Source organism: Pseudopodoces humilis, chromosome 16, assembly GCF_049639895.1.
Source record: "Pseudopodoces humilis isolate 2021_Gansu_Grassland_sample_001 chromosome 16, ASM4963989v1, whole genome shotgun sequence".
Lineage (NCBI taxonomy): Eukaryota > Metazoa > Chordata > Aves > Passeriformes > Paridae > Pseudopodoces > Pseudopodoces humilis.
The window spans coordinates 7,533,228-7,655,123 of record NC_142215.1 but is presented as its reverse complement, the minus strand read 5'-3'; the positions used below and the strand labels follow the sequence as shown (position 1 = coordinate 7,655,123).

General features: G+C 49.6%; 3 protein-coding genes across 4 annotated transcripts; 2 read left to right on the top strand and 1 right to left on the bottom strand.

Annotated features, from left to right (window-relative positions):
* Positions 1–1,645: 1,645 nt before the first annotated feature.
* Positions 1,646–12,798, top strand: MFGE8 (milk fat globule EGF and factor V/VIII domain containing). Of its 2 annotated transcripts, XM_005521582.3 has the most exons (10): positions 1,646–1,927; positions 5,363–5,488; positions 5,752–5,877; positions 6,377–6,490; positions 6,917–7,098; positions 7,491–7,646; positions 8,546–8,690; positions 9,534–9,718; positions 10,982–11,137; positions 11,400–12,798. In XM_005521582.3, the coding sequence occupies exons 1-10, from the start codon at positions 1,855–1,857 to the stop codon at positions 11,541–11,543; spliced, it is 1,407 nt and encodes a 468-aa protein (XP_005521639.1). In that variant the 5' UTR covers positions 1,646–1,854; the 3' UTR covers positions 11,544–12,798. The 2 variants fall into 2 exon arrangements, with proteins under 2 accessions (XP_005521639.1, XP_014106786.1); XM_014251311.2 differs by lacking the exon at positions 5,363–5,488.
* A 3,551-nt stretch (positions 12,799–16,349) lies between these two features.
* On the top strand, positions 16,350–20,749 carry HAPLN3 (hyaluronan and proteoglycan link protein 3). The gene is made up of 5 exons (XM_005521583.3): positions 16,350–16,472; positions 18,024–18,183; positions 18,425–18,796; positions 19,929–20,231; positions 20,400–20,749. Exons 2-5 carry the CDS (start codon positions 18,057–18,059, stop codon positions 20,678–20,680), a joined length of 1,083 nt encoding a protein of 360 aa, XP_005521640.1. The 5' UTR covers positions 16,350–16,472; positions 18,024–18,056; the 3' UTR covers positions 20,681–20,749.
* A 1,750-nt stretch (positions 20,750–22,499) lies between these two features.
* Positions 22,500–68,855, bottom strand: ACAN (aggrecan). Its single transcript, XM_088063079.1, has 17 exons — positions 68,667–68,855; positions 47,464–47,540; positions 46,564–46,935; positions 45,733–45,907; positions 45,076–45,203; positions 44,200–44,493; positions 41,969–42,508; positions 41,307–41,481; positions 40,754–40,881; positions 40,348–40,641; positions 39,994–40,185; positions 36,679–39,873; positions 25,709–25,867; positions 25,265–25,347; positions 24,798–24,942; positions 24,052–24,234; positions 22,500–22,634 (listed from the first exon to the last, which is right to left on the bottom strand). Exons 2-17 carry the CDS (start codon positions 47,531–47,533, stop codon positions 22,546–22,548), a joined length of 6,222 nt encoding a protein of 2,073 aa, XP_087919205.1. The 5' UTR covers positions 47,534–47,540; positions 68,667–68,855; the 3' UTR covers positions 22,500–22,545.
* Between the last annotated feature and the right edge of the window lie 53,041 nt (positions 68,856–121,896).

The window sequence follows — 121,896 nt, the reverse complement described above, 5'->3', positions numbered from 1 at the left end:
CTCTGGGGACAGAAAGAAAACATTTTGCTTTCTGTTTTTAGAGAGGCTGATGCTTTTTCTGCAGCTCCCTCTGGGTCTTGAATTCTCACTGAGACTAATCCAGGCAGTAGCCCCTCAAAAGGCCAAACAAACACCCTTGTCCTAGTTGCTTGTGCACAGCCCTGGGAATCTTGCCCTGCGCTCTCCTCCTCCTGACCTTGTTTTCCTCGGAACACCACAGCAGTAATTACCCTGAGGTTGAAGGGTTATTCGAAAGCAAGTACTGTGTCTTGCGTGCTCTCTCCTTTCCAGCTGTTGTTTCTCCCTGCACTGGAGTTAAGCTCTACCTGGAGTTTTCTTTGTGTTGTTACTAATTTAGGGAAACACCAGCAGCGAGGGTGATGGGTGTGGGTGGGAATACGTGTCCAGTTCCATGTGTTTCTCATTCTCTGGTGCCCTGAGAAGTCACCACCACAGCAGGGCAGCTGGACCTGCCACTGGGTCTCTCCCTGGGGTGCTGCTTGTACTTGGGATGCTCTCACAGGTACTGGTTGACTGTGTCTGACAAAAGCATTAGCTAGACACTGGAGAGGAGGTGGGAAGACTGGTCAAAGTGCATGGCATGCAGCTGGACTGCCCAGCTCACAGACCATCGTTGCATTGCCAAAGGCAGAAATGTAGCAACACTCAGAGTCAACACATAAATATGATCAACCCAAGTGTCTGAGGTGGGTTAGTTAATGCTGAACTGGAGGGTTTTGCAAGAAGAGATAAGATCGGCTTCACCTTTAGGAGGAGGACAGTTTGGAGTGAATTTCCATTACAGGGTCAAATGATCCAGCATTCCTGTGCTGTGCAGTGGTCTTTTCCAAAGAATTTTCTGCTGAATATGGATTTAGCCTGAATATGCTTTAACCTTTCTGGGCTAAATATGTTTCTGCCTTCCAAGGCAAAACTCCCCACAGGGCAATTGAGTTCCTCTGAAGAGCATGGCTGGGCTTTTCCAGCTCTTGGTGGCCAGGCACAGCTCAATAGAGCTAGTTTGTGGCCAAACCAGTGGAGCTGTAGTGCAGTGCAATTGGGCAGAAAGCTGTTATGGCACTCCCAATCCCTCTCACATATTCGCCGGACCTGGCTGCAAGCTGTTTTTCCTTTGATGCTAGTTAGGGGGAACATGGGAAAACCCCATGCCACTGGCATGCTGGATGACAAGGATGGCACAGGGCACTCGTGTTCACTGTCCATCGAAGGGGAAGCCATCTCCAGCTTTCATCCCACCCAGGGAGAGAAAAGTGGGGTTTGTGCTGCAAAGCACCTCTTCCTTTGCCAAGTGCTGGCAGGCCCCAGTACATTCCACTCCAGCTCGGCACCCTCTGCCTGCCAGCCAGGGCCAGGAGCCATGGGCACTGCCAGGCTCAGGAAGTCCCTACCGGCCACCCGAGAGCCAAGATCTGGCGTGGGGTGAGTCAGCGGTCCCCCTCACTGAAGCATCAGCAGCGTGGCCGTGGTGACTCTCACTTCCAGAGACACACTTGCTGCCCCTGTACCCCGTGCTGCCCGCTCCCCGGGGGCGCGGACCCTCGGCCGGGCTGTGCCCGCCGGCGGGGCCGGCCCCGCCCCGGGGGCGGGCGGCGGAGCACGTGGGGCCGCGCCGGGCCGGGCTGAGTCACTGCCCGCCCCGAGCCCGCGGCGGAGCGGAGCCCAACCGAGCGGAGCCCAACCGAGCGGAGCCGAGCCGAGCGGAGCCGAGCCGAGCGGAGCCGAGCCGAGCCGAGCGGAGCCGAGCCGAGCCGAGCCGAGCGGAGCCGAGCCGAGCCGAGCCGAGCGGAGCCGAGCGGCTCGGTGGGGAACGCACGGCGCGGCTCGGGACGCAACATGAAGGGGGCTAGGTCGTTTCGGGTGCCGCTCGCCCTGTCGGCGCTGCTCTCGCTGCTGTTGCTCGTGTCCTGTGAGTGCCGGGGAACAGAGGTGCCGGGGACCAGGGGATCAGGAGTGGCGGAGAGCCGGGATCCCGGGGATCTGGGATGCCGGAGAACCAGGGTTCAGGGGGTCGGGGGTGCAGTGAAACCTGGGTGCCGGGGAGGCTGGAATTGCTGTGTGTCCGGAGTGGTGGGGATTTGGGGTGCAGGGCTGTCCGGTGTGCAGGGATTCCGGGGTGCGGGACAGTCTGCGGCGCAGGGCAGCCAGAGTGCAGAGAATCTCGCGTGCGGGGTTGCCTGGTGTGCAGGGGATCCGCGGTGCAGGAGAGGGTGAGTTTCAGGGGATCCAGAATTTAGGAGAGCCCGGAATGCTGGGGATGTGGAATGCAAGGGATCCGGGGTGCAGGGGTTGCTAGGGACGTGTAGCGAGAGGATCTGGGGTGCAGCGTGAGTGGGTCCGTGCTGCGGTGCGGGTTGCAGGGCACGCAGTGCGAGTGAGGGCTGCTGCTGCGGGAGTGGAGGATCTCGGGTCCACGGCCCCGTCCCTTCTCCCGGGTCGGGAGTCTCTCAGCCGGGCTGTCCTGTGCTTCCAGGCTCAGATAACCCCGCTCGCAATGTAAACAGCGTCCCTGGGACCGCCTGGTACTGCGCTCCCAGCTGGCCTGACCAGGGCAGCCCCGGGGAGTAGCAGCTCCGTCATAACCCCGTGGGTCATGCCTGGGGCGCTTGGCTCCAAAAAGGAGGGATGAGACCAGGGAAAAGCAGAGCAAAGCCTAAGTGCAGGCTCCAGGTTAGGGGACAAAGGGCAGCAGAAAGGGGTGAGGAAGGCCCTGTTTATGTTCGCTTTCCTTGGGTGGCTGAGGTACCCCTTTTGCCCTCCTGAGACCTGACTTCCCCCAGCCCCGCTGGGATGAGCTGTCCCAGTATTCGGAGGATGTTATTTTTGCCTTCCAGCCAGTCTGTGGGTTCATATAAGCAAACATTTCCAAAAGCGGTGGTTGATCTTTGTTGCCTTGGTTCCTGAGTGTTCAGCCTGTGACAGCTCTGTCCCTGACTGGAGAAAAATGTGTGTGTGGAGGATGGAGATGCTGAACTGCTCTGAAACCAGGCCTGAAACAGCCTAGAGACAGGAGCATCCAAAACTGCTTGCTACAGTGGAAAAAATGACCGGTGTGCCTCACTGCTAGGCAGGGGGCTGGCTACTGACACCCATCACGTAAGGGATTATCCCTGGGAGGCGATAAAAGGGAGTCCAGTTACTTGCAATAGCTGAAGTATAAAACTTGGACCCCTCCTGCCCCAACCCTGGGAGGAGACCTTGCTGCTTTGCTGCTATGTCACACCCCAGACATCCTGTGCTGGAGGCAGCGCTGATGCTGGGGAGTGCCCTTTCCTTGACTCTCTGTTCCTGGGGAAGCAGCCGTCTCCCACTGTGGAACAGAGGTAGCTCAGTCTGTGCAGCCTTGACTGGCTGCTGGGAGAGATCTTTGGGATGGGGCGGATGGATGTGCCTAAGACCTGCAGAGGAGTGGAGGGGTGTGGGGCAAAGGCATCCCCACTATCTGCAGGAGCCCTCTCCTCCCATGCTGTAGCTCATGGCAGCGCATTGATGGAGCATGAGGTCATGCAGAGCAGGCTGGGCAGCACAGGCAGTGACTTGAACTGGTGCCCGAATTTTTCTGCCTCCTGAGGCTGGGCTAAGGGAGCTAGAGCATCCTTATGGAAACCTCCACCTGATGCTGCCCTGCCTGCCACCAGTGTGTACCCTACCCATGTGGAGTGTCAGGAAGAGTAGGATTAACTCTTAAGGAGTCCTGCTATTAAAGGACTAATGAGTAGGAGCTCATTGAGTAGTAGCTTAGGCAAATGAGGGTACTGCCGTTGTCTGGTGTGGGTCTGGGCAGTGAGCCCACAACTCATCAACTTCCACCTTCTTCAGGTCATGTAGGCAGTGAAGGGTTATTCCTAGGTCTCCACCTCGGTTCGGCCCTTGTCCTGACTTCTGCAGCGTGGCAGAGAAATGCCTGGCATTAAGGGATGTGCTGTCCTGTTTGATGAGGAGTTACTGAGGCTTTCAGCCAGTCCTATGGAAATCTGGTCTAGGTTTATGGAACATCACTGCCTTGCAGCTTTTAGGCAGAATAAATTGAGGGTGGGAGGAATTTCAGCCCAGCTCTTGCAATCTGGTTCAGCACTGCGATGGGGCGTAGAAGGTTGGAGGGTGCTGTGGGTTGACATCATTCACTTCCCGCCTCAACAGGATAGGGTGGGGAAAAGAAGGAAAAAATCCAGAGTGGGTCCTTCCCATGGGTTGCAGTTATTCATTAACTGCTCTGGTGTGGGTCCTTTCCATGAGATACAGTTCATGAGGAAGAGACTGCCCCAGCCTGAAGTCTTCTGTGGGCTGCAGTGTGTGGATATCTGCCCTCCCGTGGTCCTCCACAGGCTTCAGGGAGACAGGTCTTCTCCATGGGCTGCAGTAGAATCCCTGCTCCTGCACCTGGATCACTTCTTTTCCCTCCTTATTCTCTGCTGGGGGTGTCTGCAGGGCTGTTTCTCTCACATTTTTATCACTCCTCTTCTACAGCTGCTGTACAGTGTTTTTTACTTTATCTTGGATATATTATCACAGAAGCAACTCTAGTGCTGCTGGTGGGCACCAGCTTTGAGCAGCAGAGGGTTGGTTTTGGCATTGGCTGGGACTGACTGTCTCCAGCATGGGAGCAGCTCCTGCTGTCTGCTTGCTGAGCCACTCTCACAGCCCCTGCCACCACCATGCCTGCCACGTAAACCCTACACTGTGGCAGATGCTGGAGATGGATGAACGGGCAGGGAAGATGGTGCAGCCCCACCAGCTCCCTGGGGCAACCTGCCTGTAAGCCAGGGCTTCCTTGTAGGAGCTGCTGAGAGAGTGATGGAGGTCTGGCAGACATCCTGCAGAGATGGACCTTGTGCTTCCTCCCTGCATCTGGGAACTGAGGCATGAGAGCTCCCCCTACAAGGATTTTTTTTTTTTGTGTTCTTACAAGTACAAACTTACATTAGCAAAACCCAGCAACAGCACCAGCCCCATTCCCTTGAATCATTCTGTTCTTCTTTTGCCTGAGCGAGCCTCAGCCTGACCACTCACATTTCCCAGCCGAGTGTCAAAAACATTTAATGCACCAAAACCTGGGGTTCCCCTGTCTTCACTTTGTCATGTAGCTCTGCTAAACCTCTTTTTTAATGTGCCAGCACAGGGCTGGTCCTTGCTGCTGGTTATGCTCCCAGTCTCAACCATTGCTTTTGAATGCCAGCAGCCCTGTGTGAGGTCCAGCAGCCTGTCCCTGGCTGTGGGATCCCTTCCCTGTGAGATTTGCAGCAGACAATTCCTGCTGTTGGGCTGGGATGCCTTCATGTGCATGGGGCTCTGATGGATGCCTGTCTTAGGGATGGTCTGCAGTGACACCCAACTTTACTTCCAGGTGACTTCTGTGACGTGAACCACTGTCAGAATGGGGGCACCTGCCTCACTGGGATTAATGAGGCCCCTTTCTTCTGCATTTGCCCTGAGGGCTACGTTGGAATTGACTGCAATGAGACAGAGAAGGGTGAGGAGATGCCCCTTTCCTAGGTGCTCCATATCATCCAGGAGCCTTGCTGAGAGTTAGTGTGACCTTGTTCTGGCCCTGCACCACTGACCCTGGGGTTCAGCCCTTCTGATGGCTGATGGACACATAGAGCAGAGATCTGAGTGGGATGTGGTGATGTGATGTACTTTGGGGTAATGCAATGTCTGTGGGGAATGGAAGCTCACTGGATGCTCTTATTTTCCACCTGTGCCTATACTACAGTTGTTTTTTCCCTTCCCCAGGGCCCTGCCACCCCAATCCTTGCCACAACAATGGTGAGTGCCAGCTGGTCCCAAACCGGGGCGATGTCTTCACTGACTACATCTGCAAGTGCCCTGCGGGGTACGATGGGGTGCACTGCCAGAACAGTGAGTACAGCAGGGGGGTGGGTGGGGAAGCTTGTCCACTGAGAGCTTGGGGACCCCTTGGGTGACAGCAGGGGGGTGTGTGCAGCTGTGACTGTGTGGGATACCAGGCTGTGTCAGGGACCAGCTGTTTTGGAGCTTGAAGGGTGGAGGGAAAGGCTATGGTGTGGGGACAGGCTATGTCTGAACCTTGCTTTGCATCTCTGGAGGGACTTTGTGTCTCAAGTAATAAAACAAGGGGTGCCTCAAGGCTCAGCCTGCTCCATGCAGGTTCCCAGCCTTGATGTGACTGTGTCCTGGTGCATGGCTTCACTCAGTGGGGACATGGTGTAGATGGGTTCTTAGGTTAGAGCTTCAACCTGTGCCACCCTATCATCAGGGACCCTGCCATGGCCCTTGTTCAGGGGATGCTTCCCCCTCTTCTTGCTGCACTGGATGAGGGGTCTCCTCTCCAGGGCTGGTTTTGGGATTGCCTCCTGAGGTCCTCCTCTCTCCCTCCTAGACAAGAATGAGTGCTCCTCCCAACCTTGCAAAAATGGAGGCACCTGCCTGGATGTGGATGGTGACTACACCTGCAAGTGTCCTTCTCCATTCTTGGGGAAGACCTGCCAAGTCCGTAAGTCTTTGGCACCAACTGTACTGAATTCCCCTTCCCTCCTGTTTCCTACTGTTTGTCCCTCATTTCCAGGAGGGTTCTCACCAGCTGGTTAGGGGATCTGGAGGGCTGTGGCTGCCCTTGATGCCAGCAGGCCTGGTCCTAATGGAGGGAATATCCTCAGGAAGGTGCTTTCTCCTCTCTGGAGTGCCCCAGGAAGGCCCTTTCTCTTCCTGACCTCTGTGCTGTGAGGGGGACTGATGGATGGTGTGGTTTTGGCTGAGGGATGAGGAGGAGAGGATACCTTGGGGACAGCCAGGCCCTAGGGATAGCCTCTCTCCCCTACTCTGTTCCCAGACAAGAAAGAAATTACAAAAAGGGTCATGGCCCCTATTTCTTCTTCTTGGCTACTGTCTCTCTTTGATTCTGATCTTCCCCTGCCCCCAGGCTGTGCTGTTCTCCTGGGCATGGAAGGAGGAGCCATCTCTGACGCCCAGCTCTCAGCATCCTCTGTCTACTACGGCTTCCTTGGCCTCCAGCGCTGGGGGCCAGAGCTCGCCCGCCTCAACAACCACGGCATCGTCAATGCCTGGACCTCCAGCAACTACGACAAGAGCCCCTGGATCCAGGTACCTGCTGCAGGACTGGAATGCCAGCACAGAGAGCAGCTCCGGCAACCATAGCTGGGCTTGCAGTGCTGCTGTCATGGGATTTCACTGCTCCTGGTGGCAGATGTGGGGCTAAATTGCTGCATCAAGCTGCCCCCAGGGGCATCTTGAGATGTGCCTGGAGGAGGCAAGTCTGTTGGAGGAAGGTGGGACATGGGTTGATGATTCCCCTTCCTCTGCCCACTTTGGGATGTAAGGCTGGAGGGATGGAGGGCTTCCTCCCCAAGGGAGTTCCAGTGCCCTGGGGATCCCCTTTTCAATGCCCACCCTCCCACCCAGACTTGGTAGTCCTGGTGGGTGCAAGGGCTGTGCACCCCATCCTCACTGCACCCCACTCATCCTCTCCTCCACAGGCCAACCTGCTGCGGAAGATGCGGCTGAGCGGGATCATCACGCAGGGCGCTCGCCGTGTGGGACAGCAGGAGTTTGTCCGCGCCTACAAAGTCGCCTACAGCCTGGACGGGCGAGAGTTCACCTTCTTCAAGGATGAGAAACAGGATGTAGACAAGGTGGGCTGCAATGCTCTGTGTAGGGGCTGTCCCAGCTCCCCCATCCAGTGGTGCTGTGGGTGCTGAGGTGGCTGTGAGCTGCATCCATCTGTGGGAAAGTGCTTTTGACCTGCGGCAAAGCTGCACTGGGAACCGCTGGGAACTCTCCTAGCAGCGAGATGGCACAGGGGGTTCCAGTGCCAAGCAATACTCCCTGCCTCTGCTTAATTGACCGTAATAAGCATAACCAAAGAAGCAGCACTGACTTTTTAGGTCATTCAGATAGTATCTTCATCATTGACACGCTGTGGGAACTGGGCTTGGCCTGGGAGTGCTACTGAACAGCTTGAGTATCTCGATGCTGTATCTGCACCAAGGACCAGCTGACAGTGTCTCTCAAAGTGGGAATACTTATAGATTGCAGCACTCTCCACTCCCAATTCTTTACGGCAAGTGTCTTCTGCTGGCTTTCTGAGCATCCGGGGAATGGTTTGGAGTATCTGCTTTGCTTTAAAAAAATATAAAAATTCCTGTTGTTTCTGCAGCTGTGGAGAAAGTGCGTGAAACATAATTTGATTCTATCTATTATGTTAAAAAGAAAGAAGTGAACCACCTCTGTGCTTGTCATGATTTGATGAGCGTTGTGGTAGTGGGAGTGGGTGTTGCTCCATGTGTGGCTCTGTGAGGGTGAGGAAGAAGCAGGGAATGTTGCAAAACTCTGTTGAGAGTGTTGCAGCTCCTCCAAGGTCCTGCACTGTTCCAGGGCACAAAAACAGAGCCCAGCCTCCCTCTGTGATCAGCCCAGATCCCCCTCTGTGCTCTTTTTCCACTGGAAATAGAGAGATCTCTGTCTGCTGTGCAAGGGATTTGATGCAGGAGACTGGGAGAGCTGGGGCACTGAGCCCTGGTCACTGTTGCAGGTTTTTGAGGGGAACATGGACTATGGCACCATGCAGACCAACATGTTCAACCCTCCTATCACGGCCCAGTTCATCCGCATCTACCCAGTGATGTGCCGCCGCGCCTGCACGCTGCGCTTCGAGCTCATCGGCTGTGAGATGAACGGTAAATGCCGGTGCCTGTCCCCTCCCCAGGGCTGCAGGGCAGGGGTGACATGGGGCAGGGCATCACCCCTTGGCCTGCTTCTGATCCCTCAGGACAAGGGATTTGTCAGTGCTTGTTTTTCCTCATGCTGATGCCTGGGAATACCCAGAGGTGCGTTTGGAGAGCACAAGCCGTTAATCCCATCAGCTCAGCCAGCTTGAGCTGTGTTCTCATGCTGCTAACACCTTCCCAAGCCAGGAGTTTTTACTGTGCCCCTTCCCCATCTGAGCTGTGAACCCGCTGCTTTTCCTGCCGGAGAGCTTGAAAAGCAGCGGAGGATCAAAGTCCTCTGGGAAATGTAAGGGATTGTCAGCCTGAGCCCTTTCCCTGTGCCTCCTGCATTCCTGCCTCCAGCACATCCCTGGGAACTGAGTGAGACTTGCATGTCGGTGTGGGAGTGGGATGTTGTGGGGGCTTGGGTCCTGTCCTACTGCTGTGTGGGTGTGGTGCCATCCGTGCTTTTGGCTGGGGATATCTTTGTGTTGTTCTTTCCTCATCCTTCTCTGCCTCCTGCCAAAGCTTTCTGTATTGCAGGGCTGGGCTGGGCTGTGCTGTGGGGACATCCACTCATCCCTGCAGCAGGAGGCACTGTGAGCCAGGGAATAGCTGGGAGCTAAAAATCCTGGGAAAAGGCAGCCCTGTGCATCTGCTGAGCATTTCCCAGCCTGGCTCTGGGCAGTGGAATGAGAGTGTGAGGATGGCTTCTGACAGGTCTGCGGGGCTTTGCTTGCAGAGGTGCTGTTGTCTCTTTCCTTTTCACTGCCCGTGTAAACTGTTGTGTTACAGTGTATTTCAACACGGCAGGTTGCTCGGAGCCTCTGGGCATGAAATCCCGCCTCATCTCCGACCAGCAGATCACAGCCTCCAGTGTCTTCAAGACCTGGGGCATCGATGCCTTTACCTGGCACCCTCATTACGCTCGCCTGGACATGATGGGAAAAACCAACGCCTGGACAGCCCTGCGCAACAACCAGTCCGAGTGGCTGCAGGTGGGTCTCTGGCCTCTGGAACCTCGTGTCTCCTCACCAGCTCCTCCAGCTGTGCCTAGGGCCACCTCCTGTTTCAGGGTATCTGGAGCAGCTGGGCTGGTGTGGCCAGAGCTTTGTTGTGGGTCACAAAGTCCAGCAATGCTCCCACTGAGCGGGGATCATAGGGGCAGGTCAGGATGGGACTGCAGCCACTGGTTTTAACAGCAATCCTGGAGCTCTGGGTCAGAACCAGTGCCCACAGGGACAAGGTGGTGCTGTATCTAGACATTCTCGTGGGTTGCATCAAGCCTGCAGCACGCCAGTTCTGTTTTACCCCTGAGGAAATGCCATCCCAGCCTGGAGTGACAGTCCCAACACCCATCTGGCTGCCCAGAACATCATATTTCTGTTTTGCAGGAAAAAAAATCAGGCTTGCTTTTCTCTTCCCAGTCTGGAATAGAAACAAATAGTTTTGAAAGTTCCTTCTCAGTTTCCTTTCCTCCCCTGTTTTTGTACTTTTCACATGATTCCATGACATAATAGGACAAAGCAGTTTAGATATTTGTCCCGCTTTTTATTTGGGAAATGATTAGAAGCAGCTGCCTCACACCAGCTTATCGAGACGTTGGCTGATGATGGGGTCGGGATGACACGCTGAGTTGGGCTGTTGCAGCACAGACTGCCTGTTTGTGTATGTGTGTAGATTTACATGTACACTCAGGATTTATGTGTATTGTATAGCTGGAACTGCCCTCTATGAGCATGAAAACAGAACTAAATTAATGAGGTTTTCAGCTCCTTTGGTGGTTTACCCTGTAACATGCCAGCAGCAGTAAACACAGTGTGTCAGGGTAAAGAGAATAGAAACTGTCTCACTTAGAACCCAAATGTCAGATTGTGTTGAGCTGCATATTTTCTCAGCCAGAATTACTTTCCAGTGGAAATGCATTTCCTCTGTGAATCCTGTATTTTTTTTGAGTTGAGATTTTTTGCTGTCTTTCCCACACTGATGTTTCTGGCAAAAAATATGGAGGTGGCAGGGGTATGCAAGGGAGTTGAGATGTGTTTGCACCCACTTTCCTTTGCTTTGAGATACTGTGAGTGTTGAAAGATCAAATATTTCACAGTCACGTTTAATGATTTGTCTGGCATTGGCATGGAGGTCAATGGCATGGTGTTTTCTCCATTCTTGACCCCTGAGGGCCAGCTCTTCCAGGCTGTCTCTGGAGCATGGAGGGTGCTGTAGGGTGGGAGCACTGCTGTGATGAGCCTTATCTCTGCCAGATTGATCTCCGGGACCAGAAGAAGGTGACAGGCATCATCACACAAGGAGCCCGTGACTTTGGGCACATCCAGTATGTGGCAGCCTACAAGGTGGCCTACAGTGACAACGGCACGTCCTGGACCCTGTACCGGGATGCCCAGACAAACAACACCAAGGTGGGTATGGGGAGGGCAAGGCAATTTCCCAGGGCTCAGGCATGCCATGGTGGGGCTGGGGTCACAGAATCACAAAAATGTGCTGAGTTGGAAGGTACCCACAAGGATCATTGAGTCCAACTCTTGGCCCTGCACACTACACTGCAGGAATCACACCACGTGCCTGAGAGTGTTGTCAAAAGGCTTCTTGAACTCTGTCAGTCCGTGCTGTGACCGCTGCCCTGAGGTCCTGGCAGCACTGATACCCACCTTTCTCCTCTAGATCTTCCAAGGCAACAGTGACAACTACTCACACAAGAAGAATGTGTTTGATGTGCCCTTCTACGCCCGCTATGTCCGCATCCTGCCCGTGGCCTGGAACAACCGCATCACCCTGCGTGTGGAGCTGCTGGGCTGCGATGAGTAGGCACGGGGAAGAAGGACGGGGCTGCTCTTCCCCGCTGCCCAGCCTGCACCCTGCCTGTCCCTGCCCGCTCCTGCTCTGACCTCACACCCCCCTCTCCAAGTCCCCACACTCAGGAGGCGGCCAAGAGGGCTCCCCTGCCCCACGTTGGTGATGGGGCTGCAGCACTGCACTCGATGGGGCCCTTGCAGGTGGGATGTGGGGACGGCTCCTGCCCTCTTGCTGCTCCAGCCAGGGCTGAGACCCCCTCCTGCAACTGGGGCTTTCTTAGGAACACCATCCTGCAAATGAGGCCTTGCTGGGGGACCCTCTCCTGCAGCCAGGGCTTGGCTTTATCTTCTCAGCTAAACCTGGGGACAAATTTTCTCCTTCTTGCTCCTGCTTCCAGAAGAGAGGCTGCAGCCAGTGGCAGTCCCTTGTCTGGACTGTGTCTTGGGGCTCAGCAGTTTTCAGGGTCTTAGGGCAGGCCCCCCTGGCTTGCAGCCTCCAATGTCCCTCCTGCTCCCTGCTTGTCTGCAAGCAGGGGTTGTGAAAATCCTCTGAAAAAACTCAGCTGCTGTCCCCTGCCCATTTTGCCAGGCCCTGAGTCTCCTTGCCTGCGATGTCAGCACCACATTGTGTGAGTGATGAGACAGCTCCTGTCAAGAGGCACCAAATCCCACTGATGGTGGTTCTACCTGCTGGGCACTCTGGTAGGAACCACAGCGGGTATTTTGGCAGGCACTGTCCATTCTCCTTCCTGGGATGCCAACTCCAGCAGCCTCCCAAGTCTCAACATTGCCGTCATTCCCAGCTTACTGCAATTTGGGGTGCCTGGCTGTCCCTTGTCCTTAGAGCCCAGTGGTGACCGGGGGGACTGTGATCTGATAGTGGGGAGAGTTGGTTTGTAGCCAAAAGGATGTGGAGAAAAGATGGGAAAGGGGGTAGTTAAACCACCCAAATGCAGTGGGCAGAGAGCTGTGCCATGACCCTTTTTGTAACCTGATTTTTTTTCTTTTACATGGGGTGGAGGGGAGCCTTTTGCAATGCTCGAGCCCTTGGGATTAGCAGTAGGAGATGAGTGAGCCCCAGGTGGGAGCACAGGCAGGCTGTCCTGGGCTGGCAGTGATTCTTCCCCTGCCTGCTGGGATGTGAAGCAGCCGTGGGGATGGGCTGCCAGTGGGTTTGCTTTGGCAAGGGCTGAGGGAGCCCAGGTGGGATGGAAGCGATGGCCCCACTCTGGGGTGTCTCTGACAGTATTAAAACCAGCTGAAACTTTGGGGGTGTTGGCTCTTCTGCTCTGTGCCTCCCCAAAGGCCATCTCCCAAAGCATGGGTGGTGATTCCCTCTGAGCCCCTTGACTCCTCCGTCCTGGGGGGTGGCCAGCTGGTAAGCTGGCCCTGCACCTCTCCTGCCTTCACAGACCTTCCTAGCTCCCTTCCCTGCCTGAAAAACAGGGTATCTCAGGGCTTTGTGTGCATCTTTCCCACAGTCTCCACCCTGTCACAGCTGCTGGAGACTTCTCACAGCTGGCCAGGCGCAGCGGGATGGGACTTGGGGAGGGGAAGCCTCTATCAGCACCCCACACCCTGTGTCTCCTCCTTTGGCTTTGATCCTGGAGCAAATCCCCCAGCTTGGAGCTAGATCAGCTCTTACACCCAAGCAGGCTCCCAGGGCTGGAGGGAGCTGTGAATTTTGCAAGAGCTACCTGCGGGGATGTTCCCAGCAGAGCCCTCTTGTGAAGGGCAGTGGCATGGATGCTGCTGGAGCAGGATCTGCCTGCATTGAGGATGTGATCCCATGTAGGGAAGGGACATTATAAACAGGACAGAGGAGCTTTGCTCATGTCCAGAATCTGCCACACTGGGCAGGGACCCCTGAAGTTGGCATGAATAGCCAAGGGTCACCTGTGTCTTACCACATCTCTCTGTCCCTGCAGCTCTGGACAATCTTACTGCACCTCCCTGCTGCCAGCAGTGCTCAGCCAGGCATCTCCTCCTCGGGCCTTGCCTATGGGAGGCAGGCTCATGCCTTGCCCTGGGAGTGCCAGCTGTGAGCATCAGAGGAGTTGGGGGTCTGCTTGTGAAGACCAGGCTGAATTCATTGTGGCTGTGGCTGCAGCTGCTTGGTGACAAATAGCAGCCACAGCTAGAGCCAGGGACAGCGGGGACAGTCTGCCCAGTTCACCTCCAGACATGCCACCCTTATCATTGGGAAGCTGAGGCACAGATAAGAGCAGTTCGCTTTGAGTCCAGCCAAGGCAGCCGTGAGCCAGGGATACAGCAGAGGCTCCATGAGGAGGGTGACAGGAGCAGATGCTGCACATCAGAGTGGGGGTTGCATCCTCAGCCCCTGGCTGCTGTTTCCCCCTGCCCATTGCTGCCCCCCAAGCCACTCTGACAGATTCTGAGCCCGTTCCCATCCTTGTGGCATTTCCTTCATCCCCCAGAACCCCAGGATGGGGGGTTGGGAAAGCCAGAGTGCCCTCCCTGCCATGCACAACCCCTCATGGCTTTCCCTGTCCCTCGGATGCTCGTCCTGAACTCAGCTGGGTTGCTGGGATAGCAGGAAGGCCGGGATGGCCGGCACGCTTCGGCACCCTGCTGCCTGTTGACTCTGCTGCCGGTGCTGCCAGCTGCTGGGAGCTGGTTCCTCAGGAAGCAGCCGTCGGGGAGAGCATCCTCTCACCACCACCCGGAAAGCCCAGCACAGGTCCCATGCTCCTCCATCCCACCAGGAATGTGAGTGTTCCTGCCGGAATCATCCTGTGCAAGGAGCATTTCATGGGCATATCTCTGGTGAGGCCACAGCAGAGTGGTCAGGTGCTGCCTTTGAGGTGGGGAAGACAGGGATGACACTTTTATGGACCCTCTTCAGCCAAATGTTCAGGCAGCCCTAGACACGTGCCCTAAACATGTGCTCCCAGGTCAGAGCTTCTGTGACTTTGCACAGCTTTGCTCAACCTGAAAGCTGTGATCACACCCAGGGTACATCTCTGGGAAAACAAAGAGGGTAAATGTGGGAAGGAATGAAAGCGGTTCCTTCTTCCTCAGAGTCTACTGGTGTCCAGATCCTTCCTCATGCCTCTGCTCTCTAGGAGCAGATGGAGAAATCACTGGCCACATCCAGACAAGATCATGGACTAAGGTGAGCCAGGAGCTGTTGCTGAAAAGAGGTGGCTGAAAGCATCCCTGTCCCCTTCCCTGCTGCTGCTCCCCTCCTCAGACTGGGCAGAGGATGGCTGCTGGCAGGCGCCGTGGTGCAGGCAGTGCAGGACGCTGTGGGACTTGTTCCTCGGTTCTGGAACAATGGGATAGCCATGCCAGGGAGCAGCGTGCCCCGACAGGGCTGTCTGTTTTCTGCACAGCCCGGGGGTGGAGGGAACCATCCCAATTGCTGGATCACGAGAACAACTTGGGCAAACAACTGCAGGGGGGCACTGATGGCCAGGGTGCAGCTGGGGCACCATCCCACCACCTCCTCCGGCCAAGTGGCAGGGCTGGCGGTAGCAGGGACCCTCGGCCAGGATGCAGGCAGTGCAGTGGCCCCATGCCGGAAGATGTAATTGTCCCTGCATTGTGGGGACAGGCTGCTCCGGGCGGGAGAGCAGGCGGCGTGCCCGGCCGTCACACTCCCGCGTCCCGGGCAGCCCGGCTCCGCCGCGTCCCTCCTCGGGGAGGGCTGGCAGGGCTGGAGGGTGTGCAGAGAAAAGGAGAACAAGGAGGAGCAGTGCCTCCAGAGCCCGGGTCCCACAGGCATCCCCGCTGGGGCTGTCGTGCCGGCGCTGGCGGCAGATAACGCCGTTTCCTTGCTGGCTGCTCGCTATCAGCGTGGCGGCGACGGGCAGACAGGATCGCACCCCGAGCGCTCCGTGCTGGCCGCTGTCGGGAAGGGCTCCTGGCCCCCTTCACCCCGCAGCCAGCCTCGGGCCGTTTATTTTTACACGGGTTGTTTTCTTTCCGGCTTGAAGCCATCCTGCACGGCGGCAAGAGCCGGGACGGGGCCCCCACGCCTCATTTCCTTGCCATAAAACAACAAAGTGGGGGGTGAAGCAGTGCACTGGACTGGGACAGCGGGTCGATGGGTCAGGACACACGCCGCATCGTGGTTCCTCTGTTTGTCCCTTCTGTCTATCCCCTGACCGGCATCCCCTGGCGGTGTCGCCGCCGTGCTGCCCTTCCCGAGGACTCGATCCTCTCGGAGCTGGGGCTGCATGTCTGTGTGCCAGTGGGAGCTGGCATGGAGGGCAGAGCCCAAGTTTAGGCATGATGCCCCGTTAGATGGGTGTAACTGGGCACCCCAGAGTTTTTGCCCTGGTTTCTGTGCCTCTGCTTTGTCCCCACAGCCCCAAGCACACCCTGAAGAGGCTGAACGCTGCAGCTCAGCTGTCTCTCCTGGATTCCAGAGCTGGCAGGCACTGCCTGCACATCCTGGGCACAGACCACTTCGTGCCACAGCCCACCCGTCCCGAGCTGCTTGTGCCTGTGGTGTTCCTGCCACGTCTGGGTTGGACACCACCTTTGTATGGGGACCGTGGGCAGCCCCCTCCAGTGGGATGTGGGATAAGGCATGTCTCTTCTTCCCTGTCTCTGTGGGTTCACCGGGGCTTTGCTTGGAACATCACAGGATCCCACCAGCCCCAACATTGCACGTTTCTCCCCACTGCTGTCGGGGGCAGTGCAGGCAGCTGGCACACCGCAGATAAGGTGTGTGAACAGCGTGTGGGCAGTGTGGACGCACGGTGAGGCCATCACCCAGGCATGGTGGGCAGGCGGGGGGCCGGGGGCACCCACCCCAGCTCCGGGCTGCAAGCAGGGGGTTGGGAAAAGCGTGTGTTTCCCTTTAAGAGGCAGGCCCTGGAGCTGCTTCCTCTCAGCCCTGCAAGAGCCCTAAACACAGTGCATCTGCCTGCAGCCTGCCTGCACGCCTGCCTGCAGCCTGTCCCCAACCAGCGTGAGTAGGGCTCGGCCCCAGTGCCGGGACTGGGGAGGGCTGGCACCCGGGGCGATGGGCACCCTGCTTGCCGCGAAGGGCAGGGGGGGATGGCATTGCCATGGAGGGAGCCGGGCATCACTGTGATAGGTGCCAGACATCACTATGCTGGGCACCGCAGCACGATGCTCACTGCACTGCGGTCCAGAACACCGTGCACACCGCACATCACTGCAACGCTGGGTTCCGGGGGATCACCAGGCACTGGGGTGCCGGAGGACCAGGGCTGGTGCCCTGCAGATCGAGGTGTGGAGCTGCCGTGCCTCGAGCCCACCCTGTGGCTCGTGGGCAGCACGTGGCGGTGTCCCCGCGGCTCCGGTGGCGGCAGTGTCGCGGACACTGGCACAGCGGTGCTGGCACTCCAGCGGCTGCATCCTGCACCCTCGGGCACCGGCTCTGCTGGCCCCGGTGGCTGGCAAGTGTGGCTGCAGCCCGTGGTGAGCAGAGGCACTGACCGCAGAGGAGAGTCTGGGATTGAGCAACCTGCGGTGAGAGCAGCCGGTTTCACGCCCCGGACCCTGGAGAACGCCACTGTACCCCGTATTGGACCCCTCCGGGCTGAGCATCTGCTTTCACACAGCCCCCTGGCCGGGGTGTGTTTGCAGGCACTCGTGAGCCTTTTCTGAGCCGGGCAGAGATGTCAGAACCCCCCCGGTGTCGGAAGGGGTCTGCCGGAGGTTTACCGGGTGCCGGGCCCCCTCTGCCGGCTCCGGGAGTGCTCACAAGTAGCCAATTCTGCTGGTAGCACCCTGGCTGAGCCCCATACACGGCACCCTTGGGTGTCCTGGCCCTCAGAGCTCGGGGCAGTGCACATTTCTGGTGCCGTGGGGCAGCCAGGCTACCCCTCACCCATCGGACGTGCTTTGGCAGCCAAACGTGTTGCATGGGGTCGGTGCCAGCCATGTCTGAGGTGCAGAGCAGCAGCCCTGGGTCCTTGGCCAGGACGGCGAGTGCTGCCGGGCTTTGTCCGGAGCCGGGGCAGCGGAGGCAGCCCGAGCTCTCTCCCTCCCTCCTTGGTCGGGTTGCACGCTCGGCTGCCTCTGTAAACCGAGCTTGCTGCTTTACAGCGGCGCTCAGCCACTTCTCTCCCCCTGCACGCCTATGTAGGTTTTCCCAGTACTCCCTGTTCAAAGGGCACACTGGGATCCCATTTCTCCAGCTGCCCCGTCCCCGACTTGGTCTCGGGCCAGGTGCTCCCCTCAATGGGCACCCCCACAATGGGCAGCAGAGGTGGGTGTGGTGCTGTGTTGGTGTGAGCCAGGCGGGAGGATGAGGATGGAGGGGACTAGGAGCACCAGCTGGGGGCGGGTCTGGGGGCACGGCTCAGGTTGCCTGCACCCTTCACTGTGGGTAGGCGAGCTGCTCTGCTGGCTCATCCCACCCCTCTCCTTGCACCCCTGGAATGGAGTCTGCTTGCCCCACTGCAGTGCAGTGGCCCCAAAGCAGCACAGGCAGTGCTGGCTTTCTCCTGGCTTTTTGGGGGTGTCACAGCAGTCCTTTCCCCCTCTGCAGCCCAGGCTCAGGGTTTGGCCTTACTTCCTGGCCATGCTGCTGCTCCCACTCCTCCTGAAGGCCACCCTGCTGCGCCTGGCCAGTGGCTCCTACCACCCCTTCTACAACGGCTTCTACTACAATCACATCATGAATGACAATGGCCACGGGGAGGACAAAGGTAAATCGGGGACAATGGGGCCTGGCAGGTTGTTGCAGGAGGCTGAAGTACCCCCCTGCCTCTGGGTGGGTGGAGACCCATCACTTGGCGGGATTTGGGGCCCAGAGGATCAGGTGGGAATGCTCCAGAGATACATGGGGGATGCTCATGATAGAAGAGGTGGTGTCTGGAGGGAACATTTGGGGATACTACCCAGCCCTAGATCCTGACCTGCCCATCACACCTTCCTTCTTCCCCCCAGTGGATTACTTCAACGGAGCTAGACTTGTGGTGGAAACCTCCAAAGACCCTGTGTACAGCTACAATGGTGCCAATGTCACCCTGCCTTGCCACTACCACTATGAGCCCGACCTGGGACCTAAGCGCAAAATCCGCATCAAGTGGTCCAAGCTGCGGGACGACTACACCAAAGAGCAGGATGTGATGGTGGCCATTGGCAAGACCTACATGGCCTTTGGGGACTTCAAGGGCCGTGCTCACATCCATCAGGCCAGCCAGCACGAGGCCTCGCTGGTCATCAGCGATGTGCGCCTGAAGGACGATGGCAAATACCGCTGTGAGGTGATCGATGGGCTGGAGGACGAGAGTGATGTTGTGGACCTCCGGCTGCAAGGTGGGGGCATGCTGGGGACTACATGATCCTCTGTACCAAGCCAGTGAGCCTGGCCTTCCTGTGGTACCTCCTCCTTTGGGGACATAGCAAGGTGGGGGGGGGCTGGGGAGCTTGATCATGGCAGAAAGGGGCTGGGATGCTTGGTGTGATGGGGCAGTGTCTTGGGGCTGTCTGGCTCTGTGGCCCCAGGAGTGAGTGAGCCCGGAGCTGTCTGCCCAGCTGGGACACCAGGGGTGCTGTTGCAGTCAGAGTTGGGAGTGAGCCCATGGCCGCAGCATTTCCTGCCTTTACCCACCCATCTTCCCACTGTGCTGCATTACACGGAGCTGTCCCCTCCCCTCCCAGCTCTGAATATCCCAATGCTTCTTGTGATGATCCTTGGTGACTGGTCCAACCTCTCTTGCTCATTTGTCATGAGGGACCTGACTCATCCCTGACATTGCTTTTGAGCTCAGAGCTGTGGAAATGTCCCCATTCCTTGTCCCTGCCCCACCCCCTCAGTCCCTGGACCCTGCCTCCCACAGTGACTCGTCTGTACCAGTCCTTGTGCCTGTGTCCAAAGTGGTGATGCCCATGGTTCTGTCGTTCATCCATCCCCACGATAGAGGTTCATTCATCCCCATGCTGGTGGTCCATTTGTGCCCTGGGATCACGGCAGATTTGTCCCCATGATGCTGACCCTTGTACCCCTGTTCCTGAAGCCTGTGCATCTCCATGACAATGATCCCTCCATCCCCTCAGGGGTGGTCCATGCCTCCCTGGGACCACTGTCTGTGTATTCCCAGGACCGTGGTCTATACAACCCTGCGGTCGTGGTCCCTGTGTCCCCATTATAGTCTGTGCATCCCTGTATATGCAGGTGCTGTCCCCGTGAGGGGGTCCTTGTGTCCCCAGGACCGAGCCCGTGTGTCCCTGTGCCACCAGATGTCGCTGGCAACTCGCTGCTGGCGCCTGCATGTCCGGAGCGGCCCCATCCCTGCATGCCTGAGCCTTGTCTCCGCCACGCTGAGGTGGTCCCTGTCCCAGAGCCTGAATTTGAGAAGGGTCAGGGACCCCTATGGCTCCTGCTGGGGCTGGGCTCGGGTTGGGTGGGTTGCCCACGGAGCCAGCTGAGTGTCCCATCTGCCTCCAGGCATCGTGTTCCCCTACCAGCCTCCCCGCGGGCAGTACAGGCTCAACTTCCACGAAGCCGAGCAAGTGTGCCAGGACCAAGGTGCCATCCTCGCCAACTTTAACCAGCTCTTCCAGGCGTGGAGCGAGGGGCTGGACTGGTGCAACGCAGGCTGGCTGGCCGATGGCACGGTGCAGTACCCCATCCGCCTGCCCCGCAAACCCTGCGGGGGAGTGCACCTCGCCCCGGGCATCCGCAGCTACGGCCCGCGCCACCGGCACCTCCACCGCTTCGATGCCTTCTGCTTCTCCTCCGCCCTCAAAGGTGGGTTCTGGGCCAGGGAAGCTGGGACACTGGGGAAGGTGCAGTGCCTCTTAGGGCACAGGACTTGGCTTGGGTGGGGCTGTTCCAGGCAGCAATGCTCCAGAGGGGGACGCTCGGGATGTTGCTCGGTGCTGATGCTCCCATCTCACACTCTGCTCTCCCTCCTAGGAGAGGTTTTCTACCTGGACCGCCCGGCTGGGATGACGCTGGAGGAGGCCAAGCAGAGCTGCCAGGATGCAGGGGCCGAAATCGCCCGGGTGGGGCAGCTCTACTCCGCGTGGAAGTTCCTGGGGCTGGACCGATGCAATGCGGGCTGGCTGGCAGATGGCAGTGTCCGCTACCCCATTGTCACTCCCCGGGCCAATTGTGGCCCCGCCGAGCCCGGTGTCCGCAGCTTCGGCTTCCCCAGCAAGGGCAGGTTTGGAGTCTTCTGCTACAGAGAGAGATAAGGAGCCGGGAGGGATCCTTCTTGGACGGAGGATGTTTCCAGCCTGCCAGTGCCCAGTGTTGGGCATTTCCAAGGGCTGTTTTGGGGGTGACTGGGGGGAGGTGGGATGGGGGGAGGTTTCTTTTTGTTTTGTTTTGTTTTGTTTCCTTTATATTTTCCACATCTTGCTCAGCAGCTGGCACCTGCAGCTGCTTGGGGTGGCTGCCAGCTGGGCAGTGTGGGATAGTCCCTGTTGTGGGATGTGTGCAAGGATGACGCCCATGGGCCACTGCTGCCACCCCACTTTGCCCTGCCACCCCATGGGGGGTGGCTCCTTCCTGCGGTGGCAGATTGTCACTGACACCCACCTGCCCGTTCAGGCTGGTCCTGCCTCCGAGTTCACAAGGCAAGGCCATGAGGGAGCGAGGCAAGGCTGGATTTGGCCAGAGCAGAGAGCGGGCATCTCCACTGCACCCTGGCCCCTCTTCCAGCCCTATCCATGTCCTGCTGAAGGATGCCACTGTGCCTGTCCCTGCCAGAGCGCAAGTGCCTTATCTCCATGTGTCCCTTGCCTGAACTCCATTTGAACTCTGGTGCCTTCTTCTTTGAGTGTTGGCTATGAAAAGATGTGTTTTTCTGGACATCTCCTAATAAAATGGTGGAGAAAGCCCTGGAGTGACATGGCTGTGTCCCCATCTCTGACACAAGACAAGAGAAAGGTCTGCTATGGAGAAAGGATTTGGGGATCCCTGGCTGTATCATCCTTGGCTGAGCATTGTCTCATTAGTGCTGGCTCAGCTCAGCTCCTGCAAGGGCCTTGTGTTCCCTCATTAGTGAGTGTTAATTAACCCCCTGGGTTTCAGGACTGAAAGCTGGAAGGTGAAGCAGTTCCTGCTGGTCATGGGTTTTAGGCATGTGGGTTAATCCCCTCCCAAACTGAGAGCTGATCAGGGAGGGCAGTATCCTACTCCAGGGTCCTTCTTCAGCGGGGGCTTGAGACACCCTTCCCACCTCTGTGGTCCCTTAGGTGCTGCTTAGGGTTGAGCCATTCCTGTGTAGCTTGGAGCACCCTCTTTGGGTTTCCCTTCCTTGCTTTTTGCCTTGCCATGGGAAACCTCTCTCCTCCCAGCCCACCAGACATCCCTCTTCCCTAAAAAACCAACACTGACAAAGTGCCCATTCTGATTTAGCTTTCTTTATTATTTATCATTCTTTCAAAATAGGATATGTTCAAAAATATAAATAGGTGCAGGGAACGCTGGTGCCCCGCACGGTCCCCTGGCAAGAGCATGTTGTCCTGGGACGGGCGCTGCACCGCAGAGGGGGCAGTGGGGAAGCAGAGAGGGGCCACAGCCCCCAGCACCCGGATCCCGGGTCTCAGCATCCCCTCTCCTCCCTCCTCCCACAGCTCCTTCCACCTCATTCCCCCGGCCCTCCCCACCCGTCCTGACGTGCTGCAGCAGTAGAAGGATTCTGGAAAAAAAAATAAAAATAAAACAAAACCCCAAAAGGTGCTGTTCACCCTGGAGATTAAATAACAGAAATAATTACATTGTTCGTGGATAAAATCAGGAAAAAATAATCATCTTTATTATTTAACTTAACCCCCTGCCCTTTGCAAACCCACCCCCCTCCCTGTCCCCAAAGGCACAAAGATAATTGGAACCGGACGGTTAGTAAAAATGCTGAGATCTAATTCGTTTTGCTTTGGTGCTTGGAAAAACAATTTTTTTTATATATATACACAAAGGTGGGTTTGTCTTTAATATATTTTTTTTCCTTATATGACAAAAAAGCAACAAGAAGAAGAAGAAATCGACTCTGTTAATATAACTGTTCCGTTAAAAATCTCTTTTCTCTCGTTCACCCTCGGTCTCTCGCCCCGCTCTAATGGGTGGGTCTGTGCACGGCGCTGCCGCTGGGTTTCGACCGGCTCCTGGGGCTCCTCTTGTATAGCCTGCGCTGGTAGCTGGAGGCTGTGGAGGAGAAGAAAAGGCACCTTGTTGGCAGGAGCCGGGACAGAGAAGCTGCTTGTCCCACGCTGGCCTCCCCGGCCCCTGGCTGCCTGGAAAAACACGGGCAGCCGCAGGCAGCGCTGCCCGGGGCGGCCGCGTGTGCCCCGGCGCCAGCCCGCCCGCACCGCACAATCGGCCCTTCTCTCGCCCTGCCCGCGCCCTGCTGCACCCAGGGGAGAAGGTGCCCAGGGCTCGGCGAGAGCCTGGGCAGGAGCATCATCTCCACGGCTGCTTGTCCCACCCCTTCCCTGTGCCCAGCCAGAGTGGCAACTCTTCCCCATCTCACCCACTGCCCTATCAATCCCTAAATCCCCAGCCCCGATATGCAATAGCAGTGGTACGTGCTCAGGGCACAGGAGGGGAAACAGCCCCGTCTGGCTGGCGGGGACAAGGTTTCTGCCTGATCTTTGCTGCCAGTCTCCCTGGAAGCTGGCGTACTCTGGTGTGACAACTGCAGGAGGGTTTTGGTGGAAGCAGCAAAAGCTGGTTGGGAGCAGACCTGGTCTCTGATCACTGGCGGTCCATGCCAGGAGCAGCCTGCAGCTCTCCAGACCCACAGCAGAGCCAAAGGAATCAGCATCTTGCACCAGGGAGCCACCCACCCTTGGACACCTCCTCCTTCCATCTCCTCCCTGGGGCAGAGGTTTGTCCCTTAAGCCCTTATCGGCTTTCCCTGGCTGTGGGACCATTGCTTGATCTGCTTTATCTGGAATCGCCCAGCCAGACCAGAACCTGGCAAGGAGGCCACTGGACAGATGTGATTTGTCTAAGGCCAACAAAATTCTTGGGAAGCTGCAGGCAATCAGGGATGGGACAGGGGTGTAGGCAGGCCTGGGAGTGGGCTGGGACATCAGTGAAAGAAGGCTGACTGCAATCAGCTGGAGGCCTGACAGGAGTCAGGAACCCAGCCCTGTGCCTTGGCTTGTATCTGCTGAAGGACTCCTGACTGCTCCTGGGGCAGAGGGACACTGAGGAAGGGCTTGAGGGCCCCATTGCTCTCCCATCCTATTCTCTCTGTTGATGCAGTCTGTGTCAAAACTCACCCTTTCAGAAGCCATTTATTTTTCTTTCTCTGAGTAGCCTGGGCCATTGGTAAACTCCTTGCTGCCCCTTCCTGACTCTGGAGCTGGCCCTACTCTGCCTTTGTAGATCTCCAGAGCAGTCCTACGAAGCCAGACTTCGTGGTACACACCTTCCCCATGTCAGCTCCCATGGTCCCATCACAAGGGAAATTTCCAAGAAGTCAAGGGAACCATGGTGTGGCTTTCTGTCCGGTTCAGAGCTATCCTTCACCCTGAGATGATGCCCTGCATTCCCAGCTCCTTCCAGCTGCAGGGAGGCAACAGCCCTAAGCAAAGGTAAAGGCACCAAGACATACGGTTGAGGCAGGATATCCGTGGCTCCTCCCACTGCCCGTTGGGCTGGCACCGGATGGTGGGCACGTGGCGCTGGATGTAGCCTTGGTCGCACTGGTACCGCACCATGGAGTTTATTTCATAGCGCTCCTTCTTCCGACCGAAGGTCCTGGCATTCTCCACTGCAGGGGGGTCCCCGCAGGCCACTGTGGGAGATGGGCAGAGATGTGGGGAGTGAGTGAGAGAACACCCGCCTGGCTGAGCAGGCAGCTCACAGCCAGGGCAGGCTGGGCGTGCACAGCCTCGTCACTCCGTGAATAACACCTTAACTCCCTTTAACAATCCAGAGATTGCCTCTGTCCCCAGAGCTTAGGGGCAGGGGGGATATGGAAATTCTGTGATTTGAAATTAAGCAAGGGTCTGCCTCAGTGCTGCACTCCTGCCTCCTGGAGAGGCTGTGAGAGCTGAGCGTCACAACAGCTGCCTGTGTCTGTGGGAGGCCACAGAGCTGGTGTGTGGGAGTGATGCTGCAGCCAGGGTATGACTCTGCCTGGGGATGTTGAACCTTAATGGCTTGTCCTATTTATTTTCAAGTCCTTGTGAAACTTTCTCCCAGAGCCTTGGCCAACTTCAGTTTCTAATTCCTTCTATCTCTTTGATAACTTGTTGCAGTAACAAGACCCACATTCCTGGGCCCTGGCACTCTGCTCCAGACCCACAGCCACCTGCTGAGTCCCCCATCCTTGCCAGTATGGCACAGGCTGCTGACCTGTTCCTTTCTTGCAGGTGAAAGGGAGATGATAGTTGCAGGGAACGTCGTTCCATTCGCCTTTCTCGTGCCAGATCATCACAACGCAGTCCTCGCCCGCAGAAAAGAAGTTATCGGGTTGGTTGGGCCGCCAGTTCTCATATTGCTGCAGAGAGAGGACAGTCCTTCATCTAATGAGGCCCTGGTCTCTCCTACTCCCTCCTTCATCCTCACTGCCACCTCTCTCACGCCTCTCTCCAGCAGAGCCCGTGGGTTGCCAGCACTGCCCCTGCACCGATTATTGCTGTTGTGACGGTGCCTGAGACCCGACCAGCTTTTCTAGAGGCTTGGAAAAACCATGAGCCCTACAAAGTTTAGGATTGCCTCCACTCAATGCCCAACCCAAGCAGTCTACATGTGAGCCCTGGGGCCCTTTCCACTGGCCCCCAAAAGCTGGTGCCTGCTTGTGCTCTGGGCTCCAGGCTCACCAGGGAGTGCCCGTCAGACCAGCGGAAGTCGTTCTCCACAGCTCTGTCACTGAGGCCGATCCACTGGTAGTCCTGTGCATGACCTGGAAGAGCAGAAGGGGGAGAAAAGAGTCATGGCTGTCCTACACATTGCTGCAAGCATTTCTTTGCCTTCTCAGCTGTCCCTGGCCCTGGAGCCTCTGGAGCCCTGGTAACCTTCAGCTACCTCCCAGTCAGAATTCCCTGATGCCATTTTTCCTTACATCATGTTTGTGGGGAGCTCCCTCCCCACTCAACCTGCCATGAGCATGGGTGCATCCATACAAGGATGAGGCTTTGTTAGGATTCATATGAGCACCAGTGGGGCAAATGGTGGTTTTTACACCACTTTGGATAAATCTGCCTGTAGAGTCAGAGTCCAGTGGTTGGACCCATGCCCAGTCTTAGGCTGCCCTCAGCACTCACTGTTCACAAATTCTTGTTCCTCTGGGGTGATGATACTGCTCAAGTGGGCTTGATGTTGTCGGCATCTGGTCTCTGCATCCATCCAAGTCTCCCTCTCTTCAAAGTGCTTGTAGCAGTGTCCCTGGAACTTGGTCCACCCTTCCTCACAGTTTTCCAAGTCTGAAACACACAGAGAAGGGATGAAAAGGAGTTGGTGCACATGTCTGAAAGCTTTCAATTCACCTCTTAGCAGCTCATGCTCCCATGGCATGGGACAACACATGGTCACTTTCACTAAAAAGCACACTCTGACACAGTTGCCCATAAGAATTCCTTGGGAAAATTGTCAGAAGGCATCCAAGACACACAGAGAGGGCAGCCTATGTGGAAGGCTCTCTGTCTGCAGTGACACAACCAGTACTACTAGAAAGCTTGAATGATACAGACTTCTTCCTGAGAAATTCAACCCCTGTGTAACATTCTTGAAGTCTGCTTTTGAGGAACTAACCAAGCAAGAACACCTCTCTTCCCACTTGTGCTGGCCTGCAGTGGTTTCTTGCTCTGGAAAAACCCCTTCAAACCCCCCATCCAGATGTCCAGAATCAATGCATATGTGTTGAAAATGAAAGAGGAGACCATCAGCTTTGGGTGGTTCCATCATTTAGTGTGATTCTGGAGCACTGGAGGAGAAACAAACCGACCAAGATAGATGAAAAAAAATGGAGACAGAAACTTACCATAGTGGGGAGAGAGAATTAAATCTCAGTAAAAAAGCTTGGAAGCTGCTAAAGAAGTACAAACATTTCTCAGCTTTTCAGAAGATTTTTTACCATCTGAGAAATACTGGGGAACTGAACACAACTATTAAGGAAAAAAAAAAAAACAAACCACAGATGGGGCAAAGTAGAGAAAAATGGAGAAACCACCAGAAAAGACCTTCAGTAGTTCTCCATGAAATGCAACGCCACACATCTGTCTGCTACATGTGACTGAAGGAAATTAAATGTGTTTAATCTCAGCCTTTCAGATGCCTCATCTACCATCCTTTCTCAGGCCCTTGCTGCTCTGAGAGTGATGTGCTTCCATGAACCCTCATGCCTCTCTCCCTTTTCAGAAAGGTTTTCTGTACTCAGTTTGTTTGTTAAACTTGGTAGGTCAAAGCACTTGTCACTTTCAGTAACACTAATTCCTCCTAATCCACCTTTCTGGTGTTCTTCCAGCTGGACATTGCAGGCACTTCGTAGATGTTGGAGTGGTTGGTCATTATTTGAAACATTAAAAGCATTTCCTGTCTTCTTCAACAGACTAAATGGGTTATCTGAAAGTAGGTGAAGCTCTAAGGATCCTTGAGTTTTGCAGGCAGATGTCTTGCAGCGAACTCTGTCTTTCGAGACTAAGACTTCTTTCCAGCATCTTCAATAGCACCCCTTGTCATAGCAAGACATAGCACAGACTGGGGATGGGACAGCACATGATAAAGAATCTCAGCAGGCCTTTTTCTAGGAGAAAGGCCATGCTTTCCTACATAATTTTTTCCTACAGGTGAATATGACAGCAATTTTCTTGGAAAAGAATGATGAAAATCTTGTTCCCTGGAAAGGACACTTTCATGCTGACAAAAGGGACTGTGTGCATTCCTCACCTACAGTGTCCTGTTGTTCTTGGAAACCAACAGCAAGGATGGTCTTCCTCATGGGAATATGAAGATTTACATTCCACATGTGTTTTGGGGCATGGGCTTCCTCTTGCATCTCCCAGGCATGAGAATCCATAATTCAGAGAAAAGACAAAATTAAGTCTGGCTTGGATGAAACAAGATCATAAGCAGGGTGGAAAGTCTCTGGCTGGATTACAAGGATCTTCAACAACAGATATCATGGCTGGGTAAATCGAGAACTGATGAGGTTGCATTGGAAAATTGATGTTAAGAAAGCACAATTCCTGCCCAGAAGGTCCAATGATCCTGAGCCTTCTCCTTATGGTCTATTCCATATATTCAGATTGGAAGCAGAAAGAGATGTGGAGAAAGGGAAGGAGAAAATCCAACATATATTATCATTACTTATGCCAAGGTGTAAAAGGAGATACTGCAACCTTATTTCTCCTTGGTTTGAGCAAGGCAGGAGAGCTTCCCCTCAGCTAAGCTGATAAAAGTTCAGACTTCCTTCAGCTTTAAGGAAAAAACTCTTTTTTTTTGCTTGTAGAAACAAGAAGTATTGGTGCAGGTCATAATGCCTAATTTTGATGGAAATACAGGTTGCTTCCTGTTTTCTCAAAGATACATTCCCTGCTGATTTTGCCACAGGAAGCCACGTTGTGGGGATGACAAAAATGTCATGCTGTGTCAAATCAGTGGAGATTCCTGGAGTGAATGATGCTTCTCTCAGCTGCATCTTCCCCAAGAGAAACACAATCATTTTTCATGGCTCAGTTGAAGCATCCTTCCACAAAATTCCAGTCTAGCATAAAAGGTTTGCCTGGGGTGAAGATGCACTCAGAAAGTTCCCTACTGTTACAGAAGAACAGAAAGACCCTTGACCCAAAGAGACAGCAACTTCTATCATCAACATGGTTATGATCTGTGTGGAGCTTGACCAGAGACACTTAAAAAAGAGAAAGCTGAAGAAGACACCAGAAGCTCCTGCTTAAGAATCTTAGAGGGAGGACACGGTGCTGTGAGGAACAAACGTATCAAATTAGATACGCAAAAGCCTCAAAGCCTTTCCCGCGTGTGTTTGAGGCTGCTGTTAGAGGTTAGCTCACTGAGATGAGGGCAGCACTGACAGGAGCACTGGGGATCAGCTGTTTTTTGGGGGGTAGTGTGGGAACAAGGTGGTGCAGCAGTTAGTAGGATTAGCTGGAGCCAGGGAAGCCGTACCGATCTCACACAGGTCCCCTCCGTAGCTGGGAAGGCAAAAGCATTTGAAAGAGTCGATGCCATCAACGCAGGTGGCTCCATTCAGACAGGGGCTTGAGTGGCACACATCGGTGTCTGCAAGAAATCAAGGGCTTCCATTAGGGCTCTGGGGGGCAACTCCACCAACAGGAGAACTTGTTTCCTTGCTTGGTTAGGAGGGAACATCAGTCGATTTGGGGGGACTTGGGAGGGTTGTATTTCATAACATACTGCCACTGCTGCAGCGGAAGAATGAAGGCAAGAGACCCAACCCACCCTACAAGGAAGACATTTGTTTTCTGATGGTTGAGCACCACTCTGAAGATATCAGAACAAAGCTCAGCAGGATGTATCCAACACACTGGCTGTGGTAATTCTTCCTGGTCCGCTGCCTCTGCCTGGTGCATCAAACATGCAAACTTGTGTCTGTGTCTCCACCAGCTAAAGGTCTATGAGGAAGAATGTGGAATTCCTCCATAAGTGATGGAAGCATCCTCAAATAGATCTCTATCTCCTAACCAGCATTCCTGGTTGTCCATCCTCACTAATAGTTTCCTCTTAACCATAATTTAGATGAAATTTCTTCTTTGTGAAGATGAAGAAAGTGCAGAGAAGAAACAGAATGGGTTCAGAGGTGGTTCAGAGCCCCTCAACTTTTTCTCTTTGAGGATCTTAGAGCTGGCTATGGGTGCTTATTCCTTGGTGAGGGATCCTGGAGTGCAGTGACATTTTCTCCAGACCTGTCCCCACTATGTGCTCTTCTGTTTGTGATGAGGGTGGAAGAGGCTGGTACATCTTTTCCAGCTGTGGACTCCATCTTGGTGGAGAGAGCTTTGGAATCAGAAGGGTCATTCAGAACAGAAAAGATTTCAGATACATTCAACTCAGAAACAAGGAGGAAGACGAAGGAGGAAAATGGGAACACATCCACACAGGTTGGGTTAAATGATGACTGGTTAGATCCTCATGTGAGACAGCGTCTTTCACACTCAGGAGAAATATAAGTGATGACTAGCACTCCATGCTCTTCTTGTGGATGGCAGGGTTAGTGAGGAAGCATTCAAAGAGGATAAACATGATGGTTGTGGAAACAGCAGAGCAGAGCAGTGACTCCCCAGGATCTGTGCTCATCTTCTGACTGGGGTATATTTGGTTGGATATTGTTTTCTTGGAGCTGAGGCCCAGCTGCTCAGCGTCCCCAGGCACAAGGGAACAGATGGGCGTTGTACCCCCTGTGGCTGTCTAGTGACTCAGTGGCCAAGGTCTGATACGTCATCTAAAAGTGACATGTTCTGTAACATGCCTAAATGATGGAAAAAATCCTTTCTGACCTTGGATGGTAAATCTGTGTGTTCTTTGGAGCAAGGAGATTGTCATCTTTACGCTGGGCTGTATCACGGTGAGCAGTGAAATCATTCCTCAGCATGAAGAATGAGGCTGAAGAGCCTCTAACTCCAGTTTTGCAGTTCTTCTCTGAGAGAAGGAATTTTTCACTCTGGATTGCCCTTCTAAATCTCACAGAAGTTTTTGGATTTCTTTGTTCACTGCAAAATGAAGATAATTCTTGTTTCTATGATACTAGTAAATACTTTGAGACTTTCCAGAACAAAATGGGAGTCATAAGCCTAGAGGAAGAATAGAGGAGCTGAATTTGGCTGAGTATTGCTTATTAGTCACACTTGGAGTTCCTAGAAGATAGAGAGCATAAAGAAGAACGAGGTATCCTGAGGAGTGTTTACAACTCAAGAGACCCTTTGGGTTTCCCAACAGCAGTGGCAGCAGAAGTTCATGTTGATTCCAGTGGGCTCCAGCTGAACACGTAAGGAAAGGCTTTCCTTCATTCGTCAGGCTCCATGAAGTGGAAAGAACACTGCAGAGGTGGGAGTGAAGCACTCACAAGAGCTAAAGCTGAATGTTTAGCAGGGGATAATGAGCCTTCAGCTGTCTTCGGCCGTGTGGAATAAAACTTGGCGTGTCCAAGATCTCTTCTGAGATGCAGGAGACCTGCTGTGTGCTGCCATCCCTAGTCTTGGAGGAGGGGGGAGCAGGCACACATGTGCAAAGTCGTTGCTACAAATTTCCAGCTGGGAAATAAGTCTGGAACAGAGTTTTCTTTTACAGATATCACATATAATATGGTTGCACATATTATATGTGAAGTAAAAACAAATCTTTGATTATAATATATATGTTACATATCTCTCCATACATATACATATATATTTTTATATACAACATGTAGAGAAAGGATGTGTACTTGTAAGTAATGTTGGAGAAACAAACAAATACAAGCGAGACATAGGCAGATTTTTTCCCGCAAAATTGTGTTTCAAGTGGCTGGAGAGAAGATGTTTTAAACACGTGATGATCATAATAAACACAAAACTCCCCTTCAGCCTGGTGGGCTGCTGAGGGAGTGACCCTCTCTCCATCTAGATGCAGAACCACCTCACCAAGCTCATACTGGAGAAATCAAATATATCTGTCAGGTTGGAGAAAGTGTTGCTGAGTCTGGTCCTCCCAGAAAATCTGGATCTCAGAGATCCAAGAAAGGTCTAAATGGTAAAATTGGCAATGACGTTGCCTCTGGAAATCCTGGCAAATTGGTTTGTGGGTGTTTCTAGGATAAGGCATCTAAGCCACAAACATGGTTTACAGGAGGTGAGAACTCCATTAAAAAAATAAAAAATTCCATCTATCACACAACACTTAGCGCTTGGGTTTTTTTTCATAGCCTTTTATATACTATAAATGTGTCTGCTTCCACATTGTTTCGAGCTAGATGAGGCTAGCAAATCACTGCACACCTCTTCAACCAGCTGCAAAGCCTGCAACACGCTCGGTGTGCCAGCCCTGCTGAGCACGGAGCGAGCCCCCACCTCCACAGCCTGCCAGGTACCTTGACACTCAAGGATTTAGACACCAGCTATTTATTTGCTTGGCTGAGCAGTCATCCAAAAAGTCAGCTCTGCTTTGCGATGCAGCTCAAGTGCTTATCAGCTGACAAGGAGACAAGACCACTGCTATTATTACCCCGAGCTAACAAAGGACAGCGCTAGTCGAGGAATGCAGAAGGGAGGCAGCCCTCTCTTTCAAGAGCTGCAGCTGTAAAACAAAGACGGGGAGAAAATGCCTCGCGGTGCCAAGAATAGGAAACCCAGTTAGAACATGTTATTAACTCACTTCTTGTGGATAATGCAGAATTAGCAATTCTTCTAAAGAGGATTCGTACTGCACTTAATATTGCCCAGAAGTTGCAAAAATTCCTCAATTCTACTGTCACAATAGTTTTTATTTTTTGCTACTAACAGGACCCAAGGTCTAACTTTTAGATGCTTTTTTTTTTAGTAAACCAATTAAAATAAAATGACCAATGTAAACTAGATCTTGCATCTGGAAGATGTAAACTGTTGGCTGGAGAAAGCAAGGAGAGTTACACAGCTGCAACACAAAGTTTGAATTTGTTCCACCATTTTCTTCCTAAGACTTCTTCTTCATTGCCAGAGATACACTATATTTAGCCAGAATAATTTTCTTTTGGTGCAGCTTTAAACAAGAGAAGTATTCTTGTCATCGTTGTCCATGGTAGTGGGAGGTTTGAGCTAGATCACGTTTAAGGTCCTTTCCAATCCTAACCATTTTATGATTCTATGATTCTCCCAATGCCTTTGAAAAAATTTTTTGTACTAGATCATGGAAATTGGAAAGAGAAACCTGGGAGAAATGAAAGAAAAATAGTTTGGTCCTGGTTTTGCTCAGAAGGCAAATGACATGTAAAACTGAGCCTGCAGTGTCAGTGGTGAGAAGGAAACGCTTTTAAAATTCTTCATCCCAAGCTGAGACAACAATTCCAGAAACAATGGTACCATTTCCTGAAACAGTGCAGTCTGTGCATTTCTCTCCATGGCTGCCTATATGGAAGATGAGCAAGAACATCCATTAAACAAGGTCAGCTTTGTGCTTAAAGCAGCTACTGAGGAGAAGCAGCTGGTGAACAGAGAGGATGCTATCACCCAAACCCTGAGCAAACTGTAGTTTCCCTGAAGCTGTGAGTAACAGGTTTAGTAATATATTCTATGATATTTCTATACCCTCATGGTTTTGTTCTACAGAGCAGAAAAGGTCAGAGAGAAGGGCAAGGCATTTTCAGGACGCCCAACCGTGCCTGTTGTGCCCCTTACCCTTTCTTTATAGGCCTCCTTGTAAGTGCAATTATCCAAAAATCAAAGACCAACTAGATAATGATCTCCTAGAGATTGGGGAAAAAAATCCAGGTACAAATTAAATTTGCTTTTCAGAGTCTGCTGGGAAGTTTGAACTTCTGATCTGATAGCTCAAACATCAAAGGAAAACATTGGAGCAGTTGTAGGGTGACTCACTGAAGAAAAGAATAGGAGGAGTTGGGGAAACCAGTTCTCTCACATTTTAAGTTAAATGCTAGTATTGAACATCAAATAGCCAGCTACTGACTTACAATGAGCAATTAAGTCATTAAAATAATCAACTACAATAATTCAACCAAAGCCTCCATGCAACAGAAGGGGCAGGCATTACTATAGCCTTAAAAAAATGCTCTATTTTACTAGAGACCATCAAATTTCCAGGAGGACCTGCTGACCTGCTGGAACCTTCAATTTGTCCAATGCTCTCATGGAAGAAGAGCTCAGGAAATTTGGATATCTCTATCTCCAAAATATTATGTAAAATATTATGTAAATGGACATGTAAATAACCCTAGTCCAAGACTGCAGGTTACCTCTGCAGAGGAAGGTTTTGTTTAAGCAAATTAACTCCTGATGCAAAGCGGACAATGTGTCCAGGAGACATCAAATCATCTGCTCAGCCACAAAGGGTCTGTGCCTCTCAGCCAGGACTGGGACCTCCATCTCTTTCTTGAGAGCATAATTTGCATTCCACATTGGGTGAAACATTCTGAATCAGGTGAATATTCTCCTGACTTTTTTTCTGGATGATTTTCTCTGGACCAACAAAACTCAATCCCTCAGACTTCCAGGTTGTGAAGTATGAGGAAAGCCCATTAAGACCTTTCCTCATTTGTATTCTAACTTTCTTCTGTGTGAGGCCATGGGCAGTAGACTTCATGGACTTGTTTCACCAGAGACAAGCAAAACTTGACAGAAAAAGATGCCATTTCAGCACATTTCTCTTTCCGCCCCACAAACGGAGTGAAGTTTTTAAGTCACTGACTGGTCTGAGAGCTCCAAACCACAGCCTTGCACTGAAGTGCCAGCATGTTTTTTCAGCTAATAATTATTTGTCTTCAAATGTTACCAGAAGCAAAAAGACCTGCTGAGTCGGCAAAACCCTGGGTGAGGAAGCCAAGCCTATGGACAATTCTTTCAGCTTGTGGGGTTCCTGTCCTCATGAAGGAATCAAATGCTGACTAAAGACATGTACATGCACAGCCTTCAATTTGGTTAAATGCAAAAACATACTGGCACTCCAAGTGTTAATCCTTGGTCTTCTGGCTCTGGCTTTTAGAGATACTTTTAGGCTCCAGCCGAGCAGAATAATATCATTCTTCTTAAATCATCCCAATAAATAGACTGCTGGATCTAACTGGAACCCTGCAACAACAGGGCCAGAGGGCAAAATCCACATTTCTTCCCGTTCCTCACTCTAAGCTCCTGTAAAGCTGAACCAACTTGACCCATGCTTTAATGTCAGTCAAAATCCACTGCACTGCACCCATTGCACCCTACAAACCCTAAGCACAGCACAAGGCATGCATATTTTATTTGGAAGAGCTAAATTTCAAGGCTGGGAAGCTTTAAGTGAAAAGGCAGCCGCAGCATAGGAAACGGCATTTTGGGATCCAGCCTACAGTTTTTCCTTGTAGACTTTCCATGTTCACAATCCCCAGAACTCTGTAAAAAGTAACAAACCAAAAAAGGAAACCTAGGATTCCTTTTCTTTCTTTTTTGTATTTTTTTTTTCCCTTCTTTTGTCATCTCTTTGCTGCAATTCTCTAGCAGAGGTTTGCTTTGTTGTAGGGGTGTTTTGAGTTCATGGGCAACAAACTTTTTTGTCACCTGGGTGAGCTTCCTTCATAACCTGACCAGGACTGCATTTTACATTGTAATAAAGTGTACCAATAAAAAGAGAAGTTTTACCCTAGAATATCTTTGCTGGTGGGAGTAGCAGCCATACACATTTTCAAGCCCATTTCTAATTTATAAAGTGTTCAATTAAACTTCATGCAGTGCTTACCTCTTGCTGTCTCCTGCTAAGCAGCCCCAGCTGCTACATTGTCCTCTCTGTGACTTGCAAATACACATATTCCAATTTCAGAACATTTTTCAAGATTCTTCACACATGAGCTGCTGAACACATGGTTTTCTTTCAAAATACTTCACAAAAATGTTGGCTAACAAATGGTCTGAAGAATCTGGCAATTGCCTTGTGGTTAATTTTTAAAAAGAAAAAGCAGTGGAATAAAATTCGTATTTTGGGGCCAATATTTTTTTATTTTTTAATTTTTTTTATTTTTACTGAGCCTCACTGGCTTCCTTCCTCCCCCTCAATGCTGCCTTTGCTGGCTTATTTTTGTCTCTGGGCTTGGACGTGGCCGTGGGCATGGCCCAAAAGCAGGGCCTACTTTTGCAAGAAGGAATTTTGGGTCCATAACTCCTGTAGCACCCTGGCAAGCCCTGGGTGCTGTGCCAGGCTGGACCAGTGCTGTGGGAATGACCCTGCCGATCTGCCCTCACCCACTCCTGCAGCACCCTCGGGAGAGCAGATGTGCCGTGAGCAGGACTGAACAAAGGTTTGTGATTACCTGTGCTCCCAGAGGGAGAGAGCACAGGGAAATGCAGTGACTCATTGGAAGCACTTAGGGATGGAAATGACGTTAGAAAGCAGGCTGAGCTGCACAAAGCCCTGCACTTACAGACCCTTACTGAGTCCAGAGTGTGACCTGAATGGCGTCAATTGACCCAAAAGAAGCAGTTTAAGAGGTAACGTGGGAAGGGGTAGAACTGATGACCCTTTTGCCAGAAGGAAGTGAGCACATCTCTTTGCACATACATTTTGTACTAAAGCAACTTGTGGCCCTGTATGAACATATGGCCCTTTGAGAACTGAGCATGTTCAGGACATTCACACAGCAGCACAAGCACTGATGGCTTTCCAATGAAGCTTGTCCCTAGGTGCCAGGTCCTGGTGGCAGCAAAGAGAAACCAATCTGTGTCCAGGGATGCTTCAGGACACCCTGTGTTACCAGGACTGGGCATCTCCCTTGGCCAAGAGGCACAGTGTCTTGCAACGTGTTTTTTTTTCTCACTGCAGTGCACTAATGCTTTCACAGCATATGAACTCTTCTCAGGAAATGCTCGTCAAAATGCCACAGAGTGTTTTCACCATAAATGGTTAATCAGGCTGAAATATTGTGTCTGTTTGTACTTGGCAGTAAGTTGGCCCAACCAAAGACAGAGCACTAAAATGCTAGAAAGGCAGGGTGGAGGGAAGGGCATTTATCAACAGAGCTGACAAAAGCTAGTGATGCTCTGAGCATTATCTCACACATTTATCCCATTGTAGCTGCAGAGAGCAGCATAAGACACAGACCAGAGGGTGGCTACATGCTGAGCAATAATTGGGGCTGTAGGCAGCAAGTCAGCCCAGCACGGAAAGATAAACAGAACAGGACTGAGACTAGCAGCCGATCTTCTCCAACTTCTCAGCTGCATGCAGGGTGGAAAATTGGCAGGTGGAGCCATTCTATGGAACTTTGGAACAGGCTGCCCAAGGAAAAGGTTGAGTCACCATCCCTGGAGGGATTTAAAAGACATGTAGAGGAGCCACTGAGGGACACGGGTTAGTAGTGGACTCAGTAGTGCTGGGTTAATGGTTGGACTCCATGATCATAAAGGTCTTTTTCAGCTTAAGCAATTCCATGATTCTGTGATCATGACCTGTGGAAAACCCCATATTTATTGCTTTCCATCAGAACAATGTTCTACTCAAGTCTGCTTCTGTGTTAATGTTCTCTGATGTATAAAAAAACAAAAAAAGTGACAGCTTTGCCCCCTCCTTGCTTTCCACAAAGCTTTCCCTTCCATATGAGACACATTACCTTCTGCAGTGGGTCCTAATGCGTCAACTGCTTCTAGTGAGACTTGGGGCAGGGCAGCAGTGGTGGTGGCCAGCAGATGGAGATTGTCTGGAGCAACCACTGTCTCTGTCTCTTGTTCTGACACCACAGGAGGGGAAGGCTCCATTTCAAGCTGAGCCTCTTCAGGGTTCCTGAGTCCCTGTGTTGGTTCAACATCTGGAGTCCTGGTACTAATTACAACGTCTGGGACAGAGGTTTCCCTCGAAATGCCTGAGATAGAGTGTGCCACAGCTCCAGATGTTGCATCAGAAATCTCTTTCTCCTCAAGAGTACCAAAGGGCTCCCCACTGGCCAAGGATGTGGCAGCTGTTTTGATGTTAGCAGCAGGCAATGCAGATGCTTCCCCACTGGTTTCATGGACCGTGGATGCTTCTATGCTGATCTCAGGAAATGTCTCACCTCGGGCTTCTTGACTTGTGGGTGTTCCTATTCTAACTTCAGGAAATGCAGATGTTTCCCCACTGACTTCTTGAACCGTGGATGTTTCTATGAAAATTTCAGGATAGGCAGATGTTTCACTCCTGGCTTCTTGACTCGTTGGTGTTTCTATGCTAAACTCAGGGAATGCAGATGAATCCCCACTGATATCACGGACTGTAGAAGTTTCTATGCTAATCTCAGGAAATGCAGATGTTTCACCCCGAGCTTCTTCAACTGTGGATGTTTCTATTCTAATTTCAGGAAATACAGATATTTCACCACTGGTTTCATGGATTGTCGAAGTTTCTATGCTAATTTCAGGAAAGGAGGATATTTCCCCACTGATTTCATGGACTGTTGAAGTTTCTATGCTGATTTCAGGAAACGCGGAAGTTTCCCCACTGGTTTCATGGACCGTTGAAGTTTCTATGCTAATTTCTGGGTAAGCAGATGTTTCACCCCTGGCTTCTTGATTTGTGTATGTTTCTATTCTAATTTCAGGAAATGCAGAACTATCTCCACTAGTTTCATGCACTGTTGAAGTTTCTATGCTGATTTCAGGAAAAGCAGATGTTTCTCCACTGGTTTCGTGGACCGTCGAAGTTTCTATGCTAATTTCAGGATAGCCAGATATTTCACCCCTGGCCTCTTGGCTTGTGAATGTTTCTATTCTAATTTCAGGAAATGCAGACGTTTCCCCACTGATGTCTTGACTTGTGGATGTTTCTATTCTAATTTCAGGAAATCCAGATGTTTCCCCACTGATTTCTTGTATTGTGGATGTTTCTGTGCTACCTTCAGGAAATGCAGAGGTTTCCCCACTAACTTCCTGACCTGTGGATGCTTCTATGATAATTTCAGGATACCCCGATATTTCACCCCTGGCTTCCTGACTTGTGGATGTTTCTGTGAAAATTTCAGGAAATGCAGAGGTTTCCCCACTGATTTCTTGAATTGTTGATGTTTCTGTGTTAAATTCAGGAAATGCAGATGTTTCCCCACTGATTTCATGAAATGTGGATGTTTCTATACCACTTTCAGGAAATGCAGATGTTTCACCACTGATTTCATAAGTTGTTGATGTTTCTAGAGCACTTTCTGGCAGTGCAGATGTTTCTCCACTTAGTTCACCAGATGCAGAGGCTTCACCACTTGGCCCCAAACTGTAGGGAAATGTGACAGTATCCCCACCCAGTTCTTGTGACAGTGTTGGTCTTGTCACCATTTCTACTAAATCAGAAGTGACTAAAGTGATTCCTGGAACCCCTGAGGCCTCCCCACTGATATCAGTCACTGTTGAAGACTGTCCACTTAGATCTGTGGCTCCAGAAAAGTCTCCACTGATGTATGGGATTCCAGATGGCTCTCCACTCAAGTCTCCTGCCCCTGAAGGAAACCCACTAGTCTCCACAGCTCCGGAACCTTCTCCCGATAGTCCTCTGTCTCCAGAAGTAAATCCACTGATTTCTATCATCCCAGATGGTCCTTCTCCCACTTCTTGTGCCACTGATGTCTGTGTTACAGCTTCCACCAAAGTGGTATCCACAAGAGACACGGTGGGAAAGCCAGAGGTGAGTCCACTTTCCTCTCCAGACAGCAGACCACTGGTGACATCAACTCCAGAGACGTCTCCACTGCTGTCCATCACTCCACTCGGGTAACCGCTCATCTCCAGCACTCCAGAAACACTCCCACCAAAATCTACATCCCCAGAAGGCTCACCACTGATGTCTAAACTCCCAGATACCATGCCTGATCCATCTTCATCTCCTGAAGGCAATCCACTGGTTTCCAAAGTCTGTTTTGTTTCTGCTCCTATAATTGGCGGGGCTGTTGTCACTTCCTCCAAAGTGACATCTACAAAGGTAATGCCGGAGGCCTCACTGCTTCCATCAATACCAGAGGTAAGGCCACTCAGGTCCACCAGGCCACTCGTCTCATGTGTTCCAGATGTTTCTCCACTAGCACCCAGTCCTGAGGGCAACCCACTAAGTTCAGCCCCTCCTGAGGGCAGCCCACTGAGCTCGGGTACCCCAGAGGGCTCCCCGCTGGGCTCAGCTCCTGAGGATAAACCTTGGATTCCACCACTGGTGTCCCACTCAGAGGGTGGGAACCCTGACAGATCTCCTTCACCGCTGACTCCAATGGACCCTTTTCCCTCCTCTCGCCGTTCTGCCACTGTTGTTACAACTTCCACTAATGTGGTATCCACAAGAGAGACAGTAGGAAAACCAGAGGTGAGTCCACCTTCCTCTCCAGATGACACACCACTGACTAGCTCGGTGCCAGAGATTTCTCCGCTCGCTCCAAAAGGCAGCCCGCTGCTTTCCACTTCAGATGGCATCCCACTAATTTCTGGTATCCTTGAAATAGACACTGATATCTCCTCCTCTGCAGAAGGCAGGCCACTGATATCAACAACAACACCAGAAGACAGACCACTCAGGTCTCCTGAGGGCAGCCCACTTTCTCCAGGTGGGAAGCCACTGGCATGCAGGTCTACCGATTGTGATCCGCTCTCTTCAATCCCCGAGTGGTCTCCACTGAGTTCAATAACTCCAGAAGTTGGTTCTCCACTTGTATCTGGAACTCCAGGTACCCACCCGGATGCTGAAGATTCACCACTGACTTGATGCTCCCCAGATTCAGTCCCCTCCCCTGACACCTCGCTGATGGAAGCATTGGTACTTGTTTCCTCTGGTACTGTGGTAGCTGGAGGAAAAGCAGATGGACTCACTGGAAAAGAAAGAGCAGACAAAGAGAAGGAGTTGGGAAAATTATTTACAGTTTGTGAGGGTCCCAACCATACACTACCAGCCCAGCATGACACAGGCTACAAGGAAGCTCTGAACTCACCTGAGAAAAGTGACACATCAGTTGGAAAGACCTCTGTACCCCAGGCTGTCTGATTCTCAGGTTGAGTGGCAGACTCTGTCTCCACGGTCACCTCCTCTCCAGAGGGCACCCCCTCCACTCCAGGGATCACTTGTGTTGCCAGCACATCTTCAAAGAATGGGGTGACCCCCTCCTCCTCCACAGGAGTCAGAGCTGGAACAAAAAGGCGTTGGAGGGAGTTTCCAAAAATTCACAATCCAAGATGCCAGTGAAGTGCCTCACTCAGAGCGGCACCCCAACATGCCCAGCCTCCCTTTTGAAACCCCTTTCCCCGAGGAGGCAGGTTTCTGTGCCCTGCAGGGGCTGGGAGGGTACCTCTGAAGCAGAAGGCGTGGTGCCGGGACAGCGGGTCGGGGAAGCCCGTCTGGTTGTGGTGCTGGTACACGGTCCTGACGCCCGGCGCGTCCCCGCCGCAGGCGGGACGGGGGCTCACGATGGGGTAGCGCAGGCTGCCGTCGGCCAACCAGCCCGCGTAGCACCTGTCCAGGCCCTGCTTCCAGGCGGCGTGGAGCTGGCCAACAGAGGCCAGCGTGGCGTTCTGGCTCTCGCAGTACTGCTGGGCTTCTGGGAAGGTGAACTGCTCCGGCTGGGTTGCGAAGAACACATCGCCTGAGGGATGGGAGGGAAAACACAGGTGAATTCCTGCATCCCAGATAGGGGTGGAGGTGTGGAGCACGTTTTTTGCTCCACAGACGTGCCCAAGGGACAGGGGAGGATGTACCCTTGAGCCTGTCGATGTAGCAGTACACGTCGTAGGTCTCCGAGGCCGGGCGCATGCCGTATGACCGCACACCTGGAGTGTTCTCTTTGTCTCCTATGCAGTTATTTCGGGGATTCACAATGGGATACCTACCAAAATAAGGAAGAGAGGAGGTAATCCAAGGTCAACCTTATGTAGCCAGGATTGAAGAATCTCAGTGTCCTTTGGGAGGGGGACATGAACTCTTCACTGTTTGAGGTGCTCAGAGCCCCCAGTGTGACTTGGAGACAAATCCACCTACAGCTTGAGGCAATAAACACAAATTTCCTGCTACTCTTCCTACACACCAGGAGGGCTCACTGGTGCAAAATGTATACACAGGTTAGGAAATGAGGAAAAGAAGTGGGCAAGAAGGCATCTATTGGCCACTGAATATTGGCCTGGAGAAAATTTTGGGTCAGCAAAGATTTCGATGTTGATGAGGAGAGCGGCAGGACAAACCAGAGCAAAGCCTCAATTTCACAGCTGAACAGTCATTTTGAAGGGTGCCTTTCCCAGGTCAATGTAACTTTACCTGACTGTCTGGTCCCGCAGCCAGCCAGCATCACACTGGTCAAAGCCAGCCTCGTAGGCAGCCTGGAGCTGCTGGGGGGTGGCGATCACAGCGCTGTTCTCCAGGCAGGCCTTCTGGGCTTGGACAAAGGAGAAGGCGTATCTGCTGGTGGCTGCGCGGTAGTGAAACACCACACCTGGGGGAAGAGAAGCTGTGGTGAGACAGCAGGTACCCCCTTGCACTGAGATGCATGACCAGAAATGGTCTTCCAAAAACCAATGCAAGAACCAGGCCCTCTCAAACCCCTTTTGATGGAAATGCCTCATTTATCGAGCCCTGCTGCCACTGAGGATGATATTCTGGGGATCTCTTTGGCCCTCCTCCAAGGTCTCCTTGCCTTGGCTTCCCCCTCCCCTGGAGTCAGGTGGATATTGAAGAGCAAAGTGTGACCACTGCAGCCCAACCATCAGCCAGCTGAGCCTCGGTCAGCACATGATGGGGTGGCCCACAGCCTTCTCTTCTCTTCTGCTGCTCCACTGTGATGGAGCTGCTCAGCCTGTCCCTGACCCCAAACAGGCCTGTGCACCCCCTGGATGCCCTCTGTGATGGCAGAAACTCAGGCTGTTTTCAGCTGAATGGTAACCTCTAGAATGAGCTGACCTTCAGGCTTCTCGGAGTCCTACCTGTAGGGGAGATGGGCTGCTCGGGAAGGTGACCTGCGCCGGGGGCAGCTGTCACTCGCACAAGCTGATCTTCTGCTGTGAACGCCAAGGCAGACTCCAGTCCTGGGGTGGCAGTCACCCCCGTGACCTCTTCCACCGAGCTCACCTCTGCTGTTTCGGTGGTACTAGCAGTGCCTAAGGCTATGGTGGTGATGGCAGTGCCTAAATCTACAGTGGTGGCTTCTTCAGGTACAGTCCACCCCGCAGTGCCATCCTCCCTGGTCACATTTTCCTCCTCTGTGGCAGGTGTCTCTACTGTGACAGCGCTGGTGAAGAGGTCGGGCAGGGCAGTGAAGCCCTCGTAGAGCCTGGTGGTGGTGGGGGTGATCTCAATGGGCTCCAGCGTGGCGATGCTGCCGCGGGCCTCCTCCTCCGTGGCATTGCGTGACAGAGGCAGCTCCACCTCAGTCTGGGTGACGGTCTGGACAGTGAAAGCGCTGCCCAGCTCACTCCCTATCTCATCGATGAACTGCCCTGGGACCAGGCTCTCAATGTCGTCCCCTGCATCAGGACACAAAGCAGCGATCAGAGAGGATGTCAGCCTGATGAGGTGAACTGCACCAGTGCTGCCGCCAAGAAGCAGCTGGGCACCTCTGGTTCTGAGAGGATCAAGGAAATCGTGACATTTCGTTAAAATAAATGGTTTTCCTTCCTCCACCGTGGCTCTGTACAACGCCTCAGCACGGAGGGCACGGCCACGAGGCCACCTCGTGCCCCAAATCAGGTTAATCAGCGGGAATACTGCCCCTTCTCCTTCCCGGGAACACCTTGTCCATATCCAAGTCTGTACTGACCTCTAGTGCCTGCTGCAAGGAAGTTAAGGTGGACGGAGGGAAGTCGGGGAGCTTGGATAACCTCCTCGGAAGACCTGTCTGGGCCGTGGGAGAAAGACAACTGGATCCTCACACTCAATGTGTGGAACCTCAGCAGGATCGCGATCTCCTTCTGCCCTGCCCAGGTGATGACTTGAGAAGTCATCCCGTATAAGCATCCCAAGCCATTGCCAGGACAGCCAAAGCCACTTGCGGTACCAAACACATTCAAATAGCTCCCACTCTTCCCCTTCCAAATCACTTTCCCGCCCAGGTTACACCCCTTGGGTCTAGGAGAACATGTTTAACATGGCATCGAGAAGCTCAGCTGACAAGGACTGTGTTTTGCAGCATAAAACAGAACTGTGAGGGCAGGTAAGGCTGGGATGGATCACATCTTGGATGTGCAGCAAGGCAGGTCTTGGCTGGGGAGGGAAAAGGTATGAGACAATGCCTGGGTTTTCCTCTAATAATGCCTTCCCTGCTCTATTTCCAATTCAATTTTACTGCTAGTTCATTTTAGCCAGTACTTTTCAGACCTCAAGGGTTTCAGAGATTTCTATAAAGATGCTCAGACAACAACTGACCATATGCAGCAGTTTCAGAGGCAAACCCTGAGATAACCAGAAGGCTGTGACTTGGTGGACCAGTCTTTAGCTTGGCCATATAACTGGGTACCTCCACGGGTCTGGGAGATGTATCTGGGCACAACAGATCTGATCAGAAGGGTTTCAACACATATTTTAAAATATTTTTATTCTTTTAACCGTGGCAATCCTATTTGAATGTTGGCCTCTGGCTGTCTTGAATGGACCATTTATCACTCTGTTTTCCTGTCTTCTTGCTGCAGGGAGAAGTGTGCAGTTAGAAGAAAGGGGGAGCAGCTGGGATGCTCTTCACTTTCTGGGTGCAATTTTAATCCGCAATTTCCAGAGACTGCGTCAATCTCAGATTTATCCCAGCATGGAAACTCAGTCACGCATCTGTACCAAATCACATCTCATCACTACACATATCTTCAGGGTCAGACCTGTTCTCTTTCTCCTTCACTTCCTTCTCCAGCATTCAAAATCTTGTATATAAAGCACCTGAGCTCTGCTTTGTGTCTCCAGGAGAGCTTTAAAAGCAGGAGGGTGTGGGAGGACTGGAGAGATGCGGACACCTCCGCAGAGCCCCCAAGTGCAGGTCAAGCAGCCTTTCTGGATCTGCTTGCTACCTCAACACCAGCAGAGGACTTAGTCCTTTGCCAAACCTGCTTTCTCCCCTCTCCTTTTTTCAATAAAACCTCAACAACGAAGAAGCCAGAGGTTGTCTCTGGCCGGGGAGCTCCTCTTTGCTGGTGTGCAGAGGCACTGGTTCCCCCCACCCCAAGGCACTCACCGCTGTAGCAGATGGCGTCGTAGCGGGAGTCGGGGTGCGGGTAGCCCGTCTGGTTGATGTACAGGTACACCGTCCTCACGCCCACCAGGTTGCCCCCGCAGTTGGGCCGTGCTCTGGAGATGGGGTAGCGGACGCTGCGGTCGGCCAGCCAGCCCGCGCTGCACATGTCCATGCCGTCCTTCCAGGCCAGGTACAGCTCCCCCGTGGTGGCCAAGCGCGCTCCCAAACTGCGGCATTTGTCAAAAGCTTCTTGGAAGGTGAACTTCTCCGGGGCGGTGGCATAGAAGACTTTGCCTGTAATCACACCGTCCATTAGCACAGGAATTACCTGTCGGTTTTAATCCCAATTCCCTTTCTGTCCCCTTCCCACTCCTAAGAGTCTGGATAAAATGAAGGCTCCTGTGTATTAGGGCTGAAATGCAAGCTCATGTTGGTGACCTTTTAAAGACCAGAAGAAAGTGAGTCTTGCAGACCAAATGCAGATTTGAGCAAAGCACACCACACCAGCTGGAGACACAGGGCAAGGGGGAGATAAAGAACAATTGCAGCTCTGTTGTGCTGAATATTTCAATGGATCCCTGTCATAAGCATGAGTGATTGACACATCTGAATGTCACACACTCAAATAGCTGACCAGGCAGGATGGCGTGGACTCTGGTGGAGGTTAGACAGACTCCATCCTCTGTGATACATTACTCATTTGACATTAAAATTGTCCAAGGTCTAATAAAAAGTCTGTAGAGAACATCTGGGCTGGCCAGGGTACGTGCTTTTCCAGCTTTAACCTGTCTTTTCTCTATTTGCTGTTGTCCAGTCTAGGCACGATCAGGGCTTTGGCTGCTTCTGCATCTAGTAACAATAAAACCCCCAAATCACCTTGCATTTGCTCTGCATAGCAGTAAACATCATAGGTTTCATCTGGCTCACGGACACCGTAGGTCCTCACTCCTGGAAATTCATCCTTGTCGCCATAGCAGCGCTCCCGGGGCCAGTGGATGGGGTACCTGAGGCAGAGATTGTGGATAAGGAGTGGAGGACAGGGCCCTGGCAGCCACAGAAGGCTGGGAAGGAGCTGCAGAGCACTGCCCAGTGTGGTGATTTATAGATTTTCCCAGGTGATGGGGAAGGGAAAGGAGGATCTGCTGTCCTGCCCTTACTCTGATGGTCCTTGGATCACTGACCAAAGACATCAGGACAAGTTGCCTCCCCAGCAAGGGATGCACAGCTCAGTCTGGGTGAGCCAAATTTGTGTATCTTGGCACAGCACTGGTTTTGTTCAGGGAAGATGGAAGATCAGGATGAAGCCATTGTCCACTCAGTTGTCATCACCAGCCAAGGAGGACAGTGGTCACTCTGCTTTCCTGCTAGAGATTCCCCTCCAGCAGAGAATGGCTTGCAATCCACCACCCCCTCTGCACACCAGCAGTTACAACAGCTGTGATTTAGCAACCATTTTCAGTTGGTGGCTTCACTACAGGAGTCCTTCCCTAACGATGCTGCTGTGGCTTTCCCTTCCCCTGCGTGGCTTCTCACCTGACAGTCTGGTCAGCCAGCCAGCCAGCATCACACTGCTCGTACCCATCCTCGTAGGCAGCCTGCAGCTGCTCGGGGGTAGCAATGACAGCACTGTTCTGGATACAGGCCTGCTTTGCCTTCTCAAAGTTCAGGGTGTACCTTGTGGAGATTGCTCTGTAGTGGAAAACGATGCCTGGAAAAGACAATGGGCATCACTCACAATCACCAGCCCCATACCTTCCAGAGAAGGGACAAGAAAAAGGCAAAATTAAACCTCATCCTGTACAATCCTGCAGTGGAAGCTGTCTCCCTGTCTTATACAGAAAGCAAAAACCACAAAAAAGAGAAGGAGTGTACAAAATTTGTCTTATTTTATCCACCTATTTCTAGGACAGGCTTTGCAATATAGTAATGGAAGTTTTCCAGAAGTTCTTCCAGAACAGCCCAATTCTCCAGATGAGGGCATCCCATCTCCTAAAATGTTTGGAAAAAATCAAAGGTCCTGTTCCAGCTTTACCCGCTTGAGCAACAGCCCAGTGTGTCCAGTACCACCTCCTGCCAAGGATGTGGTCTTGCTGTCTCTGTAACTCACCTTCTGCCAGAAGAGTCGCTTTCTTGCCATATTCTGCCATGAGTCATTTTACTGGTTTGTTTAGTCTGGTCCTAGCCTGCTGAAGTAAATGCTTGCCCTGTGGTTTCTCCACCCATCACCTTATCTGTGACCTGAGAGAAAGGGCTTATTCCTGTGAGGAGAACACTGCATTCTCTGCCTGTGTGCTTCTTCTTCCTCCCTTCTGCCCAGGCCAAGCAGCAAGACACTGAGAGAAAAGAGCAAGGGCAGGATCTCACCTTTCACCAGGACCTCTATTGTGTCCTGTCTGTCCTCGATCCCGTACATCACTTCGCAGCGATAAGTCCCAGTGTGGTTGGATCTCAGCGCCTTGATCTCCAGCGTGGCATCGGTGGGGATGGCAGGGTAGTTGGGCAAGGAGATCACCTCCCTGTACTCGCTGTTGAGCCGGATCTTCCCACCCGTGGCCACCAGCAAGACAACTTCAGTGCCATTGGAGAGCTTGCTCCATTTGATGCGGGGGGTCAGCATGACACTGGTGTCCTGCTCCTCTGGGATGTTGAAGTAACACGGGATGTTCAGGGAGCTTCCCAGGATAACACGCAGGGGAGACTGCTCAGGTATCTTGACTTCCAGGCCATCACTACTGTCTGCCAGTTCCAAAACAGAGCAATGGTTATGTCAATAACACATGTAGTGCAAAAATGTCCCGTGTTTCCATATGGTCCAGTGCCCATATCTGCTGTGCACACCTGTACCCACATATTCAGACATAACCTTTTTGGTCTAGTCTAGAAAGGGAAGTTATGGCAATGATCATGGCTGCTTTTGAGATTTGGACCAGGGCTGGATATGGGAATGAAGGGAACAAAAGGCTCTGCTGCAGCATAGCTCTGCTCATAGCTGCTCACACTATGAGTTCACACCTGATAATGTTTCAAAAGGGAAATGCTGAAATTCTCTTAGTTTCCCCACAAATCTGCAGCTATCTCCCTGGCTTCCCAAGCACCAGAGCAGTGAGAGGCTGTGGCACAGCAGCCATCACAACAGAGGAGGAGCCTCGTGTGTGCACAGCGCAGATCTCGGGCACACTTATTTCTGTGGGCTGCCCATCCTTGGGGAGGGACCAGAGTGCAGCACACGGCTCAGCCCTGCTTTGCCATGCCCTGGACACGTACCTGAGAGCTCCACACAGTCGGCTGCGGTGATGACTTGCAAACACACAAACACTAATAGTAAAGTGGTCATAATTTACCTGCAAGAAACAACACAGGGAGAAAGGATTTGTGTATGTTCACAGGGAGCTGAGTGCTATGGATGCTGCTGTGGGGCAGTGCAAAGCTTTCAGCTGCCCCTAAAGACTCCTACGCTCCTCACACCAGCAGGGAAAGCCTGTCCTTGGGGAAGGATTCTGCCTCAAAGTGCCTCTTGCTTAGGGAAATAAGTGCATGAGACAAATAAATAAGATGCTCTGCTATGTACAACAGTCTGAAGTGCTATTATACATCACTTAAAATATTGCTTTCCCACTCTCTCTCTTGTGATTCAGTCTTACCTATGCAGCAGAAAGGCAATTTTACAACAGGTCTTCACATACCTTTTACATATTTACTCAAGAGGGACTATCAGATCCAGAAAGCCTTTGTCTCAGAACAGGAGCTGTCCTTCACTGGGTATCCCAGATCAAGCCAGCACTGGCTCTCAGGCCAGATGGTTGGAAGAATTTTGTACTCCTTAAAATGTCCTGAGGGGAAATTTTCCCACTGCATGATGGAAAAGTCAAATGTTGCAACTCTTTTGTCCAACATTCCTGCACTGAGAGCCAGTGAGATACTCAAGAGCAAATTGATCCAGAACTAATACAAGAAATCCACAGGATACAGTTCTGGGCATCTTGAATCCACCCTAAAAATATCTTCTTGGGACCTCCAAATTAGTCAGAGCAACCTGCTTCTTCTGAAGGCTTCAGGAAAAGAAAGGATCATCCTGCTGACATTGAGTGACAGAAGCAATATAGGGAGGCCAGCTAATTTAATCCTAAATGGATTACCATCCAGTATAATATCATGTCATGTTAAATTGCCACAAAGACTCAAGTTGGTTTCAATATTTCAAATTAAAAACAGGTCCTCTGCCAACCCAGCACAGTTTGGCATCACATTTCAGCCCTGACTCAGAAGGAAGGACCACACCTACTGAATCACTGGTGTTTCCTTTGAGGTCCAAATATTGGCTGCTTCACTCCTGTGATCTAGAAAGATCCCAGATGACTTCAGCTGACAGGTAACATTCCAGGTATATGCCTATTGGACTTGTAGAAAACTGCATTACATATCCTCACTGGCACAAGAAAAGGTCAAAAATAAACCCCATCCTGTACAGCTCAGCATTAACCTTTCACTTATGAAAAAACTGACCTCGATGCACTCATTCATTTGAATCTGACACTCCACAAAACCTTACCCTTAGTGAATAGAGACAGCTCTGCTGGCAGAAAATAGGAGAGAACAGGGATGGAATACATTGGCAGAGGAGTGTGGAAGACTTCAGTTTGCAGCTATAGGGCTGAACAAGATCAAATGGAGGTATCCCATTTTCTGCTGTGCATGGGATTAAAATTTCAGGTAAGTGCTAATAACCTCAGGGAGAACTCTGGGAGCTGTTCATGTGTTTGGGTGTCTCTCTGGTGAGGGGTGATGTCTGCACAAACAATGTATTACAAACCTCTTCTGCAGATGAGAGCTGACTTCACCATTTCCCTGCAGGAATGGGCAGCATGGAGCTCACGGCCCCACTGCAGAGGAGGTCAAAGAGTCTGGCAGCCAGGACCCATGGGAGGGGGCTGTGCCCACAGGATGGGCTGTGGGGGACAATGAAATGCCTTCTGCTCCTCAGAAAAGCAAGGGAAATTGGAAACACCATCTGTTTACTGCCAAACAGCCTGAAATCAGCTTGGCCAGGCAGCCATACCCAGGAGTTCTTAGCTGGCTGAGCGAGCTGCTGGCCCACTGATGTTCACTCAAAATCCCTGCTGGAGGCTGGGGCAGGTCCCAAGCACTGAAGCACTGGGTCCACAGTCAGCCAAGATACACAATGATGAGCCTCATAAATACATGCTAGTTTGATTGACATAAATTCCAGGCAAAATAATGGAAAATCTGATACAGAGTCCAGTTCATTAAGCACTGAAGAATACTAATAATACTAATAATACTAGTCTTAGTTAAGGCACTTGTGTATAAAACAGGTGCTTCCAGCCTTTTATTATTTAGCATGATTCGAAGCTTGTTTGATAAAGCTGCCTGCATGGCTGCAGCACAATGTAATTAGATTTTGATAAGGTTTGAATTTTTCAGGGTTCTGTGATATGAAGATGTGTAATGTCAGCAGTACATCCATTAAAATGGCTTAGGTCCAGGCTGGTGTGTTCCTAACGGGATCCATCTGAGGGACCTTGAGAGAAATATTTCTAATGGGCATCTACTGGGGGTGGCATTAGATCCAATGGGTTTCCATATAGTCTTTTTAATTTTAAAATTAAAATTTTAATAGAATCAAATATAAAATAGTATTTTAATAGAATAAAATATAAAATTTTACAAGAGATGCATGGCTGGCAATGGGATGTTGAGTCCTAGAAGGAAGTCACTCAGGAGAGCTACTGCTATTATCCAACAGTAAACCAAAAAAGAATTCCTCTCTGTGCATTAGATGTGAATAATGGGAATACTTTGCACACCTCTGGACTGTCATGAAGATATCAGAAAAAGGTGGTGAAGAAATATCCACTAGCAAGGTTTTGAGGGCTGGACAGAATGCTGTATGGGGGAAGACTAGAAAGTAGGAAGTTTGAATCCAATTATTGTAACAAATAAAAGAAGAAAAACAGAGAAATTGACAACTGTGCACAAATACCAGAGGCTGCTGGTGCTAAAGGGCTCTTTAATCTAGAAGAAATTCATGACCAGAACTAATAGCTGGGAGACATATGCTGAATAAACTCCAATGGGAAACAAAGCCCACATTCTGCACAGTGGGTGATGGATCACTGAAACTGGTACCAAAGGAAGTGATGGAGTTTCTATCAAGGTGGATCCTGCAGGGCAGAAGGGGTTTGGGTAGAGGACACTCTCCTAACCACTAGTAAAATATTAAATAAAATATCTTGCTTCTCCAGACTGCTTAGATGAGGTACCTTTCCACTGACTTGCATTTTGCCAGAACACAGGTAAGTTGAATAGCCCTGAGTATCATGAGATAAACTCTGCCAAGAGAGGCAGGCAGCTTTAGACCTGGCTTACCTACTAAAGAATAGAAATATCCTAGGGCAAGGAGACAGAGATGTTTAGATATAACAACAATTGACTGCTGAAAAGACTCATAGGATCTGTGGCTGCTGCAAACTGGTATTGTTCTGAGTTGATATTTCTGTGTACATTGGCAGTGGATAAGAGGAAGGCAGGTTCATCTGCCCATCAGGTAGACATCACAGTAGCCCTAAACAGAAGAAATTTCCTTTGTCCCAAAAGCTAAGACAAACTCCTGTACTCTTAGACTTATTCAAGCTTTATGCTGATCTTCCACAAGGAAAAACAGCCTCATATGACAACAGCTGGGGCCACCAGTGGTATCTTTACAGTTTGGTTTAGCTATGGAGGAAAAACCTAACCTCCTCCTGTCCCACAGAAGCCCAGAGGAAATGGACTTTCCTTGTGAGCAGTGGTTAACAAATCAGAATAACAATGTTTTGGGTGTTTTCCGTGAAAGTGTTGAGTCCCTGCCAGTAAGAAACCCAACCTACTCCTCAGGGTGCTGTTTGCAATGTTGATCTTCATTTTTCATTCCCCTGAAGCATGCCAAGGAGATCCAACCCTGAGTCTGCACGCAGCTCTGGTTGGGATTCACTGTTCTGGGAATGCCTTTGATTAATGTCCCGTTGTTACAGCAGTGGTTCCATGCTGCAATGCCTCTCCTCTGTGGTGTCTCTGGTGGGATGTCCAGGCACATCCTGATGAGTAAACAGCTGCTTGAAGAAGCAGTTCTGGAGGCAAGTGAGTAAAGAGGGAGGTCTGTGTGAGCAGACACGGATAGCACGGATGGTGGGGACCTGGTGGTTCCCTGGGAACTGGAGAGGTTGTTCCTGTCATTGCAACATCTAAAAAGACTGACTGTCGGGGCAGAGGAGGGTGGCTAGCTCAAGTGTGGATGCTGCCTTTTACAGGGGTGTAGGTTCAGGCTGAGTGGGCTGTGCCCAAGCTGCAGTTCAGTGCAGGGAGTATCAGTGTGTGCTCACTGAGATGGGATCTGGCACAGAGGAAAAGTGCTCAAGGATAAGTGGCTGAGCTGCAAGACTGAGTAAAGGCACAGTACAGCCTGGAGCAGGCTAAGCAGTGGCAGGAGCATCCCCTGCCCGGGATCTTACTGGTTGTCCCCCAGCTGTAGCTGAATGGCTGAGAAGTGGGACTTGGAAACACTGGGAATACAGTCCTACCATATGTGTCATAAATAACAGGACTCTGGTCATAACCTCCTTTGATTACTTTGAAAATCATTGAGGCATTCTGGCTACTGGAAAAAGGGGATCTCCTACACCCACAGCAGCTACAAGATCACTGCTGGCAAACTCCAGTTCAGTTGCAGGGTCTTTCTCTTCTGGCAGAAGTCACCCTTAAGAGAAGTTCTGCACACACTTCAGTGGAGCTGAAAAGAGGAATTTGTCCAGACTATAGTGGGGAGCACTGTGAGGGGTAATTCTTCAGCACAGAGCCTTCCAGACAGGCAGCAATGATCACACTGTGCTTTCTGTCAGGTCCGTGCTACAGAAACACCTCCCATCCCTGCAGATTGCTCTCCTGCAAAACTCCATTTGCACTTTCTGAGAGAGCAGCTGGAGCAGGCAGATTTTGTGGTGAGAAGAGAAGAGGAGGCAGGATGAGTTACACAAGGTCACTGCTGTGCCTCTGCATCAGGATGACTGTCCCTGTGTGGGGTACCCAGCAGCCTGGAGCAACAAGAACCCAACCAAACTGCCACAAAAATTCTGGCCATCCTACCATCTCTGCCCAAGACAGAAACAAGGACCTCTCCAATTCAGCCTGGGCCAGGAAGAATTCAGGAAAAAACTTTTGCCTTTCTGAAAAGGACAGGGTTGGGAATTGCTGGTATGCTCAGGAGCTCCCCACCCCGGAGAACAGCTGTCCCTTTCACTGAAGTTTATTGCTACTCTATTTTACTCCTAAGACTGTGCTTCTGTATCAGGTTGTGTGCAGTGTCCTAAATTGACTGCATATAAATATGTTATTTGAGAATCTAGGTGTGTGTGGAAGGAAGTGTGTACCTATGTGCAGACAGGTTTAATCCCTTGCTCCTCCAACCACATCTCCAGCTTTTCAAAGGGCAGAAGAATGTACAGGGAGCAAGAAAAGGAAAAGTCAGTACAGCAGAAGTTCAACAAAGTACCTACACAGTCAGACTGTACAGTGGAAAATAGCCAGATGGCTTGTTTGCAGCACAGCCAAAGATGTTTGTTTGCTGGAAAGCATTTTCTGTTCTAGTCTATTTTAACTGAGTCCCATCTGCAGTTTTTCCTGTCGCCTTTGCTTGCTCCAGACCATGTTAATCACCCTTGCTGCAATTGTTGTTCTTTTTTTTCTTTTATTTTAATAGGGGCAGATGGGTTGTTTTAAGCTTCCTTCTTTCTCAGTTTTGGAAAACCTTTAGTACACTTATATTTTGCTTCTGGCAGCTAATAAAATGTCAGTCACTACTAGAAGATATGCCTGAACATAAAGGCATGTCCAAAGACAATATTTCCTCTAAAATTATGGATATAAAGAGGCTCCTGAGCAAGAGTTAAGTTCAGCTCTGTTTATTTAGCCTTGGTTTCTCTTTCTTCAACTGGTTTTCCATCCCCAGTTTATTCCCCATCATGGAATAGACCTCATTTTCTCTAGGACATGTGGTCTCCTCCATCCAGCCTTATCTCAGCATTATTATTTTCAGGCACCAGTACTTGAGACCAGGGGTTTGATGAGATCTGAGGAGATCCCATCACCCAGCAGGGGCATCAGGAGAGCACATCCTATGTCCTGGTAGGCTTTGGCTTCTCCTCTCCTCTGTGAGCCTACAGGCTGTTCCTCTGTGATCTCTACAAACAAACACTTTATTGTCCCTCTGTGTTCTCACCCTCTGTGCTGGACTCAGGGTTTTTTCAGTTAAAACCCTCAGCCAGGTCCAGGAAATGGGAGGGAAGGAAGGGGGGTGGGTGAAGTGAGTGAGGTGGACAAAACCAGTTTTATTTCTTTTTCTTCATCTTCTTCTTCTTCTCTTTTTAAATAAGGCAAAATGTTGGAAGAGAAACATGGCAATAAATGCGCTCCTGTAATTTTTCATGTTTTTTCAGCTGTAAAGAAAATAGGAGAAATATTCCATTCTGTCTGGCTTCCTAACCATGCTGTAAGGTCTTTACGTGCAGAGCAGCTTGGATGCTGCTCCTGCCTGCTCAATTTCTGAAACCATCCCTGCAACAATAAAGTTGTTTGGTTTTATTTTCCCAGTCAGAAAGAGACATGGCAGCAACTGCTCAGATGTTCTGTCATTGAGGGAACCAGTCCTGACAGCCCTGCAGCACTGTCTGCCTGCATTGCTCCAGGGGATGGCAAACTGGTGGCACCGAGGCACTTTAAGTGCACAAACCTGAGAACATTTATTGAAGATTAGGGATAATGTGAGGTTTCATCTCAAGCCTCAGCTGGCTCCTGTCCTCAAGCACCCCTTTCCACTGCAGGTGTGGACATGGTCAGACACAGCTCTGTTGATGCACTCTGGTGATGGTACCAGGGTGCCTTCAGCCATGACAAGAGCTCCAGAGCTCCTCTCTGTCCTCTGACACAGATACCCAAAATTGGTGCTACACTCTACCCTTTTGAGTGTCTTTATGACTTCTCTTCCAATAAAACAGCTGCAGTCTGTCATAGTCTGAATGTTTATCTGATTATATTGCTCACACACTACAGGAAAAGCCAAAATGCTCATGGTTGTAGGCTCATGCTTTCAATGAGCAAGATGCCAGAGGAAATCTTAACAAAAGCTAAAGAGTCCTGTGCTAGGTCCAGTTAGTGATCCAAGCTCAGACAGATGGTCTGGAACAAAACTCCTACTGAACACAAAGGTTTCCCAAGCATTTATCTCTCTTCTGATATCTGCCACAGAACAGCTCTCATCTTCCCCTGATTTACACTGGTTTTAGATTATATCTCCATTGATTTCAGCTACAAGTTAAACACACAGGCTTGAGGACAGCAGAAGCCCATACCACCAGCCATTCCAAAACTACCCCTCTTGCAGGAAAATCAGAACTGTCTGCCACTAGCAACACCCACCATGGTAATTTTTCTATCTTTCAAGGACAGAGAAGTTGCAAAATATCCGCTATGGCAAGCAGATGACAGCTGGAGCCTTCCAGGCAAGGTGTGGGATCAGCACCAAGCCCTGAGCTGCCATGGCTCCAAGTGTCTGCTTGATATGGAAAGCCAGAGCTGCCCTCAAACAGGCACTGGAGCCTCTGAATTCAAGGGAACAATGAGCCTTTGAGACTGGTTGAAACTCAAAATCCTCTCTAGTCCAAGAGGAGGAACTGAAACTTCTAAAGAGCAGTTAATCTCCTTATAAAATAGGTGTCTCAGCTGAGAACCTTTAAATAGGGGTTCAGTCTTTTCTGTCAGCTACCAAGGGAGCCTGGAGCACTGTTAGACATCAATTTTTAGAAATTGGTGTGTGATTATGCACTTCATAGTCTCCTTATATCCTGCACACATTTTTTTCTGGAGCTGCTCTCAGCCTTAAGTGAAACTCCCCCAGACATGGGAAGCAACACAAGAGAAACCAGACCCTCCCCAGATGTGAGATGTGAAGATGGCAGCTTGGGCCACGATCCAAGGAAGTCAATAACAAGTCCTTCAACTGACAACTTTCTCCATCCAAATGCACTGGCTCGCTATCAATTCCATGAAAACCACAAAACCACAGAAATGACAAACTACCACACTCTTGCTTCTGGGCACCTAGGATCCAAGCTACCAGAGTATGGAGGAGGAGAAACAAAAGACTGAGGGACCTGGCAAATCCTCTGAGGGAGCTTGTGTGGGACAGGTAAAGCTCATCTGAGTGGCAGCATCCACTTGGCCTCACCACAAGATGTCCTGTTGCTCTGCTGGAGTGTGTGGATGATGCACAGGCTGCACTGGAGATTTTCCCTGGTGCAGAATTTGACTTCTCACTTGGTTCAGGAGAAGGCTGAAACCTCATTTGTGCAAAGATGTAGCCTTAACAATAAAAAATCCTCATCCCCCCCTGGCTGCAGAAGAAGATGTGAACGTGACTGCAGAACAGTAAATCTCTGCAGCGTTTCTACGCCAGCAGAAGATTCCAAAAATCCATGGAATGGTTTGGGTTGGAACAGACCTTAAAGAGTTCATGGACAACCCTTCTGTTCTGACCCAGCTCAGCCCTTCAGAAGGCTTTTCAGAAAGTAATAAAGTGTTTGAAACCATGTTTTATTAGAGAGTCTGTAGGCATGGAGACCTAAATCTTCACAGACTCTGCTCATTGCTGCCCAGATCTGGTAATTTTTAATGCTCTGCTGCCTAAAATCACCTTGAAAGCTCCTAAGAAATACCGTGTGGAAGTTCACCTAACAGGGCACTGGGTGGCACTGGAAGAAACATTGCAAAGCTGGTTCCTGCCAACTTCACAATGATTTTTCCAGGTAGACAGAAAACAGCATGCTAGCTTGGGATAACAACAACCTCAGGAGACTCAAGGTGAGAGCCTCAGGAGCATGTGTGTGGCTGGAGGGTCTCTCTACACACTGGATCACACTAATGACATGTTGTGACCACATGGCCACACTGCATTCACGTCCCTTCATGGCAAAGGGCACCTCTCACAAGGTACAAAACTGCAGCAGCCTCTTGCTAAGGACACTTTCTACTGATGTGCTGCTCACATCAGACTCCACCATGACCTCTGGTGAGGCTGTCCATGCTGGGAATACACACAGCTGGTGATATTAAACCCCCTCATAGTGTCACATCTTGGACACAGAAGAGATAGTTGAGCAATCATATCCTATCTGGGCCTTGCCTTGGTGAGTACAGTGTGCTACTGGTGCTTAACAGCAGTAAAAGCAACCTTTCATCCAACTTGGAGGAAGAGCTTCCAGCTTCATCACAGTCTTAGTATCTGCCTCTTTTTGCTCCCCATTTTCTCTTTCCAAAGTTGGCACCTGAAAGTTTTCTCTGCATTAATTCCAGACATTGTGTAAACACTGTGCTTAGATTTACTTAAACGAGGCTGTTTCAGCCCCAGTTTTCCTCCCAAGCAGATTTCCTGTCTCATAAATTCAAGACATGAACAGTTTAGTTTTTATAGGAAGGTGGAATCTCAAACTGATCCTCCCTTTGGGATGACCTGGAAGACAAAAGGGCAAATGGCATGGGAGAGGGCCTGGGGTTTTCTGGTTACTGGCTGACAGAGGGGAGCCATCCTGCCATGTGCTGTTCAGGACATAATGCCAGTGCTCCAAGAAACTGCTACTATTTGCCATAAATAGTCTGCAGCTTTTGAAATATATGAATTTCTTGGCGTATCTTTTTTTCCTTCATAACTCCAGAAGATGGGAACAATCTTTTCTTACTGAGCAGATCACTGGCATTTTCATTGGAGAAGCAAAGGATTACTATTTTCTCCTGTATCCAGATCCTCAAAGTATTTGTGACTCCTTAGAAAGGCACATGCATATTAAATGTTCACACACTCTCTTTGTGCAGGGCAAGCAGAGGAAGTCCTAGGAGTAAAAGATCTTTTCCTCTCAGACTCTACTCACTGGGACTTCAGATCATTTCTCTGGCAGCAACATGAACCCCCAACCACAATGCAAGAGTGAGTTTTGCCACTGCTGCTGAAGGATCTCACGGACTCTGGTGTCAAAAGAAGGGTCTTTACCAGAGCATTGGGGTGGGTTTTCACCAAAGTGGTCTGTTGTCTGGGAATGATATGATCACTCTCACTTCTGAAGGTATTGGGCTCACTTTGCCTTCCATCTTATGGAGGGGGCACACAGTGTAAAGAGACCACAAGCTTCACATTCAGACTATAAATGAGGGTTTTGCTGCCTTGGCTGTGTTGAACAAGACTCTCCTACTTCTCCATTTCCTCTGCCAGCAAACCTCTGACAACTAAATTGAGCACAAAACAGCCATGCCAGCTTGTATTTCTCTAGGAGGTTGAATGGTACAGGAAGGATTAAGGAAGAGAAGCGGCTTTTCACTCCCATCTCTGGTTCTAGGAAAACTTAATCAATGGCTGGGCATTGCACCCCCTGAAACTGCCTCATGCATGACAGCAGGAGAATGGTTTGCTGTCTCCTCTCATTTCCTCCTTGACCAGCTCTCCCAGACCACTTTGTCCCCCTCTTGACAGCTTTAGCAGTGGTGAAAGATTTCGTGGCCCATGGACAAAGCGCTGCCTCTTGGTCCCGTCCAGGGATGGAGCCAAGCAGCCGGAGGGTGCGGAGCAGGGGCCGTGCCCGAGGCTGCTGTCTGGCTGTACAAACCAGGGCCTTTCCTGTAAGTGTGTGGATGGCTTAAGGCCCTGTTAAAACCTCACCAGATAATCTCTTCTTTGATGTTTTCCCTTTACATTCATCCCCAGTCACTCCCCCAGCCACTGCCATCTCATGGCACCTGGTAGTCACAGAATCACAGAATGGTTTGGGCTTGATGGGGTGTTAAAGATCACCCAGTGCCAGCCCCTCTGCTGTGGACAGGGACAACTTTCACTAGACCAGGTTGCCCAAGGCCCTGTCCAACCTGGCCATGAACACCTCCAGCAATGGGGCACCCACAGCTTCTCTGGGCAACCTGTACTGGTGTCTCACCACCCTCACAGGAAAAGATTTCTTCTGAATGTCTAATCTAAACTGCCCTCTGTCAGTTTGAGTCCGTTCCCCCTTGTTCTGTCACTACATGTTCCTGTCCCAAGTTCCTCTCCAGCTCTCTTGTAGCCCCTTTAGGTACTGGAAGGTGCTCTAAGGTCTCCCTGGAGCCTTCTCTTCTCCAGGCTGAACACTCTCAGCTCTCCCAGCCTCCAAAGAAGTGCTTCAGACCTCTGAGCATCTCCAAAGCACTGCATCCCTGTACAGTTCCTTTTTTGTGTGCTCAAATTTTCCTGTGCCAGGAGACCAGACTGGTGTGCAGTGCTCTCTTCACTCTTTACTAAGACACACAGTGTGTATTTAACTTAATTTAACTGGCTCAGTCAATAAGTTCCCTGTTTAATTTAGGACTCCTCCATTCCTTTTGGGGAAACAGAGTGAAGTCAACTGTCCTGTCCTGCACCAGTCATTCCAAGGGGATTTCACTGTGCAGGGAACAGCGAGGGATGGTCAGCTCTCCATGCCAGGGGCACTTCCATTGGGCACGGACACTCATCCACTGCTCCTATTCACTTGTCAGGTCACTTTGTCCAAACAGTAATTCCTGCCTTTGGTTCAGACTGTCCTTTTCTTCTTGGGAAGAAACCAACAGGGACTCCAGGCAGAAAATAAATCTCTCTCTTGTGTTTTTTCTACTATAATGATGCTTTAGAATGAAGCCAAATTGTACAGCAGAGAACAAGCCACGACAAGAAAGAAGATAACAACAAAATGGTTCACAGCCAAACAAGCTTATTTTGGGGCTGCCACAGAGAAGAACCATCCATCAGAGACCTCAAAAGCTTTAAGTCCTATTTTATGAGACTGGCAAAGGAGCTAGAAAGAAAGGAGCAAGGTGATGGAAGAGATGCCTAAGAAATTGTCCTTTCTCAGCCCCTGACCCCTCCCTGCAGTGGATGTTGTTCTCTGGGTGATGTATTCACCCACCCAGGAGGAAAGATAATGGAACTCCTCATCATAAGAGAGAGAATAAGTGGCAGAAGAGTTTCAGTTCCTTGTCTTGAGATTCTTATCTTGGCTCAGACCAAAACTTCACCAAGAAAATCCTTGAAACAAAACACTTCCCAAAAAAAGCAACAAAAATAAAAGGATAAAATTTTAATCATATGGGACCCATTGCTCAGTCCAAAACTCAATCACAGCCTTTTCCTTTTTTTCCCATAAGAGGTCTTAGTGTCTTCTTGAAATTCTGCCCACACTGAAAGGTCTGCTCCCTTCAAAAACATGGTGAAACTACCCTAAAGAACAGAGACAGTGCACTGGAAATACAGCCAAACTCTGTGACCTGAATGTATATTTTGTATATAGAGACCCTTTAATATTACAAATCTTATAAATGGGTTTAGGTATGGTGTAACTTAGGAGAAAACTGTGGATGTGACATTGAACGAGAGAGCACGAGGAAGACAATTACCCTCTCCAAAATGGGTTTCAGTTTTGGGTCAGTGAATGAATATCAATAATCTTTTCATTACAGCTCACATCTCTGGGCTCCACTGAAGAGCCCCAGCACAGGCAGATGATAATCTCTGCCTGAGATCTTGGAATCTAGAAAGGTACTGCTGGCCAAGCCTAGGGAGCCTAAATGTGAATTTGGGGAGACCACGGGAATTCTGAATAAAAGCAAGGCTCTTACATGAAATATAAAATTATTCTGTAAGGTGTAGACTGTGAAGGGAAAGAAATGTAACCTTAACACAAGCCACAGACATTTGGAGAGCTGTTGCTGCTATGCCTAAATTTACAGTTTGCTAAGCAAAGTCCGTATGTCATACCTTCAAAAAGAGAAAGTGAGGTATGGAGGAAACCCAAACAGCAAACAGATGGGAAAAACAAGTTTTCTGAGGGGTAAATAAATTCCTCTGTATGAGATGTGGCTGAGGGAGAGCTCCAAAATGTTCTCCAGTGTTTGGTAAGGGCAACAGAAAATGTTTTCCAAAGACATGTGGAACACCTTAAAAGCAACAGTGCCCACATTTTGAGGAACAGAAAGGCACCAACACAGATCCCCTTGTAGGGAGAATAACTGCCTAGCAGAGTGTTTAAAATCTGCAAATATGGTCCAGCATTGATGGGGGAGATGTAGGCTTTAACATGGACCCTGGAGCATGTTATGCTGGTATTTTAACTCTAATATGCAACAATACTAAGGGAAACTGTATAAAAGTAAATTTGTTTTGTACTATTGGTGTGAAAGACCAATTCAAAGGCAAGTAATAATTATGATTTATTTTAACCTATCTTGTCATTCTTCCAATAAGATGGGCAGGTAAATTTTCTGGTGGCCAGATCCAGTTACCACTGGAATCAGTAGTAAAGATGCCATTTACCTCTGAGGTTGGGAACATTAATCCCAAATTCTTCTATTAAAACCTAGTCTAGACAGGTAACTGCCAGTCCTGAAAAGAAAGGGAGGGTCCTCAAAAGGGTGTCTAAATCCTCTCAAGCTGGCACAGAGAACTTTCATTCTTTTGCTTTCAGACAGGAGAATTGTTTTCTTAAGACAATATATTAAGGACAATGCTCTATGGCCTTTACACCCAGTGTGAGAATTGGATGAAATCATACATAACATCTGGACACTGTCACACAGCAGCCTGCAGATCACGGAAATTCCACAGCTGCAACTGAAGAGCCACCACAGCATTAGTGGGCATTGATCACCACTGAAATAAACCACACAGCAGGAGAGATGATCAGAAAAATAACTGCCAGCTCGATGTTCAAACCAAAAATATTCTCTGGCATTTAGGATGAGCATTCCTGCAAACATGGTTGAATGAGTCCTGCTTTCAGTTAATGATTTTCAATGAAAACATAATAGGAAGGTGAAAGCCTATAGTGATATTCCTTTTGGCCCGATAAATTTGGTCCATAGAGACTCCAGCCTTGTCCAGCCAATATCTGGAGTCCCCTGAGCCTCCTGTGGGCACTGGGAATGTACAAACTCCGTGCTGGACATCCTCTCCCCTTGGGCTGTGAGCCCTGTGCTTGCTCTCTGCATGACTCAGTGCATCTCCCTCCCACCATAAAGACCTTGCAAAAGGGAATGAAAACTAAAAGCAAGTATTTTGGAAAGCAAGAGACACCAGACCCACTGGTCATTAACAAATTTAACAGATTGCTTTTATATGGTGCTTTCAAGGGTCTTGAGTACAAGGTTTGGCACTATAGCAAAGGGTATAGTGCTCTCTCATGAGATGCCCTGAGATTCCCGGGAATGTCAGAACTGTGTTGTAAAACTCTGATGGTCTGCCAAATTGTGCCAAATATTTCAGAATTTAGAGACGAAAATGGATGAGCAAGGTACATAATGGAATTTGAAGAACTGCTTCTCTCTGTCTTTGGGTACTCTGCTGTAAAACTGGCTTTGAATCCCTAAAGCGACTTCTGGAAAAGACTTGATTTTATAAAGGAGATAAATCCATTCATCTATCTGAGCATCTAATGACCCTTGTACCCAGCTAGTTTAGTGGTATTGTTTAATTATATCCAACAGCACAGAAGAGAGAGACATCTCTGATGCAGATTTACAGAAAGCCAGTCAGCTGCACTTGACATTACAGAACAGAGGCAAACCAGTTGGAGAATAGAAGAAACTGGAAATGAACTGTGCCAGGATTGAAGAGAAGGTGCCAACCAATGTATTTATCTCCACTTTTGCCAATACACATAATGGAGAAATGAGTAAAGCTTCAGTGTTAATCTGAGACTGCAGCGTGAGAAAGTTTCCATTTCAGGTATAAAAAACCCCAACCTTCTTGTCTTTCCTGCTAGACTGTGGTTCTGAAGTTGCTAAAACACCCTTTCTCCATCAATACCTGAACAAATGAGATGCCATGGAATATGCAGGAGGAGTGGAGAACCTTAGCATCTAGGAAAGAAAGGGCTGAGCATAAAGTTCCTAAAGTACATGTGTTTCTGTCAGTTCGATGTGCTTATCCAAGTAGGAGGCCAATGGCAACTGTATGCAAATGACTGAAACAAGAGCAGAAGTGAGGTATCCTGTGTGGATTTAAAAGCTGAAAAAGGGCAGTGTGATATTCAGCAGAGGCCAGCTCACTCAAGAACTTATTTCTCAGGAAGGCTTTATAGCCCACACAGAACTTGAAGCCGTATTTCTCAGAGGGGTGATGGTGCCTGGGTGAGGCAATTCAGGTGTGCTGTATGTGCCAGTGAGAGGGAAGCACAGCATTGAAGGTGAGCTGAAATGAAGATCTTGGTTGACCCTGAGTTCTTCATGTCTGTAACCCACACTTCTACCTGGATATGGCAAAAGAATGGCCAAAATTGTCCAAAACATCTTCATGTGCTGCTGGGTACAAAGGAAGGCGTGTGTGCCTATCTCCGTGCTGATATACGAATGATTTTACAGATGAAATGGGTACAGCACTGCAGAGGGGATCAAGGGCATGCTGGGCTTGCTCTGGAGCATTTCAAAGTACTGGACAGACTCAGAGCTGTGCAAGGAAGACCCTTCTGTCCTCTGCTAAACACATCTCAATGTGTTTCTGTCCTCTGCTAAACACATCATCGGTGGTGCTGAATCCTTTCATGTCTCCTGTAACAGGCAGGAAGCCACACAACAGGACTGGCAGGTGATCTCTGCTGTAAGTAGCATCAAGGGTTTTTTTTTCAGGAGACAAACTGCAGGGAATCTGGGAATTATGAAGGCACAAGGATTTTGTCCTGACTCTGGAAAAGTGGCTCCTAGTCTTGAAAGACACGAGGAAGGGTCACAATCCCATGGGCTAGCTGGCTAAGCAAAGTGGTGATGCCTTTTCCTGCTGACACACAGCGATGGCTGCAGGGTAGCATTAGCTCTGTGGCCACTGACCACCCTGGTTTTTGAGAGAAGGCCCAAGTATCAGTGGTGAAGGGCTAAGCTGGGAGCCCAGTTTCCCCCTCTGCACAGTGCTGGTGTAGTAGGCTATATCAGCAGAGTAAAAACCCTGCAGCCTGAAGGGATCGCTTACATATCAATTACTACAAGGCAGCAGGGTATTATTTATACAATAAGTGCTATACAAAACAGCAGAGCAAGATTTAGAGGGCAAATACTATGGACAGGAAAGCTACAATTTGTTCTGCAGCAGCAGGATGTTCTGTGCACTCCAAAGTGCCAGGCAGGATGAGGGTGATGCTTACATGCCAGCTACTGTATGAGGACAGGTTATTATTTAAACCCCAGATACAATGGTAGGGAAAGTATTATTTACGAACCAGACCGAATGCAATAGCAGCAGTGGAAGTAACTGCATGGTATAATTTACAACAGAGGAAAAGACATCATTTGCAGACCGGTTATTACAGAATGGGAGGGTGTTTGTTGTGGTAGAGCACTGAAGTATAACTTTGAAGCTGAGCACTATAGAGGTACAGGGTATTATTTATACACCAAACACCAGAGAAACTATTTTTTTTGGGGTAAGTAACAGTGACAGTTAATCATTTATATGAAAGCCATTCTGTAATTTCCAATATGTAACCTACATGATTATTTCAACCTTGAAACTGTGGTACAGATGATGTAATGTTAATTATACTAAAATCTACAGCTGCTCTACCACAGGACTGCTAAGATGGAATAATCTTCTGCAGTCAGTAGATTGATGCCAACAAAACTACTGAATCTGCCCTGCCCTGTGCAAAGCCTGTGGTGTCTGGGGGCTTCCAGAGGTATTTATCCCTGACCCTGTGCAGGATCCCAGCAGGAGCCACAGGTTTTGCTGTGGATTACAGGTTATTCAATCACCAGCACAGTGACTGCTCTCTCAGCAGAGGTGCAAATGATGGATGGGAGCTCCAGCTGGAAGGGATCAGCAACATTTTCATCTGTTTATCAGCTGCTGGCCTGTGCATTTTTTCCCACACACCTTTCTCAGCCATTCTGTCATCTAACCTCAGGCACGACATGTTCCTTGGTTATTGTCTTTTAGTTTCCCCAACAGATTTTTGTGTCCTGTCAAATTATTCCGATTAAGTCAAATCTATATGTCCTACAGCCATGACAAATGATTACTTTCGTCTTTCAGTGGTTGTCTATGCTACTAAATGAAGAAATAATAAAGTGTCCAAGTCTTCTGCTCACTGCCAACTAAGGGCACTGGAGAAGCCAAAGGCACATGAAAATTGCCAGACCCAATGAAACCAATGATGTGTGTTCAGACCAGTATCCTGTCTTAGACAAGACCTATATTACCAGCTTCAGGGCAAAGTTCTCATCATTGAAAAATAGGGAGTAAATTGCTGAGGAGGAAGTTTCTTTTTAACACGAGGCATTTAGTGGTTACCTTTTGCCTTGAGGCATGGGTATTTACATTCCATATTCTCCCACTAATATACACTAGGTTTATTTGGCATTGCTTAAGAGACAATTTTACTCCTCTCAGGCCTAAACTGTGAACACTACCCTGCCAGAAGAAATTTCCTGTCCTGATCACTTCATCCCCATGACAGGAGGTGGCTGCTCTTGGATGCCCTTTTGTCTCTGGTCACTTGATGTGGCCTCTGTTGAAGTGAGCCCCTTTCCTCCAGGACCTGTCCTACCCATGCTGGGCACAGAGGAAGGCTGGGTTCAGCTCCCCCACCCCAAGGAGTGTCAGGAGATCCCTGGCTCCCAGGTGGCTCCCTGATAACACAGTGGCAACCAGGACTATCCATGTGTTCAAGGGTCATGTGGTGCCTCACTAATATCAATCACCTGGGTCATGCTGTCCAGACCTGCCCTCATGGCACATCCCCTATCCCAAATTCTCCACAGCAATCACTGCTCCTTGCCATCATGAGCCCCCATGCAATTAGGACATGGTGACAGCCTGGCAGGAACTGAGCAGTGAGGCAGGACTATTCATTCACCTGAGCTAATTTTGGGTCTTGAACAAAAATTTCCCTACTTCAGCTGTCCCAGGTATCCTCTGGCTTGCTCTATAAACTGTATTCTATGGAAAAGCCATGAGCTGCTATGCCTTGGTTAACATAAAGAGCAGCTACAAAGGTGAAAACACAGAGGATCGTGCTTGTCAGAAGTCCTTGATTACCCCGCTTTCATCTCTTGCTCCCTTCTCTCAGCAGAACTCTTTCTCTGGCTGTCCTCCTGCCCAGCTCCCCGGCACAGCAAGGTTTTACCCTCAGCCAACCTCAGGAACTGCCAGAAGGACAGAAACCCGCGGGCAAAGCCAGCTGCCAGGCTACCTCCAGGCAGCGTGTGCAGCAGGAATGGGCTCCTGGTGGCCTCTGGACCTGGCTGTGTGACCAACACGCTCAGGTCACAGCATCTCCCTTATCCTTGCTTGGTGACAGCAGCAGTGACACGGCTCCAGCTGCCTCCATCCGTGTGCTGGAGCCTTTGGGAGCATTAGGTCCCTACAGCCGATGGCACAGCAGCTGGGCTTGTGGAGCAGGGGAAGGAAGTGGGAGCAAGGCGGCCCGTGGGGCTGCTACCTAACACCTCCGGGCATTTCAACAGCTCAAGCACACGGAGGGCCCTGGGGTGTCCAAGCAGAATGATTCTGGCATTTCTCATCCTTCCCCCACCTTTCTGCTCTCTGCTCTGTACGGAGCACCCATCGGGGAGGCGGGATGTCATGCAAGGGAGATGTGGAAATTTTTCTTAATAAGGAAAGTCCAGTGAAAAGCACACAGAGGAAAAAAAAAAAAACCCAAAAAAACCTCGGTGTGAAGCGTCTCTAAAAAGGCTGCGCGGGTAGCGCGACAAAACCCCCTGGCTATTCATCAGGCCAACAAAAAGCTTCTTTAGATTTATACTGTGAGCCCATTGAGAGGGAGGGGAGGGAGGCAGCGCTCACACACCGCCCTTGTGCACACAGCAGAGCCCGCAGCCCTGCCCCGCACACACAGCCCGGGCTGTTCTGCCCACTCACAAGGAAGCTCTGAGTTTTTAAAAGTAAACTGTAAGGTTTCCGTTGTTGCACTGGGCTCAAGTAATTTATATATATATATATATATATATATATATATATTTATAACAGCTCCCTCTCTTTGCCGTCCCTCTCTCTCCTTCCCTCTTTGAACAGCCCCGGCTGCTCTGGGCCGCTCGGCAGCCGCCGTGCCTGGCTCCCTATGTGGTCCAGAGCCGCAATGAACACGGCTTTTGTTGCTGCTGCTGGGAAGCTGCCTGAGAGCGGCACACACAGCCCGGCTTGTTCCACACGTGGAGCCTGCAGAGGGCTCGGGAGGGGGGAAGGAGGCGGAGGAGAGCGGCTTGGGTTAGGCTGTCTTGTGGTACAGCAGCCATCCCACCGCTGGCAAGGGAAAGGGGGAAGCAAGGAGACACCGGCGGGTGGTGGTGGAAAAGATGCCTCAGGCGGCTAAGAAAGGTCCCGTTGATTTTTAAAATGGGACCAGCTGGGCCTCCAGCCCCCACGTCAGGCAGCGAGGGAAGGCAGTGAAGTCACCGGGTCCCTGCAGATTATGTTGTGGAGGATCTGCCCCGGAGAGGGATGAGGAAAGACCAATAATGGAGTGGATTTTGGAGTTCTGAGGAAATCATTGTGTGCATTCCTCGCTCTGACCAAAAATCTGAACTTTTTTTTTTTTCCCATGTACATTCATTTGTTTCTGTCTTTTAAGTGATACCATCTATTTTGTTTTCCTTTAAACCCCTTAATGTTCCTCACTTACTGGGAGTGTTTCACAGCAAAGAGCTGCTGTTTGCTCTGATGGAATCTAAGTCTGCTGAATTTTGTTTAGTGTCCTCTTTCCCTTAGCAAGTTTTCGCCTCCACCTCTTTCACACCCTCGGTTTCCTATCCCGTCTGCTCTCTTTGCCCATTCATCCTGCAGGCCTCGTGCTGCTGTCAAACCTGGCTACTGTACACAGAGGTGATTATATGAAACATTAAACAGCAGTTCATGTGGAACAGATGGAGCTTCCCCCCAAAGACTGCTCAGGCTGCAGAAAGAGCTCAGCCTCTGTCTGTCCAGTGATGGTGGGAGGTGATGCCTCCCCTTTTCCACTGTGACAACAACTTGAAACATCTCAGAAAGGGGCAATGTCCCCTTTGACCTGTCAGGAATATACAGCCTCTTCAAGCTGGCAGGAAAATATAACATCAAACAACCAAAGCAAAGAAAGAAATAGTTTAGCTTCCAATAGTGCCTTTGCAGGATTTGAAATCCCGCAATTTTCAGTCCCCAAACCACTGGCCCCTCTGCCCAGCCTACGTCCTTTACCAGGAACTTATAGATGAAAACCAAAGTAGTGAGGAATGCTAAGAAATTCCTCTCTCCCAGCTATTTCATTGTGGGATGTTTCCCCCTTTCCACATCTGGCAAAGCTCTTTTAGAAACCAAGGAAAGCTTTACAAACTGACGTTTTTTTGGCTAAACAACTCAGAAGGGAAAGGTTAAAATGTACTCTTTATTCTATGTGCAGAGCTCTACTGAGCACAAGATTTAAATGAGAAGTTTTAAAGAGAGTAAATGAATGGAAAGAAGAAATTTCTGATAGAGATTCTGACAAATAAAACCTTTTTTTGCTCGCTCTACTTCTGGAGAGGAGCTCAGCTCTCTGAAAACTATTTCTAAAAATATGCATCATCTGTGAATGGGTTTGGAAAACGGGCAGGTCCTGAGGAGCAGCCGGAGCAGCTCACTGGAAGCAGCCCAGGGGACTCTGCCAGCCGCCAGTCCCTGACATCCTCATGCACAGGGAGAGCTGTCAAACGCTCGGGCATCCTGCTTCTTTTCATTCTCTTTCTGAATTTGTCAGCCCCTCCAGAGCTCAGCACCCCTCCAGCTCAGGGGTCACCTTTTGCCTGCCCTGTGGCAGAGCAATGACACAGAGCAAAGCCACGACCACAGGAAACCCCGGCGCTGGTTGGGACACGCCACAGATCAGCAGGACAGCAGCCTCCATCCCCAGAGCTCAGGAACAGCACCAGACACTTCAGCTGAGCTCCAGCAGCAGCTGAATGCCGCCACAAACAAGCACCGATGGGTCGGAGGGTCTGTTGGGGAGGGGGAATGGGGATAACCCAGTCTCTGCTCTCCCACCTCGTGCTTCTGACCGAAGGATTTCTGAATCTGTCCTTGCTTTCCCTCCCTTCCCCAAGCCAACCAACCAACTTGGCACCCAGCTGTTGCCCCTGGCTATAGTTCTGCTCCCCATAAGGTGTGGGATGCTGGTGGGGACCCATTGTGCCGAGGTGAAGCCCAGACACAGGCTCCCCTTCCCAGCAGCGCAGCTTGCAGGAGGGAAAAGCTCTGGCTCAATCAATTTTACAACTTATCTCACATTTCTCTGCTGGTTGCTCAGCAGGGAAACAACCAATCCACTGACTGAGAGCCTGCCTCTGTAGAGCCCTTAGGAAAGTTAAGGAAAAGGCACCAAAGAAAGAGAAGAGAGGAAAGTGCGATACCTTACCTTTAACAGTTCAGTGCAGTGCTTCCAGAATCTAAGTCCCATACACCTGGCAGAGAAATGAGGTCTTTTTCGGTGTTCAAGAAGTAAAGAGCTTGCCACTTCTTGCTGTCACTGTATGTCTTCTTCACAATCTCCAGATGAGTTTTCCTGCGTTTTTGGCTTGGTTTTTTTTTTTTTTTCCCTTCTCCGGTTCCCCAGAAGAAATCAAAATTCCCTATGTGGTATTTCAGGTCCTTTCAGGCAGTGGCAGCAGCAGCAAGCTTGAAGAGTAAGTACTGTGTGTGAATGGCAAAAAAGAGAGAGAGGGTTTCAGACCACATTAGCTGCCACTGGCTGCAAAAGAGACCATCAAACTCCTGTCAGCCTCCTTAGATACCTCTGGAAGAGCTGGCACTCTAAGTGTATTGGATCCTCCTCTGGATTTTAGAGTAAAGGTAGGCAGGCATCCAGGGGGCAGGGGGAAATAGGAGGGCTTATGGACCAAAAAGGAAGCCCAGCCTCTTGGAAAGAAGGAAAAAAAAAAAAAAAACAACCAAATCAAACACCCAACCCAGAAAAGAAAAGAAAGGGGAAAAAAAAGCACTACTGAAAAAAAAATACTGTAAATGGAGAAAGCCTAATGGGGAGTGGGGGATTAAATTTAGCCCTCTGGTTTGGAAGCAAACTGGCTGGGGCACCACAAGTGGTTGAGAGAGAAGAAATAGTTTGTGTAATAAAAAGAGAACGTGGTTTATGCAAACTAAAATAAGATGAAGCTAATTAAGGAACCTGGGCAAAGTATGTGTGTCTGCAGTGCAGTCAATATCACTGCAGTCTGAGCAGAAAGGAGCAGATCCACTGGGAAGCCCAAAGACAGCAGCAAACAGGACAGTTCAGGGAACTTCTGCATGGCCCCACTTGCTGCTGAGGTAGGGAGGCAGGTGATGGAGGGAAGGAAGGGATGCTCAGCATTAGGAAAAGGGAAGCACCTGGAGCATCAGTAACTGATAAGTGATATAAAGGCAGAGGAAGGAGGCATTTGGGAATGAGTTTGCTTAAAGGTTATTTGGGGTGAGCTGGGGAGGAATGGAGACCCTGTACAGACACCTAGCAATAGTGGAGCCTGAAGAGACTACCCCAAAACTGAGGAGGATTCCACAACTGAATCCTTGGCAGTAGTGAAGTTGTGAGAAAGTGCTGAGAGGACTGTAGTGTGTTTGATTTTTCTTTTTCTCTTCTGTGGGGTTGCTGGTACCTTTGAGGAGGATAAAGAGCTGTGACTGGGGAGGAAGAAATGGGTCTGTGACTGCAGACCTCCACCTTGGCTTGGGAAGGGGCCAGATGACAGCTGGGACTAGGTGAGAACCTGCTGAGGTGTTCACTGTTGAGAAAAGCACTTTTGTTTGAAAAATCTGTTGTTTCTAACATGGAAGACAGCACCACCAGCCTAAAGTAAAGTCTGAAACTGAGCACAGGCAGGTGCCTGTGCCCTGTGCCCTCCTTGCACCAAAACCACACAGCTGCCCTCAATATTTCTCTTTCCATATCTCTTCTAATATGATCTTTAATATCTGCACTTCCCGCTCTCTTCCCAAGATCCTGTTTTTCTGTCTGATTTGTGATATAATAATTTCTCCTCTCTCCATAAATTATTTTGCTCCCATGCCTCACTTGAAAACTTGCTTCCTTGACTGCCTCACTTTTTAACCTGAGGCTCATAACCACCAGCTGTGCATCCATCATCCTGACAGGTAATGCTCCCAGACCACAGAGCAAGGAGCCTCGCTTCTTCCTGCAAGTTCCTTATTCCATCTCAGAGATTCAATACCAAATTTTGGTTGTGAATTTCCCTTTGGATTATCCTCACACACCTTTTCTTTTCCCCCCAGTAGTGCAGCACTAGATACCAATTTCAAAACTTTCCAGGTGCCCGTATGTTAAAAGTCCCAAGGGCAGTGAGGGAAATCTTTGGAAAGGTCAGTGTCTTTGCCACCTGAGACACTGTTTTTGATGCAGCCCAGGACATGTTTGGCTTTCAGGGCTGCAAATGCACACTGTTGGGTCATACTGAGCTTCTTATCCACCAACACCAAGTCCTGCTCCTCACTATGGGTAAACTCTCCATCTGTTCTCTGCCCAGCCTGTATTTGTGCTTGCTTCCCCCACCTCACAAACCTGTCAGTCTGTACAAGCGCTGTCTGCTCATATCAGATTTAATTCATCTGCTGAGATAAACCAGGGCCTTTCCCACCTACTCAAAGGCACTGGATCCATCCAGGGGCTGCCACCAGCTGCAGGTGCTGGGTGGGCTGGGACAGACAGGGCTGTGCTGGATCATCACCTGCCTCTCCCCCGTCACTAGCTGGGCTGTTTCCTCATGGGCAGCATGGAGTAGCCATAGCAATGGAAGGAGACAGGCAAAACACGCTGCAGATGGGGCATGACAGCTCATGCTTTAGGCAGGACTAGGTGTTTCCAGCTGGGTGTAAAAGACACATAGACAGGATCTATAAAATGTGACCTGGCTGATTTTGCTCAGACTCACGTACGTGAGACACTCTGAAACAGCTCATGCCTGACCACAGCCCTTTCTCCCCATAACATAAAGATCTTTTGGGAAATGTACAGGTTTAGTTGTTTTGCTGTGGAATAACTGAGCCCTCTGTACCCTCTGCTGCTGCCGTGGTTTGGCAAAGAAAACCTCATTTGAACCTTTGGTGAGCTTAAGCCAGGGAACAGAGAAAATTCCACTTCAGAGCTGACCAGTTAGGAAAATGTGATGCTCCACACATAGTGGTTTCTTAGCAGCTTCAGGAAAGGGATAGAAACTGCTCAGTACCTGCTGGCTGTCCCAGTTTTTTTGTCTGCATCAGGAAGGACTGGAAAAACAGCTAAATATTTTCAGAGAAATTGTGATTCATAAACTGCTCTTGTGTTTGTTTGTTCTTTAAGCTGAGGAGTGGCCAGGTCAAAAAAAAAGTCACATAGGTGACTTTTGTTTTTTTGTTTAAAGAAGAAAAGCAACAGTTCATGGCTCTTGAAAATACAGGTAACACATTGCAAAAGTGCTTGCACTTAGGTAAGATTTTTACATGTCATTATAAAGTTAAAAGAGGCTTATGTCTATTCCCAGTCAAGTTTAGCCTTCTGGGAGCATGAATATTTGAACAGAGAACAAACCCAGGGGCCAAGGAAAAGTGGATAATAGCCTTTCTGTGAAAACTATTGAATATCCAGAATTTATATAATGGAAGCAGTCACTGAAGGAAAATGGCCAGAAAAGGGAAAAACACCAGATGAAGCAGGTTGTGTCAATTAAGGTGATAGTTGCAATTTTTCAAAAACAATGAAAGGTGGGCTTGAGTGGGTTTTCAGCCAAGAGAGGGAAAGAAAAAACAAATAGAAAAATAGTAGAATAAAGAATAAACCTTTGAAAGTGATTTTAAAAACTGTGCTAATCAAACCACTCATGGTTAGGAACTGCTGCTCCTTCCCTGCAACTACCAGAGCAGTCATCTCACAGCTCTCAGCTTGTCTTACTCTCAGAATTAAAAGGAGGGTGCTGCATCCCTAAAACACTTATAATTTCTGGAATTATTGGGTTCTATTAAAAACTAATTGGTCACTTTTAAAAAACCACTAGGGACATGAGAAGGGGTTGCGGGACCCCAGATAGAGTGGGGTGCACAATTTCAGTCTGTGAACACTCCTCAGGTTCTGAAGATTTAGGGTCAATCCAGGACCTTTGGACTTGAGTCCAAAAAGTGTTGTTCATGCTTTTACAGCCAGTTGTCTGATATTGCAACAGACACTTCTTGATCAGCTGCCACAATTTCCTTCAGCGATCGATATTTGAGCTCTCCCTGCCCTGCGGAGCTCCCGGAGCTCTGACGCCACGCTGAGCTGAGGCACACAGAGGCAAAGTGCCTTGCTCAAGGCTAGGGGTGAAGCCAATGTCAGAGCCAGAACATCTCCATTCCTCTTCCCTCTTTCAAAGCCAGCAAAGCCCTTATCTGCTGCAGCAGTTTGGGAGTGTGTTTGCTGCTCTGCTAAACTGTTTTTCCGGGCACTGATGCTCTGTAAGGTTGAAATGTCGGCTTTGACCCTTTGGGTTCTGCATTTCTCCAAGCCAAGATCCCATGATGGGGAAAGCATGGTGTAATACAGAAATAATACAGAAATCTGTGTCATGGCCTCTTACTGGGTCCATGATGGTTTTACTTTGGAATCCCACTGGAGGGACGAAAAGGGACAGTGCTGACACACCTCTAGCTAAAAATAAGGAGGGGTCTAAAACTTCCCAGCAGAGGCTTTGCCTACTTAAATTTTATCCTGAAAGTATGGAAGGGGACTGAAAAGAAATGAGTCAACATCTGGGGGTAGAAAGGACACAGAGGAATCTCCCCACCAAACAGAGCACCTGTGTCCCTTTATTCCATTGCGAATATCAGCTTTGTCGGGGCAGGTGGAAAACTCACCCCATATTTAAAAAGCCATCCCCATACACACACACACACACACACACACACACACACACACACGCACACAACTTCTCCCAGCCCTGTTTGCATCCCAGATTGGAAACAGTGCCCTTCCTGAACCTCCTGTGCTGGACAAAGTACTTATTGAACCTGCAGTGGCCAGGAGGCTCCAGCTCCTGCTGAATGAGCTGCCTTCTGCTCACAGCCCATCCCAGCGCTGGCAGACGTAAACAGCGGGGCTCGCCCCCACCCCGATATTGTGGCTTGTTCATCCCCTGACAAAAATAGAATCCTGGGCTAGTAGGTGGGATGGTGCACACAGACTGAGGTTTGTTTGGCAGTGGATTTTTTAAAAAATATTTTCTTCTTTTTGCTCCTCTTGTGCCCTTGGTGTCTTTCCGATTGCGCAACAGAGCTGGATGGAGTGGGCATGGACAACTCTGGTCAAAGATTTGGAACCGGGCAACACTGGATCACCAAGATGAGGTATCTAACACTTATCCTGGCTGCCCAGCATCTCATCTTTATCCTTGGATTGTCAAAGGAAAGGTCTGGAGGTGATGGGCACCACCAGCTTAAAATATGTGGTGTCAGGGCTCACACCAGCATTTGGGCTGGGGCTTGGCACAGGGGGATGGCCAATGTCCTGGGGCTGCTCATCCCTCTGCACTTCTGGAGGGCTCCCCTTGAGCTCCTGGGGCTCTTGCTCACCAAGAACACTTGCTCTTGTGTTCTGAGGTGCAGGGAAGGGCTGACATCTCCTAGGTGATGGGAGAGGGCAGTGCAGCCCAGGGTGGCACAGGGCTGATAATCGGGTGAGACATGACTTCACAGTCCATGGTGCACAAGGGACGTGCTGTCCCTCCCGCTGCCCAGCTCCATGCTCACAGTGTGTGACACATGTCCAGTCTTCCTAGCCATATCTGGGTGACAGGGAAACAGCTTTTGTACAGAGGGCAGAGTGTGACTTTCTCCCTTGGCTGGGGCGATGCTGTGCACAGCTCCCTGGCCTCACACACAACTCACGGCTGTCCCTTTCTCCTTTTTTCCCCTTTTGCACATTCGTGCCCTCACCTCACCTTGTTAATCAGCTGCTTGGACTGAACCTAACTTTGTCCCCCTCCCAGCCTCCCTGATGGAGAGTTGCAGGCTCAGCAAGGAAACGTGGGGGTGGGCACCACGCAGAATGTTTGTACAATGAATAAATGAAAACAGTGCTAATTTTATGTTCCTCCCAACTTGGGACGGAGCAACACGGGAATACAGCCCCTTTTGTACGGGCATGGGACATCTCCTCTGTTTGCCTTTCTCCCAGAATGCCTCTTCTCACCCTGCACAGTATAAACAGGTCGCTGTTGACCTTGGAAGCTGGTGGAGGGGTTACGTCAAGCCCGGCAGGTTTGCTGGGCTGGGTATTTACGGTCTCGCACCCTCTTGCTCTGGCAAGAGCTGATGCACCCTGAGCACTCCCAGCTCCCTGCCAGGCTCCCAAGGGGGGCTGGCCACCTCTGCCTGTGGCAGCAGGGAAGCCTGGAGGTCTCCCTGACCCCCAGTGAAATTTACTGTTCAGGGGAATTCTGCAGAGAGTTTCTCCTGTTTGCTCTTTCTGTGGAACAAGGTTTTTTATGGCATTTGTTTTGTTCCAGTGGAAAGTGTTTGCTTGTCTGAGGTCAGGAAGAGGAAGAGGCAGGGAGTGGATGCAGGAGTGCAAGGAGCAGGAAGCAAATAGGCTCTGGTAGCAGGTGTAGCTCCATCTGCCTTCTTCAAAAAGCTTCTCTAGGCTTGGTGGAATGTGCCAGGTGTTTTGGAGGTGGGAGAGGTCACTGGAGAGGCTTTTGACCTGAGCACTCCAATGCCCCTTCACAAGGAAATATTGAGCTGATTTGTTGATGGTGAATAGAAAGCTCAACAGAAACATCAGCAGCAGCCTGACCCATGGAAAGGGCTGCTCCACAGCCCTGGGTATGGCTTGTCCTCTGGACAGGCTTTGCTGAAATACAGGAGGGATGAACCTGTGCATCTCAGTGCTGACAGTGCTCCCCATCCAGAGTCTCTTATTTCTGGAGGGGTAAAGGCTTTCTCCTGAAAGCTGGAAGAAACACCCTTTGTACTTCCTGCCCTGAAGGTCATGCCCACTGTGCTGGTAATTTAAAGCCTCTGCAGAGGACCAGGCCAAGGCACTTGGTGGCAAAGAGCTTTCCAGGAATCCTCCAGGCTGGGCAGTTTCAGCTAAGGAATAAAGGGATCACAGGGAGACTTGGCTCTGCTGGCATGCAACAGCCCAGAGGTCATTTTTTAAACAGACTGTCCAAGAACATTCACAGCAGGCAGTGGGCTTTTCTTTCAGCAGTTAACTGGTTTTCAGTCCTCAGCAAGAGGTGTATACTCATCACTTGGCCTCTTCTGTCTTCCTACTAACACAAGAATGCCCTTGAGCCTCTTAACCCTCTCAGTCCTGCCCAAAATATTCATTTTCCCTTTCCCATTTATATCTCACTTAATTTGCAAGTGAAAGAGGTTTCATTCTGGTAAACAAGAAAATGTTGTAAAAAAGTCAATCTCAAAACCAAAATGCCACTAAAAGGTTCACTCAGCTGGACAGTAATTGCACAGACCCACATAGAACAGATGTGGATGTAAGATCAGTGCTGGATGTTGCTATCTGCAACTGCTGGAGCTGTCAGAACTCAGCTGCAAACCTGCACAAAGGGAAAGGAGTGTAGGGGGCTTCTTGAGGCATGACACATGGAAACCTCAATAAATTATCCAACCTCAGGGTTGGCAGTGAGTAGGTAGCTTGTTCTTTCCACTTCTCTTGCATTTATTATTAGTCTTTCTCTTTCTTTTTCAGTTTAACTATGAAATCTCATCCTCTGGTTCCATCATTTCACTCTTTGTTTTCCTGTCTTCAGCAAATGTATCTTTTTGTTTGCTGCAGAAGAGAGGACATTTCTCTTTCTGGTTTATAGGCTGGGTAGGTGGAGCTGGAGTTTTAGGTCAGAAGGCACAGACATATCCTCAGGGTTACTCCTAATAGCACACCTCTACTTTTTCTGCCAGTGGAATATATAACCTGCCTCACCTTTTAGCTCTGAGTACTCAGGAGGGTAGATAAACCTTCCATTAACAAGACCATGGTTAGAGTGGAGGTTGTGACCCCTCCCATCCTACCCCCAGCACGGGAGTGGGGTTCTCAGAGAAGCATCCAGAGTTAGGGAGATGCTCATATGGGTCTCTATTATTAAACACACCTCCAGACAGCCTCCTCCTTTTCCTTAGCTCAGTGCTGCTCTGGCTGATGTCTCTTTCTTCCCTCTGCTGAGTTTCTAGGTTTCAGCCTGGGTTGAGGCACATGTGGTGTGGCTGGTAAGAAGAACTTGCCTTGGCTTGTGCTTGTGTCAGGAGAGAACATCTTGAACCTCCCCAGGTTTTTGTGTCCGTGCTGGGATTAGATCTGCACTCACTGCCAGATACTGGACCAAGTAAAGCTGCAGGGAAGAGTCCTCAGAACACCTTCCCAGCAATCTGTACACTTCTACTTTACTGACTGCTGTTGCTTTCTTAAAAACCCAGCTGGGACCGTGCTTGGAGCTCTAAACAGGTCTCTCTTTGACAACTGCTGCCTCCTGGCATCTGTGTGTTTTTGGGAAACATCCCCCACTGGCCTGCAAAGAGGTGCCTGCAGCTCCAAGGAGGCATTTCTGTGCCTCTCTCCAGAGGCTCCTGGTGCCTGAATCTGGGTCAGGGTTGGACAGTCCACCTGAGGAGTTGCTACAGTGGAAGTAAAGGACTAAAATCCAAATTCCCCCATCTTCATTGGAGCAGCTCTGCAGATCAAGGGCTCTCTGGGAATGTTATTCCTCAGCCAAGATGTTGAGATCCCAGTGTCAATATTTGTGATGTAGGAAGGGCCCTGCCAGATGCAGCATTCCCAGAAACAAACCTCTGTGCACAGGGCTGGGGCAGCTGCTGGGGCTCAGCCTGGGACACCCCACAATTCTGCAGAAGCCCCTGGCCAGTCCTGCCTTGTGGGGAGAGGCAGAGGGATGGCTCTGCTCACAGCCCTTACCTGCCCCTTTGAGATCTGGGTGAGATTTATCCTGTTCTGCAGAGAAGCAGACAGCAAGCATTGCTCTGATGCCATAGAATATCAGCAAATGCATGAGTGAGTTGACTTTGATACTGCAGAAGAGTTGTCTGAGAGCCTGGGGCAAGAGCCTTGATATCTGCTCAGGAATGATGCTGCTCCAGCACAGTTACAGTGTCAAAACCGTGTCAAAACCTCATCCTCTGAGGGACAAGTTAACAGGGCTCGACTCTCACAGCCCTGGGACAGCTGGGAGTGGGAAAGAAGGTGAGACTTGACATAATGACACTGGTACCAGGCTAGGCTGCAAGGGTAATGTCACTGTCCCCAGGAGGGAGGGGACCTGCCACCTCAGAGAGAATGGGCCGGGAGCCCAAACATGATGCAATGCCAGGATTCGTCAGGTGAGCCTTCAGACCTGGTGTACTCCCTTCCTCCCTTCCTCCCTTCCTCCCTTCCTCCCTCCCTCCCTCCCTCCCTTCCTTCCTTAAAAAATAAGATATAAGAATATTTTCTTGAATGGAAGGAGTGGCATCCATGCTTCATCCTGTGGGTCTTGTGCTTCACCTTCTGTCCCCACTTTTCCCAAGAAAAGGCTGGCTGCATGTCCTGGGTGGCAAGGAAAAGCCAGCTCCACCGCACATGGGGCAGTGGAACTGAGCAGCACCTGAGGCTGTGGAGGTGGAAGCAGTCTCAGCAGACCAGGGGAATCCCACACTTGGGAGCAAGGGCTGAGGGGATGTGCTCCCCCACCCCTTTTCCCTGCTTTCTTCAGCCCCCACACGTAGCACAAACATTCAGCAGACAGCCTGTCCTTTGGCCTGGGACTACTCAGGTGGGAAACAGTCCTTCAGGGCTTTGTGATTTGTTTTACCCTTTCCTTTGTTGGGTCCTTTTACAGGAACCCAAAAGTAGCTGTTTTGAAAAGACAGCAGAGACTGTGTGGACCTTTGGTAACTTTTTTGACGACTGTGTGACCTGCCAAAGAGCCTGAGAGAAAGGATCTTACTGTGTTGATTTGTTTTCTTTGGTTTATGGGGGAAAAAAATATTTCACACATAATTAGCGCAGCCACAGAGAGATTGTATTAAAGGCGCTTTACTGGAAATTTCAAGGGACAGAACAAGGGAAACCTGTGTTAACACTAGCAGCCAGGAGAAGGACCTTGCCTGCAAAACGCTGGGGAAGGACAATGTGGAGTGTTCAAGTTGCAAGAAAGAAACTCTTCAGGAGGGCAGCATGTGCATCAGGGGCTGGGATTAAACTAAACTCCTGCAGGCTGTGATGCTACTGCTTCCCTGCCCCTGCCCCCATCAGGGCTGCAGGCTGCCAGCCTGGGTGGTCAGCTCTGGGGGAGACTGCTCCGTGGATGGAGGAGAGCAAGGACCAAGAGCCCACCTTACAGCTCAGCATCACAATCCTTGGTGTCTCCTTCAGCTAAAGCCATCCAATGTCAGTTTTACCCCTGTGTCAGTACAAATCCAGCCAGTCCTGCTATCTTGAAGACCTCTCCAATAATAAGAGCTCTTGCCTGCTTCTTCCATCTGCTGAACAAGCTCCAAAGAGAACAGGAGTTCCTTTAATGCAAAAACTTCCAAGGCAAGCCCAAGCTGCTCAGCCTTGTCTATACTCTAGTGAAAAGCTCACCACAGCCCTCTCTCTCCCTGGGTGTTTCCATGAAACCAGCCACTGGAGTTCTGAGTTTCCTGGTGGACCTTGCTTATGTCCAAAAAGAGAGTTATGTGAGTGAGGTATGATCTTATTCAGGTGGCATTTTTTGATCCCTGGGGCTCAGTGAGATGCCTGAAAATGAAGAACTTTAGTTTCTGTTTTGCTCTAGTTTGAGGGATACTGATACAGGAGTAGGGAACTGATGTGTCCATGAGACCCACACAGGTACCTTATTGCCTGGCACCTACTGTAGAACTGTCTGAGCTCTCCAGCCATGCTGAGGTGTCACTTTAACTTCAGATACATAGAAGTACCATTATTTAAAAGCAGAGATGTGAAGTGCACAGCCCTGCCTAAGGCCATGTTAAAAATCTCTGCTTCACACTTATTTAGCTGCCCACTAATCAACCCACAATGCCCCGGTACAATTGTTCCCAGGCAGGGGAAGCAGCATTTGGACTCTCCTGCTCACAAATCCTGCTGTTTCCTATGAAAATAATGTGCTTGCTGCTGGCTGGTTTGTCTTCCTTATTGTTTCTGCTTGTTTGGTTTTTAAAGCTTACATCACTCTGGCCAGCGATGTCTTGGGTGTCATACAAGAGCCACTCTTTCCCAGGTTACCTGAGGGCAGCGCCAGGGCTGAACAGCAGCTCTACAGAAGGCACGAATATACTGTGGCCATTTATTTCCTGCTGTGCTTAGCAGAGGAGTGAGGCATATTTGTGGTGGTTGCTATTAGACAGCAGGGAGGAGCAGTGCCTGGTGGTTGGCAGAGGGACGGGCATGGGCTCCTGGGTTATATTCACAGCAATGCCACTGACTTAGAGGGGCAAAGTGACACGACCTGGGCTCCTCACCCTTGACAGGGACATCAGTATACTGAACTATTCCACAAGTGAGCTGGCAGCACCTGCACAATTCAGTAATTCAACAGCAGCTCAATTGTTTGTGTGTCACCTCAGCTGCCACTGTGTGAGTGTTCTCTGGCTGTGTGGTGGAGCTTGGCATAGGGAACACTCAGGGGTGCTGAGCAGGGTGGGCTGTGGAAGTAAAGCAAAAAGCCACTCTACACTACATTCAAGCTGTGCCTACACCTTTTTCTTGGGAGCTCATCTGTCCTCTTCTCCTTTTGGGCTTTATACCTTTCCCTGTACAATATTCTCTGCTGGAAGATCTCTTAGGCTCTCCTGAAGCTTCTGACCTCTCCCCAGTCTGCAAGGTCATTTTTTTGTGTACATCCCTGACTCCCAGCTCATGTTCCCTCTCTTTTTCCGTGTGCCAGCTTTACAGCAGAAGGCATAAAGATACTGGGGCTGTTTATTTCCTGCCCTGCCTGGGAGAGGAGTGAAGCCTGTTGGTGCTGGTTGCTAACAGCCATCAGGGAGGGGCAGTGCCCAGTGGGTGCTGCAGGGACTGGAAAGGTGCTTGGGCTTAGGCAGGAGGATCTGCCCAGGAAACCCACCTGTCACAGGTGCTGCACTGGTGCTGCTGGGGCTGAGAATGGACCTGAGGAACATGGCATGAATCAAACCCCTGCTGGCCAGGGAGAACTGGGCACTGAGAAAATGATTGAGTGAATGAGTGTTTATTCCCATTACTAAGATGTTGCCTGTAAGTCAGGACGCTGATTAATTGGGAAGCAGTACCAGGAGGCAGGGCAGGCCCTGGGACAGTGTTTACAGCACCCCTCCTTGGCACAGGGTGAAGGTGGCCAAGAATAACCCTCTGTTAGCCACCAGCAAGGTGTGCTGGTTGGATTTTTCCGTTCACCCTCAGTGTGGCTCTCATCTTTGTCCCCTGACTCATGCCAGCCCTGGAAAAGCCCCAGCTCCAGCTGTCCCCAAAGAGACTCCTCTATTTAACAGTGCTGAGGTTGTGGGGAGGTGGTTGGGGTGCAGAAGGACAGCACCCATCCCCGGGAGCCCCGGAGCCGCTCAGGCAGTGTCTGTCTCTTCACTGCCACGCTTCCCTTATTTAAAGCTGCACCTTTCACGCCCCAGTCTGGATGCAGAAGTGAAGGGCTGGCTCATGGTAGCCCCAGGGCAGGAGACAAAAGATGGAGGAGGGAAGCAGGGCTGATGGCACAGCCAGCCAGGTCGGCAGGGATTTTCCTTTGATGTGTGTCTCTGAGCAGCACTGTTCCACGCTGTTGCAACCGCTGCAATTATGGCTCTCTCTTCCTTGCCAATTTTCCGTGCCTGTTAGTGCTGAGGTTGGTTTGTGACATTAATTCTTTCTCTGCTGACGTGGGCAAATAAGCTGGTGTGTCTCTGATTTAGGAAAGCCAGTGGTCCAGCACTTCTGCCACAGCCACGCAGAGCGTGGCACACCACATGCAGAGGAGAGTGGACACCAGAGCGAAACAGGGCACCAGGAGGGGTGGGAAAGGGAGAGCTGGAAACCAAGGGCCCCAAAGCATCCTCCCTTCCCATTGCCCGGGATCAGGGCTGCCCCACACCCCAGGGGTCCTTTCCATAGACCCCACAAACCACAGTGCTGCTCTCTGGCATTCCCTGCCTCCATGAATACCTGGGCCAGGTGCATGATCCCTGCCCCAGCTCAAGGCTAACCTTAACCACTCAGAGTCCAGCACACTCCTGCCATTAATTCAAGTGGATGCTGAGAGCATCACCTCCCTGCTGCTGGCCCTTCCAAACTCTCTCACTTTTGTCCTCTCTAACAGTCTCATAACAAAGACACCTTAATTTTATCTTGCCTGCATCAGTTTAACCTTAAAGGCAGCATGAGCACAGGAGGAAAGCTGCCTTCTTTCTGTGTGACAAGGAGTGATTCAAGGACCCCTTCTGAAACAAAATTTTGAGCAGGAATCTCATTTGAAAAACACTTGGCAAGTGAATACAAGCATATAATATGAAACAACAATTCAATTATTTTAAAGTCCCTCAAAGCAGCAAGCCTGGAGAGAGTTGATGGGAAACTTCTGCCTCAAGATCAAAATCAGAGATCCAGGATCAGAATCCAGATGAGAGAATTTGGGTTGATGGGGAATAATGGTCACTTTTCAGTACAGCAAAAGAATTTACATGAGATTTATGAGGCTGGTTGAAGAAGAGAGTGGTGTGGTATAGCAGCTTCTGGCTTTCTGGACAGCAATGTATTTGCCTTCCCCACCCTGGATCCAGCCTGTCCATGGGGCCTTAGTCTGCACTGCAGGGAGCTCCTGCTGAGGGAATTCAGTGTGTAAAGATGGAGAAAGAGGTTTCCTTCCTAGGCATGACCATGAGCTGCAGGGGAGTGAAGGAACTGGTTAATAAGAGCTGAAGCCTGAATGGGACGCTTGACAGAGCTCAGAGCAGACGGACTCAAACACACTCAAACATAATTTTCTGTCCTGGAGTGATTGCTAGAACTGTCTTCTGAGAAGCTGCCAACCTGCTGCTGTTGGAGACTCACAGGTTCTGACTGCAGGGCCTGTGGCTGCCTTCATATTTCACATCAGACACCTCCACACAAGCTCCAGCACCCAGTGGGACCAAAAGATACCAGCAGAGAGAAAGCAAGAGTAAGAGAAAAAGAGATTTTAAGATTTTATCAGAGATGCATTTCCCCTCACTGGGTTGGCTGGAAAAGCACCTGCATGGCCAGGTGTACGTCTGGGATGAAGGGCTGCAGGTGCAGCAGGCAGCAGAGTTTGGGCAGGTCTGTATTACTGAACTCACACATTAAATTAAGGTGGCCCTTAATTTAGGTGGCCCTGATGGTCAAACCCCCAGACTGCTGTGATGTGAGCTGTGGGCTGAGTGGTGTGGTGGGATGTCTCTCCTGGTGACACTGGTGCACTGGGAGCCTCCCAGCTCCCTGGGGTGAGCCTGGATTCTGGCTCCTTACTGCGGGGAGAGGGCTGAAAGCTGGGCACCTGGGGCTGGGCTCCTTCCAGCACTCGTGGAAACTCATTTAAAGCTACCTGGGATAACTGTGCTTGGCTGTGCTGCTGGCAGTGCAACATGGCCTGAGAGCAGCCTCTTCACAGAAACTCATGAAAAGCTGACTCAATGGTACTAAAGGACAGGACCAAAACTGCAGACAGCCCTGGGGCTGAAAAGTAGTTTTGTTCCCAGTCCAGCGCTTAGCTCACTAAACGATCCACTTCAGACTATTGAAAAGCCCCTCTTTGAAACCAAGGATAGCATTAGTGTCTCAGCAGAAAAGCCTGCTGAGCTCTAATCAGCTGTAGAGAGGGGTTTTATGGAGGATGTCTTTTCTCCAGGCCCTGCTCCAGCTGCTAGGCATTTGTTCCAGCAACTCACAAGTGAATCTTCCTAAACACATCAATGAGCCTGTTATAATAGGTATCATGAGGTGTCCTGGCTGGAGAGGAGGTAAACTCCACGACTTCAGAAAAGTCAGGAACAGAACTTAAAGCAGTAGGGTGCTCTGGTGTGAAAATGGCCAAAGCTTCTGAAGCTCTTAACCAGAAATCTACAGGGGTTTTAGGGAAGTCTCCTTAAAGAGTGCCTGTGTGGGGAAAGCAGCAGAAATACTATGAGAATGCAAGAAGTGGCCCTAACACAACACTCATGCTTCAGGTTTGAAGGTACCTACGAGGACATAAACCCAGGGCTCCTGCCAGTGATGGCAGGATGAAGTCCTTTGGGAGAAGGTTAACATTCACCAGAAAAACAGCATGAAAGTGCATGGAGATGGGTTTCTGGGTGATAAAACAAAAACACTGAGGACTCTGTAGGCTTAGAGTATAAACTGGATTAACTTTGCCTGTTGGCCATGATTTTCTTTCAGGCCCTGGGCAAGATGACAAGAATTTAACATACCCTCTTGGTCTTAGTGGTAGCACAGATAGGATTGCAACCTTCAGGTGAAAAAAAAAGAGGAAAAAAAAGACATCTATGTTTAATTTAAAGCAGTTTGTTAAGCCAGTGAGCAATTTGCGTAACTCAGTGATTTGAGGAGAGAAGAGGCAGCTCTGGTCATCCTGTCCTGGCTGCCAGTGCCCTGGAGCTGGTGACCACAGGCATCTGGCAGGGAACAGCAACTGAAGACCTGGACTTCTGGAAGAACTGGAAGTCCTGCAGCTCTCCGTGCACAGAGTGCTCTTGTCTAGGCTCAGAGTGGGCCCTGCACATTGCTGCATGCTCCTCAGCTTAGTTGGACAGCTGTTTTCTACCTGTCACCCTTCCTAAATCAACAGGCACCTTTGCTTGCTGCTTTTGTACTTTTCCCTGTAGAACTCAACAGACACATGCTGTTCAATCCTTTCATGGAATTCAGAGGGAGTGAAACTGCTATCTGAGGGTAAATGGTTATTTGTGGGGTCTGAGGGCAGTGCACTTGGGCAGTGCAGAAGTCAGGCTCCAGCCACCCATGGCATCTAATGGAGACACCACTGCTTCTCCTGTGTTAGCAAAGCCCAGAGCTTGGTGAGGTGGTGGGAAGTGAGGAGTGCTGCTCTCCAGCTCCCTCCCCTCACATGTTACCACACTGGGATCTTCAGAGACAAAAGCAGGATCACTGATGGCATTGGGAGATCGTAGAATCACAGAATCATTAAGGTTGGAAACACCTCTAAGACAATGAGATCCAACCATTAACCCAGCAATGCCACCACTGAGCAGTGTCCCTTAGTGCCCCATCTACATAGCTTTAACTACCCCAGGGATGGTGACTTAACCACTTCCCTGGGCAGCCTGTTCCAGCACTTGGTAGTCCTTTTGGTGAAGACATTTTTCCTGCTATCCAACACCAGGAACCTGACTGACAGCAAAGCTCCACTCACTCATAAATGACGCTAAGGACTGGTATGAGTCAGATTGCAAGTTGCTTTAAGTGCTTTGTATTTAGGGGCAGTTATAAATTGCAGGTATAAATTGCAGTGCTGCTCCCTCCATGGGTTACCTGCACCCTGGTAGGAGGAAGGATGCTCTGTGTCATACACTGCTGACCAGTTCAATTCCCTGCATTGCTTCTGAGTGGACATTATGGCCTCTGGCGAGTCTTGTCCTCTCAGTAACTGGATTTGCTATTACAAAAGAGGAGTGGCAGCACTGCCCTAGCAGTGGTATGTGGTGGTAATGCCTTTGAAGAGCAGAGCCACGGGAGTAATGAAAACTGAGGAATGAATTCAGAACTGACTACCTACTGCCCAGTGAAGCTGAACAGGGAACCAGTTTAATGATTTATCACTTGAGCAGCAATGCAGCACGTTAACTTTCCCCTCCCCTTGCCCAGACAGAGGGGACAGCTTTGCACAGTGTTTCTGTGACAGAGAAGAGTGACTTGCACAGGCCCCAGGACTCCTTGATAGCTGCAGAGGCATGGAAGGGGTAGTTGTGAGATTAAATGACAGGAAAATCAGGAAGCTAAATATTCTTGATGATGCTGTTTTAAGAAGAGAGCAGTGGCACTTCCAGAAACTCCCTTGGAATTAGACGATACAAGGGATTAGGGATACATGCATCATAAAGTCACCCTAGGACATCTCTCATCCAGCTTACCAGAGAGTTTGTGGGACCCATTTCAGGTTGGGAGAAATGGCCATAAATAATGAGCTGAAAGAGCTAATTCAGATCCAAAGCATTAAAACTTCAAAGACCCCCTCTAAGGATGCTGAAAGGCAAGAAACTAGTGTGGCTGCATTCACTAGTGTGATTACCTGCAAATGAAGGCAGTAGCTCTGACTCATGTGCTTATGGAGTAGAATTATAAAGAGATCTGTATTCCCAATTATTCCCCAGGCTGGAGGACAGGAGCTGGGAGATAATGGGCAAATCAGATTCAGACGTAGAGAAAAGCTGTTTCTCTGCATGGCTGCATGAAGCCCACAAACATGAGATTTGAATTTTCTTATCTCCTACATAGCATCAGCTTAAGAAAATATGGGCATGACTCCACTGCCAATATTCATACACAGGTGCTGCCTTGGCAAGCTGTTGCACCATACCACACCACAAACAGGGCTTAAGGCACTTGCTCCTGTTGGATCAGGGGGCACCCCAGATCTGAACCCCAATCCCAAAACTGATTCTGAGGCTGATCAGCTGCTGAGCTGGGGAATAATTTTATAAATAAAGGCAAATGAAACTTGGTTTCACACAATTCCCTCCAGTTTCTCTCCTGCTTGTTGACGGAGAGGAAATGCTTTTCAGATGCCAGCTGGTGACACTGCTTCATTATAAATTGCTCATGTCCCATTTTTAAATAGTGACTGCAAAATATTCATCCAGCTCTCAGACCAGGCTGTCTGTCCTCTCTGGGGCATCTACTGTTTCTTGGGCTTGGAGTTTGGTAAAGAGTTGTCTAAAGATTTAACACCTTAGCCTGCAGACAGGCTTGGAAATCCTGAGACTGTCCAAGTGACCCCTCCATTGTCCTTGTGATGTACTGGATCAGCTGTGGGAATAGGGCCAGCTGGAGACCTTTTGCTAACTCAGCTTTGCAAGGACCAGGTCATGTATTCCCTGTGCTCCCCCTGCTCCCACTGCAGGGGTCTGTGACCCCTCGAGGCCCGTGCCCTGTGAGAGCAGCACAGTCCCCACAGCCCTGTGTTAAATACCACAGCAGGGGAGTGTGTGTGGGGTGTCTGCAGAGCTCCCCGCGGGAGGAGGAGGAGGAGGAGGAGGAGGAGGAGGAGGGCTGGGAGCAAGCACTCCCTGGTACTTTTCCATCCTCCTCCTCACAGGCTGCTGGCTACCTCGGTGGGAGCTGTTTCTAGGGCCGAAGCCAAGAAGTGCCCGTGACATGGCAACCCCCCTTGTGCCAGAAACCACCTTTTCAGAGCGTTTTCTCCCTCATAGTCATCTGTGTTTTCATTTCTCTCTCCCAGCTCTGCTGGGAAGGGAAGGCAGCCAGCAAGCTGGTGGGGATGGAGATGTCAACTGCATGGGGAGAGGCAAGAATTTAGCAGTCCCTGGGCAAACTCAGCACTTCTGAGGGCTGGCTGCCATTTGCACACCTTTGTGGATTGCAGCCCCTCAGAGGTGCTGCTGGTTTAACTCCTCCAGTGCCAGGCTACCAGTCACAGGGGTGACTATGGTCTTTTTCCTCTCAAAAAGCATCTCCTTTCACCTGCTTGTGACACAAGGTTTAGAAAGATGATGATCAAAGCAGGAGGTTGGGAATTTCTCCAAGGGCAGGGACAAGCTCTGTGGCTCATTTCTGAGCCTTTCTGAGTGGTTGAGACAGTTTTTGGCCTGTGTTTGGGCAGCATTTCAGAAGCAATATGTGTCTTTGGTCAGAGGTGTTTTATTTCATGATGGGACCCTTCCATGCTGTAAAATCAATAGAAGTAAATAGTAAGTCACCTGTCAAAGCAAAATTGAAGAGAAGTCTTGAGAAACAATGTTAGCCTTAAGACCTGGAGATTTTTAACCTGGTCCTAAGGACATTGGTCACATTATAGATGGGAGCACTGATTTTTGTGAAGATCATTATAGAATCTTGCTTTACCAAGTTGTCAGTGTCCCACAGTAGACATTTCACAAGCAATAAGCACTTCAGGGAGGAGAGAGGACATTATCTAATTCTTTAGCCAAATTCAGTGCACCTGTTAATTGCCAGTGGTTATGGGGTTTGTCCCAGAGCAGATGCAGAGTGTGGTGCAGAGTGTGGTGTATGGATGGCCTCTCCAGGGCTTTGCCCCTTCAAAGTTCCCTCAGTGACTTGCATGACAATGAGTTTCTTGTCCCTGTGTGAGGACAGAGGCTGTACTTGAGGCAAAGAGCTGGATCCTGTGCCCACCTTCACCTCAATCGTCCGTCCGTATGGTCTTGGGTACATCCTGTCCATCCAGTTCTGTGATGGTTCTTAGCACAGACACCATCACAAGCTCTGCATTTACATGATGGAGCAGAAGGGGGTGACAGGACCAGGCTGCCACAAGGGAGCCACATTTCCTGGATAAGAGCAAGCAAATCAAACCACCAGTGTCTCGTTTCACGGGAGCATGCTGACACCAGCTTAAGCACACACCACAAGTGGCAATAAACAACAGGAAAAATACAGTCAAAACTAGTCCTGGATGAAAAACCCAACCATGAACAACACTGCATTTTGTATTCAGCTGGCGCTTGTGATTTGTTGGGGTTTTTAAAAAACATGATGTTCCTTTGGGTGGACAACAGAAAGCTGTTTGAGGAAAGTGGAGCTCACCCAGCTCCACGAAACCCCCAGGCCAGCATCCTCACGGCCCAGTCCCCCCCACTCACCTTATCCTTTATCTACCTGGGTCTGTCAGTCACTTCTTTGTCACCATTTTCCTCCTCTTCAAGACTCAGAACACTCTGTGGTCTATGGCTCTGGCTGGAACAAGTGAGGACCTGTGTCTGCTCCAACTGGAGCCAATTGCTGTGTGTAAAGTGATTGAATACAAAAATTAGAAATGAAAAGGAGACTGGAATGAGGTGGCCAAAGAAAACACACATTGCAAGCGAATGGGGAGAAGAAAAGCTTGTAAGATCCCTGAAACTGGGCAGCCCTTGGAGTGCTGTGGTAGATGCCAGGCAGACACTGTGGCCTGGTTTTGCTCTTGGTGGGTTCTGCCAAGATCACCAGGACAAGGTCTGGTTACACCAAGGCAGGTAGCAGCACTCTTTGCTCCAGGGATGTTTTGCAGAGTGAAGGTAGGCTGGGATTTATGAGCAGTCCTCAGGGGATGGTGTAGCTCTGGGTGTTGCTGTGCGAGGAAAGAGCATTCTGTCTTTCCCAAAGTTTGGTTTATTGCAGAGCTTCCCTGTTTCCCGTGCAGAATCTTGCACAAGCCCAGCTTCACTTCTGGCTTCCTTGTCTCTGTCTACCTGGAGAGGAGATGCAGCTTGGGATTGAATTGATGGGAATGGCTGTTCAGCATCCTGGCATCCCCACCACAAACCCTGGCATGGGACCAGGCCCTCAGCATGTTCTCCTTCATGTTTTAAAGGAGTTATTGAATCACCCCAGCCAGCCCATGGGCAATCTGTGTGCTGCATCCTTCACTCACTTGGCATCTACATTTGGCAACTGGCCACCAGAGTCCAGCTCCCTGGTTGTATAAAGCATGTTTTCAAAAACAGGACAATAATGATGTGCTTCTCCACAGACATTTCCTTCACAGGTAGATCTTTGTGATGCTGTGTGTACTGTCATTACACTCCCAAATATTTTTGCAGGTTCCCAAAGGCTGGAGGAGTGTTTGTGTACAACAAACACGACCCTGAATCACAGGAAATGGACCCTGGTGCCTTCGGGGCAGAGGAGTTGTCTCCTGCACGGCCAGCAGAAGTTCTGGGAGAGGAGCACAGCTTTTCTCTAGAGCAGTGTCCTCTGTTTTGTCACTGCCTATGTCCAAAAGCCATTACAATTTGGTAGTACTCTTGATTGCAGGAGTTGGGAAATGCCAAGTTGATCCCAGTGACAACATGCTTAAAAACCAGCAGCTGTGGAGTTTGGTGATTTGGCAAAAGGGTTAAGGTCACTCTGTGTGCTCCAGAGTTTTCCATGTGCTTCTCCCACCAGGTTTAGTTTATCTTTGAACATACTGACCAATGAAAAGCTTCTATCCTAGTTCTGCCCAGACTACCTCCACTGATAACCTGCACTGGGTTATCCAATCCAAAAGTTTAAGAACGTCTTCAGTGAGTTGACATACGGTGAAGAAATTTCAAATTTCCCCTGAAAATCGGCTTCATAGCAATTATGGAGACACTAGAAATGTGTTCATACAAGCCTGTAGGGCACTGGAATTGAGAGGTGAATTGGCTGTGAAATTCAAATCAGCCATGCTCCAGGGAGTAAGTGGAGCCACACTGTTTTGTCCTGGCTGAAGATCTCATCACTAGGACACAGTTAATATACTACAGAGAGCAAGAAATGCAGTTTCCAGCAAGGAAAAAAACTAAAAAAACCCACAGGGGAATCATATGCCTAAATCCACAACAGGGAAATGCATATTAATGTTTATTTTCCATTTTGCACTTATTGGTAGCAAACCAGCTACAAATATGTTTCAGGAGCAGAAACCAAGGGCCACCTCCATCAGTTTAGCGTAATCTCAGAAGCGGGGTCGTGGGAAGAAGGTGCTGCTTCCTCAGGTTTATGTGGATATACAGAATTCAGCTGGAGTTTACCCGGGCTACAGCTCTGCTGCCTGGTTGCTGCTATGGTCCCTATTACAATGATTAGTATCAAAAGAGGAAAGGAGAAAAAAAAAACAACAAAAAAAAGCCCGAGGGAACATAGTCTGAGTGTGAGAAGTGAAAATGTTAACACAGGCCAAGGAAGCTTTTTCTCCTGTTGAAAATCTGTTCTGCTCACTCTGGAGCAGGGAGCTGGCAGAGGGGCTGGAGCCGTGTTCGCTTCGCCCAGCCTCCCTGAATGGCCCTTTTCAGCCTGCAGCTTCTGAAGAAAAGTGGGAAGGAGCCAAAACCAGGGTGGAGGAACATATAAATACTATGTGTAAGCAATGATATTTTGTATTTGGAAGCAGACCAGTATAGCTGAGACTCACCTTGGATAACTTGCAGTGGGGGTGGGAGAGCTCCTCCCACCTCCACCAGCTACCAAAAAAAATTATAAAAAATTAGTTTTAGGAGGCTTGGGCTCCTTGCTGGCTTTTGGGAACTGCCTGTGCAGTGCAGAAATGCTTCCAGGAGCTCCTTTTGCTCCCAGGTGCTGGGGTGGATTTTGCCATCTCTAGATGTGACAAACACGTTCTCAACTTCCCAAGGGTGAGGCTTGCAGGGAGTATTAATGAAATAAATGAGCTGGGACTCACGGACAGCGTAGCAAGAACACCCAGCCAGGGAGCTGTCACACTGTCACAGAAATACTGCTGTGCTGCAAGTCCCTCTTGGGGACCTGCTCTAGTCTTGCAACCTGCTCTGATGTTGCATACAGAGAATATGACTTGGGTAAATAGAAAGAAAAAAGAATGAACCTTCAACCCTACCCATACCCAGCTGTTCTTGAGCCATTTCTTCCTAGAAAAATTATGAGCAGGGTGCTTCGTTATGGAATAACCGATTTATATATTTATGCAGGATTCAGATGCTTAAGCTCCACAGAAAGTCGCAGGGAATTGTGTAGGAACAGAGCAAACACCACGAGTGTCGTGTTATGAGTCCATAACAGTGGTGTTGTGTGCTGGAGGGGCTGTACAAGGGAGTTATGATTTCCCACTGCATCCCAGACCAAAAATCCCACAGAGCTTTGCAGTGTCAAGTAGGTGGCTGTCTAGCTCAGTAAAGAGTGATATTAGTATTAGGGTTTTGAAAAATTTTCTTTCTGTTGAAAGGTCCATTCTTAATTCATCTGGGTGACAAGTATAATTTAAAAAAAAAAACAAACTTGGAAAGTCAATAATGGAAGAGGTATTATTCATGTTGTGTAAGTATTTTGGGTTTATGTTCCTGTGACGAATATCTGAAGGTTGTGAAGCCAAATGAAAGATTTTGTTTGCTTTTAAACCTTCTTCTTTGGACCAAGGACAATCTTCTTTGTCCCAGTGTGGACATCTGCAGTGTAGCAGTGCGGGTGGCTGTCCCTTGGCTCAGTGGAGAATGGCTCTTCCAGCAAGGCAAAAGGGGGAAAAGAAAGGGGAAAACGGTGGAGTGGGCTCATATTATGCACCAGCAGATGGAGGAAAGGGAATAAACAGAAGCTGTTTGCTTTCCCTCAGTGGGAGAGCCTAGCTGGGCAGGCAGGAAGGAGAGGACAGGAGGGACAGGCTGGCAGATGGTCAGTCTCGTGGAGGGGAGAGGGTGGCTCATGCAAAGGAGGCTGGAGGGGCTGTGTCAGGCACAGGATGGAGTTCCCTGTTTGCTCAGGAAGTCTGCAGTGTGTGACCCCTTCCTGCACTGAAGTGACAGTCCTGTGCACGATGCCAGCAGCTGAGGGATTTCACCCATCCTCCTGAGGCTGCTCCTTGCCTCACTGGGGGACAGAGGTGCTGACATGGGAAGGCAGAACATAGAAGAGGTAGAAAGAGCTTTGGTCACTGGAAGTGACTGGAAGCATTGCTGGGTCCTCCCAAAGCACAGGACAGCTTGAGTTGTTCTCTTGCACACTGGTCCAAACTTTGATCTCAGCCATCCCATGAAAGAAATCCCCCCCTCCAAAAGAACCATGTAGTTTTATGGAGGTGCTGCTCCCCTCCTGCTTTTCTGCTGTGGTTCATGAGCCTTCCAGAAGAAGCTTGCTGTGGCCCATCCCCTTCTTTGAGAAGATCCTTGCTCTCCACCAGTTCTCAGTCCCACCTCTTGCTGCCCCAGCATATCCATGGAGGATCTGCTGGAAGAGGACCATCATGTAAAGTTGCTTCACCCAACGGAGATGGTGGATTTGGATCTTCCTGCCATTAACATCTGTGGGAAAAACATTAGCACAGAGGGAAATACTTCTGAGGTCTGTGGATGGAGCAAGGATAAAAGCTACAGAAACATCTGTACTGGCATGGAGCCTTACTAGTGGAAACAGCAGCATTCACAATTCCTTCAGACCTTCCAGAATGAGGGGGACCACTGCACACTGGAATCTGTAGTTCCTTTGAGCTGCAAATGTCCATTCTTCAGGGAGAAGGACCTGTGAAGTTTCATCTGAAGGGATGGCTCGCCATGACACTTTTGTCATAAGATAACATCACATTTAATTCACCACATCTGAATGGTTGCATCATTTTCTTTCCTTGAAAACAGAAAGAAAATCGTGTTTTTAATTTTAACATCTTTCCCCTTGACTTGCCTCACCTTGGGATGATGCTTTGATACCCTAAGTCACCACATGAGAATCTCCCAGTGCAGGAGCATTCCTGGTTCGGGTTCATTCCCTGCATCCCATGCTCTGGGTGAGGGGAGTGGATCATGGAGCACCGCAGTGCGCCTGTCATCCTGACAGTGACATGGTAAATCCCAAAGCTGGATGCAAATGGGAGCAGCCCAGAGCCAGCAGCAGACTCTCTCTCACCCCCAGGCATGGCTGGAGCAGCACCAGCGACAAAGAGCATCGTGCCCAGACAGGAGATGCAGGCAGGCCTGGGGCTGTTACCCACTTAAGTATTCCATGTCAGGCTGGTCACATCACCTCGGTGTGAAAATTATTCAGGGGGTTTTATAGCATTTTTCAAATAAACATGCAGTGCAGACTATTTTCATTACTTTCCCAGCCTCCTGTAAAATTTGTCAACAGAGTGCTTGAGGAAGAAATTAACTCTGTGTGTCTGGGGTGGAGAGCTCAGGGACGAGAAGGTGTTCTGCCCTTTGGTGCTGGCATTGCTGCTGTACAGAGACCCCATGGCCCTTCCTCATGCAGGAGCCAAGAAAATGCTCTAGGTCAGGCATTAACAGCCTCCTGAGCCCAGGGCCTTCCCAGTATGTTAAAATACAACAATACCAGTGAGGCTAAGAGTTAGAGATTTTTCCGTGGCTGGTAGGAACACAACAGTGCTTCCCATGGGCACCTCCTTGGGGATGGAGATGAAACTCTCCCAGGAAGAAACTTCAGTCCTGTTCTCCTGGCCTTCAAAGGGAGCATTTCATCTCGGTGTGTGTCCACGGAGTGCGTGGTTGAACGGCTGGGTTTATGGAGGGTGAAATCATTAACGCTCCAGGAGCGTGAATGCCCCACTTCTGCAGAAGCAGCCAGAGGGCTCGGCAGGGCCGAGGTGTGAGCGAGCCAGCTGAGACCTGAAAAGGCTCAAACATCCCCCAGCATATCAGGGCAGCTCCAGCTCAAAAGAGACTATAAAACATTTTACATAATATTGAAAAACACCCATTAATTAGCAATGCCTATTTCTCTTTGTCCCTTAGGTGACAGAGATGCAGTCTCAGGATCTTCCTTTTCAGTTCTCCCCATTTTCTCTCCCAAGAACCCCTTTTTTTCCATGTGTTTTCATTGTTGCCAAAACCACCAACAGTGCTTCTCTATGGGGCTAAACATGGGAATAAAACCTGGTGTTTGGCTGCCATTGCTGGCATGTTGGGAGATGCTCCAGAAGCCTCCCTGGTGAGCTGGGACCTGCACTGACCTGCAGCCAGCCAAAAGGACTGTCTAAGGCAGTGATGGCAGCACAGAAGAGTGCAGTCCCACAGCCATCCATGGCTGGGAACAGACCCCTACTGCATCCTATTCCACACCAGCCAGCAGAACCACCCCTGAGCCATAGACTCAGGCTTTCCTTTAGCTGGAAAGCTTCATTTTTATTTTGATCAAACCAAACCTAATTTCTAAAGCTGTGAGTCCTCAACAAAAGCCTCAGAAGAGCTCTAGCAGGAACAAAGCAGACTGCATGGAGAACAGCTCTTGAAAGCCCTTCTGTCACATATGTGCTTTACTTTGCCACTCGGAGTCAGCATTTGGCCTTACACCTCTGCTTTTCCCAGCCCAACCAGGAGAGTGGAAGAACTGGAGTTCCTGAGCTTTTAGTAACTAATGTGACTAAGGAATAAAAACAGTGATTCATGTATTTATTTCTGAGCTTGAGCTCTGTGTTTGAATTGCTGCTATTTACAGGTGGTGGAACGTTGTTTCTGGGTGAAAATATTTGCAAACCCCTGTATTCATTAAGCATTATCCATCCTCTGCTCACATGTCCTCACCATAGAGGTACTATTTTATGCTGTTGCTCTTTTAAACTGATTTCCTGTTCTTAATTCAGAAAGGGGAAAAAACCAAAGCCAACACCCTCAAGAACAAAACCAAACCAAAATCAAAACTTGGTGCAATTCAGCTCCTGAATGGCACAGCATAAGGAGCAAACAGGAAGGAGCCATTTGATACTTCTTAACCCGAAAATCACTGAAGAGAGCTTCTTTTACAGGTACTTTAGAGTTGCAAATGTTCTTAAAGAAGTTAGGTTCCCTTCGCTAGCAAACTGATGGAAATGCCATGCTCCAGCAAGACATTAAGAGGAGATTGCTGCTCCTGTGGGAATTCCCAGCAAATCAGACTCCAAACTTTTCCAGTGGTGAGATATTCAAATAACCAAATCTAGGTTTCTCTTTGTGACTGATATATCTTCCTCTTCCATGAGCAGCTAACATGGAGGTAATCCTGAGTGCCTAATCCCTACCTCTGATGTAACCCATTCATTGCACTTGTTGGGCTACCCAGGTTTAAAAAAAAATAAAAAAAAAGAGAAATACTGAACTGTGGCACCTCCAAATGTTTTTTTCCATTAAAGCTGCTTGGCACAGTGATTTCCCTTCTGTCTCACCCTTTGGACAGCTGCCTCGCACTTTATCCACATTTAGGTTCAGGATGTTGAGATGTCTGAGCCCAAGTGGTTTAGGAGTAAACAGGGCTAATGGAAATACCTCTGGACAAAGCCTCTATATTTAAAAGGTAACTATATATATTGTGTGTACAGACTATTAATGGGGCTTCTGGCCACACAAATGAATTCATTCCCTAGGCTTGAGCGTACATTTGGTCATTAGTCATCCCCCTGACATCTCCAAGATGAATCCTGCTAGGAAGGGCTTTATGGGAGCTACTGCTTGTGTCCAAGAGGGCAGAGACCTTAGCCAGATTAACCACAAACCCACTGGGACGGGTGGTTTAGACACAGAGCTGTTAAGGAAGAACAGATTTGTTCCAACTCCTTCCGACGTCACCAAATAATTCTTGTCATTAGTTGACATGGATGCTACAGTCTCTGTGGGGAAAAAAAAAAATCAGATTTATTGAATCCTTTTGTCTCCTCTGATTTTACAGTTGTGCTTTTGTTCCTGTCTCCCTCATTGGTATTTCCTTGGCAGCTCATGAGGGATTTCTTTTTTTGAACGATTGAGCTCATTTTGAGCCAAAAGAGAAAGGAGAGACAACCATTCTCCAAAGCTCAGGAAATGTGACATCACCCAAAAGGCAGACCCAGCCTTTTGGCGGCCAGGTGGTAAAATGAAATATTCTCAGCCATCTCAGCATCTCTACTGCAAGGAAATTAGAAACAGAAACTTGGGATGACAGCCCTTGGCAGCTCTATTCAACTCTGGTTTGGGACACTAAAAAAGCCAGCTTGGTAAGGCTGCTAGAGAGAATAATAAAAGGGCCTAAATTTTGCCAAAATTGTGGATTTTGCTTTGCTGCTGAGCAGAAGCTGAGTGGTGACTCACACATTGCTTGACATGGTCTGGCACTGCTGGTACCTCGTGGGCCTGGGGAATCGTGGAGCTGCCGCGATCCCAGCCAAGCCCACCGCCTCATCCTGGCACCTCTGGCATGGGGACGGCAGCGCTCACACACAGAGGGGCACGGGAAGCTGGCAGAAAAATGGGCATTTTACTCTGCATCCAGACAGGCTGCAGAGCATGGGAGCAAACACACATCCAACAGCAAGAGACACAGTTAGGCTGATTTTGGGAAGAGCGTGTTTCCATTTCAGCGATGGGCATCAGCAACGGTTCTCAACAGACCTTAACACTTTGGGAAAGCAAAAAATGACCAGAAGTCTTGCAGTGGGCCAACAGACTGCCAGGGTTGTGAAAAGCAGAGCTTTGTCTCCAAAAGGTACATCTCTGCTTGCTGATAGAACAATTTCTGCCCTTGTCAGTTGACATTTTATGGCCTGAGTCTATTTAGGGAGGTCTGGTGGGGAAGCCAACAGTTCTGGTCATGAAGCCTTTGCCTCTGTGCTTTTTAATGTCTTTATGCTTCAATTTGTTTGACACAAGCTCTTTATCTCAGGGGTGGATTTTACTTTTTCTTGCTGCTGTGTGGTACCTGCCATGTGCAGAGCAGGCAGGAAGCTTCCTGAGCTGTGTAACAGCAGAGTCCTGCAGGCTGAAATTTGTTCCACATAGGTGCCAAAGGCTGCTCCAATAACCCCACATACCTGGTCCCTCACACCAGGGACAGCACAGATGGCCAGTGAAGGCCATCACATGTCCATAAATCTGGTATAATTCTGTTACAGCCTCTGAGTATTACAAGCCCATCTCCTCAGAGAGGTTTCAGCTGCAGTGTTTCAGAGAGCCTTCATGACCTCTTAGCAGAGATATTAATATACCCTCTCCCAGCACAACAAGGGTCACCTTGAACTGGGAGCCCAAACCAGCACGGAAATAAGAAATAACCACATATATCTTTTGTGTGCTGATGTCACCCAGACCCTTTTCAAGGCTGTGTGCCACCTGGAGAAGAGAAGGGAAGGATGAACCCAAGCATTGCTGATGGCAGCACCATAACACCATGAGCACAGCGAGGGTGCCATAGATGCCCTGTACAGTATCACTCTTACACAATGGAGTAAATGCCCTTTCCTGCAGCAGCATCACACAACAAAAGGCCAGAATATCAAAAGCCAAGCATGTGGCCAGAGTAGGGCAGCTGGGTTGGCCACCAGTGCTAAAGACTCTTCTCCATCCATGGCTGGATGCAAGTGCAGGAAGAGTCTGAAAGCCATTTGGAGCTTCCTGGGTACCAGAGTCAGCCTGCAGTCCTGCAGGCCAGGGTACATGCTGAGGGAATGAGCCACGGTGCAAAGGACTCATCTCCAGCTCCACATGCTTTTGAAATAAACTGGCTCTGGCATCACTACACTGCACCCTGTTGGACTGTTAGGTTGAATCCCTGCCTGTGTGGGATTAATGGGAAAGTGGAAGGAACAGCCACTGGTCCTTGACAGCGAGCTTCACTCCATGGTTAACCTGTAGTCACAACTACTGCATCCTGCTGCTGCTGTGATGGCTGTTTGGTAGAGGTGGCAAGGATGCTAGACATGGGGAGCAAACACCTTCTTTGTACTCCCAAGACATTGTCCCTTCAGCTCTTGTCTTTTTTGCTTATTTTTACCTGATTTGCAGAGCAAATTTTTTTTCTCAGTCGTATCTGTGATTGCTTTCTTTAGAATTAACCTGGGGGTGACTGCTTCTGTTTGTTTTTAGAGGACAGCCTATATGGAAATTTCTTTTCCTTCTCCACCCCAGGGCCAGGTTCAGCGATGAGGGAAAATGTTGAGAAAAGCAAAGAGAAGGAGAAAATTAAAAGCCTGGCTCTTAACTCGCACACATGCGAGGAGACCCGAGAACCAGGTAGAGCCTACTTGTGTTGAGTCCTTAAAAGCTTCATTGTGATGTCTTTGCAAGAACATATTTATTTTGTTTCCTGAGCCGTATGAGCAGGGCATTGTATCTGCTGGATTAAGGCAGCTCTGTGCTGCTCGGAGAACTATGAAATCCCTTCTCTGTCAGGCTGATGTGAAAGGATCCCATTCATCTGGGCACTCCCGCCCGGTGGGGTCTGCTTAGCATTCATCCCGAAGTGCGACAGGGCTCCCACCGCTGTCTCTGGCTCACGCCGCTCCTTCCCTGCTCTCCCACATCCCCGCTGCCCCACATGTGCCGGCAGCCAAGAAAAGAGAATAGGGAGCCTTTGCTCCGTGTCTGCTCACGGGCGGCTCTCTGCTCATTGCTATGCGGCGGGCATTTGCCCCAGTAGCCCACTTCTGAGCGGAGAATGCTGCTGGCAGCGCCCCGAGCCAGAGCCGGGGCTGCGGGAGCGCAGCCGGCACTGACGACACGTGAATCAGCAGCATCCTCCAGGGCAGCCAGGACACAGCCGGGAACCAGCGCGGAGAGCTGCCTGGGGAGGAGAAAGGGAGCGTGAGAGTGTGTGAGAGTGTGTGAGAGTGTGTGAGAGTGTGTGAGAGTGTGTGAGAGTGTGTGAGAATGTGTGAGAGTCTGTGAGAGTGTGTGAGAGTGTGTGAGAGTGTGTGAGAGTGTGTGAGAGTGTGTGAGAGTGTGTGAGAGTGTGTGAGAGTCTGTGAGAGTGTGTGAGTGTGTGTGAGAGTGTGTGAGAGTGTGTGAGAGTGTGTGAGAGTGTGTGAGAGTGTGTGAGAGTGTGTGAGTGTGTGTGAGAGTGTGTGAGAGTGTGTGAGAGTGTGTGAGAGTGTGTGAGAGTGTGTGAGAGTGTGTGAGAGTGTGTGAGAGTGTGTGAGAGTGTGTGAGAGTGTGTGAGAGTGTGTGAGAGTGTGTGAGAGTGTGTGAGAGTGTGTGAGAGTGTGTGAGAGTGTGTGAGAGTGTGTGAGAGTGTGTGAGAGTGTGTGAGAGTCTGTGAGAGTGTGTGAGAGTGTGTGAGAGTGTGTGAGAGTGTGTGAGAGTGTGTGAGAGTGTGTGAGAGTGTGTGAGAGTGTGTGAGAATGTGTGAGAGTGTGTGAGAGTGTGTGAGAATGTGTGAGAGTCTGTGTGTGTGAGTGTGTGTGTCTGTGTGTGTGTGTGTGTGAGTGTGTGTGTGTGTGTGAGTGTGTGTGTGTGTGTGTGTCTGTCAGTGTGTGTGTGTGTGTGTGAGTGTGTGTGTGTGTGAGTGTGTGTGAGTGTGTGTGTGAGTGAGTGTCTGTGTGAGTGTCTGTGTGTGTGTGAGTGTGTGTGAGTGTCTGTGTGTGTGTGAGTGTGTGTGTCTATGTGTGTCTGTGTGTGTGTGTCTGTGTGTGTGTGTCTGTGTGTGTGTGTGTGTGTGTGTGAGTGTGTGTGAGTGTGTGTGTGCCTGTGTGTGTGTGTTTGTGTGTGTGTGTGTATGATAGTCTGTGTGAGTGTGTGAGAGTGTGTGTGAGTGTGTGTGTGTGCCTGTGTGTGTGTTTGTGTGTGTGTGAGTGTGTGTGAGTGTGTGTGTGTGTCTGTGTGTGTGTGTGTGTGAGTGTGTGTGTGTGTGAGTGTGTGTGTGTGTGAGTGTGTGTGTGTGTCTGTGTGTGTGTGAGTGTGTCTGTGTGTGAGTGTGTGTGTCTGTGTGTGAGTGTGTGTGTGTGCGTGTGAGTGTGTGTGTGTGTCTGTGTGTGAGTGTGTGTGTGTGTGTGTGCGTGTGAGTGTGTGTGTGTGTGTCTGTGTGTGTGTGTGAGTGTGTGTGTGAGTGTGTGTGTGAGTGTCTGTGTGTGTGTGTCTGTGTGTGTGTGTGTCTGTGTGTGAGTGTGTGTGTGTGTGTGTGCGTGTGAGTGTGTGTGAGTGTGTGTGTGTCTGTGTGTGTGTGTCTGTGTGTGTGTCTGTGTGTGTGTGTGTGTCTGTGTGTGCGTGTGAGTGTGTGTGAGTGTGTGTGTGTCTGTGTGTGAGTGTGTGTGTGTGCGTGTGAGTGTATGATAGTCTGTGTGAGTGTGTTTGTCTGAGTGTGTGTGAGAGTGTGTGTGTGAGTGTCTGTGTGTGTGTGTCTGTGTGTGTGTGTGTGTGTGTGTGCGTGTGAGTGTATGATAGTCCGTGTGAGTGTGTTTGTCTGAGTGTGTGTGAGAGTGCAAGCCTGCCTATGCTTGCACAGAGGTCAGCCTGTGCGGGGGATGTGGTGCCTGGAGCTCCGAGGGGGTGTGAATCAGGGAAGCAGATTGGTGTTGCAGATGTGTGGAAGAGATCAAGGTCTTGGTCATTTTCTGCTTTCTTGCCCTATGTTTGCTTGAATGGCAACAGGACATTGAGTTTTGCTCATAGTTTGAATTCCTGATATGAAGCCAGACACCATTTATTTGCTCTAACTTTTCTTACATCTGTCTAGGGTCTGACCTTTTATTATTTTTTTAAATTTTGGCAGCTACTGGTCAAAAACTGTGTTGGGGGAAAATTGTGAAGACAATTCTTGAGAATTACACATCGTTGAAGCCAGACACTAAGCAATGTTTCCTTCCTTGCTTACACCTTATTCAGATGAACCTTTGCCTGAATATCTGTGCCTAAAAAAGGTCCCAAAACACTTGTACCTGAGAGATAAGGTGACTCCAAGTCAACTCAACCCATCCAGTATGTGAGACTGAAAGAACAGCTGATGCTTAGAGCTGTTTCTCCACATGATGGTAATTTCTGTGTACACATGAATTTACATCCTTGTCTGCTGAAATTTAGCATCCATCAAGAAATTTAGCAACCAATGGGTTGGCCAGCTCGGACCAGACCTTTACACCTCAGGCAGGCTCTGCTTTTGCAGGTCAGCAGTGGCAGATGGAATTGGAGGCACAAATTCCAGTCAGGCACTGGTGTCTCATCCTCTGCCCAGATCCTGGATGGGACGGGGTATAGAGCATCCTCCAACAGATTGTTCCGTCTCTATGTGTGGCCCTTGCAGCAGAACGAAGTGTCTAAAGTCTCCTTGGGAAATGGAGAGCCCACTGACAGCACAGGAAGCCTGCCAAGCTTCACAGTGTGTGGCCATACTGGACGTCAGCTTTGCCCATCTATTATAACACCATTTATTGTTTTTAGAGGGAAAAATATACATTTGTGAGCACAAGATTTCCCAAGCTGACTGCTTCTTTGGAGAAGGGGAGAAAAGGGTCTCTGGGGTGGCTGGAAGGCACCACTTTGCTGCCTTCTGGGCCCCTCTGGAAGCATCGCATTTCACTCAGGTTGTCATTTCTGGTTACACTTCCAGCTCTTTCTGTTAACGGTAGGCAAGAAACAAGCGCCCCTTTCTTCCCACCGCAGGACTCACATGGGTGTGCAGGGAGAAGCCAGCCCCTGAAGAAAGGACTACTGAGCAGGGACGATCCCATTGCACCCTCCTGGTGATGGCTTGGCCACATCCTGCTCGGGGAGAGCGCGCCTGCGAGCGTGGCAGAAACTCCGCGTCGATACCTGAGCGCTGACCTCACTGGAGACATGACGCAATCACAGGGCTCGAGAGGGAAAGCCCTGGGGACCGGCAGCTTAAACACTGCTGCCTTGTGCCTGGAACAACACCGCCAGTCTTCGAGCCTTAAGAGGCTCCAGTCTGTTGGCAGGATGCTGCTCAGGGCTCGCCGGAGGCCGTGGGACTCGGGGAGGCTGAGCACTGGCTCCAGTGGGAGCCCCAGACTCCACCGATGCCTCTGGACACCTCTCCCAGCTGTCTCTCTGAAGCAGTGAGCAGGGATTTCTGTTGGCCAGATATTTGGTGTTTCCAGTGGTGTGTTTTACAGGATCAGCTGTTGAATGCAGCTGAAGCAGTGTCTGCCACTTCCACGTGGTGTTGTGTCCCTCTTTGCTCCTTCTTTGCTCCCCCATCCATTGCAATTCTCCTACAATCAGTGGAGTCTCATCCAAGGAGCCAACCCACCTGTGGGTGCTGGAACAGATGCTTTACACACTGATATGTCACTTCTGGCTGTCCCTCTATCACCTGGGGCAGCACACAACCACGGCACCTCCCTTGAACCCTAATTTTTTTGGTGACACTCCCTGGGTTCATACGAGTGGTAGCAGGTCCACAGGCAGAATTGTCCAGCCCCCCTGGAAGGAGATTACAGCCTCAGATACAAAGATGGTGAATTTCTTTCTTTCTGAGGAGATAAAATCTGTATATTCAAGAGGTCAAGAAATAAAGGGCTTCATCATGTTATAAAAGACAGCAGTCTCATGACAGCTCATTTCACGTGGCATTTGCTAAATAGAAGGCAGCTCTCTCTAAGAATGGGTTTTCCTGAGAAATTCCTACACCAGTGTATGCAATTTGCCTGTGGAAGGGGTGTTGTGCATCCTCTTGGAGCCTCATCCAGCATGGGTGTGAATCTGTCACAGTTCCCTGGGGCTCATCTGGGCTCATCATCCCCAGAAGGAAAAGTTCAGGCTTCTGCATGCTCTGTGCATCAGCTGGGCTATGCTGGCCAAGCTTCATACACGTATGGTGGGGAGCTAAGCATGCAAACTACACCAGACATCTCTCCTGAGTGTAATTTGTGCCTAAAGTCAGCAGCCTTGCTTCTAAACACTGCCAGACTCCTGTTCCTCCAGCCACACATATGTGATCCAGCTAGAGAAGAGGTTTTAATGGCACCAATTATAGAAGCCATGATCCATCCAGCAGGACCAGCTCAGAGATGAAGCCCTGGTGTGGTCCTAGTCTGGATCATTGGGCTGCAGGCAGGGAGGATCAAAGGGTTTCAAGAGCACAGGCTTCTGGCTGTGTTAGTCAGCTCCAAGTCTACTGAGTGATCCACTGCTTTAGCTGGCAGGCGTGAGCCCCAGCAGGGAGCACCGTGCCTGGGACTGACCACCCAGCCAGGATCAGGTGCAATGCAAATGCTGACTGGCATTCAGAGGAGCAGACTCCAGCGGAGATTCTTTAGTCACTGTATGATTCACACATTGGCAACTGTGAATCCGTCCTGCCTCCTGTGATCTGAGGCAGTCTGCTGTCCCTTGTCATCATGGGAAAGATGGGCTGGGAGACAGACCAGCTCAGAAGGGGACTTAGAGACGGAAAGTCTTTGATGAGAGAAAAGAAGCATCCAAATGACACTTTTCTCAGTAATTTTTGCTAATTATAAAGCCATTGACTGCTATTCCCAAAGTCTCCCTGCGTGAGGGAGCTTAATCACCGATGACAACTTTTTGGCATTTTTCAGACTTGTCACTGACAAGAACACACACCAGACATTCCACCCAATGGCAACATCTGCCTCGACAAAATGAAGCCTCCACGTTACTCTCAGCTCCACCATTCACGCTGTGAAATTCTCTGTTTGCCCCACTAGTCACCACAATGTTACCTTGGGGTAGCTCCAGGTCTCAGTTGTTTACAGAGCATCCTTCTCACAAAAAATAAAAACATCTCCTTCCAAAAGTCTCTTTGTGGCCTACAGTGTCCAGGAGAGGAACAGACAAGAGACCATTTGTGGGCTGTGCTATACTGATTGGAGATTTGGATTTTTAAACTCCTCATGGAACCTCCAGAACACTTTTGACACTGCTGGTGTGGATCTGGAGACACTGTAGACAACTTTCATCCCCAAGATGAAACCAGGAAAGAAAGAGTGATCAGGGAAAAGAAGGAACCACTTTCCCAGGAACCAGCCTGTGGGAACATGAGGCAAGCTGTGCCTTACCTTCCCAGACCTAGGCCCAGCTTAAAGCTTCACCTAAGTGTGACAGACAGCCAGCCCTTTCAGCCAGATGTGGGAGCAAGCTCAGCTGTGAGCCAAGTCTCCTGTGCTGAATGTCCAAAGGTGCTGGCTAAGCCCCTTCCCTCTCCAGACATAATCCTAATTGCCAATGCTTGGCAGCCACTCCATCATGAGCAATAAGGGAAATTCATATTTTGTGTTTTAAATGTGTTTATTAGCCAAGAAGTTATCACCTGAAAGTGGATGCGTGGGCACGTCCAGAAGCCTCTTTCCCTAAGGTTCCCACCAACAATGTAGGCACTGTAAGGCCTCATGGCAGCTTGGTACCAGCTTCAGGGCTGCTAAAGCTGTGCAGGAGCCTAGAGAAATCCAAGGGTCTTTTTTTAATGTCACAGAGCAACTTTTTGAATGACTAACTCAGAAGGAAAGTTTTTTGAAAAGCTTTATGGTCACTGGAGGAAATTTGTGAGTTGCAGTGTGTGGCTGTTTGATGATGCAGAGCACGTAAAACATCCTCTTGGGACGAGGCTGGCACGCTGGCTCTCTCTGCCTGTGACCTAGTGCACATTCATGCTCTGGTCTCAGAGTGTGAATATCCCACTCATCTGACTTCTCCACACCCCCAGCTAATTACAACTCTGCATTTCCTTAAAGAACCCCACGTGCAAACATACAGATTAGAGGTGGTTACAGGAATAGGTTGGTTGGCTTGCAGAGCTAAAAGCTTATTGTTGTTTCCATGGGGGTTTTACACAGTGTGCATGTGTCTGTCCATATATATATTTATATTTCAATTATATTTATGTTATTATTTCAATTAGAACCATCCATCCCTTCATAATGCCTGATTTCATTCTGCACTGGATTAAGCCCTGGTTGAATGCCAGCTCTGAAATGGCATGAATGAGTCCTCACAGCATGGGGATCCTTTCATCATGAAGGTCTTGAAATAAATGTCACCACCACTCTCATCTCTTTCTCTGAAACCCTCTTTTGCCCCATCCCTCTTTCCTGCTCACTGAGGACACTATGGCAGTGTGTTGACTTGTGAAGAAAGAGACTCTTCTTAGGTACCATACGTGCCCTTCAGCAGGAGGGAGGTTGGGAGCCACGGACAGTTTGTATTCATCTGCCCCTTGGGATGCTGTGACAAGGGTCTTGTCTTCCCTGACCAAATAAAAATAACTGAAAGCCATTATGCTCTTCAGCTCAGATGCAGGAGTGAAGAGGAGGCATTATGAGTTTTTTGCAAGGCCAGTTAACCTGAGCCAACCCTTGGCAGTATTCACATGTCCCGCTTCCCTGGGATAAACACATGCTTTTAGCTAGAAAAGGCGAGATCAGTGACTGTCAGGATCATATCTGACCCATCACTGTGCAACCAGCATAAAACCTCAATAAAATACCTATTTAATTTAAAAACAAAATCAGCCATCCATTTAGCCAACTTCAAACCATTGAGGTGTGTTAAAGACTACACATGAAACCAGCAGATCAGACCACTTTTGTGATCCAGAGCAAGAACTTGGAAGGAAGTATCTCTCAGCTTTCCTTGTGGCCTCTACTATCAACACTGCCCACAGCTGCTTGGGGGTGGCTAAGCTGCCAGGAGACAATCTTGCAGGGTGAAAGGGTGAGGGTGTCACAGCCCAATGCTTTGCCATCTCATCTTGGGGCATTTTCCATTCTAGACACATCCTTAGGAAGAAGTGACATCAGGATGCTCAAATGAGGAGTGTGTGAGTCACCATGTGGAAAGCCACATCTGAACAATAATCAAATTCCTGAGGATTCCTATCTTCAGAGCTCTCAGATGCACCCGTGCCAGGAGGAGGAAGTATAATTCACAATGAGACAGTTTGAAGTCTGTTCTCTAAGGGTCTAGAAACCATTTTACGGTTTTAGTCATTCTCACATGCTGCAGTGATTGCCTTAGTAAATATATCGACAGGGAAGCATAAACTGCTTTAAAGTTAAGGAAATTCCAACAACTGGATGAGCTGCTGTGAGCACCAATGGAATGAATCCCAGGCTTCTGAGGGCTTGGGTGATTCAGGCTTTGCATTCTCATGGTTTGTGATTCCACCAGATTTCCTTGATGCAATTATTTTCTTGCGACTCTGCAGTCTACAAATTCTAAATATAACCTCGCACATAAAATAATACCCTCATTTCTTAAGCAGTCCCTTGCCAAAAGTCCTGCCAAGCAGTTGCTTTTTATATTATATTAGTCATAAACTGTGGCTGACAAGTTCCTCTTTGCAGACCCCTCCCAGAAATCCTGTGGAAAACTCCTTTTAAATTTTTTTTAAATAATTCCAGCCTAGCTGAGCATATCAGGCAGGAAAACATTAACATTTTCCAGAAGTGGATGATGTCTCATGCTCCCTTTAACAGTTGTTGCTGGTCCTTTAACAGATGTGTGGGAGAGGTGCAAGTGACTGAGCTGGAAAGTGGTGTCATTGCTCAACACTATTTTCAAAGCTTGGCCTCATGTGTCGGTAAAGACACAAGAGGCCAAGCTTTGAAAATAGCTTTTATAGTCTAAGAAGGATGAGGGAGTGAACCTAGAGACCTTCTGTGTTAGTTAGTGGCAAGGTACTGACTCTGAGGTTCAGACTCCCACCCTCTCATCCTTTATGTTTTCACTGCTCAGGTGCTGACGAGGTGAAAGCTGTAAAACAGCCACGATTGAAAGAGTTCTTCAGGGCTCCCCCACCCAGGAGTGGAAGAGATAGTCAGTGCTGAGAGGTGGAAGAGCCATCCCTCTGCCATGGTCAGAGTTTTGGGTGTCTGCTTAGGTCAGTGCTAGAGAAGCATTACCTTCATCTCCTGGCTTCACCCGCTCCTGCTCCTCAGAGTGGGGCAGGAGCCACGACTGCAGCTATCTCTGCACTTATCAAAGGAAACAGGCTTAGATGATATGGAATGGAATGGAATGGAATAGAATAGAATAGAATAGAATAGAATAGAATAGAATAGAATAGAATAGAATAGAATAGAATAGAATAGAATAGAATAGAATAGAATAGAATAGAATAGAATAGAATAGAATAGAATAGAATAGAATATTTCAGTTGAAAGGGACCTAAAATGATCATCTAGCCCACCTTCCTTCCACAGGGAAAAGCAAGCCCCTATCCTTTTGCCATTCTCTGGAAGGGACAACAGCTGCAGCCCTTAGGATATCATTCCTCATAAGCTTGTGCGCTGTAGGGATTCTGGGACCTCTCTGCCTCCCTGCCATTTAACACTGACTCAATGCCTCACATCACCTCAAAGCCAGGCTTAGTGGGATTTGGACTCAAGCACGGAGTGGCACTGAGCAATAGGGTGTCCATTGGAAACTAGGCTGGAATCTGGCCTTTGTTCAAGCATTGCCAGAAGGAGGAGAAGGGAGAGGAGGTGCAGGGTGTGGTACCATTGCAATTTTCCTAGAGGCAAGCCAGTTGAAGTTCACCTCCTCCAGCTACACCTTCCTCTCTGAAGGGAGGCAGCTGGCCACCCTGCTCCATTGTGCCAGCTCGTGTCTAACTGGGTCAGGAATCTGTGTTTAAAAGTAGCCCTTGAGAACAAACACAAGCTTTCTTATGAACCTTGAAAATTTCACTGATTTTGAGCACAGAGCGGGTGCTCATCAACAGGAGTTTGGGTGAGGGAAGGAAACAGCAGAGGGAGTAGAACCTCTCTTAGCTAGTTTTCCACTGAAACATGGATTCAAGCCCAGGGCACATGGGAGTGAGCAGGGGCTCTGGAGAGAGCACTCATGCTGTCTAGGATTAGCAGGAAGCAAATCCCACTAATAGTAACCCACCTTTTCTCAGCAAACACACAGGCATCACCAAATCTCAGCCTTGCTCCTGTACCCTGTGCCTGAACAGCCTGCCAGGTTGGGGTGGGTGCTCAAAGGAGCCCACAGGGCAAGTGCTGGTGCCCTTGCATTGGCCAGCTGGGAGGGACGCAGCTCTCGTGCGGGGTGATGCCCTGCAGAGCCCATGGGCAGCTGGTGGGATGCGTAGCCAGCGACATGGGGCCGGAGTTGCCGTCGCCATGGTTGCTCTTCAGGGACCCAAAGAGCACATTCCTCGTCCTTGAACTCCAGAGTGTGTCTATTTTAACCCCGCTCTCCATGGCAACAGAGACGAAGCAATGCCATCTCTGCCTCACGTACCCCCTTGTTGTTCTTGTCAAGGGTTTGCTCAGAGCCAACCACCTGAACCAGAGGCTCATAGCTAAGCCAAGCCTTTCCTACCCTCTACATTTCCTATTTCCCACCCTCTACATCTCCTGGATGAAAGTCTTCCAGAACAGCTTTTTCCTTTTTGGCCTTGGTATTAGAATTAATAAATCAAACTTGGATACAGCTCTCGAAACCTTCCCCCAAGATGCCTTTTAATTAAAGCAGTGGAAAGAAAAGACCAGTCTAAATGTTGCAACATTTTTAATTAGTGAAACCTTTATTTTATTTGCTAAACAACAAGATTACATTTAAGTCCATTAAAATGAATCCTTCATTGAAAGGCTTTACAGTGTGTATGAGAGGGAGATTTAAAGGATATTAATAAGGGCTTAAACACCTTAAACATGCTAAAACAATTGAAGAATGATATTTTTTAATGGAAGAAATTAAATAACCTTTTATTTCCACCACAATGACTATGTGTGTTTGTGTGCTGATGCCTTTGAAGTTTTCTTGAACAAACATGCACCTGCCCCCATCCAGACCCACCCATTCTTTTATCCCTACTGCCATGGGGAACTGTAGCCCTTTCTCAATAATTCTGAATAAAAATGTGTTTCTCAGACAGGAAATATACGCTACAATCATAAACACTTCACCTGCAGTCCTCTTATTTATGGTCCCATGAGCTGTTTATTGCAGTGGAGAACTCTCTCCTTGGAGATGTTTAGGAAAGGGATTTTATAATTTCTATAAAAGTTAGTTAACTTTTTCAGAATCACTTACATTTCTTAGAGCTATCAGAGATATAAAAGTACAGAGATATAAAAGTAACCAGGTCAATTCCTGTTAGTCCAAGAGAGTGGCAAATGTTCCTTCTTGGACAAACCTTTGAGTGTTGTCTGCTAATGGGTCTCATTGGCCCTGACTTAGCACAGCAGAGAGTACTCACACACTTTCTTCCTTGGCAATCCACCCCAGGTTTTAATGAGCAATGTTCAAAGGCTCCTCTTAACTTGCTGACTGAGGAATCTGCTCAGAGAAGGCAGAGTTTGTGTTCACAGAGGTGTAGCAAAACTAGCCTGCTGTACCTGCCTCTCTGTGAGTATCTCTCAGAAGCACACAATTCTATCATAGCTTTGCCATTGTGGTGAGACTTATCAGTGTTAGCTGCCCACACACCTGGGTTCTGTCCATGACAATCTGTTTTCTTTCTGTTTTTTCCTTTTGCAGGCATTCTTTTATGGCCTCTGGTTAGTGCACATGAAAGTGCAGAGACCTATGTGTTGTCTGTACATTATAACAAAGCAACAGAAGGCTAAAAGGGGTCTCAGACACCCAGAACAGCTTTTCCATAGTCAGATGATTTAGAGGAAAGGATGCTGCTGGAAGTACTTTTGACACTGTCAAAAGTTGCCTGTTCTTGGTTAAAACTTTTGGCCTGATTTTAAGAATCTTGATCACATAACTCCATTTCCTGTCTTCTCTCAGAGACCATGTCCATGGTCATCATCTACAGGAGGTTCTTTCAGCTTCAGACCACGTTCAAGCCAAAGCACTTTCCTGCTTTCCAAACCCAGCAGCAAAAGTCAAATCAAGCCAGGTTTAATCCATCCATTCCTTCCTGGCAAAAGGGGACAACAGTGGAAGGGTCCTGGGGCACATCTCTCAGCATGATACAGCTCTTTCCCTGCAGCCCTCCTGCAAAAAAATAACCCTTCCCCCCACCCTTCAAAAGACCCATTCCTTGTGACAGTAAAAAAGCACTGATTACTATTAAAAACCCAAACCCTGCAGGAAAGGAGGGAGGGGGAGTTTATGGCCATTGACCTTTTAACTCAGGTAGATTTATAAAGAGCTGTCTTTCTGTTGCACCACTGGGATTGTACAAATTTCTTGGCCATGAATGGGAGCTTTGTAGGATTCTACTGTGTGGTCATTCACGGGCAATCTGTTGGTCTTTTTAGAGACATTTAATAAAAAAAGGAAACCTATCTAAAATGCAGGAGGAGGGGGGTAGGCTGAGTATCAGCTAGCGGCCCAATCAATGAGCGAATGTGTTTGGGTCTCCTCCCGGAAGAGAAAGCTTGTTTTAGGAATTCAGCCTGGTACTCTCGGGGTTCTGTTTGTATAGCTCTTTCATTTTAAAAAATACAGGCAAGCAAGTAAGAGGAGATGGCTTGGAGCACGCATGGGGAGAAGAGACAGGGAGGGAAGGGAAAGGGGAACCAAGTGGGGGGAAAAATGAACAGCTGTTAGAATTGAGAAAAGGGAAACAGTAAGGATGAAGGCAGAACCAATGGTATGTTCTCATTCTGCAGGCACCACACAGTTCTCCAGCTGATGGAAAGTTGCTCCCTGGGATGAAGTAGTACCCCAAGGGTTAGGAGAACCCTGGCCCATGTGTGGTGGTACATGATGGTGTGCCAAGGTAACAGCTTAGGCTGAACATGCAGACACCAAAACTCCATCAATCAACATCCTTCATCAGGAATGGCACAATGTGGAGTAAAATCCAGGGTTTTTTTGCTGACTGGGTAAGAACAAAGCACAGTGGAGCATTGGGCAGGATTGGGATGACGGGACTCTAGCACACTGTAGATAACATGGGATGAATACCTTTCAAGTTTCCCCTGGCACCCCATGGAAGAAGGGCACTAACTCTGCACCAGCAGCCTCCAATAAAGCTGCCTCACCAGTCTGGCCAGCAGCTTTGCTTGGACACTCTGCTTTCCCTTTCAAGTTGTTGCTATGAAAAACTGAAACTCCCCCCATTTTTCAGTGGTGAGGGAAAACTGCTCTCGTGCAGCACGATAAAACACGCTTGGCTCCTTATATGACAAAGGCAACAACCATTAGCTAAGCTCATTTTGTCCATGTGTGTATGCTTTTATACATATAATATGGATATATAAATCTTTACCTAACTCATCAAAATGCTGGTCTGTGTAATTTTCACCTTGCAACATGCTTGTTAAATTCTCTGCGTCACCCTGCAGTGATAAAAAAGGCTCTCACCTCTGTTGTCCTATCTGCTGGTAGCCCTTGCTATCTATAATCTATTGGCCTTTCTTCCTCAAGAGAATTAAAGAGGTAATCTGTGAATAGTTACTAAGAACATTTAAGGATAAAATAGGTATGTAGCCTGGGGATAAGAAACGTTCAGTGTTCTTCACTGGTGCTCTCAAAGAGCTTAAAGAAAATATCTCCCACCAGTTGGTCTACAAAGTGTGTGACTTGTACATTTGTAAACCTGGAATGTCAACAACCATATATGATGTTAATATTTGCCAGCCAGAACCCACAAGTCATATACAGAGACCTTTGCTCTGTCCTTGCTAAGTTGAGGACTGGACTTTAGTTGTGACTGGCTGGAGGAAAAAAAAAAATGGCCTTGTGAAGGAAAACTTTCCATTAGCATAAAGCCAAAAGCATCAGCCAGGGAACCAGCTGGACGTGCCTTTACACCAGGGCACTCCCGGGGCAAGAAGGAGGGGACTTGGGGCTGTCCCACAACACATGCAGATAGACCCTAAATTAGACCAGCCCCTGAGCTGGCCAGCACGTGCTGGAGAGCCTGGGCTGGAGTTCAGTAGCTGTGAGGTCTCTGTACCCACAGAATGTAGAAAACAAGGCCTGCTTTGGGGAAGCAATAGCTCTTCTTCCCTGAGGAGCTCTGAGGAGGAACAGGGAGGAGATGAAGTCAAATCCTCTGGGTCCTGCTGCACTTCTAGGCCTGGGGCTGTGTGTCCCTCCTGAAATGCTTAATTCCTAGATACACACTGGGGAAATGCTGGTGTCTCTCTTTCAGGGTTTCAGAGGAGCTGAACCAGAGGCCAAAGCAAACCAGGGCTTGCTCTCAATGACTCCATTGAGGGCTGGGGCAGGCAGAGCACACAGCTGCAGGGCATGGATGCTGAAATGAGGGGGCCTGCCCAGCCTGTGGATCTGCAGGGTAACAAAGTATTGGGAGGGAGGATGGGGGTGTGGAGAAGGGTGGAGAGGTTGCCACTGGAATTGTGGAAATTGCACAGATTCGGAGTTTCCACTCTGAAGTTCTTATAAGGTGCGAATTTTGGCAGCGCTTTGTGGCTTCCATGGTAACCTGAGGAGGCTGGAGCCAGGATGTCTGGGGAGAAAGATGGCAGTGGTGTGTTTTAGAGTCACAGCTGCTGTCCCCTCATTGGTGAACAGGGAGTCTCTGGCATGATGCAGCACACAGGGAAACACCACAGACCCTGCCAAGATTGTCTGCCCCCGAGTCATGGATGGTTCAGCCCTGGGTGCAATGCTGCCTTCAGCATCACCTTTTAGCCCTGCTCACAGAGTTCACCAGCAGAAACACCTCTGTGACCAGCCAACAGCTTCTGACAGCTGCACACACACACACAGGTCAGCACTTCATTCCTCTCCCAGCTGCCTGGCCTGTGCAGCAAAGCAGCAGGACAAAAGCAGAGGTAGGTGATTTTGATATCAAGCCCCTGCCCCTCTCCAGCTTAGATAATGGCTCTGAAACTTGTGTACATTAAATATTCATCCAAGTATCCCAGCCCCAGACTTCCATGGCACAGAATCTACCCTGACCCTCCAGCCAAGAGCTCTGTTCCCAGAGGAAGGGAAGACAGAGAGATGTGCACGAGAGGTAGGAACAAGGTCCTGTCAGGTCAAAGTGCCTGGCTGCAAGGATAATAATCAAAGCAACAGGGATCTCTGGAGGAAGGGAGCCCAGCAAGATCATCCCTTCTGCAGACATAGGCTGCAGGCACCTGGTAGTCACATCTCTGCCATGAGAACTGAACAAGCTCATCTGGCTTTTCTTCTGTTTTCCCCCTGCCCCCCCAAAACAAAACCAACCCAAAAAACCTAACAAAAGAGAGGACCAGGAAGAGATTGTACTTGATCTTGGGCAAGAAGAATAGGCTGGCCAGGAGACAAGTTGTATGTATGTAATGCACATATTGTGCACTAACCATCCACCACCTAATGAGTGCTGGATGTGTCGTCCAGTGCTTCAAGGCAGGGGTGCTGCTCAGAGAACTTCAGCACGTGCTGCACTGAAAGGAAGCTCAGGGTCCTCTTTCCAGCACCTTCTGGAGTTTATGTCTTTAAAAAGCACGATCAGACAGTTGTTTCTGAATGGCCAGAGCACTGAGATAATTGTTGCTACAGACAGTGGGAACAGGTGAGGTGTGGGCTTGAGGACTGTGCCCAGGGAAGGTCAAGAATACCCCAGCTTTCCCCAGCCCTGACATGATGGGACAGACCTGGAAACAGAAACATCTTCTCCGTTTGTACAGAGGCTTGGAAAATGCTTCTGCTACTTGAAGAGCAATCCTTCAGGACTCTCATGATGCTCTCTGAGCAGTAGTGATGGGTTTCAGTGCCCATGTTTCAGCGCTGTGTGTTGCCCTGCAGCTGGCTGGGTGGTGAGGGGAGTCTGTGCTGTGCAGATAAGCTCAGGCTGGCCTGGGGAAGGGACAGAGGGGCTTGCACTGCTGGGACACACACAGCATGCTTTGAGACAGAGTACAGCCCAGGCTATGGCTCATCCCAAAGCTTGGCCAGCCCAGAGAAAGCTGGAAAGAGCCCTGGGATGACAGAAGGAGTTCTCAACTCTTCCTCTGACTACGGCTTTTGTGAGTCAGGTTGTGTTTGCATAAACTAGACCTGGTTGCTAGCTGCAGGTTTTCCTGCCCATAACCACCATGCCTTTAAAGGCTTTCAGCTGTGCCATTACAGAAATTATTATGGTGACTCCATCTCTACCTTGCTGCACACACATTCTGGATCTAGCAGTCAGTGTGTGATAACACTAAGGGAATAAGATTATTTGGGCAATTTTTCTTCTTTTGACAGAACTTGAACTATGAGAGAATCTAGCAAGAGCAATTACTGGCAGAATGGACATGGAAAGGGTGATTTTTAAAGCAAATATTGGAGAGGGTGTTTGGAGTGAGGGATTGAGAAAGAAATTTGCCTTGTTCCCCATCAGAGCAAGCAGTGCAGCTTTGTCACCACAGAGGTCCTACAGTCCCAAACCTGCGGAGGGAAGGAGTTCAAGAAGTCATTTTGAATAAACACACACTGAAAGACAGCAGAGAGCTGTGTTTTCTTCTCAAGCAATGGGCAAGTGAAAATGCAAAAGACTTAAGCAAGCCACTGGCTGACAGGTTTCTCCCCATTTTGACTGAGTGGAGGGAAGATACTGGCCAGCATGGCATATCCAAACTGCGGGTGTGCCAGGATGTTCTGAAGTTCAGCCCATATTCATAGCCTGACTCATCCTGCAAGAGCTCATTGGGTGGAAAGTGCCCCCTCCTCAACCTCCATGGCAGAACCAAGAGTTACAGGAGCCTTTGGGTAGGCCCATGGCAGGGACTTTATGGAAGAATCCTTGACATTCAAAGCCTACAGTTGTCTTGAGACAGAAAGCCTCATTCCACCCTGCCTTACTCACATCTTTCCCACACAGTGGAGGTTAGAAGATGTGCCATATATTCTCCCCTCCCCATCAGAGCTGCAAGACTTGCTTAAGGGCATGTTGGCATTGCTGTGCCAGGTTCAGATTTTCTTATACAGCTCAGATTTACCTGCCAGACCTTCCCTGGGACAAATGATAATCTCTCCAGGGCCCAGCAGTGGCACAAGCTGGCACCTCACATGCTTACAGTAGGAAAGCACAACTGCCAGAGGACTCAGCACTGGGATAGGCAGGACTCTCTTAGAGGGAAAAAAAAAAAAAAAATAAAAGCCATGCTGGACATTTACTGTTTTTGGAAAAGAAATGTCAGAGCAACAAAAGAAAATCCAGATGTGCTGCATTTGCATGGTAACAGGCTAATTTGAGACAGCCACACCTGATTTCTAGCAGCTAAGCATTTCTCTTGCAGTTTATTGACTCAGGATGTTCTCATTATTGGCTCGTCTTTAGAAGAAAATACTATTCTTTCTTGGCATTTGATTTTCTTTCAGAAATACTGTTTTTATCACTATTCTTTCAGCAGGTTTTCCTAAGAAGGAACTGGAGACCTTGGAGCTGGGCTGGAGTTTAGCTGCGGTCATCTACAAGGATGCAATCTTGGTGTAACTCAAAGGGCTGAGAACAGGGCTGAAGGCAGCAACATCTCTGTCTGCAGGTGCTCTCCTCCACTGCAGCAGCTGTGATTAGAGCAGTGCACAGTCACTGTCACACTTACATCAGGCATTGGCATCCGTCATGAGGGGGCTGAAGGGGTATTGGACTTTAAAGGCCAGCTTGGGATGCATGATTAATCCAAAAACCCTCCTGGTAAAGGAGAGAGAGAAGCCACTCTGGGATGGGGAGCTCACCAAACAGGCAGATGTCTTTCCCTGCTCATGTGTCTCCTAACAGGAATCTTTGGATTCCCAGTTTGCTTAAATGGGATAAGTCCAGGGAGGCCTACATTAAGCACCTAGCAGCCAGTACATTTACAGTACAGCCCTGGTGGGGATCCAACCTCTTCCCAGCTCCACTCAGACACCCACACCTGGCAGGTCAAGGGATGCTGAGCTACAAGTGCTGCTTTGTCAGCAGAAGCATTCCCAGCCATGTTCCTGCTGCCCCTGGGGCTGTTTCACCAGGCAGGGCTTGGCCCCATGGACACAGCAAACTTGCTGCTGAGCTGACCCACAGGAAGGCATGTCCATGCAAAGCCCTTTGTGATTCCTTTCATTCCTGAAGCCTGCTTTCTCCCTCTAAGCATAAACCCAGCCTGTGCAACACTGAGGAAAGCTCATATCCAGTGGGACAAATCTGGAGTGAAGTGGGTTTCAGCACAAGCTGAGGAAACTGAATGAATTTCAGACATTTCTGGAATTTCAACTACTTCATCAAGCAGCTGTGCACAGGTGCTCAGTGCTAAGGGCTGGCAGGAAGGAAGCTGACAGCTCAGCACAGGGAGAAACAGAGGTGGGAAGGCCAAGGACAGGCTGCAGCCCCCTGCTCATCTTATTGCCACCCTGCCAGCGCCTCAGGGCTTCTGCCAGGTCCCTCTAAAACACTGAAGGGGACCAAACAGGAAGAGACAATCTTTGTCTCTGGCTGATAAGACAATATTTCTCAGAGACCTCTCCATGGCCAAGCTTTAAATTTTGCACTTGGGGCCATCTGAGCCCAAGGCAGATGCTGGCTGAGACCCCCTGGCAGCCTGTCCTAGGACTGGAGCCTCCTGTGTGTGACAGCAGGCACAAAAGCTCAGTGGCCCATCACAGGAGATATTTCGCTAAGGAGTAGAACAGGCAAAAAAAATTTAGATCGGTCCTCTTCTAGATTTTCAGCAGTGTAATAAAAGTCCCTGTGTCCTGGATGCCAGGGAGGTCTGGGGGAGGGGGAAGAGAGGGTGAAAGTGAATTAAATGGGCCTTTTAGAAGGAAAGAGAGCACTTAATCTTCTCTAGCCCATTGAGTACAGATGCTGTTGAAGCCTCCCTGCCATGATAGCCGGCAGAGCTCACCTGTATTGTCTTCTGACAGTCCCAGAGGAGGGCTGAGCTGGCAGAGAAGAGCAGTGCAGGAGGGGAAGGGTGTGTGCTGGCTCCAGAAACAGGCGCCAGTTTATACCTGCAGGGTGAAACCAGGGACAGGCTGTGTCCAGGAGCACTGGGATAGCATGTACCTCACCTTGGGATGAGACAAAGTATTTATTTCAGCTCCACCCTCTTGGGAGAGACACTCACTACAAGGTGGGGTGGTGAGGAGAGCGTGAGGTTGTGAGTGGAAAGCATCAAAAAGTCACCTTCACATGTGGTCACCAATGATGCCAGAAGGGAACCCAAGCCTGTAAGGTGGGTCAGGATACATCTGGGAGAAACAGGCAGATGTTTCTGTTCCACGTTCATATAAAACAGCACTAGAGGCAGCTCCAGCTTTCCACAGGACAGAGGACACAGGTGGGCAGAGCATCCCCCACTCTGATCCCCCACCTGAGCCTGCCCATCCCAGCACCAGGGTTCTATAGGAGCAGGCTCATCAGGCACCCCTTCCTTTTCTGTGAGGGTTTAGGTGACAGGGGAGGGAAGAGAATTTTTGTCAGGCTGCTGGGGTACAGCCAGCAGTACTTGTAGAGCCAGGGAACATTGTGCTGAAGTGCTGTGGAGATGAGGAGGGTAATAGGAATAACTAAAACTAAAAATCTTTGGAGTCTAAGAACTTAAAAGCAAGATATATTTTAAACACTTAGTAGCTGCAGCTGGGGGTCAGCAATGCTGCCTACCTGAGGCCGTGTGAACTAAGAACGTTAATTGAGCCTCCTGGGTATGTAAGCCTCTTATCTACTTACACACAGTGCTTTATCTGGGTGGGAAAAAAAAATGAGATTATTAGCTACTTTTAATGAACAGCAGTAGGATGTGCGTGTTCACTACTCTTTGCTGGAAGATGCTTTCCTCTCTCTGTTTTTCTTTATAACTATTAGCTTTTTAGCATACGAGCCAGGACTTCAAAAGGTGTGGAGGTGTCAGAGGAAGGGAGATGGCTCCCATTAATTTTTTTCAGGGCTGAAGGTGTTCTCAAAGCTTCTGCTCTGCTTCTTAATCCTACAGGTGCTTCTCAGTTTCTCAGATCTGATAACTCAAAGGTGTGGGGCTCTCCCTGCCTTGCTTAAGTGACTCCCTGTTTAGCAAGGCAGCCTTTGAAGCTGCTGTCCTCAGCACCTCATGGTGCCTGTGCTCTGCCCGGGGTGCACAGACAGTGTGGATGGGCCAGAGCTCCTGGCAGGCACAGGGACCTCGAGGATGCAGTGGTGGAGGAAGTGGAGGGTGGAGGTTATGCTTGGGGTGATTTAAATGCAACTTGGAGGCATGGAAGAGTCTCTGTAAATCCCAAGATTTTATGTTGGAGGATAGCAGACACTGGTCTGGGTGGTGCTCATGGCTTGGGGGTCAGGCTTGGCTGCAGGGGTCTGGCTGGGAGTTACCCACAGGTTTGCTCTGTTTTCAGGAGCATAGGTGACAAATTGGAGTGAAATCAGCACCATGTCGGTGCCCTGCTGCCCTCTGTCTCCTGCCAGAGTGAGGGGACATGCTGGCTCACAAGTCCCAAGGGTCTTGTGCCTGGAGAAGGAAGCTGATATGGAAGAGCCTATCTGCAGGAGCAGGAGATTAAACCCCCGGCATGGAGTTTCCCAAGGCAGACTGACTCCAGCCAGGGGCTCGAGGGAGCCCTGCCTCTCACCCTGCCACTGCTGTGCCTCCTGATGTGATCCCTGCCCTGCGAGTCTTTCTGATCTGGGAGTGACTTCCACCAGCTGCTGCCTTTTTCTTTAATGTCTCAGAGAACTGTGTTTGCTTTTCAGATTCCCTTTCCTGATTGTTTTGAAAGACAGATGCCCTCTGCTCCCGCTCCTGTTAAAAGCCATGGCTTTTCTTGCTTCTAGTGGGCTGTAAACATCTTTCCTGTTACAAATGTGCCCTTTCAGTTGCTCTCTGGCTCTAAGCAGTGTTGTTTTTCTCTTTCTCTTTGTAAGCTGATTCTTGTTTATTACCCTCTTATCCATAAGCTGCTAAGGCAGGCAAGCAGAGATGGGGTAATTTCCCCTTCTGAGCTCCACTTCCTAACTAAATTACACCTGGATCTGCCACTAACATTAAGGATGCTGTACTTGAGAGAGGATTCAGGCCAGGATGAGGGTTTGAGAGCACTGCAGGGCTTTCTCCTTGCTCTCTTGTTGTGTTTGCACCTGGAGGCTATCGGGAGCTTCAGCTGTGGGGAATCCACAGTGGTCTGTGGCTTGGCCCAAATGATTCCTAAGCAAGGGCAGAGTGAGAGGGAAAAGCAAAGCAGATCCTAAAGCAGGGTTTTATAATTCTCCCTCCTCACATCTAGACTGAATCCAAGGAATTGGTCAGTCCCTCTCCCTGCAAGAGCCAAACACACCGTAAGATGGAGTTTGAGGCAGGGGCCGGCACCTTGCAGCTCCGATTCCTTGCCCTCATCCTGCCCTGAGAGGCTGATTCTTCTCCACGTGTTCCCACAAACTTTCAGCTCCATTCTCAGCTTGAGTTTTCAAAACTGCCTCTCCCACTGCACCTAAGGGCTCATCTACCATCTTCCTTGCACATCTCATTTCTTGTCCCAGCTTAGCTGCTTCTGCCCATAGGAAGCAGAGGTGGGGGGAAAAAGCCCTGCAATTGAGGATCTCAAAGCGGTTCGCAAAGCTCTTCTGTCCTTACTGTGATGCTGCTTCTGGTGGTGGGAAAACTGAGTCAGGGAGCAGTGGTGGGGTCGTGTGTACTTCAGGCATCAAGTGCCTGTGAGCACCAGAGCAGAAGCAGTTTGCAGGATCCCTGCACAGCCACTCTCACCCACCCCAAGCAGCCCCTGCAGTACAAAACAGGCTGTGGCTGGCAGGGGTTGCTTTGTACCGGAGTCAAACAGTGCCAGCCCCAGGATGGTGATGATGGTTCAGGTGGAGGGGGGGGGGGGGGCACGAAGTGGAGAGGGAGCTTTTAAAATGCTGCAGGGCTTGGCATGAGGCAAAGAAATGCAGCAGGGAGGAGGCTCTCTTCCAAACTTATATATATTATTTAAAAAAAAAAAAAAAAAAAAAAAAGGAAAAAAACCTCAAAAGCTGGAGCTAAAAAGGCAGCTTGAGGAACGGAGCTGCTGGAGTTTTCCGAGAAGGCTCCCAAGATGCACAATGGGAACATCTGTACCTCGGCTGGCGCCTTGGAAGGGTCTCAGGCCGCAGAGTGGGGCTGGCGTCAGGCGGCGGCGGCCCTGCCTCGCTGCCTCCCTCTCCCCAGAGCTTTGCCTCGGCTCCTCCCGCTGCCCCTCTTGCCTCGCAGCGAGCTGTAAATCCCCTTTCCCACCTCTCCTCCTTCGCCACGGGCTCTGGGCCGCCGAGAGCCCCGCAGCAGGAGCAGGGGAGCAGGAGGTTTGGCCCTGGGAACAAGCGTCCTCTGTGCTGCCCGTGAAAGGCAGCTTCATCAGGCTCCTGCTCAAAACGCCCCGTTTTTGGGAGCTGCCAGAGGCTCAGCCCTGCTCTGGGCACAGAGACACAGCCCAAAGCCGTGCACACACGCAGGGGCTCGGCTCTGCTCCCCTGCTTTCGGGGATGCAGGGGGTCAGGATGGATCCTGCTGGGGCTGGGGGCTCTCTCTGCCTTCGTGCCTTGTGCCTGCTCCTGCTGGGGGAGTGGGTGAGTGCCCACAGTCATTGCTGCAGGCTGGCCGAGCCCCACAGGCTCCCAGTGCAGCAAATTCCCATGAACTGAGCTTCTGGGAAGTGAAATGGGCCCTCTGGGGGTGGCAACGGTGGCCTGAGAAGCAAGTCAGACGGGAAAACTCCTTCCCCTTGAATTCCCATCTTTCTTCCTCCCCACCACTACTGCCCCTGTCCCCTCCTGGTGGTCCCTTCAAAGCTCAGTGCTTGCCTGGTGCCAACAAAGGAGGTTTGAGAGGAGACAGAGCCCACCTGAGGCTTGGTTCTCAGCAGGAAATTTTCTCTCCTGAGTGAGAAGTAAATGTGGAAAATGCATCTATGTTCAATGTAGCATGGGCTACAAAGCACTTCTCTCACAAAGGGGTATCCCGAGCTTTGCACAAACGTAAATTATGGATATGACAGGGATGTGTAGCTGTACTGAGTTGTTGTTCCTGACACTGGACATAACTGCAAAATTTTGGGTTTTATTTGCATGGTTGGAGGCAGTGGGTTGTCAGGTCCCCAGGCAGAAAGGATGAAGGTTTCTGAGGGTGGGATTTGCCAGGGAGGAAGGTGCCATTCCTAGATGTGACATGAACCTACATCTGTTCAAGGCAGGAGCATCATTTGATTGTTGGAGGGCAGCCCCCATGGAGGAGCCTGGCACTGAATTCCCAATTTAATTTGGTCAGGCTTTCCTCCACTGAGGGGCCCCTAAAAGATCAAAAGGAGTCTCTGTAGGCAGTTGTTTTGTTCATGTGCTCATTCTCTACATTCATCCCCAAAATGAGAGATGCTAAGGAGGCCTCTGAGTGCTGTTTTGCCCTGTTTTCATAGCAGTCAGTGATTGCAGAGGCCAAGAGGATCATTCCTGCCTCCTGCTGACATGAGCTCCTCAAGACTCATTGGCAAGGTGTCCCCTTCAGGACATTTAGGCTGCTGATGCTGAAGGCAAGCATAATTTCCAGCTTGATCTGCTTGGTATCAAAACCCTAACCCTAAAAAACAACAATATAAAAATAACAATAAAAACTTGGCACAGTTGCTCCAACCCTGATGTCTGGATGGCTCTGCAGGACCTGGAGCAGTGTGAGTCCCTGTGAATGGACAGAACTCAGGGTTTGCCTGGGGCAGGGCAGAGATGAGCAGAGATGAGAAATTTTTCACCCTAAACTGCATGTTAATGCCATCTTAAAATGACAACAACTGCTACTCTGTGTAGCTCTGGCTTTGATGCTTTCCATCACGCTGCTATTTTAAGAGACCAGATTAACAGGGACTGGCATGTCCCACAGTGCCACCACAGAGTGGTCTTGTGTGACTTGGCCCCTGGAAGTTGCCACTCATGGTTGGGATCCCCACCTTATAAAAGCTTTTATTGGAGTGGTTTCCAATAAAAGAGAAAAGGTCTCCATCCTGGCCAGGTGAAGGCCAAATGCAAACAGACCCAATGCTGCCCTGCAGCATCTCTGGCTGTTCCTACCCTGGGTCCATGGGTGGTCCTGTATCCACAGGATGCCCTGCATCCCTGTCCCACCACATCCTCCTGCCCATGGCAGGGTCTTCCCTAACAGACACAGCTAATATTACTTTATGCCTCTGGTTTTACATTCCTAAATGAATTCCTACCCTCTGACTAACGCTAATGGGTGTTAGCTTGTTTTCCTCCTCTTTCCCCCTGTCTGGTGCTCAGGAACTACAGCTGTACCTGTTTTTTGGTGACAGTTAATGGATGGTTAGTCACTATTTTACTCAAACACATTTGCGATGGAATTGCCTCTTTGTCCATTTTCTCCTCCTGTTTTGGGGCAGTCACCATAATAGCTGTAGAATTTTAAAATACTAATGGATTCAGGAAGATCTGGGATGTGGGAGAGGCCAGTGCTCTGGTTATCAGACCTCGAAGATGCCAAAGCATGCAGGGATTTAACTGAGTGATA

What these genes read in the sequence shown, in the direction of transcription:
- MFGE8 (XM_005521582.3), top strand. Translation starts at nt 1,855, where the DNA reads ATGAAGGGGGCTAGGTCGTTTCGGGTGCCGCTCGCCCTGTCGGCGCTG. An exon ending in CTGCAATGAGACAGAGAAGG is followed by an intron (nt 5,489 to 5,751) that starts GTGAGGAGATGC and finishes TCCCTTCCCCAG; the next exon opens with GGCCCTGCCACCCCAATCCT. An exon ending in TGGGGTGCACTGCCAGAACA is followed by an intron (nt 5,878 to 6,376) that starts GTGAGTACAGCA and finishes TCTCCCTCCTAG; the next exon opens with ACAAGAATGAGTGCTCCTCC.
- HAPLN3 (XM_005521583.3), top strand. Translation starts at nt 18,057, where the DNA reads ATGCTGCTGCTCCCACTCCTCCTGAAGGCCACCCTGCTGCGCCTGGCC. An exon ending in TGGCCACGGGGAGGACAAAG is followed by an intron (nt 18,184 to 18,424) that starts GTAAATCGGGGA and finishes TCTTCCCCCCAG; the next exon opens with TGGATTACTTCAACGGAGCT. An exon ending in CTTCTCCTCCGCCCTCAAAG is followed by an intron (nt 20,232 to 20,399) that starts GTGGGTTCTGGG and finishes TCTCCCTCCTAG; the next exon opens with GAGAGGTTTTCTACCTGGAC.
- ACAN (XM_088063079.1), bottom strand. Translation starts at nt 47,533, where the DNA reads ATGACCACTTTACTATTAGTGTTTGTGTGTTTGCAAGTCATCACCGCA. An exon ending in CCACGCCTTCTGCTTCAGAG is followed by an intron (nt 40,186 to 40,347) that starts GTACCCTCCCAG and finishes TTTTTGTTCCAG; the next exon opens with CTCTGACTCCTGTGGAGGAG. An exon ending in ACGGATATCCTGCCTCAACC is followed by an intron (nt 22,635 to 24,051) that starts GTATGTCTTGGT and finishes TCTCCTCCACAG; the next exon opens with CCTCCAGCTACCAGCGCAGG.